This window comes from Papilio machaon, chromosome 8 (assembly GCF_912999745.1).
Source record: "Papilio machaon chromosome 8, ilPapMach1.1, whole genome shotgun sequence".
In the NCBI taxonomy this organism is placed as follows: domain Eukaryota; kingdom Metazoa; phylum Arthropoda; class Insecta; order Lepidoptera; family Papilionidae; genus Papilio; species Papilio machaon.
Window position 1 is genome coordinate 1,324,708 of NC_059993.1, and position 111,200 is coordinate 1,435,907.

General features: G+C 32.7%; 4 protein-coding genes across 5 annotated transcripts; 1 reads left to right on the forward strand and 3 right to left on the reverse strand.

Annotated features, from left to right (window-relative positions):
• Positions 1–17,757: 17,757 nt before the first annotated feature.
• On the reverse strand, positions 17,758–21,496 carry LOC106717816 (oxamate amidohydrolase proenzyme). 2 transcript variants are annotated; one of them, XM_045679125.1, is made up of 2 exons: positions 20,491–20,527; positions 17,758–19,569 (listed from the first exon to the last, which is right to left on the reverse strand). In XM_045679125.1, exon 2 carries the CDS (start codon positions 19,542–19,544, stop codon positions 17,958–17,960), a length of 1,587 nt encoding a protein of 528 aa, XP_045535081.1. In that variant the 5' UTR covers positions 19,545–19,569; positions 20,491–20,527; the 3' UTR covers positions 17,758–17,957. The 2 variants fall into 2 exon arrangements, with proteins under 2 accessions (XP_045535081.1, XP_014367224.2); XM_014511738.2 differs by lacking the exon at positions 20,491–20,527 and adding an exon at positions 21,304–21,496 and having other exon boundaries at positions 17,759–19,569.
• On the forward strand, positions 20,728–36,603 carry LOC106707430 (calcium-binding mitochondrial carrier protein Aralar1). The gene is made up of 14 exons (XM_045679126.1): positions 20,728–20,943; positions 25,261–25,399; positions 25,771–25,947; positions 26,296–26,582; positions 28,363–28,601; positions 29,970–30,060; positions 31,292–31,367; positions 31,911–32,119; positions 32,465–32,545; positions 32,763–32,975; positions 33,548–33,670; positions 34,597–34,699; positions 35,320–35,410; positions 36,271–36,603. The coding sequence occupies exons 1-14, from the start codon at positions 20,893–20,895 to the stop codon at positions 36,431–36,433; spliced, it is 2,043 nt and encodes a 680-aa protein (XP_045535082.1). The 5' UTR covers positions 20,728–20,892; the 3' UTR covers positions 36,434–36,603.
• Positions 36,604–43,624: 7,021 nt separating this feature from the next.
• LOC106717835 (ubiquitin thioesterase OTU1) lies at positions 43,625–46,332 on the reverse strand. The gene is made up of 4 exons (XM_014511759.2): positions 45,804–46,332; positions 45,298–45,470; positions 44,548–44,706; positions 43,625–43,981 (listed from the first exon to the last, which is right to left on the reverse strand). The coding sequence occupies exons 1-4, from the start codon at positions 46,189–46,191 to the stop codon at positions 43,772–43,774; spliced, it is 930 nt and encodes a 309-aa protein (XP_014367245.2). The 5' UTR covers positions 46,192–46,332; the 3' UTR covers positions 43,625–43,771.
• A 1,497-nt stretch (positions 46,333–47,829) lies between these two features.
• On the reverse strand, positions 47,830–84,999 carry LOC106717936 (tolloid-like protein 1). Its single transcript, XM_045678869.1, has 19 exons — positions 84,745–84,999; positions 66,914–67,164; positions 65,919–66,487; positions 65,331–65,634; positions 64,876–65,102; positions 64,437–64,615; positions 60,602–60,832; positions 60,085–60,225; positions 54,058–54,261; positions 52,901–53,013; positions 51,938–52,086; positions 51,432–51,637; positions 50,799–50,974; positions 50,356–50,484; positions 49,575–49,801; positions 49,196–49,310; positions 48,888–49,068; positions 48,430–48,680; positions 47,830–48,279 (listed from the first exon to the last, which is right to left on the reverse strand). Exons 1-19 carry the CDS (start codon positions 84,935–84,937, stop codon positions 48,040–48,042), a joined length of 4,086 nt encoding a protein of 1,361 aa, XP_045534825.1. The 5' UTR covers positions 84,938–84,999; the 3' UTR covers positions 47,830–48,039.
• Positions 85,000–111,200: the final 26,201 nt, after the last annotated feature.

The window sequence follows — 111,200 nt, forward strand, 5'->3', positions numbered from 1 at the left end:
ATGTGACAAAACTATATAGTGGGCCTAGCAAGAATATTTATGACAATCGGCATCGTATCGTCATCGAAATAACTTTATTAAAAATTGTGAATTATCGGACATAAATTACAGGGGATGCCTATGGGCAACGGTCGCCTCACTATTGCGGCGAATCCGTTTGCTCGTTTGCCACCTTATAATATAAAAAAAAATTACACCAAAAATCTCATAGTAATTTTGAAATAATATTCGTGCTAGGCCCACTGTATCTGCAAAATGAACTATTATGCAAATCCTAACGTGTGTGATCTGATTTATATAAGACAAATGAAACTACGATACTTTTTTATCACACAAACTCGTTTGTAACGTGTACAGTGCACGTGATATCTCCCCTTTCGGTTTCCATTTCAAAGTAATCAGTCTTTTTTAATCGGATTTGTAAAGTCCTTCACGTGTGACGCGCGGATAAAGCTTGACTTTGGAATTCCACTCTCGTGTTGTTTTAGATTTTCGAATGAAAAACAAATTTGATGTTACCCTGGTGTACCTTTATACATTCTTCAGTAAGAAGCGTATTTTTTTTTCGTATATTACAGTTATTACAGATGTGATGTGTTTTCTAATTATCTGGTAATGCTAATGATTTAATAATCTACATGTTTTCTTGCTTTAAACAATTTAGAGTTGGAAATTATTGACTTTAAATTTCTTGTTTTTAATTATTTCATCAGGAGTAAAAACTTTTTGTTTTATGATTAACTAGCTTTTACCCACGACTCCGTCCGCGCGGAATAAAAAATAGAAAACGGGGTAAAAACTGCCCACCAATTTTCAGTCAAATCGATTCAGCCGTTCTTGAGTTATAAATAGTGTAACTAACACGACTTTTTTTCATATATATAGATTACACATTTTTTTATTATACAAATTTAAGTAACATTAATAATTGCTCATAGTCGTTCCAATCTATCATTAGGGTGTTAAAGAATATTTTCTATTATTTTATCTTCAAATCTGTAATAGAAAACAATTTGATATCGATAATAATCATCGGAAAACGAAAGCTCGCTGAGCTTTCTGCTTGTCTTGTATAACATATCAGTACCAATCCCATATATCACCATCATTCAAAATGGCGCGCCGCAACGACGCATGATTAATCGTAAAACTATTGGAGTATTGCCGCTGGCTCAACGGATTTAGAAAAGGTTCTGAGACAGTTCTCGTCATGAATTTATATTTAGAATTTTCCCTTTTTTTTGTATGCCTAAGGCAAGTATTTGGATATCGTTCGGAATTTTATAGAAATTATATAAATTTCACTTGTATAAAGATTTTGAATATAATTCGATAGTTATGTTAATTTTAAGTTTTTGTACCTATATATTGAGTTAGTTTGAAATTTTTCTATTTTATTAAGATTTATGTCCGAATATAAAAATGTGTCTTAAAATTTGATTTAAAAAATATTAAACATCTGGAGAACGACGTGTTTGTGTTTTTGATTTAAAAATATAAAAAATAACATTTAAAAATACATAAAATTTAAGTGACCGAAATTCACCACTTAGGTTTTTCGTTTTAATATCATTTGCTGGTTGAAAAGTTTAATCAACGCGACCTTTTTACAACGTTAATAGCGAAGGTTTTCAGGAACGAAACAAACTGAATCACTGAAGTTAACGCTGCATGAAATTTATATGGCATTTAATTTGAAAGTGCTGGTTATGCCTGGTAGTGGCATCTACAACGTATTAAATTAATATCTATTTAAAATTCAACATTTAAAAATAATCTGTTCAAATGTAAATCTTATTTGTGCTTTTTTTGTATTCCTGATTTCCAAATTATTTTATGACGAATCTAATTTAAAAATAGTGATTTAGTTATACAAAGCCTTTTTTTATATCATAAGGTAGCAAACGAGCAAACGACCACCTGGATTCGCCACAGTAGCGAGGCGACCGTTGCCCATAGACATCCGCAAATGCAGATGCGTTGCCTACCTTTAATCAACAGAGAAGGGGATGCACAGAAAGAGGATATGTCTCCTTCCTATGCGTCCCCTTTTCCGCCAAATCCACTTCTCCTTCCCATCCTTTCTTATAGGAAAGGATGGGAAGGGGAAGAGGAGTAAAATTAGGCCTGCGGTAACCTCAAACACGAGTAACACGAGTAAGGTACTTAATAGTATTGTAATTTATTTTTCGTCAAGGTATTTTTACGAATATCTATACTGTTTTTTAATTATTATTATTTTTTATTTAATTACTTTTTAATATTTAAATATTTTTTTGATCGAAAGAGTTAATTTTAAGTATCCAAATTGTTATATTACGAATTATAAAAATTGTAACACAAAAATAATAACTGTTTTATAATTTAATATAATATTCGAAAGACGGTATTAAGCTAGAGCTTAAATCTTCGAGCTAGAAAAATAAAACTTAATCGGTCTTAACGAGAATACTTGCGTCTAAGCTCTCTTGAAGTCTCTCGGGAGATATTGTGCATAAAACATCGTACAATAGCAGTTCAGTACTCAACTGGTTCAGTGAGTTTTGCTTTTATTCGACAGATTTAGTAATGAATGACATATTTGAAAAAATATTTGATACCCAAAGTAATTCACGTAGACCCCCTGAGGTCCATTAAAGACCAAGCGGGGGTGTATGACAGAATAAAAGTTCAAGAATGTCAAGTTGAAGAAACAATGTACTATCAGGGTGTTATCGATACTAGTAAAATTTTGAAAGGCGTCTACGAACAAAAACTTTGGTATCTGAAGTAGAGTACTCGTCGTGACCGCTTACAATGAGTTAGGTGTTACTCGTGAGGCTTAACGCACGTTATTGGTTATTTTTCGCTGAAATACTAAGGGACTTTTGCATGGTCCTTTAAGAGATACCGACATACGTGATAACTCTTCCATTCTCAACATAATTATTATTATTACAACTACATTAATTTCTATACAGCAAAGATACAAATGATTTGAAAGCAATAATTAAAATACGGTTTCCATTCTAAAATATGCCAAATTTGTTACATTAAAATTCTATACCTTTGTGTTCCGAAAAATTGAAAGAAAAATTAGAATGCATGGCCTGATCAGAATGGTTAGCAATATCGCCTTTCACTCAACAACCAATGTTTGTCTGAATCTGGAACTGGTAACATAAAGGTGGAGCATTGTTTCATTACGCCGAGGTCTTGATTAAAGGTTGGCTCTCGCTCCCAACAGACCTTTATTCGTTTTTTTTATATTTTCGTTCATTTGATACTATTTTGCCGTGGAAACGTTCAGAGGATTCTTAGCTTTTATTTACGTAACTCTACTAAAGGCTTCTCTTTATTACCCTAATGTTTTTTAGGTAATTTTGGAACCACGTGTAAATTAAAAAGAATGAAAAATAAATAAACGATATTAATAAATGCCATTTATTTGTCCGATAAACTGAAATTCATATAATCTGTTCCACTTTCAATTAGTTGTTAATTTAAAAATTCAACAAGCCCAGTTGGTTATACTAGTTTAATTGTTATACAGGAGCGTGTGATACTTGATAGGTTTATCACAACGTAAAATACATTTTAGTCGTACTTATAATATTTCCAAAATAAAGCATTAACCGTTAGTTTCTGAGACCTAAATCTCTGTATGACACATCCGTCACCCCTGTTATTATCTTTGACAAAACAATGATAATAATATGTTTTAAACGGGAATATTGGTCTCAGAAATTCACTATAACCAAGTCAGATAAACTTGAACAAATCTCAACAGAATCAAACAACGAAAATAAAACAAAAACCAAATAAAAGAGGTGATAGAGTCGAAGTTATAAATCGGACTTGGATTTAAGACAAAATCACATTCATTGTGATTTACTCGTAGTAAGAGATTTGGTTTGTTCCCTTGTAACATAGGATTTACTTGCCTAACCTTACAAAGGCCGAAAATTACGACCTAGTAGGTAACATACATTATGTGTTACAAATAGGCCTTAAAATTGATTTATTTCACATAAAATAAAATTCTCGTGTCACAATTTTCGTCACCGTACTCCTCCGAAACGGCTTTACCGATTCTCATGAAATTTTGTGAGCATATTCAGTAGGTCTGAGAATCGGCCAACATCTATTTTTCATTTTTTTTAACTGCGTGCGGTCGGAGTCGCGGGCGACAGCTAGTTTCACATAAAATTGTAATGTTAAGGGTAAAAAAATAACATTTTGTTCGGCAAAAAGACATCATAATTTTTATACTGTTCGTAAGAAACGGAATTCTTACCACGATTAGGCTGTTTGAGCTCAGCTTAATGCGCAGTGAGAACGCGTACAGTAGTAATGTTCGCGCAATCAGAACGAAGGTAGACCGATACGGCTATCTTTAACATTTTTTACACTACCGCACAACACCAGTCAACCCGTTAACATGGCGCATGCAACTGAGCCGAAATATCGGGACCTCAAACAGCCTAATCGTGGTAAGAATCCCGTTTCTTACGAACAGTATATTACTAAAAACTTGAGAGGTGTCAAGGGACACCCGGATGGAACGAAGTTCCTTTCAATTAATTAGTTATTTAATTTAATTAGAAGGAATTGTAATAATTTTTTTTTAATTTTTTTTTAAGTCGCGACACCACATTGTTCAATGCGAAAGTTCAAAATATCTGGCTTGCTTTCTATAAGAGAGAGAGAGAGAGAGAGACAGACAGAGAAACATGCGACGCCGCACAGCTTACAATAGCTTACTATAGCAAAAAGTGTCGTGACAACTTTTCGTAAGAATTTTTTCCGTCTAGCCCCCTTTCACAACGCGCGATAAGGAACTTCGTTCCAAAACCACGAAAGTTTGAAGTTATATATTATTTTTAATCAATCACCCAATTTTTGGCTTTGATTTCTCAATTAAACTGAATTATCTTCAGTATCCAGTGCTTTAATAATACCAATCTGTATGTCTATAACTTTGTGTTAGAGCTACAAATGCTGTCCGTTAAACTTCTCTAACGCAATCCTGATTATTCCCACGAGTACAATCAATTTCAATTTAAAGGAGGTCGATTACAACAATGGCGTAATTTTAAATTTACGTAGACATGATTTTAATTTCTTGTGAACCGATTTTGATAATACTTTTTTTATTGAAAATCTAATAGCGCTTATCGTGTAGTCACGAAAAAATATTTACTCTACTTTTGCGCTCTAAAATAAAGATTTTTTTTATATCATAAGGTGGCAAACGAATAGTAAGGCGACCGTTGCCCATAGACATCCACAAATGCAGATTCGTTGCCTACCTTTAATCAACGAAGAAGGGGACGCAAACAAAGAAGACATTTCTCCTTCCGGCGTCCCCTCTTCCGCCAAAACAACTTCCCCTTCCCATCCTTTCCTAATAAGAAAAGGGTGGGACGGGAATGTGGACTTAAATTAGGCCTCCGGTATTTTAATCATACTAAAATTATAAATGCGAATGCTTAGATGGATAGATGAATGAATGTTTGTTTGAAGGTATCTCCGAAACGGCTCAACGGATTTTGACGAAATTTGGCACAGATATAGAACATAATCTGAAAGAACCCACAGGTTACTTATTACGTTAGCTTTTTTAATCCGGATAGAGTCGAGGGCGACAGCTAGTAATTTAATAAATATTTTGAATGATTATTTTCAGTGGTTGTAAAATTTAGTTTCCTTTGTAATTTCGCTAATATTTTTTTTCTTGGACAATGTTTTTTTTTTTTATTTAAATTAATTTCCCTCGAATAGTAGATTAAAGACTTTCACAAGAAAAATGTCTACGAGATCAAAATGTAGGCAAAGAGGCGGAACGCTAAATTGGATTTAATTAAAGACGTTACGACTACGCTTCTCTTATTTCACTGGAAAAAAGAGCCAAAGGTTATTTCGCTTTTGTGATTTGTATCCTTAATATTGGTTAACTTTAAATGTTTCACACAGAATGACAAAAATAATATCCTTATATATAGATTACTTTTTCGATAGTGATAGTGCGACAAGTTTGTTTGGCCCGGTAAGAGAGGTGCAATTACGAGTAGTTCTGGCAGAAAACACATAAAGTATAAAAACATATAAAAACAATAGAAAATGCTAAAAAAAAACATAACAAGAAAGCTACAGTACAAATTTTATGACACGGGGTCAGTATTTTGGAAGCAGGGACTAATTTTAGTCGAAAATCTGATTTAGTATATATATTAGATCTATAGAAAATAGCGGACTATACTTTGGGCTTAAACAATAGCTATTGGGGGCTAAAGTAGTCAACGCATCTGCACTTAAAGATGTCTATAAGCAGCGATCGCTTCGCTATCTGAGCGAATTCAGATGGCAGCTTGCTCGCTTGCCACTTTATAATACAAAAATAACTTGAAAATAATGATTAACTTCTTTCGTATAAAGGTTCATACTGAATCTCAAATTACCCTTTCATTTTTACCCTTTCACTTTATTCATTTCATTTGTATAACAGGTTTGGTATGTTATTATATTTTATATTTGTGACATGACAAAGAAATTGATAAAATCAATAGTCTATAGGTACTTCAAGTTAATTGAAGCATACTTGAACAAAGAAAAGGGTATTCAGAAATAAGATATCAATTACCCTCTGTCAGCCACTTATTTGTCTCTTTTCAACCGTTTGTACTTCATAATGATGTGCTTCAGAATATTGAAATAAATAGCATAAACAAAGCTACGAGTACATATCATTTTTATAATTATTTCTTGTTTTATTTTGATCATTGATATACCTACATATTTTTTGTCAAATTACTGATATAAAATGTATTTCTTACCTTTTCAATCAAAACTGGATTACAGGCATGTTATATCGAACAAGAATCCATAAAAAGATTTCTAAGACAAATCTTTATAAACTAAACTAAATATAGTTTGTCATTTACTCGTATATTATTTTAAATTTCTATTATTTTAATCATCATCGTCTCCTTGACCTTGTCCCACTTTCCTAGGTTCGGTCCACCAGGTTTCCGTCCTCTAAATCAATCTGTCTGTCGTCACCTCCATTGTCACCCCCTTCTTGATTATGTCACCTTTCACGCAATCCATCCATCTCTTCCTAGGCCTACCTCTCTTAAATTTCTTTTATTTTTATATTTAAATGAAACAACAAAATAAGGAGTGTCAGCGATGCTTAAACTTTTATACACATTAATAACAATTGTTGATAATAAAAAATAGTTCACTAAAGCATGAACATGTATTCATTTATGCTATTTCATGAACAATGGACGAATACGTCTACATCCGAAACAGGGTATACAAAAATTGAGCCTTCTATTGTCTAGCCGCTGAAAGGTGTTGATTAAACCAGACGGTAACGTGCAGTCCCACTTTAGGTTGTATTTTATTTTTGCAACATTTAGAGAATGGAAAAATTTGTAACGAAAAACAAAAGAGCGAGTGAATCACGATGGAACTTTTTGGCAACCGAGCTGCTAGGAACTGCACTGACGTTCGATGCCCATGAGCGACAGGTTTTCGATAACATTAAAGATCCCTCTATCCCACAAATATGTAGATAGCTTCAAGTATACCTACTCGTACATGTGTCGCAATGCTTATCGTGGAGTATTCCAAATTAAATAGCCTTACCTCTTGTAATTGTGCCGTCAAATGGTAACAAAAACAATGACTAAACGATCGACTTTTTTCATTGTGATTTGGAACCTGAAGGGCTTATTATTATATGAAGTATCATAGAAATATTTTGTATAAAGCTAGTCTATACTAATATTATAAGGAAGAAAGATTGGATTGTTTGTTTGCATTGGAATTGGCACCGAAGCTACTGAACCTATTTGAAAAATTCTTTCACTGTTGGGAGGCTACACTATCCACGGGTGATGTATACTATATTTATTACTAGAATATTTTTAATTCCGCGAGGACGAAGTTGTTATTATTAGCAACAAACACTAATTTTAATTGTAAATTCGTAACGGTCTTGGAAGCAGTTAAACGGTAGATCGTAAATCCGTTAATTTGTCACCGCGAGGCGCTAATGTAAACGAATGGACATTACGGACTCTTCACCAAATTAAACTTTGAGAACACTCAAATTGCCACATTCGTCTTTATTTTGTATTCTCCTTTCATTAAGGCGGAATAACGCAGTTCCAAAGACAATAAACACATTCTTAAACAAATTTCAAGTAAGACAATCTACATCTGTTCACTTACTTAATTATTCTCTTTGTTACAGTCTTAGAACGTAAGTTGTTTTGAAAAAAAAAAAACATTTAGTCATAAATGGATAAAAAAAAGAATCGACAGATCTTTTTCCTTTTAGTATATTAAAAAAGATAATACATAATATATAAAGAAAAATAAATAAAGACATTTATTATCAAATAACAAAGGTGTAATGAAGAATCAGTGGGACCAACATAACAATAACAATATTTGTTAACGAGGCGGACGGCGTTTAGTGAAAATTACGATAGCATCGGGACGTTTGCGCGGGTCGCGATAAAATATAATTAATGAAGTAAGGGCTTAAGCGATGCTTAAAGTTTTATTTAGTAAGCACATGCCCGCCAACTTCATAACTATTTATAGCGTACTCGCAGCTGAGCAAGTAATACCAAGAGAGCTTTATGTCCTTACATATTATACAGGATGATGCATTGTTACTACACTACGAAGCTATGTAGAAAGTTTGAAAGTGAATATGAAACATGATGAACATGAATCATTCGCGAAACATAAATAACACGGATTGTAGTAAGTTATATTCTTTTTTATTTATAAGGTTGGCAATCTTTGAGTACGGTACAACATATGTTATATTACGTGTGTTTTCACTGTCAAAATACTTGTATAAAACATATTGTTGTTGATTTTATTCTCTTTGGTAAAAATCATTTTCTATCTACAAAATAGAATTAGTCATATTTATGAAAAATAGTGATCCAAAAGTTTTTACATTTTGCCAAAATTCATTTGACCAAATGAGTGCTATGTTTATAGTCGAATTTAATTGAAACGAAAAATTATAACAAACCTATCTAAACAATTTTACATTTATGAGGCTGTTATCATAGACATTTTTAAAACAGCCATTTTCATGTCATCAATTTAAACACTGGAACGTACCAAAATAAATAAGGTACTTAAGGACCTTAACTAGAGTACCTTTATATATATAAAGGTATATATATAGGTATATTTTTCAGACAATTCAGACAATAAACAAACAAACATAATTTAACGTTATAATTAATTTTAAAAAAAACAATCATTGTTCGTGTGTCAATTTGACAAAGGCCTCCTCCATTTTGGATCACATTCTTCTGTCACTCGCTGTTCTGGGCCATGCACTCCCCGCTGCCGCTTTTACCTTAATAACTTAGTGATATCATAAAAAGGTAATTTAGAGAGGTTTAATTACATCACTAAAATGAACAAAACTTTGATGGCTATTTAAAAATAATTTTTATTATCTTGTGTAAAACGTGTAATAAAAAAAATCAGCATCATCAAAACATTTTACTCGGTACGTTACATTAATTTTGCGGCGGGCAAAGGGTTGTCATCGATAATGTTCGACGTGTTTAACTTTCCAGTCCACTGAGCTTTTAGCAGGTTAATTAACAATTTAATCTTTGCTTAATACACAACATTTCCTTAGTTAAATTTATTTCTACTTAGTTAAATTTATTCATATTAATTTTCACAATTAAAATTACAAGTTTAATGTGTAGTCCATAAATCCTTATTCTAGGGAATATATAAGTTTAAAAGTTCTTCCTAAATACGTATTATGCACGTAGTGACCTCTCGTAGTCAAAGGGAATTAACCGATTTTGATGAGTGAGTTATTCTGTTTGTATTCTTTCATCATCATAGTGGTACAGTCAGACAGTAAATTTATTTTGAAACAATCCATTTACTCTGAGACTTGACTAGACTATACACAATGGAATAGATTCATATACTGTCATACGATGTCAGTGATGTTGATGACACAAAAAACAATGTTGAATTATTTAACCTATATATAAAGTGGATTCGATTTATTTACATAATACAACGAAAGAAAGCTTTGGCAGAGTCAAAGCGATCGTTTTCTAGTTGGAAACTTTGGAAGTTTTCTGGCTTCGCCTTTGCTCGTAGTTAACTTTTAACTTTGACATTGTTCACGATCGCGCCAAGTGCAGCTTAGATGTATTTAAAGTTTAAATTCCACTATGTTTTTCCTTTTGTGTTTTTTATTTATAGGAATAACTAATACGGTGCAAATACATTGCGCAACATAGTGTTCAGTATACGAGTCAATATGTATCAATGTGACTAGAACAGATTGACTGTGTTTGACAATGTGATATAAATAAATAGTTGTGTATTATTCTCGGTAGAGTCATAATAGTTAGCCGGGTTGACAGTTTAAACTGAAAAAATGACATACAATAAAATAATGTTATTTCAGTTTCTTCAAGGAGAATGAGAGTCAAAATGTTTTCGTGCAAGTGTTTCTGCAATGTAAACCCATGGTAAACATAGTTGAAATGCACGCAAACTAAACTGATGTTCAGTGGGTGGTGAATTACTAAAGTGACCGACGCCTTTCAACTCGATCAACACGTATCCAGTAACAAGCCTATTAAACTTCCTCTTAGCTTAGCTCCGATCTGCAGTTAACTTAATTGTAACTTAACACGCTTCAACGCAAACTCTAATAGATAACTTAGATTTTCTATCATGTTCAATTTAAATAATAAATTACTTATTATTGTTAATAAATAACTTGAGCTATAATTAATATATTGGAGGAAAAGAAGATTAAAAAAAGGTCCCCAACTAATTCGAAATAATAGGGGTAAAGGCCTACGTCTAAACATAGCAATTTTACCTTGTTAAGTGTCATATACCTATATGTTAGCTTTCGCAATTTATGTAATCTATATGTAGGTAGTAATTTAACAGTGGTAGACGCCAGCAACAACAACATCTGTTGCACGAATTGATCGGCTCGCCGGGGGAAATACCACGACCACAGAGAAGACAGGCGTGAAGTGGAAGTAATTCCGCGTTAAGTCTGATGAGTGTGGTGCCGGAGGCCTAATCTTAGTCCTCGTTCCCTTCCCACCCTTTTCTTATAAGGAATGGATGGGAAGGGGAGGTGGATCTGATGGAGTAGGAGATGCATAGGAAGGTTAAATATTCTCTTTTTGTGCGTCTCCTTCGTCGATTGAGGGTAGGCAACACATCTGCAATTGCGAATGTCTATGGGCAGCGGTCGCTTCGCCATTTCGGCGAATTCATGTGGCCGCTTGCTCATTTGCCACCTTGTTATAAAAATTAAAAAAAAGTTTTTATACGGAAAATTTAAATTTTATACAACATTTGGTGCGTAAACGAAAATTAATATTAGAAGAACACAATCGGCACAGTTTATAAAATAATCAACGTTATAAAATGTCGGTCACATCTGAAAAACAAAACACAAAAAAAATCTCCGAATCGATGGCCTTTCTCGTTATAAAATTGCGAATGATTTTTTGCACGGGCTCGGAATTCGCACGAACGCTTTGCAATTGGTAACATACCAACATAGATACTATATTCAGAGACTAACGATGGCACCGTTCCTTTTTTGCTTTTACAGATATCGCAAGCGATTTTGAACTGGAAAATAAAGCAATAGCAATTCGTGTCTAGAAGTACGAATAAATATGTATATAGATCACTCTAGATTACTAGAATAATTTAATAAAACTAGTTGTTGCCCCAAAATTCGTCTGCGTAAAATTTTAAAAAGAGGAGCACTGTTTCAAGTTGTAATTTATCACTGTTCCAAATTTAATTTAAATCCGCTAAGCTATTTTGAAGTTACGTAATAACAATTTTAATTTTAAATTTTTTAATATTAGTATGAAGTAAGATTATTTTTTTTACCCCACTACTGAGCAAACTAAACTTATCTCTGCCCACCTTAATTCCTACCATATTAAAACAAAATACAAACTTGCACAATTATAATTTATCGTCACTAGAGTCTAGTGAAAACTTGTGCAATTCCATTTCATAAAAATAAATGTAGTCTTTTCTCACATTTCTCTATTGAAGTGGCACTGAACTAACTGCTTGAGAAAAGTTTGTAATTTGACAGTCGGTTTGAAATATTTTAACAGCGACTGTCGGCTTTCATTTAAGTGCATTCGATTGCCTTCACGATTGTAAAACGTTCGTTAAAGTTTTTGAGCTGGTTGAATTTAAAGAACTATTTCACGCCTCTTACTATATATATAAAAATGGTCATTTTTAAAATTGAAAGTACGTAAATAAAACGTAAAACATTGTACAACTCTTTAGAAAAAAATCTATTGCTGTATAACAAAATAAATACGAAACGCATACTCTACAGAATACAAAATGAATTTTTAATAAAAACTTCATCCGGAGTGTAACAATTCATAGTTAAATACTCCATTGTGGAGTGTCAAATCAGTAGTTACTTGTTTCACGAACTCCAACTGGGGACAGAGTAATTTGATGCTTCATTGTAGTCCCAGCAAAAGTTTTAATGTTCTACAATATTCAAAATACATAACTTTACTTGAGTACTGCTGTACCCTTAGACATCTAAGCATCAAATCAGGATTTATCGGCGATTTCAAATAAAATTATAAACCATTTTCACTACCTACTTTTAATTAACTAACCTAACCTAACGCACTTGACAATGTGGCTATTTTCACTTGTGCTGCACTAACACAAGTGAAAATGTGGCCGTTGCACTAACTAACGCACTTGACAATGTAACCAGTGTATTAGCTACTGCACTTGAAAATGTTCCGCTACATTAACACGCTTAAAAATATAACAGCTACACTAAATAATGAACTTGAAAATGTGGTCGTTGCACAAACTAATGCATTTGAAAATTTGGCCACTGCATTAACTGCTGCACTTTAAAAAGTGACCACTGCACTATCACAAGTGAAAATGTGGCTATTGCTCTAACGCACTTGACAATGTGGGCATTGCACTAACTAATACACTTGAAAATGTGGCCACTGCACTAACTAATACACTTGACATGTGGCTACTACACTAGCTAACGCACTTGAAATGAAGTACTGATTTCTTTATTATATTTATCTACTCTTAATAATGGATTAAGTAGTCATTAAATGACACTACTATCAAAAAAATTAATAGTAATTTGCTTGGCAATAATCTAAATCTAATAAGGCTATTATTTATTACCTTATTGGTTACTCAATAATTGTTGTTCGCATATTTCATACAAACAACAATGCTATAAAGTGATTTCTATTAGGAATCCCAAAAAGATCTTGTTTATATTTAATTAATCCTTAATTGAGTTTTACTTCAAAAGGAAAGCTCGAGGCTGGGTTTTTGGGGAAATAAAATTAAAGTAAATGTTGTCCTAATGAAATTACACTAAGTCCAACTTCAATTTCCTCCGAAGATCCATTTCCGGGATACCTTGGGTTTTTACAACAATTTTTACAAGTTAATAAGTCACGATTTTATTCTATACTCTATAGTTTAAAAATATATTTCAGTCTCTAAAACATTTAACAAAATGCTTTATTAAACAATGCAACATTTCTTTCTTCTCATAATCTGATTGAATAGTAATTCTTGAAAATAAATCTGAGTAATTTTTAAAATACGGAAGGAAGACATTTTGTTTTTTTCGTGTATTTCGACAATACATTTATGGTAAACATCTGCAACATATCATATAAACTTTTACATACGTAAATCTTTAATGCGACAAGAAAAGGTCATCGTCTCCACTGTGTACTTTACCTTAGCAATAATCTCAATAAAAGCTAAAAGGAAGATTTTAAAAAATGCTCAACCTTTCTGTAAGATTAACTGATATATCCTCTATAGTGCATTGTTGCGAGAACCTTTTTATTGCTGGCCATACATAGCCTGCAGGCATTTTAGAGTAATTGACGTCACTTTGCTAGGGTAGGTAAGCAATCTGCATTGAACAATTTTTAGTAAGATATCGTTTGTATCTAATTCAATTTTATACTATTTAATAATTTATTTTTACTAATAATTCAGTATAAATTCTTACTATTTCAGAAGTACTATTCAGAGGATTATTTTAAAATTGATCTTCCGATCATATTTTATATAAGTTAACCAAATATTACCAACTCCAATATGAACGTATCGATATTTAAAGTTGCACTTAATTATTATTGGGTTATTTAAAATTAAATATTTCCTGTGAAAATTCAAAGTATAAAGTTGGTCGGTGGCGGTGGCGATAAACAGTTAATTAAAACGTTAATAAAAGGTTATCGGCCACGAACGGAGTCGTTGCGTATTATCGATGACAATGTTCACCCACAACAATAACCAATATGCACACTTTAAAATAGCGTTATTAAAATAGTTTATTGATAATTTTGCCTGAGGATTTACATGTGTTGTGTTGACAACAGAAACAACTACATAACTCATACCCGTAACCCAGAGAGGTAGGTAAAGACCACGGACGTATTTGGCGCGCTATTAACACACATACGCCGCATACATGTTCTTAATACAGACTTTCTTGAATATTTCAAAAATCTAGACGGTTTAAATCCCTATGGAACAATGTGACCTTACATAAGTGTTTAATTTGCTACATCACTGAGTTGATATTTGATACCAAATATTATTTTGAGAGTAAAAAATCTAAGATTGTTATAATTGTCAACCAACGCGTACTTGGCCAACGTAATTGACTATTGCCTAATTACCCCTAATTTGAGTAGGCTCCGAGCTCTTCGATGGGGACGTATATGAGTTGATGACGAAATTTAAGAGGAAAATAAAGATTCTTCTTATAATGTATGGAGTGATAGCATCATCTCCCTGCCTTACTTATGTACATATATCTCTATCAGCCGTCACATCTTAATTTCACGACTTACGCATATCCTCTTTCACACAATGTATTTGATGAACGATGGGAAGAGGAAATATTCTCTATCTGTGCATCTCCTCCTCCGTCGATTCTCGCATCTGCATTGGCGGATGTGTATCGGCTACCGCTTCGCCATTTCGGCGAATTCATATCACCCATTAAAAACTATAAAGCGCAGTGATGGTAACCATATTTAATTCTTCTTAGGGATTAAAGTACTAAATTCGTAATCTTTAAAATATGATCATGATATCTTAATTAATAATTTCAAATTAATCGAGTAATAGAGGTTAACAAAATCCGTTAGTAACTTCGCCATTTTGTGAATACAGTAAATAATACACAGAGCGCGGTATCGGCCATAGACTGGAATATGACGGAAATGTTTGTTAATACTCGCTATTGGATTGTAGACTTTATTGTAATAGATTAAAGTCTCAATTTAATCGAAGACGGTATGATGGTTTTATTTCTCTTTATTATTCTAACCCGCGGGCGTATGCAGATACGTGAAATTTTAACCAAACCTCATAAAGTATGACCCATTGGCCACGACTATATAAAATCTTTATAAACATTTCATTAAAAATATATTTCAGAGAGAGTCGACACTTAGAAAAATATTTTTCTCCCAATCGGCAAAAACATTGGTCCTTAAGACTATAATAATTATAAGTTCTAATAAAATTTTACAATAGTTAGTCTCTTTTAAAATAAGAAAAACATAAGTATTCGAGCACTTCAATATTTTTACATTTGTATATTGTTCCAGAATCTATCGACAAAAAAAATATTGCCACAATGAACAATTTACTAAGACATGCAATCTTTTTCGACATCACTTATCGTAAGTTTCTGAAACAAAAATCACCGTTTAAAACATATTGTTATCTCTGTTTTGTCAAATATAATGACAAGGATAACGATATCGATATGTTTTTTCCGAGATTTTGATCTCAGAAACCAACTAATCGTGGTCAAGCGTTAGATTAACCTTGTGGAAAAAAAATTCACGTGAATGTCAAAAACATGTTAATCTAATTATATAATAATGATAAAAAAGATATAGTATACAATCATTTAATGATAACATTTTATTTTACATCAACGGTGATAACATTTTATCATTATAACGATATATAAATCTACCGTAACTTTTTTTCATACGTTTGTAATAAGTTCTTCTTTCTGCCAAAAACTGACAAAATTTTATTTTTCAAATGATTATGTATGGATGTTGTGACAGTGAAAACTCACTGTTAATTTAATAGAGTGCTTTTTTTATCGACTTACTTTTAGAGACCAACTGCGCATTACATATGAAATGTAAATGCATTTCTTTTTAAACCCATTTTAAAATGGCGTTGTATATTGACAGGTTATGGCATGGCGTACCCGGTAGCTGCAAAATAATTCGATAAACAAAAACTATTCAACTGGCAATTTAAGCCGTATGTAATGGTACTTTAGGTTGTTTTTATAATGTAAAGTTGCGGCCGCGGTGAAATTGTGACGTGCATTTATTTGGCTCCGCGACAGTAACATTTCGAATTCGCTAACGAACTTATTATTCGAAATTCGAATAGCAACTCTCAAAGGGCTGGCCGGCAGCGTTATTTATGCAAAATCGTATGCCCCCGTACAGATACGGGCTTATCTCTTTTAATTGAATTTCAAGGGACTGTCGTTTTAAGGGGTGCCTTTTGCGTTTAAATTTTTTGCGACTTTTCATATTTTGTTTAAATAGTTTTCGACACTGTATCGTTATGTTCAAAATAGAATTGAAGCGACATTTAGAAAATGGCGATAAGTCACGAAGCTAGAGATGTAAATCACAAATTTTCCTTATAAAAAAGGGGAACAACTACAAAGCCAAATCATAAGACCTGACATTATATATGTGTTTACTGTGGAAGTGTCATCGATAGGGGTAGGCGCAAGAACAAATGTATGAATTGCGTGAAATTATTAAGATGAAAGTGACGACTAAAATAAGAATACAAAAACCTGGTTTGTCGAATCCAGATACAGCGGGATAATGACAGGAATATGATGACTGACATTATTATGTTATTCAAGCAACAAAAATGTAGAGACAATAATTTAAAATGCTATTAAAATTAAATGGAAATTACTTTAATTTATTAGAAAAGTTTTTTTCAAACTCCTTGACGTGTAAATGTAACTTAAATGCAAGGTATGAATGCGATGGTAAATCTCATCGTTTAGCATCCGTACTATTGACTATGCTACATTGAGATTCATTTTATCGGTCATTCCGGAGATTGCGCGGCCGGCTGCCGGCGATTTTGCGTCCACTTGTATGCAAGTTGAATGACTTTTACGAAGGAAATGTTACAAATACCTGTTGGTATATGTATTACATAGAAGTGACACGTTGCGCATAGAAAAAGCCGAAGACATATGGTGTGATTTTGATAATCTGCAACACATATAGATTTGATATATTTATATGTACACATTTATATAACGTACACATACAAACATATATTAATACAAAAATATGAAAAAAAAATATTTCATACATCTTACATCTAAATGTAGCACCATATCATTTAGAATAATTTTATATTTATTATATATAAATAAATATTTAAACCTGTAGTAAAATTAAATTGTTTAAACTTTCGTGAGCCATAATAATAAATTAATTAAGAACGGTTTTACTCAGGTATGATTGTCCGGTGACGGCTCCGACTAGTTTCGGAGACGCAACGCGACCGCGAAGTCCTCAAAATAAACACTCGCCCTGAAGAGCCCCCGACAGGTCCAAAACTAGTCGGTGCCATCACCGGACAATCATACGTGAGCCGTTCTTAATTAATTTACTGTAGTAAAATATTATTACAATTTTAACTTATATTTAGCTAAATAACTTTTTTCTTACACTAAGATATTGTGATTGCTTCGAGTTCTGACTTTGGCATAGCAAATCAAGCCAAATTCAAATAGTAAAGTATTTAAAAATAATAAAGAAGTAATTAACCTAAAACCCAGCAGCACTACCATCACTGCGTGGATCAAAAGCACCTTCCAGATTTCCATTTGAGTGCCTGACTAATGCACCAGCTTGGCCCACAGTCTCACTGTACGGTGGAAGCATAACAATTTCATGACCTTTTTTCTTTAAATCATCTACAATTTCTTTGGTAAATCTGTCTTCTAAATGTAAAATATCATTGCGATCGCCATTCGTTGATCCGTAGATCCATCTTGGTGCAGATATAGACTTTTGCAAACCAAAACCTTGTACCACATATCTGTGGAAGATGGCAGCTTGAGTTTGCGATTGACCATCTCCCCCTCTAGTACCGTATACCATAATTCTGCCATCGTTTAAACGTGCTGCAGCAGGGTTTAACGTATGGAACGGTTTCTTTCCAGGCATCAGTGATAAAATGTGATTTTTCTCCAAACTAAAGGCAACCCCCCGGTTATGCCATAAAATACCCGTCCTAGGGAGAACAACACCACTTCCAAAGTTATAGTAAATACTTTGAATAAACGAAACAGAGAAGCCTTTAGCGTCCATTACACCTAACCAAATCGTGTCACCTGGGCCTTTACCTTTACCTTCGTTCGACGCACGATCTGGTTTTATGATGTGTGCCATTTCAGTAATTGCATGGCCAGCCAACAGAGATTGAGGGTCCACTTTCATACAAGACGGGTCCGTTATGTAGCGATCGCGTACTACGAATGCCTGTTTTGTTGCTTCGACTACGTTGTGAATAAATTGTGCTTCATTTCGACCGTCGACGCGTAGTCTGTCCAAGATCGCCAGAATCGAGAGCGAAACTAATCCCTGTGTCGGCGGAGGAAGGTTGAAAATTTCACCGTGTTCATGTTGTAAACATAGAGGGTTACGCCTAACGGGGGCGTAATTCGCCAAATCGGATTCCGTTATGGGCATACCCATGTCCGACATATCTTGCGCAATTAATTTTGCCAATTCACCTTTATAGAAACTATTTAGGCCGTTCAATGAAAGTTCTTTCAATGTTGCCGCTAAAATTTTTTGACAGAACCTTTCGCCTACTTTCGGTACTTTGCCATTAGGCAAATAGGTGTATTGGAAACGTTTTGACGGAGTTGTCTTACCGATTAAATCTTTTAGATTTGTTTCATGAGATGTCGATACGGGGAAGCCATATTCTGCGTAATAAATAGCGTCTTCTAGAAGTTTCGAGACAGATATTCTCTGATAGCCGCATTCGGAGACGTATTTCAAAGCTTCCTCCCAACCACCAACTGTGCCCGCCACTGTTATGGCAGATTTGGGTCCGGACCTGGGTATTTCCTTTAAACCATTAAAAAAATCAAAATCTGCTAAGCTGCCTGCCGCTCCGCATGCTTCGATTGCGAATGGTTCACCATGTGGTGGAACTATCAACCAGAAGCCATCACCACCGATACTGTTCATGTGGGGGTAAACGACGGCGATAGTGGCCGCTGCAGAGACGGCAGCTTCCATAGCAGTACCACCACTTCTCAATATCTTTACTGCGCTCTGTGTGGCCAGATGGTGTGGGGTGACCACCATACCACGGGGTGCTGAGTTAGCGACGTCCATTTTCTTTCACTATACTGCGGAACATCTGAAACAGAAGTTACAAACTTTATTACTCATCCTGACATTTAATAATTTTTTTTTTATGTTACATTACAACGGATAAGAGCGTTAAGATTAAAAACTGATAATAACAACAATCGATTTGATTTGAATTGTTATCAGTAAATTAACAGTATATTTTAATGATAAGTTTTTTTTATTCTAATAACTGTGTATTTATATTTCCAATCGAGATACTATTGTAGTAACAGCGCCATCTATGACGTTACCATAACACTACATCAAATTGATTTGTAAAAATATATTTTTATCACACAAGAGGGTACCTTCAAATAATTTTTAATTGATGTAATTGCAATGTAATTTTTTTATTATTATTATTAGTAATTTTTATCACTAAAAATTTAAAATATTATCTAATGAATACTAAGAGATACGCAAGATACGCATTAGGCAGTTAATGTTTTACATTGTCAACAATTTTTTTCGTTTTCATTGAACTAAATTAATTCCATTGTAGTATATGTTCAGTAAAGACCTTTACTTCATTACCATTATTACATTTTTATGCTAAACTAAGAGATCACATAAACATCTAGGTTAAAATTAACATAAATAACAATTATTTGCTGTGACAATAAGTTTCTACAGTTTTAAGTAAGTAACTATAAAATAGCCATCCCCTGTTTCTATTTGACAAATATTTTTTTTATTGTTTGCTTTAAAAACTCTAATCATAGACATTAGCCATCTATTTTAATTCCAAACCGCCGATGTTTACATTTATTGATAAAGAATCTGTCAAAACGTAATCGCATGGTGGTCAAGTTCAAGTGATAATAATTATTACCATAAGATAGGGTTGTAACAAAAAATTGTTTAATTAGTACATATTTACATTCTATTGTTTCCCTTATTATTTTAGAAAATATGGATACTTAGATACCTTCTCGAGATCTCAATAACTTATACATCGCAAAATCATGGCAAGTTTTATAAAATGTTGAAAAAAAAATCTCAACAGCAAGTAAAAATTTTTGGGAGCAAACATCACTTTATTAAACTTATTTTTAATCAGAATGAATATTATAACTGTTTCGTTTTCGTTTATTAAAATAGCATTAGTCAACCCTAAACGTTAACGAATTACTGAACGTATTTTAGCACACTACCACACCGACCGGCTTTGGCGATCATGAGCACAGTGCGTGCAGATCTAAAATAGAATTGTAATTTTTATATTTTGTGACGTATTATCAGGGCAAACGAACTTTAATCGATCGTTACTAAGTAAAACAACAGTTTTATTTTTGAGAGAAAACAATATTGTAGTGATAAAAACACTGTAATGTTTAAATCTTTGTTCAATTCTCTGATAACTCAGGCCAGCTGTCAAGAGGTGGGTAAGTTTTTGTATACTTTGAAAGGATTAAGCGTTCTATTTTAAAAAAATTAATATCAAACTGCAGAAAACAAATTCTTTTGCTATTTTGTATATTTTTTTTTTAATGTTAGAATTGCCCTTGAAGTGTCTGTCCTTGAAAATGTACGTAACGTCAATGATGCGGTATTCTGGTTACATGAAGTTAACCGTATAAATTAGGACATTTACCTATTATTTCTCTTAGGATTTGTATAATACGCTTTTGTGACTGTATATTACACATATCTGGCTACATGTTGTTAGATAATCTTTATGTCTAACCTTTTTGACCTTCTACACTATGCAAATAATTTTTTATCATGGGGTGTTACTTACCTAATTATTATGGCTTGATTTTTGAAAAAAGAATATTGATTCCTAAATTGGAATTTACCACCGTATAGGAGTTATTCCAGTTATATGACTATATAAGATATGTAACTTCAGTACACAAGATACCCTTATCAGCTACGTCAACTACACTATCACTCGACAATTCAGTTTAATTGGAGACTTCGTAACAAAATGATTCCACGTCGGGTAATATGTTAATTATTTCTTGTTTTTATGTTCAAAACTTGTTTTAAATTATTCGGATCTCAATAGTTAATGTGTGTGTTATATGTGTTTTATATAGTGGTTAAATTGTGATGGAAAATGTGATTTAAAATTTACTTTTTTGAGACTGGTTTTCATTATTAACTGTTACTTTCTGAGACCAAAATCTCTTATATAAAACATATCATAGTCATTTAAACATGGATTTTGGCCTCAGAAATTCATGATTTTATTTAACATTTGTGAAATATTTTATGTGCAGTTTTTTTTTATAATTTATGTATTTCATGATTAGTGCCCTGCATTTTTACTTGTCGCACCATTTCATTCATACTAAACCAAATAATCTATACATTGTTTTAACTACCCAATACAAGAACTTACAAATCTTTTTCATAATTCTATAGATCTAGAGGTCTCTTGAACTCATTGTGGTAAATATATCTTTAAAATAGCAGACAATTATAATTTGAAATCTTCTGTACAGAGCTATTCTGTAAAAAAAAAAACTATATTACAACCTCGTAATATCTTATAAAGTCTTTTTCAATATGATATAAGATTGTAATGTAACTCACACAGCATTTTTTCGGTGTCATTTTTAATGAACTAAATAGATGAGTAATTGAAAATTTTCCACACATAAATTTATCAAATTGAATTTTAATAATGCATAATAATCAAGTTATATAAATGCTATCAACAAGCATTTATGCTTCGTATATAATTTAATTAGTAAAGCAAAAATGTTACTCACAGAAAAAAATGTCCTTAGAGTTTTAATACTGAATAAAACAATATTAAATTCAAAAAGTATACTGTTTTTAAAATAAAAAAATTTAAGTTAAACAAACACTATTACTTTTTGTTCTAAAATTAATTCTAATTTTATGGATGGCCTTTGACTAACTTCATCTGTGCAGAATTTTAGAATAAAAAGGGTGAAAATATTTCATGTGTTACAAGACTATGTTTTATATCTGTGCCAAATTAATGTGTTGAGTCATTGTAGAGTTATTTAGTAAATATGTAAATCTTATATATCCCACTGCCCATATGTAAACCCATTTCTAGGATCATAGGTTGCCTATGCATTCTTCCAGAGTATGTTCTACATCTATACTAAATTTCATCAAGATTCATGCAGCCGTTCTGAAGATATTCTTCTCTACCTTCTAACTAATATCCATCCATCCATCCTCCATACACCCATACATCCAAATATTTGCATTTATAATATTAGTAAAATAAATAGGAAATAACTTGCCTTCATGTTTTTATTACATAACATACTGTAGGTTATTCTTATCAGAATAGTATATTAGGCAATAACAAACAAATATTAACATAGCTGACCCTTTTATATTCATGTGAGTTAGGTAATTATGTGCCCATTGTTAAATAGATTGTGATGCAAAAATTACAATTGTGTGGTATATAATTTGTAATGGTAAGTTATTTATCACTTATATAGTCTTGTATTTAATAAATTAAATACATTGAAATGACACACTTTTCAACAAAAATCATTAAATATTGACATAAGATTAATTTAATAATGGCTTAACAATGTCCTTATGAAAAATATATCATTTTTTAATTTCGTTTTTTTAGTTTTTTTATTCTATTTTTAATTTTATTGATCATCTGTGACTAACCATAGACTTCCACTGCTGTGACATTAATTAAACACATAGTTAACCTTTTCATTCGATTGACAAAATAAAGACTACAATATGCACAGAGGTTTTTCAAAGAGCTAGAGCTAGCTAGTTAATAATACTAATGCGAAAGTCTAAATGAATTTGGAAATCCAAAATGGTTATAAGGATGTCGATGAAATTTGGCACAGATGTTAAATATAGTCTGGAAGAACACATAGGCTACTATTAAAGTTTTTTGGAACGAAGTTCCTTATCGCGCGTTGTGAAAGGGGGCTAGACGGAAAAAATTCTAACGAAAAGTTGTCACGACACTTTTTGCTATTGTAAGCTGTGCGGCGTCGCATGTTTCTCTGTCTGTCTCTCTCTCTCTTATAGAAAGCAAGCCAGATATTTTCATTTCTATTTCGCATTGAACAGTGTGGTGTCGCGACTTAAAAAAAATTAATTACAATTCCTTCACTAATTAATTGAAAGGAACTTCGTTCCATCCGGGTGTCCCTTGACACCTCTCAAGTTTTTTTTTTAATTCCGCGCGGACGCTATCGTAGACGACGGCTACTTTTTTTATGTTTCAAACACTATAATTGCAAATTGTTTTCATTGCCCATTACTGTATTATATGGCTTCTAATTTAATCTTATTACGATCATGCTTTGAATTTAATTTAACTAATTTTATTGTATTCAAATTGTTTAGCTTATCATTTACCACCTTGATATTAGATAACTGATAGTTTTAAAGTATTGAGACTTCTTAGTAGTTTGAGATAAGATTCTAAGGACATTTGGATTAGTATATTCCTCGATCGGTAGTTTCCTGGACCGACCGGCTGGAACTTTATTCTCATTGACATATCTGTACTACCAAGAAAATGGTAAACGAAAAAAAAATGGTCTGGTTAAACATATTATGTAATAGTGCAATTAATTTTACCAGAATTGGAGCTTGCAAGCTTCAGATTTAATAAGCAATTAAGGTCTAACCGTGGGTTTCTGAGTCCAAAATGAGTATGAAATATATCGCTATTCCTGTCATTATTTTTAAATAAGAGATAGCAATATGTTTTAAACGGAGATTTTTGGATTCAGAAACTTACTGTTAGATATGTCATAACGTCACATAGACACTGATTGTGTATTTTGTAATCATAGTATCTGATGATTGATAACTCAGACTTATCTTAAAGACCTTGAATTACACAATTATGCGAAAATTTTGCATAGAATCTTTGTCAAAAATATTCTTTGATTTATCCCGAACAGAGCAAATTTGAATAAACGTGTTCAACTTTAAAATAAAAAATTCAAACGTATTTAACTCTTTGTGTCAACAATAATTTATAGGAAACGAGTTAAGTTACGAGGCTAACAGCGTTGGAAAATCTTCCATATGACATTGGAATTAGGTCTATTATCATTTGTAAATGTAATAAGATCTACATTAGTACATAGTAACTGCACAACAATGACACATTTATATTGTTTACAATGTCTAAACATAAACAGTATCGACTATAAGAAATGTTGGCACAAACATCATTGCATTCTCACAACCCACGCTTATCGTTAGTGACGAATACACGACATGAATAGTGTAGAAGTAACTTTGTATTGGCACCAAAATATTAGGGCTTAGAATATGCTCATTGATAAGATTATGTAGGGCTAAGGTCATAGCTTATTAGATTCAAACTAGCTGTCGCCCGCGACTCCGTCCGCGCGCAGTTAAAAAATGGGGGGGGGGGTATGAAAAATAGATGTTGGCCGATTCTCAAAACTGAATATGCTCACAAAATTTCATGAGAATCGGTCAAGCCGTTTCGGAGGAGTACGGGAACGAAAACTGTGACACGAGAATTTTATTTAATACATGCACACTGCCTCGACATATAGCGTTTTTTGGTGGACATCGTGAGGTGGTGGAGGAGGGTGAAATTTGCTCACTCGTTAATCGTACGATGTACATCCATCATCAATTGGTTTACGGGTAACGGCACTATACGGATCTAATGAGTGACAACCTTCATATGTATGTAATTTAGGGGTAAAATAAACGAGTGATTTTGTTCCAGGGGGCTGGTTACTTAAAACGGGCGGACACCGAAAAACTACATGAGATCTTCCTGAAGTACGCCACCGTCGAGAAGAACGGCGAGAAAGTTATCACCAGTGAGGATTTTGTACGGAAGTATCTCGGATTATTTGACGAAGGTTTGTACTACTTTTTCTAATATATCTACATACTGATAACTGCACCTTGATTATTTTTAAATCGTTTTTATTACGACATTGAGGAAAGTTTTTTTTTCGAGGGTCATCTAGTTAGATGCACCCATTGAATTGACTTGCCCTATGACCTGCCTTACTTTGACCATACAGAAGATAGGTGGGAAGTAAAAGCAATTTCGCGTTTCGTCTGATGAGTGTACATGCCTAAGGATTTATTTTAGTGCTCTCTCCTTCGCAAAGAATGGGAAGGGGAAGTAGATTTGATGGAGGAGCATGGGAAGGTAAAATATTCTCTTTCTGTGCCTCCCCTCTTCGAGGACTCTAATACGTGAGCATTTGTATCCATTTTTCAGATGACTACAACAAGGAGTCTGTTAAGCTCATTGCGGGCATCGTTGATATGGACAAGGATGGTTACATCTCGTTCTCCGAGTTCCAAGCCTTCGAGGGCCTGCTCTGCGTGCCCGATGCCCTATACAAGACCGCCTTCCAACTGTTCGACACAAACGGCAATGGACTCGTCGCCTTTGGTACGTATACAAGACTATTTTAAACTTAATTAATTGATTAAAAAAACTACTTGAGTGTTGCTCCACTAGTGTAATATCGCATGTAAGTTAAATAATTTAAAATAGTTTTCTTCTATATTTACAGTTATCAATAATAAATAAATAAATAATAAATAAAAAAAGATAAAAGACATCCAATATTTTTTAAATAAACATTCCAGTTAACTAAAAATAACAGTTTCATTTTCACCACTAACCTTAGAAGTCATTTAATGTTCACCCTTAGAGTATATTTTATAGAAATCTTCATTTAGGGACTGATTAAGCACTAAGGTCTTAGTTTTTTTATGCTTATGTCTCTTAATTTAGATGAATTTGCGGAGGTCATGCGTAAAACGGTGCTACACAAAAAATTACCATTCAACATGGAGAGCACATTTGTTCGCCTCTACTTCGGCAAGGATAAGAAGCGGCTAGTGACATATCCTGAGTTCAGTCAGTTCCTCCATGACTTCCATGAGGAGTACGGTGTGGAGGCGTTCAAGAAGTGTGACAAAGATGGCACAGGGTTCATCACTGCTGCCGACTTTAGAGACATCATGTTATCTGTTAAGAACCATCTGCTCACTAAGGATTTGAAGAATAAAGTTATTAATGTAAGTTGTTTTTTTTTATATTTCTTAGGTTTTGAAATCACATTGAATGTTAATTATATAATGGCTCATCAATTTATTAATTGCCTACTATTCTAAACTAGTTGTCGCTCGCGACTACGTTCGCGAGGATTTAGAAAGAAAGTTATAAGTAGCATATGTGTTCTTCCAGACTGTGTTCTATAACTAACATATTGGAGAACTTATTTTAGTGCTCTTTTCCTTCCCATCCTTTTCTTATAAGCAAGGAATGGGATAGGGAAGTAGATTTGATGGAGGAGCATGGGAAGGGGAAATTACTCCTACTGTGCGTCTCCTTTTTTCTTGATTAAAGGAAGTAAGATTATTAAGGTGTAAAATTTTATAGTTCAAAACTTCAATCGATGTTTTAGAATAATTACGTGAGAAATTTATTTTTCTATGTTTCTAAAATATAGGTAATTGGTTTATAACCACTATTATTTCTATTATCTTGAGATTACCACGTACTGTAATTTTATCGTGATCGTGCTTGTGACTTATATACTCAGATACGTGATACTGATATACGATTTTACTTAACAATGGCCATAAAGTTGCTATAAGTAGTCAAATTATTAGAATTGCATAACTGAGGCTTCGTATTTCATACAAATTGTACCATTTATATCCAATCATATTCTAAGTGAATTACAAAAAATAGTGATGTCAAAGTGCACTGTTTTTATTACTTTTATCGATGAAAAATTTTTTTTTTCTTTCGAGCAAACTAAATGATTTATGTTAGGTTCAAGTTATAAAACTAGTTGTATAATATTAGTTTTAACTGAACAAATGAATTGTACAGTTAAAATGTACAAATTTTGACATTTTAGTTACGTCCTTCGTACATAAAGCAATGTAATTTTTAGAAACTAATATAGAATAGTGTCATCGTGTGAATTACGTTTGTCGATCGATCGATGCGAGTCGTTTTTTAGCCGACTTCAAAAAGAAGGAGGTTATCAATTCGACTGTATTTTTTTTTATGGGTGTTACCGCGAAACTCCGCCCCTGGTGGTCCGATTTTGATAAAAAATATTTTAATCGAAAGGAAGTGCTTGCAGATGGGTCCCATTTTTTTTTTATAAATATCTAGAAGACTAGTAGATTTTGAATTTAGCTTCAAATTTTTCTATCTATACAGTTATAACGAATACATATCAACTGTACAGATTTGTTTCGTTATATTGAAATTTGGAGGAAGAGCGTCGGTGGCTCAGGGGTTAAGCACTTGACTTACAATCTGCAGGTCCTGGCTTCGAATCCCGTCATGTATCAATGTGTTTTTACATATGTACATTTATCCTACGTTCTTACGGTGAAGGAAAACATCTTGCAACCTGAAACATATCTGAGAAGAAATTCAATGAAATGTGTGAAGTCAACCCGCACTTGGCCAGCGTTGACTATGACCTAGTCACCCCTAACTTAGGGGAGGCTTCGAGCCTCTAAATGGGGACGTACAGTGAGCTGATGATGAAAACTTTTCTGACAACAATTTTGACAAACAGTTTGCGAGCGACTGGATATGACGCTGTCAGAAATGTCAGCAACGCTCGCTGTATACGAACTTCTATAAGAGCGTAAGTCGCTTAGCGACTGAAATCGTTCGATTTCTAAGATATACGTTGCTTTGTGTACGTTAGACCTTAATATAAACGTACAGTTAACTGACTATATCAAAATAAAACATGTCCATAGATATGTATTGTATGTATATGTCATACAAATAAGATTTTTTTATCAAAGTAAATTTTTTCAGGCTTCGGGTTTCCCTCAAGGTGAAAGGAAGATTAGTTTCCCGTATTATATGGCTTTTAATTCCTTATTAAACAACATGGAACTTATAAAACGTGTATATTTAAATGCAACAAACGGACATCGAACCCAAGAAGTGACAAAGGAGGAATTCCTTCATTCAGCTCAAATGATGAGTCAAATTACTCCGTTAGAAGTTGATATACTGTTCACGCTTTGTGATATGATACATCATACAAATGGGTAAGTTTTTTTATTATTTAATTAGTGATTAAGTTTTTTTAATTAAAATTAAATTAAAAAATTTAGGTATAATTTTCAATATGTTAGTAAGTTACGTCGCGAGTTGCTATTGTATTTTGTACAATGATAAGGTTATCAGGGCATAGTATATATATCTCTAACATAATCGCTTATTGGTCGATAGGATTATTTACTATCTCAAAAGATTATCTAAAATAAATCCTCATTCATTCATTCGTTGAATGATACGTTTCAGTTCGCTAATAAAATGAATGAATTTATTTATTTGCTAGCTGTCGCCCTCGACTTCGTCAGCCCATAATTATAAATTGTAGACTATAATATGCCCGCGTACATCAGCTATTTTCCCGGTCTAAATAAATCAACTGTTTCGCCAGATAAACAGATGAAAATTTAAAAAATTACATCGCAAATACACTATGTGTACAAAATATGACTTTTTTTCGATATATCACACAGACACTCCAATTTTATTAATATTACTAGCTTTTACCCGTGACTCCGTCCGCGCGGAATAAAAAATAGAAAACGGGGTAAAAATTATCCTATGTCCGTTTCCTGGTTCTAAGCTTCTAACCTGCCCACTAATTTTCAGTCAAATCGATTCAGCCGTTCTTGAGTTATAAATTGTGAAACTAACACGACTTTATTTTATATATATAGATATGTAAAGATTTTTATTTAAAATACTCACATGAACCAATCTGTAACCAAAACACTACTGTCAAAGTATATGAAGTTAACGAATACTCTTGACAAAAATATTTATCCAACACAAACACATCTATATATAGTGTTTTACTTATGGTTTGTTTAACCATGATCAGCTAATGATATCTTATAACGACATTGTCTTAAGCTATTAACAGTTAGTTTCTGAGGCCATAATCACTTTATAAAACATACTAGCCGTCGCCCGCGACTCCGTCCGCGCGAAATTTATAAAAAACGTAATAAGTAGCATATGTGTTCTTCCAGACTATGTTCTACATCTGTGCCAAATTTCATCAAGATCCGTTGAGCCGTTCCGGAGATACCTTCAAACAAACATCCATCCATCTAAACATTCGCATTTATAATATTAGTAAAATTGTCATTATCTTTTACAAAACAGAGATAACAATATGTTTTAAATGTATATTTTGGTCTCAGAAATCTACGGTTAGAATTATTTTCTTTCAAATGATTTAAAAATTTTAGGAAGATTTTTTAATTTTCAAATATTTTATAGTCGTAAATTATTTAAGCAAAATTAGAAAACAATCAGCCAATTCTACAAATTCCTACAAATATAAGAAGTAATTTCTAATTTAACCATCTCTAACTATATCTAACTATATATTTCAGTCGCATCGTGTACAACGATCTTAACTCAATAACACCAGAGCAGTACTTTAAGCAAGTGACACGCAGAGTTGCAGAAATTAAAGCAGTCTCGGTAAGCTATATTCGTCTCTTTCACACACCTAGCAACATCAACAACCTATCCCGTTCTAACACGACGTTTGCCCCGAATTCTTACAGGAGTGTATGTTTAGCTTAGCTCTTAGACTATGTGTCGTTAGTTAAGTTTTTTCAGAAACATCACTAACTTAAAGCTGTGTATTTTTTCTCTTTCTTTCAATGCGCAAAAGGAGGAGGTAAATATATATAAAGAGCCTTTTCGATTTATAGACTTTGTGGGAGGCTTTTTGGTGAGTACAAGGTTGCAGGTTATGATGTTTCTATGTTACCTATTTCTTATTGTGGGGTGATATTTTGATTTTAACTATAATATATCAATATACTATCATTGTAAAAATGTTGCCATTTATAAAATTTATTCGTTTTTTAAGGGTTAATTCCAATCAAAAATAATATTATACATATTTTTAAACATTTTTACCATATGTTATTTAAACGGCTTTGCGATCGTTTTCTATTGTACTGTTTCTTTGTATGATAAAAAAAAAATATTCTTTTTTTTATTAGAAGATATTTTTCTGATAAAATATATTTTTTTTGCTCTATTAAGTATTCATATTTTAACTCTTAGTAGTAAACAAATATTATATTATTTAATTATGTAACGTACAAAATTTCACCCCCAGATTTTATTATTTTAATTTATACTCTCTTTACGTTTCAAATTTAGTTTTACATTTTACATATGTATATGAAACAATCGGCAGATTATTTACAAAAAAAACTTTTTCTCTTGTATATATGTATGTAAAAATATTAACACGACTCCATTTCTTTCCTCTTCCACTATCTCTTCTGTAGACCTCTTAGCACATGACAATCAATCTAATTTAAGAAACCACAAAGCTCAATCAAAAACATAACATAAGTACACATTTTAAAAGTGTTTATAAACTATAGAATAAACAATCACTGTATTGTCTGATTCTAGATTTATTTCTTGGTAGATTTTGGCGTAAAATTAACAGAATATATAAAACATATATCATTCCAGTTTCATGTCAACTCTTAAGAAGAAAAAAAACACATTAAAACTAAATTTTTTCCTTGTAACAAACAAAACAGTGAAAATTTCTAAAGTTTATAACACTAGATAAAGGAATCAATATCGCCTGTTAGTGGATGCTTACTGCACGCTATCATAGAGCTCCTCTCTCAGGCAAACAGCTCAGTTACAGGTAAACATTATACTGTCCTTGTTCCAGAGCCCGGAGGAGAGAAGCGTTCTTATACAAATCTTAGAGAGCACTTACAGATTCACTCTCGGTTCTATTGCTGGTGGTAAGTTGTTGAAAACATCTCTTTTTTTAGAAGAAGGTCGTTATTGGTCATAGATAAAACCTTTGAAACTAAACAAGTCGAATTGTGTGCGGGCTCTTAGTCTAGACATTTAGACTTCGAACGCATTTTTATTGACTACCCTAAAAGATCATTTATTAATTCCTTAATTAAGTCACCATTCTCTCCATCAGCACGAAGACTTGAGCCTCTGTTGATGATACCAAATCCTGATTTAAAAAAAACCCTTTTGTATTACTTTTATTGATTTACTAGCTTTTGCCCACGACTCCGTCCGCGCGGAATAAAAAATAGAAAACGGGGTAAAAATTATCCTATGTCCGTTTCCTGGTTCTAAGCTACCTGCCCACCAATTTTCAGTCAAATCGATTCAGCCGTTCTTGAGTTATAAATAGTGTAACTAACACGACTTTCCTTTATATATATAGAGGTTAGCTGTGTAACAAGGATAATTTATTTGAGTGTTACAGCGCCATCTTTTGTAACAACTCCTTAGTTTGGCTGCAATCTAATATCTTGTTCCAGCTGTGGGAGCATCAGCTGTGTACCCGATAGACTTGGTGAAGACCCGGATGCAGAACCAGCGCACCGGCTCCTTCATAGGTGAGGTCGCGTATCGCAACTCCTGGGACTGCTTCAAGAAGGTCATCAGACATGAAGGTGTCTTCGGACTCTATAGAGGTCTCGTGCCTCAGCTGATAGGAGTCGCGCCGGAGAAAGCTATCAAACTTACGGTCAGTTTGTAAACTAACCTATTATTTATTTCCAATCTGTGTCATACATTCATTTATCTATTAACTTACTTTGTTTTTAAAAAAGTATTCGTCTAAAAGCCATATGTTATTTTAAAAAACTATTTTTTATTATATGCTTGTCAATTAAAAGAACTAAAAAAAATTAAAAAAACTAATTATTCATTAGAACGATTCAAACGAGCCCTAAATCGACATTTATGCCAAATTTCAGCGATATCCATGCAGCCATTTTGGAGATACCTTCTAATAAACATACATCCATCCATTCATACATTCACATTTAAAATGTTAGTAAGATTGAATTGTATAAAAATAAATTTACAGGTAAATGACTTTGTGCGCGACAAATTCATGGATAAGAATGGCAACATTAATTTATACGCTGAGATTCTCGCCGGAGGTTGTGTAAGTTTTTTTTTTCAACAAATACTATATTTACTCAGCAAACAACTTTCATACGAGTACAATGACATATTTAATACTTTGCCTTCTAAAGTCTAGAATATTCTTAAGACCATCCTTATCAGTACTTTAAAAATTTATATTTAACACCTTCAATGCCACTAGGATTTTACTTACATATGCACTGAATGTGTTAATTATATGTGAATTTAATCCCCAGGCTGGTGGATCCCAAGTTGTGTTCACGAATCCATTGGAGATCGTGAAGATCCGTCTGCAAGTGGCGGGTGAGATCGCTGGAGGTGGTAAAGTACGAGCCTGGTCTGTAGTCAAGGATCTAGGTCTTTTCGGTCTCTACAAAGGTGCAAAGGCCTGTCTGCTAAGAGATGTGCCCTTCAGTGCTATCTACTTCCCCGCCTACGCTCATGTTAAGGTATGTTTTATCTAAATCTGAATTTATTTCTAAATAAAGGGTGTTATTAAAATATTTAACTTTATTTTGTCTTAAAATTAAAAAAAAACTTGTGATCCGTCATGGGACGCCTGGCAGATGTGAAACATCGTGTGTGTACACTTGTACACACACGATGTTTCACATCTGATGTCTCAATATTACTTAATATGCATAAAATATTAAATATTATAATTAAATAAATAATAATGATAAAAATGATACAATAATGATAAAATAATGATAAAAATGATAAAAAATAATGATAAAATAAGGATAAAATAATGATAATAATAATAATGTATACCTCAGTATAGCGTGGCGACCCGTCGCCACGGCAAGCGTCGTCACGCCAACGATTTGGTTTACAAGAGATCCTGTAGATGTTTCACATCAAATATAAAGCAACAATTGGGTTATATTTGTTAATATATTTTAACATAAATTAAGTACACCATGTACATTAAGGAAATTTGGAATTTATTTCCATCTGTTTGTCTATGGTTTATCGGAATTTAATCTATGGTATACAATTGCTTGTCTATGGTTTGCAGGCGAAGTTCGCTGACGAGAACGGATACAACCACCCGCTGACGCTGCTGGCGGCGGGCGCCATTGCTGGCATACCCGCCGCCTCCCTTGTCACACCTGCTGACGTCATCAAGACCAGGCTGCAGGTTAGTGACGTCATTAGCTCATATTAGACAACTATAATCTTAAAATTCAAGAGTGGAAGGAATCATGATATTTTTCTCGCTATAAAAGTTTTTCTCTAACTCGAGTTTCTCGCTTACAGAGGTTCTCGCTTATCCAGATTGTACTATATTACTGATATGTATATTATTATTACGAAATATTAAAGAAAAATGTTTTTACCTTTAAATTACAATATTAACGTGAGTGTTGTCTTACATTGAACCCACTCCATCACCAACGCATCTGTTATTGCGAATGTCTATAGGCATTGGTCGCTTCGCCATTTCGGCGAATTCATATGCCCGCTTGCTCGTTTACCATCTTGTAATATAAAAAAAAAAATCAGAACTATCGAGGTTAAAAAAATGTCATTCATCACCAGCTCAGTATACATTCGTACTGAGGGTCTCGGAATCTACCCCAAGTTAGAGATGACTAAGCCATAATCAACCCCGCTGACCTAGTGCGGGTTGTTTGACAAAAAATGTCAAAATGGGAAAAAAATGTCATATTTTTCAGAAGAAAAAAATCCGTCAATCCTTTTGTTCCTTTTAAAATTACTCGCCCGCGACTTTGTTCGCGCGGCATTAAAAAAAACCTTATAAGTAGTGTTCTTCCAAATTATGTTCTGCATCTGTGCCAAATTTTATCAAGATTGAGCCGTTCTAGAGATACCTTCAAACATCCATCCATCCAAACATTTGCTTTTATAATATTTAGTAAGACTAGCTGTCGCCAGCGAATTTGTTTGCGAGGCATTAAATAAACCTAACAAGTAGCGTAGTGTTCTTTCAAATTATGTTCTACATGTGTACCAAATTTCATCAAGATCCGTTGAGCTGTTTTGGAGATACTTTAAAATAAACATCCATCCATCTATACATTTATAATATGTTATTGTTTACAGGTGGTAGCGAGATCAGGACAAACTACTTACAACGGAGTTATTGATGCTACTCGTAAGATATATGCTGAGGAAGGCGCTAGAGCTTTCTGGAAAGGAGCAATAGGTCAGTATCTCATATCTTCATATTTAATACCAAACGAAAACTAAAATAAACTAAATGACTAAAAAAAAAAAAATTAACTAAATGTAATTTATAACATCAAAAAAAAAACATATTTCGCAAATGTAACGCATTTGAGTTGGTGAAAACTATTTTTTTTATTTTATACTGTCTATATATCCGGAAGAACGCAATTTTTCTGTGTTATTTCCGGAACTCATGGATCAAATTTAACAGAAAGGATTTATTTTACTAAATATTATAAAATAGCGTTTACCCGCGACTCCGTCCGCGCGGAATAAAAAATAGAAAACGGGGTAAAAATTATCCTATGTCCGTTTCCTGGTTCTAAGCTACCTGCCCACCAATTTTCAGTCAAATCGATTCAGCCGTTCTTGAGTTATAAATAGTGTAACTAACACGACTTTCTTTTATATATATAGATATAAGATGTGAACGGATGGATGATATTTGTTTGAAATTTGGCATAGATCATAGTCCGGAAGAACACATAGACTTGTTAGGTCTTTTTTTATGTCGCACGGACAGAGTCACGGGCAACAAGCTAGTTGTAAAATAAAATAAATATTTTACAAAATGTATCAAATAATGATGTATTTCAGCTCGTGTATTCCGCTCTTCGCCACAATTCGGAGTGACTTTAGTCACTTATGAGATACTTCAGCGTCTCTTCTACGTTGACTTCGGTGGCTCGTAAGTACAACACTACCATTTCATACTAACCTACTATACAAAGGGAATGTATCTGTTAAGCATAGACTCGATGAATAAAAGCCTTAATTAAATTGCTTCGTGCATCACTCATTTTAATAAGAGAAAAAAAAATATGTAAAAAAATAAGTTGTGCTCGGTATACTGAAATACTTGAAAGGTTCAAAAGTTCCCTGCACTTATAATACTGCGTGTGCGCCGGTTATGTGAAAAATAGGTATAATTGAGAAAAAAAATATATAAAAATGAGTATTTGTCTTGTATAAAGGGCCAAAGGAAGATTCGAGGAAAATAATATGAAATAGACTCACAAATATCGTCCCGATGTCTGCTTTGTCCGTCTTTCACTGAATTTTATCTTTTTTTTACCGGTTGAAGGACCATATGTTAAGCGTGGACTGTATTTGCGATGAGTAAAAGGTTTATATTAGAAAAAGATTACAAAAGTAAGTGCGGTAGGTTGACGCGAACATTTAAGACGAGTTAATAGAATGAGTCTGAAATGGCGGTACAGTAATACTGAACATTATCTATGCGTTGTTTTACGTAATAGAGTGCGTTAATTGCATTAAGCCACTAAAGTTTTCATCTTGAATAATTTATCTTAAGAACTTGACATAAATTTTCGGTAGTAATAATGTCAAAGACCGTATTGAGCTAGACTTTATATTGAAATGAAAGACGGGTTTAATAATGTGATGACTTTTAATATGGAATTTGGTATAAAATGTATAGCAAAGACGATAAGTATGTGGAAGGGCGCGTGGGGCGTTAGGTAAGGTCTGAAAGGGACACTCGAGTAACTATTAAAGAAAATATTAACATCTAAAATGTATTTGCAGACGTCCGACCGGCTCAGAGTTGCATGTGGCAACACCTATAGAGGAGACAAAGAAGAAAGCTGACCACATCGGTGGCTACCAGGTCGCCACGCCAGTGCTCACTGGATTAGAGACCAAGTTCGGTATCTCATTGCCCAGGTTCTCCTTCGCTAAGCCACAATAAACATCTTCGGACCAGTCCAGACTAGACTATACAGTCCTTTAGACCTAGGACTAAAGTCTACAGAACTTTGAACCTAGGTCTAAAGTTTAGAGACCTTTGGACCTACAGACCTTTGAACCTAGGTCTAAAGTCTAGAAACCTTTGGACCTACAGACCTTTGGACCTAGGTCAAAAGTCTATAGACCCTTACACCTAGGTTTAAATTCTACAGACCTTTGGACCTACGTCTAAAGTGTACAAATCTTTTGACCTAGGTCTAAAGTCTACAGACCTTTGGACCTAAGTCTAAAATCAACAGACCTTAAAGACCTATGTCTCTAGAGATAAGATACAATAAAATTGACATCTAAAAAAATATGAAAATAAAAATAGTGAAATTCAGTTAATACACATTTTTAATTAATAAAAATGTTTAAATTATTAATAATTTGAGAGACGTCAGAAATTTATCATTAATAGATTTGAGGGCCTTTTTGCTACCATAGATTATGTTTTTCTTAAAACAATCTGCTTTATTCATTTAAAAATAGACTAAAGAGCAGCCTAATATAAAAAAAAAACGCTTTATAATAGTCTAAATCTCGTTTAAAACCTACAATATTGTTTTCTCTTATTTTGGTTTTAAATATTTATACCATATTAAAATATCGCGATGTAAAAGACCTATTTCGTATGGAAATTAATAAATACTCCTCGAATACATTTATATAAATTTTATATTAAAAAAAATGTTTTTTTTTTGGTGCGATATTTTTTTTCCACCTTTGGTTTTAGAACAATTTTTTTTATTTGTCTATATTTTTTTTCTGAATGTTATTATTAGAAAATTTTCATTTCAATTAAATTTTTTAGAGGGTTTTTTTACTAATAAAATGGGTCTTTTACATTTCTATGATATTCATAGATAGGTTTAATCAAAATTTACAAAGAAATTAGTTCTGAAAAACGTATTTTTGTATATCGAAGCCGTCGATAGTAACCTTAACGTATTTCGCTTAGGTAGCATTTATTTTTTTTTATTACTGCCATATAGAATTTAAATTCGTTGCATTAATATTTCTTTTCCTATATATCTAAAAAAAAAAACTCGAACCACTCATATTCCCGAATATAATTTTGGGACTTTTTACTTTTCTTTTTAATTTTAAATAATGTGCGTTTGTTGATAATTTTATTGATATTTCAATTGATCGTGAATCAATTTATATTTTATATAGTTATTATTTTTTTCTTACTACTTTTATAGTAAATCTTTAATTTTTCATGTTATAAGAAAAAAAATGATAAATTCATTAATTTTTTTTTCTTAAAAAAATCTGGAATAATTTGATTTGACATTTGCTTTCTTCCTACCCCATAAAGACAATAAAGTCGTGAAAGTTTTATTTATTCGTTTTCCAGTTTAGAATAGTTGCAACTTTTCACGCACAAGAAATATTATTATTAAAATATTCGTAGATAAATTATATAAGATAACAATTTTTAATATATTTGAAAATGTCCATAATTTAAAAAATATATATGAAAAGTTGCTCCTATTTTTCTTATAAAATGAGTGTCTAATATTATATATCATATTAATATTGCCTATTTTAGACAATATTATTAAAAATATTGCCTATTTTAGACAATATTGTTAAAAATATTGCCTATTTTAGACAATATTGTTAAAAATATTGCCTATTTTAGACAATATTGTTAAAAATATTGCCTATTTTAGATAATGTTTTTAAAAATATTGCCTATTTTAGACAATGTTGTTAAAACTATTGCCTATTTTAGACAATGCTGTTAAAAATATTGCCTATTTTAGACAATGTTGTTAAAAATATTGCCTAATTTTGACAATGTTGTTAAAAATATTGCCTATTTTAGACAACATTGTTAAAAATATTGCCTATTTTAGACAATATTGTTAAAAATATTGCCTATTATAGACAATATTGTTAAAAATATTGCCAAATATAAGCAATATTTTGTATTCGACACTCTATAAATAATGTAAACTCCTTTGGAGAAATGTCATTGTTTTTATAATCGAGATTATTTTAAGCTTGTATTTATGTAGGTAGAAAATGATTGATATATTTTTATCAAACCGCTTGTCTAGTTTTTACTAATGCGTTGTCTTACGTGAACAACTTACCGTAGGTTTCTGAGACCAAAAACTCTATATAAAACATCTTTATGACATAACAGAGATAACAATATGTTTTAAATGGAGGTTTTGGGTCTCAGAAATCCACGATAACGCGATATCTTTAATAATAAACACATCAAATACATTATTACAAATCAAAACCAAAACATTTTAAACAAATCTCTGGCCTTACCTAAAAAGTTTTGTTTCTTGCGTTGTTTGTAAAAATATCTGTGGAAATCTTTTTCACACTATAGCTTACAATATCGGGTATTTAATAAACAATTTAAGTTTTTTTTTTTCACAATTTCTACAGAAATTTCTATATCATGATGGGTTTTTTATTTACAAAATGTCGACCCTTAAGCCCGCTACAGACGTTCAATTTTAATCGAATAGTTAAAAACTGAGTGTGTAGGCAAACTTTTAACTGTCCATCTAACTGTACAGTATCACAGTTAACGCAAACCTTTAACTGTACCGGGCTTTGTTTAAAACCATTGTTTGGATAAATCGCGTTCTTTGGTTACGTATGAAAAGCGTATTAGAAATAATTTGGGCGCATCCATAGTATACGCTTGTTTCATTGATTTTTCTAACACAATTTACATTGAATTAGTATAAATTAGTTAAAGCTACAATCTTGTTTTGTATATTTTGAATAAAAACCCCATAAGTGAAGTGATAAAACAGGATAATAAGTGTTGCTGTCAAATATTTATTGAATTTTTAGGCTTTTTTATTTTTGATCTTAATTACTTCATAAATATTAACGCGCGTTACTAAACTCGATTGAACGATTGCGTGTTAACCTTTAGTTTACTGTTCAATTTTTAGGTAGTTTTTACTGGCCAATTACATTAATGTAGAGAAAATATACTTTTTATTTTATAACCTCAAAATTACTCGACCAATAAAAAAAATTACAGTTCTGTTTTATCAATTTTTTTGATTGGAAGTAACCTTGTATATATCTTTATTCATTTTGTTACGTATTCCTTATTAGTTGTAAAATAAAAATGCATAACTTTTTGCAAATAACAGATATTGATTTGGCAACGATATTTATTAAAAAAATATAAATATAATTGTTTTTTTATGTTATAAATCGTATAACGCTAAATAAACATTTCATATCACCAAGGCATGGTAACCGGAGAGCACACGGTTAAATACAATTTCGGGGACACTGAAGGTTGTGTGAGAATATAATTGATATTTATTATCTGTTAGAAAAAAGCGCATTGTATACGATGTTACAGTGTTGCAATAATTGTGTAGTAAATTTGTCTATGGAAAATATCGATACTATAGTCTATGGATGGCCCAGGAAACTGCACAACTGTTATCAGAAAAGGGATGGTTCATGTTAATCTAACATCGATTAGATAGGTTATAATCTTTCCGTGAAACACATACATAAATTATTGTCAATACATTCTTGGCGCTTTAAAATTACTGTTTTATACAGATTATTTTCAAAATTACGAGTCACCTTAAATTGTATTTGATTGATTTTAGATAATTGTTTTAAATTTAAAATAGAATATCGATTTCTCAAAAGTAAATGAAGATAAATCGCTATTCTTTATCGATGTTTTATCGAATGAACATCGACCATCCCTAAACAAGTGTTAGCGTGAGGTAAAGATAAGGTAAAGTTGTAAAACAACTTGTATAAAGTGAGTAAAGAAATTAAAGGACAAGTGATAGAAAGCCGATGTGACTAGCTATATTTATTGACATTGTACATTTTTGTGTTAAAAATAAATCGAATAAATTTAGTGTTCTTTTTTTATTTAACCTTTTAATTCAACCCCATTAGCTGTTATATGGAGTTTGCTTCTCTAGACTTTATTCCAGAGTGACATGTGTCGTATATATCTAGAGCTAGACCGAAGGGCTTGTAGCCTACCCGGTTAGGGATGAGGCTATATAGTTAATCGTGGACTAGTGCAGGTTTGACTTCACAAATATCTTTGAATTTCTTCCCAAATATGTGCTGGTTGTATCAAGTTTCCCTTCACCGTAAGAATGTCTTGTAATTCGAAAACATTGGTTCTTGGCGGTTGAGTGACATGTTTTTCATATAGATCCATCCATTCATCCACAACTAACATCCATCCATACTTTCATTTATTAGTTCAATTATAAAAAAAGTTTAAATCTGATATGAATTTACGGTTTTAAATTAAAAATCAATTTGGATCGTGAAATATTTATTCTCGTAAAAATCTGTTCTCTATAAATAACTCGTTACATTTTTATTCTGGTCTCAGACAAATGGTGGTAACACCACATATTGTCAAAACATTATCCCATAAAAAAGAACATTTTAATAGAATTCATCAACAATTATTTTCAAGGCAACATGTTTGTGATGTTAGTCTTATTATGATTTTTTATTATTAATGGCAGTGGTTGATGCATGAAAAAGCTACTATAATCTATATACTCTAATATTAAAATAATTCTTCCATCCATACATTAATTTAACACATTCAGTGCCATTGGTGGCATTGAAAGTGTTAATTTTCACATCCTATCTTAATATGACCTAGCAAAGATAAAATTATGTCCAGTTTTAAAATTATCTATTAAATTTATTATGCGCTTTATGCCTCTATGATTTCAGAATATTGTGTATATTAGGGTGGCCCAAAAAAATATTTTTTTTGTTTTTTTCGATTCTCGTGTGAAAATATGTGAGTTTACTATGTTTTAAGAACCTCCACCAAAGGACAGGTTAAAAAAAAAATCTTAAAAGGTCGCTCAGAATTTTTGAAAAATTCCAAAATTGTCGAAAATCAGATGTTTTTTTGTTTTAATTTTTTTCTCTCGTCATGTCATCTTTTTAAGTGTAAAATAATATAAAGATTCTGAAAATTTGACGTCAAAATTTTATTTTCTAAAGGTCGCTCCGAATTTTTATAAATTTCTCTTTTAAAAAGATATAAAGTATTTACCTTGGAAATTTATAAAAATTCGGAGCGACCTTTAGAAAATAAAATTTTGACGTCAAATTTTCAGAATCTTTATATTATTTTACACTTAAAAAGATGACATGACGAGAGAAAAAAAATTAGAACAAAAAAAGTCTGATTTTCGGCAATTTTGGAATTTTTCAAAAATTCTGAGCGACCTTTTAAGAATTTTTTTTTAACCTGTCCTTTGGTGGAGGTTCTTAAAACATAGTAAACTCACATATTTTCACACGAGAATCGAAAAAAACAAAAATTTTATTTTTTTGGGCCACCCTAGTGTATATGTTCAAATATTTTTGGAGTTTTCTAATATTCAGATATTAAAAAAAATACTCGAGATAAAAAAACGTAGGACGGAAAAAAACAAGTAATGCCATAATTAAATATTCAAAATAAAACTTTAACTTTAAAATTGACAAAAAAAAATTCTTGATATTTAAAACGTTAAAACATTATAACCCAGAATGATTACGTAGTTGCACATAGTGCGACAAATTTTTCTAACCTGAAAAGAGAAACTTAAATAGCCAATATAGCATGTATTTCTATGCCTAAAAAAAATTCTGATAAAATTAACCGCAATAACAGTGCCACTTCCACCAGGCTAGATTAGATTATAAGACAAAAAAAAATATTTTGTCAAAAAAAAAATTAACGTTTAGTTCATTTCAAATGTACAATAATTTCGAGATTGTGTTAAATATAATTCATATTTCCACAGGTGGGCACAGTTAATCGAAAAGTTAACTTCGTTAATCGTTAATTCGTTAATTAAAAATTTAACTTCGTTAATCGTTAAAGCGTTAAATTCTCGAAAATTTAACGCAAGTTAAAGTTAATCGTTAACAGTTAACCATACCAAAATTATACATACTAAATTCACACTTATTGCGGCGACACTTGTTTAAAATATTAATTTGATTATTTTAATTATAAAAATTATTTTTTATTAATATAATATTAATCTTAATTCTATAAAACATTAGTATTAGAGACAAGTATGAATGCTTTATATTATATTTCATTACGAGTGCGGAAAGCCTGTCATTGCAAAGTGTTCCGACAAATGTCTACCCGACCACTGGTGCAGCCGAAGGTGAGGGTTGACAGTTGGCACAAGTTGTGATGACAGTTCCGCCCATGTACTAAACAACTATTTTAATACAGTTTCGAAAAAATGAAGCAATTTAATATAATAATAAAAACACAATAAACTCAACTAACTAAAATGTTTGGAAAATAGCGCCAACCGCAATAGAATATAAACAGAGATTTTTTTGTTTTCTTCACCCATTCTGGGTAGGCAAAGGGAACTATGCCCAAACAGCCAAGTCTTCAATAGATTATTTTTATTGATATGAAATGAAAATGAAATTTAATGAGATGAAATAAAATGAAACCAACCTAATTCATAGAATCAAATCATTAAATCTGATATTGTAACAAATTAGGAGCTTCTTTTTAGAAATATTTGCATGAATCATAAAAACTTCAATGATTTTTTTTTGTAAAATCTTCGTGGTTGGTTTTACTTTTCCAAACGCACGAGTTTGGAAAAGTAAAGAAAAAACACGAGTAAAAAAGTGTTTTTAATACAGTTGCTCAAAAAGTGACGTATTGCAGGGACGAAGAGCGTTCGGAATGTGGGCTATTACATACTCGTGCTTTTATATACTCGTTATGAAATTTACTATTTTGAACCTTCTTTTGTTTTGGTCCTGTTGGTCACGTCTTTCCCGGACGCTCTGATGCATCACACTTGCACGCGAACTTCACATATATCAATTATCAACTCGTTCGTTCACCATTCGAGTTGCCGACAGTCGCCCAACATAGTTGAACTTACGAGCGTAGCGTGGCGGGTAATTTAAACAAAATGACAGCACGTCTCAAGTTTCTAATTTAACGATTAACGGACTTTTATTAACGGAAGTTGAGTTTAACGGAAGTTAACAAAAGCGTTAACACTTTTTGAAGTTAACTTAAAAGTTAATCCGTTAAGCAAAATGTTAACTTCGTTAATTAACGATTAACGGATTAACGAGTTAATGCCCAGCTCTGCATATTTCCAAGCTATAAAAAGTCACTTTAAGACGAGTAATTAACAAATCCATTTTTAACTGTCAAATTTATTTGTGACATTTGACCATAGATATTTAGTGTTGCCAGCAATAAAATGAATCATTAATCTACATTATGAGAATACAGACGGTGCTAGAATTCTCCAAAGTTTGTGTGTTTAGTTTCTTTCGCGTGACGTTGAGCCTCAACTTGTCCCGTGAGGAATTTATTGCAGACAAGGCATTTTAGCGTGAATTTGTTGAGGTCAGTGAACTGACGCGAGGATTTAGCCTCATGAGCTAATTGTTCCGCCTCTCTATATATTTCCATGTCCTCAGAAGGGAATATTGTTTGGACACCTCCCTGAAATAATATTACAAAGATATGAAGCATTACATAGTTGCTAGATGCCAGTAACAACATGAGTTGCAGGAATTGACCGGCCCGTCCGGTGAAATATCACGACCACAAAGAAGACAGACGTGAAATGGAAGAAATTCCGAGTTTCATCTGATGAGTGTGGTGATGGAGGATTAATTTTAGTCCTCTTTCCCTTCCCACTCGTTTTTTTAAAGGAAATAAAGGGAAGTGAAATGGATTTGACGAAGGCGGGAATGCATAGGAAGGATTAATATTCTCTTTCTGTCAGTTCACTCCTGTATCTATTTATGGGTAGCGATCGCTTCGCTATTTCGGCTAATTCAGTTGGCCACTCTCTCGTTTACCACCGTATGATTAAAAAAAACTGTTTACTGTTTTCAGTTTATTTTCATTATTGAGTAAGCTAGCCCTTGAACACAATTCCACCTGATGAAATTACAGTTGGTAAATAAAGCATCTGATTTTTACCGCATTCTTACAGCATTTTACTAATTCCCTTAATTTAATAGGTGTTTTTCAAAAGCTAATACTTTCAAAATTATACTTACATCAGATTGTTCCAAGTAAAGAGGGTCATAGTGTACTCCATCAAACAACAGAAACACTCTCTGTCCATAATTCTTATCTTCACCAAATCTATTAATTATTGCATTTAATGTATCCACAACCGCCATTTCAATTCCATAGAAACGAGATAATATAGCCACCTAAAATATTAAATAAATTATCATTTACGTCTATAATTATTCTAAACCAAGATCAAATATTGTCATCTTATACTTAGTTTCATTGCAATTTAACTTAATTTCAATAAATTAAATTATATTGCAAATTAGTAAATTTTCTTAATATCGTCAAACCTGGATAAGTGAGAATTGAGTAAGTAAGAAACCTCTGAAAAGAAATGAGAGTCATTGTGATGAACCGATGAACAACCTACATAAGCAAGAAACTCGGAAAAGACGGCTCTATAAGCAAAAAATGTTGCACTCCCTAGGACTCTTCATTATCTAGGTTTGGCTGTATAATGGAGACATAATAATTTGCTCAACCTATTTCAAAATATTCAAAACTTGTTTCATTCAATTACATAACTTATCTTAAATAACAAGCAGTTATATAACACTAAAGCAAAGATATTCATTCTTCTAATAAAATTATTATTACTAGTTTTGTTAAATCATTTAGACTTGTTGACCTTTTGATTTGACGCCAAAAGGATTTTATGATACTAATATTAACTTGCAAATGGGTTGATATTACTAAAAGCATCAATAAAAAAATTAAATAATGTATACCTCAATAGCACCACCCCAGGAGCTCGGCTGCTGAATCCAGGCACAATAATCTGCATTGGGCTGACCGAGCACTCCTTCATTGTAAGTCTCACGATCACTCGCCACTTCCATTGCTATAATCTGTCGCATTAAAGTGTGGACACTAGTATCCACATTACCATTTAGTACAAAACCTGTAAATCCATTTCAATGTAATAAATACAAACGTATTTGATAATTTCTTTTTAAAGAATCAATGTTAAGTAAATTGCATTATATGCTTATGTAACACACTTGGTTGTGTAAAAATTTAGGATTCTGTATCATTGTCAGCTTATATACTTTCCAACTGAGAGGCATTGAGGAAATCATGTCAGGGGTGGCCACATTGACCTAGTGCGGTTAGGTTGATTGCACAGACAATATTGTATTCCTTTGCCAACATCTGTAGGTTAGGTTAGGTTGATTTTTATTTACCAAAAGGTTTTGTACAGTCTTCGGTAAAACGTATATTTTTAATAACTTACCTATGCTAGTAAATAAACAAGAGTTATCTGGAGGGACTACTTTTTTCATTAGAATACCTGGTCGACATGACCCTATAGTCTCATGAGATGCTACACCGTTTTCTAGAGGCTTCTCTGGTTCATTTTTTTGCACATTTTCTTGAACTTGCTTTTCTTCCAAAATTAAAGTTTCACCTGTCTTCAAACCAATTTCATTTAACTTTTTGTTGTCATTGCTAATGTCGAGAGGTTTTGGTGGATAACCAAATAACACGTGAATTCTTTCTATACCAACGTCCGATAAACTAGAGAGAAATATTTTCAATTCGCCCACTGTACTTTCAGAGGTCAAATCTTTTAAAACATGCTGACCATCCTTATTTTTAATCTTTAAAGCTATCGCAGCCATTTGTGTATAGTGAAATTGATTAATTACTATTAGATTTAAAAAATGTGGCTATTCGTCAGAAACTTTGTAACAAAAAGGAAATCACATAAATAAATAACATTACGTATGAACTCTTTCTGACGTGACACAAGTATAGTTAATAAAATCATGACACTGACAGATTGACAGTTTCAATTTGAACTGTTTGAAAGTTTTTTATCAATGTTACCAGTCACCAATAAAGACATAGACAACTATCAATGTTACCATTGGTGAACATGAATTTTGCTAGAAAATATTTCGAAACAAAAGTGTGTTTCCTCTGCATGGACATGTATAAAAACATATTTTTGTTCGTCTCATTTTCTTTAAAATAAGAGTTAATTTTTTCCAGAAATGTTTGGGCCATGAAAACAAAAATAATGATATGAAACACGTGGTCTTAGTTTCCTAACAATCGTGAATACGTAATTGTTTGACCGTGTTTTAGATGAAATATTTTTATTAACAGCGATTGAACACAGTAAAACATCTGTTGGCGGCACCAGGATGTACACGGCATCTTAGTAGACTAGTCTTTTATAAAGTTAGTTTTAAATGAAAGACAAGTATTTTTTTCTGGTTTAATAAAAATAATATTATGTAACCTTTCTACATATAAATAAGTTCTACATTATAAAACACTAACTTAAATAAACTATAACTAGGTAAGTATCAAGTTTTGGCACAATAATCGTAACTATCTAAACATTTTACAAAATGCTAATCTTAGAATTGGTACCAATTTCAATTCATAATTCAATTCTATCTTTATGAACGTCACTACGATTGCTGAATATAACTTACTTTACTAAAAGTATAACATGGTCGTTTTAATTTAATTTTACAATTGTTATTATTGATTAATTGGATTTACATCACCTATCACATAAATAAAAAGCTGAAATGTAAAATTATTTTATATGGCAATTAAATTATGAACGTTAGCCTATACGTACTTATTCATTTTCCATTTAAATACATGTAATCAATATTACAAACTTGCCAAACTTATCTTTTGTGTTTATTTACAAAAGATATAATGTGATATGAGTTTCAATACTTAGCATTTAAAAAGTTATTATTTATGTATTGTCATTTTTAATTATATTCTATAGCTTTATAGCTCCTTACACACTTACGATATAAAGTCAATTAGGATATAAAAGTGAATTATGGTAATGCACTATTATAGTAGAAAATGTTAGTCAATTCGAATAAGTACACAGGATTGTAATTTATTTTTTAAATAAAATCTATTATGTTTAACGGGATTAAGTAAAAAATAAATGATTTATGGCACATAAATGTAACGAAAGAAGTTTCTTTGGTTTATAAAGGTGTACTTGGTATGGCACGAAATAAACATCATGTTATCACTATGATCTAAATGACTGAGTATTTTTGGTAACCGCTAACAGAATTAAGTATTACACCTAAGTTTCCTTAAAAAATAATTTATTTACATTTTAAATCAGTCAAATAAACCAATCCCAAAAACCTTGTTATGCAAAACGTATTCTCAAAATATACGACCACTTGTAACCTTCCGGAATTTTACTTAATTCCTAAAAATTTATAAAACAAACTATGGAATGAAATAAATTAACCTATATGAAGTAAATAATATCGGAAGGTTTTTTATTTTTCAATCACTTCTCTCCTTTAAAAACTTGGCAATGTCAGAATAGTCGGCGGTTTAGAAATGTTTAATACGGCAGCATTATTATTTGTCAAGAAAATCGATTACATTGCGCCGTTTTCCGATTTTAATCGATTACTATTGCGATGCGGCCGCCGATGTCTCGGATGTCTCTTCATCGGCCACCGTCACGTTGGCCGTCTCACGAACCTCGGCAAAGGAGCTCGCATGCCGCGCCTGCCCACTACCAAAGGAGGCATACGTTCATCTTCTTCTTCAATTTCTCCTCCTTCAGAACTATCCTCTTCGCTCCACAATTCAGGTTTAACCGCTTGATAAGATGCCGAAAAGCCTTTGAAAACTATCGAATCATCTGTTCGGAATTTTACAAGTAATGCTTCTGTTGTGGACACTATCTCTGGTGGAGTCTGTATAAAATAAATTAAGATGAGAAGTTAATATTATTATTATTTTAGAAAAACATATATTTCGAAAAATAATTATTGTGATTTGCAATAAACTAATAAATATATCAAGCGTTTTATATTTTTTGTCGAATTATGGCTGAACGTCTTTACCTTTGTCCCACAGAAGCTGCCATAGTCGCCCGCGCTGCCCTCTAGCCCGCCATAAACTTGTACAAAGTCATAACCGCAGTTGACTTCTGGCTCCAACTCGAATGTCAAAAAGGTTAGCTTCACGAAATGGCCCATTGGCGCTACAATACTCCAGTCGCAGTTCGCCCGCGACTCGTAAGAGTCGTGTCCGTATCGTGCATGTGAGTAGAGATGCTTTACTGTCTCTGTAGCTGACAGATAGCCACCACAAGCTAGAAAGAACAAAAAATATAAAACAGATTCTGTAAGATGACAAATAAAACTTATTACGGTTTAGTGTCCATAAAGAACAATAGCACAAATTTGTACTTTTGGTTAGATTTTTTTGTTGACATATTTCCTGATATTGTTGATAAATATCAGTTACGTACACTAATTCATATCAAATGCGTATTTTTGTATTTTAATTAACTATATACCAGTGGAATATGTCGCAAGGAATCCCTTCCTCTGTACGGAGGCGTCAGACTTGAAGACGACGTACATCTGGTTCTGTGAGGCGACGACGGGGTGCGGCAGTTTGGCGCCGCAGAAACGACCGAGAGTCTTCTCGTCAGCTGACGCTCCGTCGTATATCGACACGTGGTCGTATGTACATTCCTAACACGTAAAAAATATTATTATGAATGACTTTGACTTTAAGCTTGAATCGATTTTCGATATAAAGAGATTGTTGTTATTGTGTAATGAGATAAGTCACATTATATGAAATTAATGTTACATATACCTGATGTGACTCCAGTTCGAATACGTTGAAAATGAGTTTAATGCGGTGACCAGGTGTGGTGGAGAACTGCCAAACACAGTCTTTCCTTGATGGATACGTGTCAGGATAATTTGGACTGGAAATAATCATTAATTATATTAGTCACAAGTTTTTCATAATGCTGATGTAACTGTGATATAACTTTGTAGAGGTTCTTCGTACGTCTAGATGATGGCTTTAACCTCAATATGATTGCAGTTAATAGAAACTACATTGATTCCTTATACAATATGTATAGTTGACACTAGACTGTTGGAAATATGCCTTTTTCTGCACAGGAAATAACTACATTATTAAATTAATCTGTTTCAACTTCAAAAGTAGACAAAAGTGTGGGTACCTGAATATAGTTCCGTGTGGCAGCGTGATGTCGTACTTGCAGCCGCCCTCCTTGCAGTCGCGGCGGTTGTGATGCAGCGCAAAGCCGCTGTGGCAGGCGCACTCGAAGCCGCCCAGCGTGTTGCGGCACTCGTGCTGGCACCCGCCATTGTTCTCCGCGCACTCGTCCACGTCCATGTAATACGTCGCCGCGAACCCGGAGTGATGCACCGATGTGTCTGATGTAAACTGACATACAAGAAATTCTACTTATAGGTAACTATTTTTTTTTTAAGAGAAGGGGTCGCGAACACCGAAGTGATCATCGACGCCCATGGACATCCGCAACACTAGGAGAATCACAGATGCGTTGCCGGCCTTTGAGATGGTGTTACGCTCGCTTCTTGAAGGACCCTAAGTCGTAGTGGTTTGGAAATACCGCCGAGGACAGACCATTCCACAACGCGGCCGTGCGCGGCAAGAAATTTCGCGAGAACCGCACTGTTGTGGAATGCCAGCCGTCCAGATGGTATGGATGGTACCTGGTGGTCTAAACTTAGGTATAGTATATTTCATTACAAGTAGGAAAAGCATGTCATTGCAAAGAGTTTTGACAAATTTCTACAGTTTGGGTTGACAATCGTACGAGAACGCATGAGTTCAGAAAAGGTCTACTTCCTTGTAATACGCCACTTTTTGAGCAACTGTATTACAAATATATATTACATGACATGGGCATTGCATTTATTGACACTTGCTCTTGTTGGAATGTGAATAGGTAGTCAATAGTTAACGCAGTTTACCTGCACACGCAGCACATTGCCGTCGGAGGTGACAGGTGGCGGCAGCGCGGAGCCGCAGAAGGCGCCGTGACGTCGCAGCACCTCGTCCCCGAGACGCGAGTGCACTGTCACACTGTCGTACTCACATTCCTGAAATAAATACATACAGATTATATTATGTAATGGGTTTTCACTGTTGTAATACCTATAAGACAATGTTGCCATCCTTCTCATTGACTTTGAAAAGAATAAAGACAGTAAAGTGTTCCGAAAATTGAAATTCACGCTATACATATATAGTTATTTATATAGAACTGAAAGTAAAAGAATTATACACTGGGGATCTCTATATTTGTCATTATTTTCTTCTTTCGAAATGTCTACTCTAGGTACGCTAACATGTAACTTCACAAGACACTATACTGGTTTTTCGTATTCTTTGACATAAACATTCATGACTTTACCTGATGATACATATTGTTGGTGCCCTCTAGATCAAAGTGTGTAAAATTGAGTGTGATGCGATGCTGCGAAGGTGCCACTATCTCCCACAGACAGTTCTTCGACGGCGGGTACAAGTCGGGGAACGAAGGAGACGTTATAGTTCCATTCGGACCGTACAGTACGCCGCCACACGCATCTGGAAATCAATGGATGCTACAATTCCTATGCCAAATATCAGAGAAGGTCAAAAATAATGACGAAGATAAACATATCTTCATCGGAACCTAGAAAAATGTTAATGGAAAGAAGTGGCAAAAGTTTAATTTATAAAAATACCTATATTAATAGTTAACAAAATCCTTACCATTGTCGTATGACATCAGATAAGGCTTAAGACTCTCAAATGATAAGCTACGCTTAACTTACGATATATCAGTTAAGGTGAAGTATCAACATTTAAATAAAGTAGAGTTGGTAACAGTCAGGCGGCCGGCCTTAAAACTTAAGCCAAAACTTTAAGGTTTATAAAACCTTGTGTGCCGACCCCATGTGATTGAGAAAAGCTAGGAAGATGATCAACATGTAAGTAAATGGGTCTGGTTTTAAATTCAGGTTTTATTGTTAGAAACGATTTTAGAAGCATGTATACTAACTCTCACACTTCTTGCCATCCGAGTGGAGTTCGTAGCCAATATCACAGGCACACTCGTAGCCCCCCAGCGTGTTAACACAGGAGTGGCTGCAGCCGTGGTCGATGGAGGCACACTCGTCGAATTCCTTCATAAATGTCGCTGAGAAGCCTGCCTTCTGCACAGAGCTATCCGACTCGAAGATCACCAGCAACTTGTTAGAGGTGGACCTGTATTTGTTTCACCAGGTTATAGATTTTTAAAGTTTAACAAACTGAGAGTTAATTTGCCACTGACAAAGAAATAAGTGCAGTTTTCTCACGCTAAATCTACACTTAAGAAGAAAGCTTGAAGACACTGAATGTAGCAGAGACAGAGAGAGAAAGGTATGGTTAAAAATCGAAGGAAAAAGATAGACATAACCTTTTCATTGAAGACATCTATTGCCTTTTTGGGCATCAATTAAAGATGGATGGTATGCGAAAGGTAATATTGTTTAAGAAAGAATAATAACATCAGTTTCATTTTACCTGATATCAGGCGGTATCTTGTGTCCGCAGAACATACCGATGAGGGGACTATCCATTGAGTCCCCATCTCTAACCTTCACCTTGTCGTAGTTACAGGTATCGTGGTTCTCTACCTCGAACGAATGGAAACGCAACGCCACTTGATAATCCTAATAAAATAGAAACAAATTAAGAATATGAGTAAACATAGAATTGGAGTTAAAAAAAAACAATGTTGTGAACTAGAAAAGATGTAAAGGTTAAAAAGTGTATGGGTTAAAAGGTGTAAAGCTTAAAAGGTGTATGGGTTAAAAGGTGTAAGGTAAAAAGGTGTAAAGGTTAAAAGGTGTAAAGGTTATAAGGTGTAAAGGGTCAGTTTAATCTACAGAATATGGAGGGACAGCAAAATACATGAAAGAGTTGTTTTTATCTTATTTTCAAAGTGACATGAAGGGAAAAGTTCGATGCACTTTCAGTACTAGAAGAAATAAGCAATATAGTGGATGAAACTACAAATAGCAGACTGATTGGCATACAATTAAGTCTTTAATGAATTAAATATTTTGAAAATGAAACTGGATTTTTGCAATAATGGACTAGGATAAAGATGAATGCTTTTTGACACATGTTCTGATGTTTAGCAGCTTTAACGAAGTGATCTGTTTCTCTAATAGCATTCTTACCGATGTGTTGGAATCGGACTGCATGTAAACAATTCATCGGAAACGTTTTGATATTGTTTTCTAATATTATCATTAATTACTTAAACAAACATGTTTACAGACGCAGAAAGCGAGCGCGCGTAACGCGTGTTTTTTTTTTATTAAAATTTAACATTTGCTTCAAAGCGAAAAAAGCGACTCTACCACTACGCTTATTCATAGCGTAGTGTGATTTTACACTAAGCTTGCAGTATGCTTGCTCACAGTCGGCGGCTCTGTTAATTGTTTGTGTAAAAGATACCTTATTATGTTAGATACTGACCTGTGGTACAGAAAGTCTCCAGATACAAAGTTTGTTTGGTTGATAGTCATCAGGATAGTTGGGGGACTCCAAGTGACCATTGTTATCTACTTCTATATCACCACCACACACCGCTGTAAATAATTTGAATTTTATCATCCATTGTAGATAAACTTTTAAGAGAAATAGCGATACACAAAATATATGTATTTTTTTATTTTCTAAGGCTGCCGGCTGCTAAGGCCGCTTGAAATGGTGAAGCCACCGCTGTTACCTAATTTTAATCGACGGAGTAGGAACGCACTGGGAGATAATGATTCCTCTTCCTATGCGTTCCCTCCTTCTTCAAATCTACCTTCCCTTTCCTTCCTTTCCTTATAAGAAAAGGGTGGGAAGGGAAAGAGGACTAAAATCAGACCACTTCACTCTACTTCACATTACTTCTAATTCACGTAAATTGTTGTTTCCATTGTATACAAGGAAAGTCTTTTTAACGGAAGGTTTTATGAAGAATGTGCAGCATAGAGATGAATGAATGTCCAAAGATGTTGCTTTTAATAACGATTCTTTTTATTTCCACAATAAAATCAAATAGAATTTTGATATCCATATGAAAGGAAATTCCGAAGGCATTAACTCAAATATATGAAGACATGAAAACATTAATGTTGCAAGATATTGAAGAACTTACAGATAAATCTCATTTATACGATATTTTGTAATATTTGATCACGTTTTCCCCAATCTTTAGGTCGAGGGGAATAAGTCATGATAATCGAGTTTTCGTTGATTGATTCGAGGGTCGATTTATTAAATTACTGAACCAATTTGGGACTAAGTAAGTTGAGACAATTATATTTTTGTGTTAGGCACTTTTCGAAGGAAATTTTAAACAGGAAAACAATTAAGTTATTATAAAACTATGTATTCTGGCCTTATCCTACTAAGGTGGGGTCGGCGTAGAAGGTTTTATAAACTTTAATGTTATGGCTTAATTATTACGGACAACCGCCTGCTTGTTGCCAACCCTAATTGAGGGGAATACATCAAAATGAAATATTCATTTCTTAAATAAATGAAATCAACTGTTGAATAAAAGAAAAATGTACTCTCCAAGGCTTAGCGGGTAGAAGAGTACTCGACGTGCTAAATTTAGTGTCGTATAAATTCACACTTACCCTCATAATGTGCTCTGAATCCTCTATGGGGTTTGGGTCTCAGTCCCGGCTGGTATACCACAGTGAGTCGGGAGCCTGTAGATCTCATCATAGGCCCCTTGCCGGCGCCGCAGATCCGTCCAAGTACTGGTGCGTTTGGTAGATACCCGTCACGTACCTCCACCCACTCGGAACGGCAACCGTCAGACTTGTGGATGTCGATTTCTAGAATTTTATTAGTGATTTCTTATATTTAGGCAATTTTTATATTTTAACTATACTACATTTATACGTATTTTTCACCTATTTTCAATTTGTACCCATGAATAGTAAAGTGCTCGAAACTTCTCTCGAAAATCTTTATATTTATTTGCGAAAAGAAGATAAATGTATTCGAATTGTAATTTTTTAAATGTTCTTCTCAATAGTATAACTTGATATTTTTGGGGTAGACTTGCACAATATCTCAATTAGCATTTATTTCAACGTAATTTAGGGGCATTATCAGATAACTGATAGTGCCACTTTTTTATTAACGTCTTTCTACATATCTATATATCTATAGTACATCACGCAAAGAACAATTAATATAACAAACTATTGAATATTTATATTTTAATGACAAAACTACAATCTATTCTGCTTTAGTTCATTTGGTAGTAAGTTCCGCAGTGTGTTACAATTCTAAAAGAATATTTTCTGTTCATTAAATTGATCTTGAACAAAAGTTTAAGAGGCATTGAGTAATCACGTCAACTAATTTCGTTTAACACTGCCACACTTAAAGTTGTTTAATGTTTCCTGAAGCGTGCCCTCAGTGTGGACTAAACGACTGAGTTCGGATAAAAGAATAAAATTAAATAAAAGAAGATTTAACGAATTAATTCGATAAATTTGTATCGTGGCGGGTGGCCGCTGATTAATAGCGTTAAAGTTAAACAACCGCACTCGCCGCCCTGGGCCGGGCGCAGTCACCGGCGAATATTTATGACTACGCTTTCGGACCGCAAGTATACAATGACCCTTCTACCCCGCCGGTCGCCTGAACAAATACACGCATCACAAAGGCTATCGGTCAGCACAATGGCTCTAATTACACTGGCCGCGCCCGACGGGAAACCGATGCCCACTAATATCGCGAATTCGAGTACAAAGTTATTGCTTTCAGCTCTCGTATAGCTCTAGCGAACGCTAGGCTAGAAATTAGAATGGTAAAACATCTTAGTGTACATTTCTCCTTAGAATTGGTTTGGTAACAATTATGTATGCTATTTAGTTGCGAGTGCGTTTATAAATTACTAGCTTTTACCCGCGACTCCGTCCGCGCGGAATAAAAATAGAAAACGGGGTAAAAATTACCCTATGTCCGTTTCCTGGTTCTAAGCTACCTGCCCACCAATTTTCAGTCAAATCGATTCAGCTGTTCTTGAGTTATAAATAGTGTAACTAACACGACTTTCTTTTATATATATAGATTTTATAAAGGTTATTTTCTTTAAATATTAAGGTTTCGAATAAAATAAGACTTGAATTTTAGAATAAAGATAGGTAAATATTATCGGAGTCGTATTTAAAGTACAATTGTAAAATGATCCTTCCGCTTACTCAGTGATTTCAGTCTTTAAAGGCATTACAAAGAGCACGGGTCAGGTCAGAGAGGTCTCATTATAGTGGCCAGATTTCTACTAATGCTTTGTCGGACAGAACTAATGGTGCAAAGCTCAGTTGAAAGTTTTTTCTTCCTAGATATCTTTTATCATATGATTTAACTTAAAGTTCAAAATATTTCATACTAAAATATGTAAGTATATTTATTTTACAACATGATATATAAAACAAAATTGCTCTTACCGGTGGTTTCTGAGACGGAAATCTCTGTATTATGTCGTCATCCCTTTCATTATTTTTGACAAAACAGAGCTAACATCTTTTAAACTGAGATTTTGGTCTCAGAACCCCACTATTAGAGAATGTTAAATATCGCAGTTAACGCTGCAGCGTCATTTGAATGCTTTTAAATTATCTAAAAAAAATTGTAACAACAATTGATACTTATTTCTGTTAAAAAAACTCAAATAACACTGGTTTCTAATAAGTATACCGTCATTGAAGATTGTGATCCTTTTGTTTGGCTTCGGTTTTGTGAAATGTTAAATTGTAACAATTAATTACGTGTTCAATTCTAGTGACAGGTCGTTATTTAGAGTCTCCGAACACGCCCAATGATTCAAGAATCATTAATCACTTGATGAATTCTTTGACTTAAATGTTTGGAATGATTTATGGCGATATCAATAGATGTTTAAATATAAATTGTTTATGTGAAAAAAGCTATACTCGTGATTTAAGAAACCTGAAAATAGTCTTTATAACTTGAAATTCATTAAGTCGAAAAAAAAATGCCGTTCCGTTTCAATGAACCGTCAAATACTCAGTATCTCAAATTATATGGACTTTGTAATTCGAACAAAATGTTCTTACCTGCATCATTATCATTAGTGATTATAGTCCATAACACGTGTTATAAAAATAAGACAATGAAATTCGAAGTTAGTAAAAATAATGACGTCTTACTAGGAATTCCCATGTTAAGTCAAAGACTTAATAAGTCGATGTGTTTTTCCCGAAATGTCTTAATTCTACTTTACTTAGTGTATTAACTATATACCACCTTTGTTAACCATCATATTAATTGTAAGTTGTTCACCGAAGTTAACTGAAAATTAATTAAATTCAATGATAATAATTTAAAATAAGCGTCAACGAAAAATATTAAACAATAAATTTGAATTTACAATTTACATTTACAATCCTATTAACGTTATTCAAATAAGACAGGCAAATTGTCTGCTTTAATGTTGTGAACAGAATCGGTTTCGCAAGTCGACGTGTTGTCACAATTAATTAAGTTTTCGTCAACAGATACAGACTATAAATTAAATTAATTACGTAATATATGCGATTCATTTCATTATAATAAACATAGCAGGATGACAGATACGTTTAAACAACCTTTTATTACGTCACGTTAACGCGTAGCACTTCTACGTGTTACGTAGGCATGGCGTAGCACAATTTGTAGCAGTACTTATGAATTTGTTTTATAATTTTTTTTATTGGTTTATTACAAAGCTTACTGCATAATGAATTGATAACATTTTATCTGCTTTCTATTTGGAATATAAATCACATGAAGTTAGTGAACTATTCTAAAAAGATTTCAAAGACTATTTCTAACTTGACTTAACTACCTTAATAATTCCGCAATTAAAATACTGGTTAGGGGAAAATACCTTTTAGAACAAATTTTATTCATTAGTCATTCGTTATCATGTTTAATCAAGAGCTTTAACAATGCTCTCCGGTTGGCTTTATTGTTTCAAGTGGATTTAATGGAAATGCTCTACTTAAATGTTAAAGGAATTCATTAAAATAAATTAGAAATCATGTAACTTTGTAATTGAGCTTAATTTTTAAATTTATTATTTGGAAATTACATGCTTTTGTTTGAGTATTAAATAGATTTCGAACTAAATTTGAAAAAGTTAATTTTAAGTAATGACATATTCATTTTATAAACTGACTTATTTTTTGGATAAATTTGGGTATGAAAAGTTTCTTCAATCCTTATTCAAGATACTTACGTGTTCTATAATTTGTATTGGATATAAATGTGTCTTAATATATTGAAAATTGAATCTTAATATCGCAAGCTAATGGAATCTAACGAATGGCAATCGAAAAATTTTAATTGCAATCTTACTAGTCTATCTTAGTAATATTATAATTATAAATGAGAATGTTTAGATGGATGGATGTTTGGTTGAAGGTATCTCCGGTACGACTCAATGAATCTTGATGAAATTTAGAACAGATGTAGAACATAGTTTGGAAGAACATATACATCTTATTCAGTTTTTTATTTTTAATTCTAGACGGACGGAGTCACGGGCGACAGCTAGTAGTAAATATTACCAACAGTTGATACTTTCTTCGTGTATTTATTCCATTGAATTTCGGTGTAGTAATTTATGTACTTCCCGGCCGTTTGCTTCGGATGTAGAGCAAAAGTTTATTGGCAGATAAATCTTCGGAAGTGCCATTTGCACGAACATAGAGCGGTCAATGTTGCATGTGCAACATAGAAATTAGTGGCTGAAGTTAGTCGGCCAACGTTTAATGTTACGGTTATTTTGTTGTTAATAGTTACTGCAGTTGTTAACTGGTTGTGTGGTTAGTATTAACACGGTTTTAATGATTACATAAGAATTGTTAACCAAATAAATAAATTTAATAGTTATCAGTTGGGTGAAAAATGAAGGAAACGAAACCTTTAAAGGTTATAAACACATTTAATTACTCAACTACAATAAAGAGGGAAGATTTGTATTTTTGTAATGAATAAACTCAAAAACTACCACACTAATTTAAATCGTCATCCCTGATTCGATCTTCACCATTAGCATGTTGTTAAAAATGTATAAAAAATTTAATGTTAACTCGTATAAAGCCAGGACCGGCCGTAAATAAACAGTGCAGCAAAATATCAATAAATAAAAATTAAAAACATACAAACGCTTCAACATATAAATATGTATAAATTTTATTTACTCTACTAAAATCAAACGCAAAATGTCACAGAATTCAAATTGATTTCGCGTGTAAACATTGTTGAAAGGTTAGTGCGGTCTCGTACAATTAATGTGCAAAATTTAATTTTACAAATTGAATTGCAAATATCGCGTCATTGAAATTGTTCAACGTGATATAACACTTTCTGGAATTGTCAAATATGTACGGTTTAATTTAATTATAGTATATCTAATCTAATGTTGACACAGAACTATATTGGTTAGTTCAACATCCCGTAGCTACAATTAAGTACAAATGTTCTACTTTTATCACAACAGTAAATTCTAATGGAAGACATATTACTGATGATATCTAAGGTCATTAACCTTATATAAAAATTTGAATACTTCCGTCGATTTATTACGTGCGACCAGTTAAGGCACCGGAACAATACTTCACTGTCCATCAAACAATACGTTGTCTGAGAACAATTGGGCCCACAGTACATATTAACCAGCGGAACCATTTGTCAAGGATGATCGCGGACCATTTCACTTAAACGGCCCCTGTCCAAATATATTGTTTGAACGATGTAACAATGTCATTGCTGTGAGAAGGGCCACAGGCGTTATAAACGCCGCTCACATTTCATATGAATTTTTAGTAATTGGTTACGTTTAAACTATTTATTTTTGTGTTTTTAATTTTACATTGTATGCTTAAAGATCAAAAATGTAGATCCTCATATAATATGTAAAGTTTTATTCCAAATTTTTCGAAGTTTTACATTATAAATACCAAAAGTCAATGTAATAATTATTAAAAAAAAATTATAGTCACTAGAACTGTAGCTCTATAAAATAACTAAATAAATTACATTATACATATTAGTATAAAACTTCCAAATTATTAATAAAGGAAGATCGTGATAAAAGACCGTACCAATTTTAGGACACATCTGTGAAATTAGTGTGGACCCCTAATCAGGACTCGCCGAGTTTCTCTTGGAATTGGGTCGCCCTCAGCAAACACTCTGTAGTGACGCTGCTCTTTTAACAGAGAAATTTTTAAGCTCTGTTTACAATGGGTAAAATTTCAGGACCCGTGTACACAGGGCACTTAATTCGCCGCTGATGAAAACTCTACGAGATAATTAAAATTACATTTTCTAGTGAATTTGTCAATATAATTTTGATGAGCAATGGAAGTACAACAGTTACTACCAACACAACTATTTGTTGGTACATCATATGAGAAATTCAGTCTTCTGTTAGGACTAATTATTAGGACTTTGCAACAACAAGATATCAAGAAAACTAATGGTGATTTAGTACGGGCACGCTATGTCACGTATTTTATGCCTGTTCATAAATCGGACTTTATTATTTGTTTATATAAAATTCCCAATTTAAGGGAAGTTTAGTCATGTCATTGGTATTTCAAATAGACTATGTTTGCAATTTGACGGTAACTTACCAGTGATGTTGAGCACGACCCTTTCGCCGTGTGTGGCAACGATCCTCCACTCGCAGCGGTCGGGGCTTGCAGGGCCCGCCTCCGCGCCCCAGCCGGGCGAGCTAAACCACCCCGAGTTGCCCAGGAACGTCTTTCCACACTCTAATTATAGACAAAGGTAATAATTATCAGAGGTAGATATATCTTATCGTTTTGACTATTAACGCTTGTATATGTTTATCCTTTATCCTTAGTATTAAATAGTTGATAAATCAAAAACAAACAGAAATTATACTCATTCATAACTTGAATTCCGAGAAGACCTATTTCCTTTCGGTATTATGCGAATATAATCTCATTAAAGTACATTTTTTATAATACGAAAAATAAATAAATAACATTAATACTGCCCTTTTCTTCTGTTTATATTTCAATCAAGACATTTAGTATTAAATACCTTAGAAATTGTACGTAAAAATTTACCAGTTGTCTCTAATAATATAAACTTTAAGACAGTAAAATCGTTTTAAATACTCACTTGCGCATTTGTACAACAAATTAGTTTGCGCTATATCGCTAGCACTGAGTCTCACTCTCTGTCCGATCTCTGGTCTCTTCTTGCCGTGGACTTCGAGCGGCAGTATAGTATCCAAGTACGTGCCTTTACTGAATGTGTTCCTCGCATAATGCATTATAGAATCGTAGTCGTACGTCTGTCCTAATGAGTTCACTTCCTCGTATGTCAGCTTGTTGAAGTTATACTCTTGACCTGCGAATCATTATTATAGCCTCTAAGAAGGGAGTGACGAAAGAAATAAAGACCGATTTGGTGAACGAAATGTCGAGTTGCTTAAGGTCAGTGTACGATGAAGATGAAGAAATAAATGAAGAACAATACAACAGTTACAAATTCTCATTAGGTATCTTTAAAACAATTCAGTCCGGCCTAAGTTGGAGAATTCACGGAACCGTTTACACGTTCGTTTTACAACGAGATTAAACTTTATTGTGATTATGTTAAAGTTGTGGACTGTAGGACAACTGCTTTTATACCTTTGTAAGGGATTGTAAGCTTTGTTCAAGTAGATTAAAGTGGAAATTTCATTGTGTAATGCACGCTGGGACGGCAAATCGCTGGAGTATTGACATGCCCGGTTGGCATTCCAGTAATTTATGTCTCTCACTACGAACAACGACCTCGTTTGAGGTTTGCGTGTACCAAATTTCAGTATGTTTGTCATTTTGCTAATTAGTTATACCTCACGTAAGGCATTCCTTTTATCTACAGTTTGATATTTCAAGCGCTTCTAAATTTAATAGGAAATAATTTTCAGCTGTCTTAGAAATTGTACTATAGATTTGTTTAAAAAAATAATCAGTGGGATTTATTGAAACTTAAATATAAACGAGTAAAACAAACATTTTGATATTCGAATAACTTAAATGTACACAAGAAGTTATAGGACGAGATGTAAAAAAATTATGAAAAGAGAAAAATCTTGACATCTCTATCACTAACCCTACGTTTCTGAGACCAAAATCTGCGTTTGAAACATATTGTTATCTCTGTTTTATCAATGATAGTGACAAGGATGACGATATGTTCTATACTAAGATTGTGACCTCAGAAAACCACGGTAAGTATTATAAAAAATCGTGTTTTATATCAGGTTACTATTTTGTAGTATATATATTAAAAACTTTATAACTACTAACACGCATCGGAATAGGATAATTTGCAGTAAACGTAATGCAGCATAACACATGGCAATGACACAATTCATAACGGACTTGAACACCCACCCAACTGCAGTTAGTCAGTTCTTTATTGAACTATGATATAATAAGACGATGAATGATAAAACGTGATTAATTAGAAAACATTAGATGCAAGCACCTTTTAATCTTATCTATCTATCTATATATATAAAAGAAAGTCGTGTTAGTTACACTATTTATAACTCAAGAACGGCTGAATCGATTTGATTGAAAATTGGTGGGCAGGTAGCTTAGAACCAGGAAACGGACATAGGATAACTTTTACCCCGTTTTCTATTTTTTTATTCCGCGCGGACGGAGTCGCGGGTAAAAGCTAGTAGAGAATAAAAGTATGCGTTTTAAAGTCAACCTGGATTCAGTCAATCTTATTCATTGTAGTGGCTAAATGTAAACTAGTACCATCTGTTATCAATCTTCTTTATGTCGTTGTAATTTACAATTAATTACGAGAGTATAATCAATTTCGTTTTTAACTTATTCGTATAACATCTTGCACTCTTCTTCGCGCCTAAATCTGTCGTTGTTACTTTTTTTAATATCTTTTTTATTTGATTAGGTGAAGGTGTTCTCGTTGGCCAGTTATAACATTAAAATACTAAATAATATTTTTTTATATATTATGTTGTTTTAAATGTACTATCATAAATGATTGTTTTCTTTTCTTTTATCACTAAATGTAAAATTAATTTAATGATGATGATAATGGGGGAAGGGATTGGCTCCTGAAAAACAGGGCTTTGCCCTAGTTCAGGAACCAAGGCTTCCACATAATTGTGTATATGAGTGTTACAATAAAGCAGTTATTATTATTATTATTACTATTGTTATAAACAAATGTTCTAGTTAATGTCAATATTTCATTACTCTTGCGCCTATTTTATTAGCGCCATCTATTGTTCATTATTGAATGACCACTAGTAAGTAACATTAATTGAAATAGGATTGTAAGGAAAGAAGCTCTGTTTTGTAATGTAGTGTAGTTCCACTGCTAACATATTTGTACTATTGTAAAATATTTTTATTCGACTGGAAGCCTACTTTAAGTTTAAACAAGGTTATAGTCAATACCGAATCCGAAAGGTTTATTTGTTTGTATATTTATAGCTATAATAAACAAATCAAATGACCGTATGATACAATCAAACAAACTCCAAAGAGCGTATAATAGACAGGAAGGGCTCGTTACTTCCGGATGGGCTCGCACCGCTGATTGTGTGTCACGTGACCGACTGCCGTGTGGAGCACTGTTACTGTTACAAGGACTCCTATTACACCGTCTCGTAATGAATCGTAAACTGCTGTTGTTTAAATTTTAAATGCTACGTTCGTGGTTCGGGCATCTTGAAAGAATCGATACAGATGGACTAAAAAATTTAAACCTTTGCTACAATCACGCAATAGACCGTTTTATATTTTTTCTTCTGGGTCATGGGCGTGAGTTAGTTGCGCTGAACAACGACACCGGTTTTATATAGTTAATTATATATAACCATGTTTTATTACAAAGAAATAGTTTAATTTTTAGTTCTTTATTACGTGATTGTGTGAAACAACTCGGCTCACTGTAAAGTGTTGCGGCGAGCGTTGTCGGGGATTGGGGTCAAGTAGCCGTGGAAGCTCGAGACACTGGAGCCACGCATCTCACAAGCTATCACCTGATTTCACGATAAGCTGATACTTATATTACTTAAAGAATTTATTATGTACGAGATAAGAAATATGCTTTCATCTTTTTTTAAACTATTGAACTAGTTAAAGTTTTATATGTAGTTCCCAAAATGATATGAGGTTGCAAATCTTATGTGGTTTTTTTCGTTAGACCATTAACCAGATTGGCAATTAACTTCCGTACTGAAGTATTTAATGGACGTTTAAACAGTTTCTTTACATTAAGAAGAGTTTATGTGATATAGATAAGTGTACATTAAGATATTCTCTTAGTGAGGCTTCAAGTTATATAAGTTAATTTAAAAATGGATTTTAAAAAGGACATCTAAATATTAAAGACATACTAAAAGTGATTATTTTGGTGCATTTCTGTTAACTTTTTATTGATGTCATCTAAAGCAATTTTTGAATTAGCATTAACATAACGTGAGCAATTGAATTTGTAGATTAATCGCGTGATTCGGTGATCTGCAGCAGCTAAGAAGGGAATTGACTGCGCACGCGATAGTCGTTTAAATAATTTGAACCCAAATTACGCGGAATTTGGTCGGAATCCGCGCAATTTTCGTAATGACCCCTATCATTAAGGATTCGACTTTATCAACGGACGGCTTATAGCTCTTAATTTATTTTTAGTAGGTCATGTCATATTTTATCTTTCCTTTCTTGTTTCATTCTGTGACGAGACCTTTGCCTAAATAACTGGACTAAATAACGCGTAGACAATTGCATCTGCTGCACTATTATTAACACAAATCAAAGATTTGAGACTTTAATCTTTCTAAACAGATTATGTCCTAGTCCGAAACTTGTTACCTAAGCTCTATCGATTATGGCCTATAAATACTACCCAAGTGTTACCAATATGTTAATGAAAATTAACATAATAATAAAAGTCTCATAGACAAAACAAAGTCGATATTTACCGCTAAGAATATTATCCCTGATAATCTGCACGTGGTTGTCCCTATCAGGACGCGTGTGCTCGTGCCAGAAGCCCACCACGTGACCCAGCTCGTGCACCACTATGCCAAACTTGTCGCAGTTCTTGCCGATAGATATCGCCTGTGCACCACTGCCACGTTTGCCAACGAAAGAACAACATCTGTGGATGACGATGAAGATTTTGTATATAAATTTCAAAATGAATTCTACCATAGTTAAAGTTGCTCCAAAAAACAAGAAGAACGCATAAGAAAGAGGTCTATTTATAGCTACTATATCTTTAGGAATAAGTTTCTCAGTCTTTTGCTTGATATATGAGTCCAAAGAGTAATTTTCTGTAGAACAGTAGAAAGATAAATAGACTCAAGTATAATAACCAACCATCTAGAGTGTAAAAGACGCTAACTATATGATACCTACCCACACGGTCTCTCAGTGAATATAATATAATCCTTATGAAGACTGGGATCTCTTTCCACGAATTTAACGCAGGTAAAATTCTCCCAGTGCCGCATAGCTTGTTTGAAAAGAGACTTGTGGGCACCGCTGAAGTTGCCATCTATTTCGTACGGGATCACACCGTTCTCCCAGATCCTTTCTTTACGATTTGTTGCAGCCCTGGCTGTACGATGGCGACGTCTTGGTTCCTGTATGAAGTAAAATGTACACTTTGAATTGGATTTTTTTTTTTATATTTTTAATGAATAATGTTACAATGCTATGTATACAGAGTTGTTTTATTTAAACTTTATTTACATAACATAATTATAGTATTTCTCTTTCTATTCAAATATGTATTTATTGAATAGTTCAAGATGAATTTAAAGAGTTCTATTTATATTATAAAATTGTGTATAATTAATTGTAAAATGTACCTCCGTATGATTATAAAACTGACTCTCCATTGCCTCTAAGTCATCGTCGGAGTCACGAAAAAACCAGTCTTTAAATTGTTGCGTCTCAATTCTAGTTTTATTCTCTTTCGGCGGTGGATGCACTTCAAACTTCTCTTCAAATTCGTGTTCTGGTATCACTTGTTTGTACCTTGTTTCCTTTTCGTCATACTTTTTTTGGTGTCGAAAAAACTTTTTTCTCGTGTGATGTGATCCGCTCTGATTCTCTTCAGATATTTTAATGGTATTTTGACCTGTTCTTTCGCCCGATTGTATATTTCTAAGTCTATAAAAATATTATCCTTAGTTTACTTGTATTTTGTAAGCCAAGAAAATTTAAATTAAAACACTTTCACAAGAACCTTCTAATGAGAAAAAATATCTTAAGGTTTCGTATTATAATCTTTTACGAGTTAAAGAAAATATTGCCGTAGGGATTTCTTAATATTGAATTAATTAGAAAATAACCATCAATTTTATTTGCAAATAAATATTAGGTTTTTTACAATTTTTATGTCATTCAAGATAAGGTTAGAATGATAACAACATCGAAAAAGAAATCAGTTTTACCGTCTTCCGTTGCCATGACGACGTCTTCTTCGACGTCTGCGTATTTCACTTTCTTCTAATAAACTTTGCAGACTCTCAGTAGGTTTTAGCAAATCATTCGCTTCATACACTTTTTCATATAACCCTTTGATAGTTTTATTCACAATTACTTTCTCTTTATTATCATCCTCTTGTTCATTTGAAGGAATAAAACCATTAGTAGGTGCGGGTGCTATAGTTATATTTTCTGGTAAATCTTTAATCTTAATATTGTTATTCGAATCTCCAGTAATTTCTCGACTATTGCTTTGTATTTTATTTGTAACTTCATCCATTTTGTTTGACAAATTTGATAATTGAATGCTAGGAAAAAAGTCTTCTAGGTTTAAAATATTATCTGTTGATATGTTAACTACTAGAACTCCGTCTTGCTCTAAACTTTCGGATTCTGTGAGGTTATCAACAACGGATTGATTTGAAGGATTGAATTTATTTTGGTAATTATGGCTAGTGTAATTATCTAACATTTCGGGAGGAAGTATTTTACCGTTCTTTATTAAGAGTGCTTTGTCTAGCCCAGCTGGTAATACCTGAAAATATAAAATATTCTAGACGCTGTTCAAAATACCTTATTTCGCTAATGCTTAAGGAATTCTATAATCTCAATTCACTAAATTTAATAAAAAGTACTATATAGAGCGCCTAAAAAATCAACTAGTCTCCTAGACGTACACAAAGAAAGAAAATTATTAAATCTAACTAATATTAAAAATGCGTGGAAAACAAGTTTGGATGGATGGACGAATGGATGGATGTTTATTCGAAAGTATGTCCAGAACGGTTCAACAGATCTCGATGAAATTTGACACAGATGTAGAACATAGTTCAGAAAAACACATAGGCTACTTTCTACGTTTTTTTCTTAAAGCTCGCGGACAGAGTCGCGAGTGACAGCTAGTAATTAAATATTTAGTATATAAAATTAAAACAAAAAATCATGTAACATTTCTACTCACTTTTGTATGTAAAGAAGCATCATTATACTTCTTTGGTTTCTCCTGAATTAAAGGAACTGGTTGTTTAGTTCGTTTTCTCAAAATATCTGGTAACCCTTCCTCTTCCACCTGTAATCCTTCAAGCAGTACTTCCTTCTTGAGTCTTTCTACTTCTTCTTGTAAAGACTTATTTATTTTGGACGTAGACGGGGCAGTGTTGGTTGGCTTGTAGTAATCAGAGTCAGATATTGCTATGTCGCCTTGGAAATTACCTGTAACAAATAAAAATGTTTAACCTAACAATTTAAATCAAGACTTACTTTGGTAAATTTGGTTTCTTTTGAAATTGAAATTTAAACGTTATCAATTTCATTTTCTGTTTACTAATTTCTACTACTACTAATGTAAGCTTAAAATAGTAGCCACATTATTTCTCTGACTATTTTCCTAGTGCCACAATATATGGTCGATAGATACGGGTCGTTAGTGGTGCGTACATCTGCCGCGACCATAAAACGTTACGAGCGGGCATGTACGTCGCAGCTGCGGTCCAACGCTCGCTGCCAATTAATTAATCGTCGGGGTGCACGTACACGACCAGCATTGGACACGTCGGATAACAACCACCCACACATACATGAATATTCAAAGTGAGGTAACAATTAATTGTTGCACATTCAATATTGAATTTCGTTTTTACATTTGAAACTTATCTAATACCTGAACTTGAATAGTTTTCGTCCATTAATTTATACACAAATAAAAAAATAAATTCATAATACATATTTTCTTATAAAAAAATAAATATAAATTATGCTTTTTGCGATATAAATAACAAAGTAGTGACATTGTGACACTAATCAAATAATATTTAATTTAATACTGTTAAGAGAAGAATCCGGATATACAAAACTATAATAAGACGGATCTTAGACACTAACCCTTAAAGAGGAGGAAATGATTCTGGTGGCGCAGCTGGATTGCCCACTATAACATAGAAATTGAGACGCTGTTAGGTGAGCCGAATATCACCGGAGAAGTCAAATCTCACAGACTCCGATAGCTGGGTCACATTATGAGAATGGGGGAAGATCGTGCAGCCAAAGCAGCATATCTCGGGACAGCGACAGATACCGCTGGCGAGACGTCGTAGAGCTGGACCTACGAGAGCTATAATCGATGGACTGGCAGGGAACGGCGCAGGACAGGTAACTTTGGGTCGCTGCGCCAGCAGAGTAAGTAAGAAAATAATCATTTATTTAGTAACACCAGGTACCACAACATAGTGTTAAATATAATTTATATTAATTAAAAGACAAATTGATTCATCGATACTTTTATGATAAATGATCTTCATAATTCCAAATTCCAAAATACAACCGGATACATAATTCAAGAGCCGGATCTACACAATCAAATTATAATCCTATATGTATGTTACGTCAAGTTATACATAGTATAAGTAATCTTCTTGTGAATTATGAACGTTAGAAGCCGAGATTTGGTTGTGAACGGCGAGAGATTAATCTTGATTGGAATCAAATTATTCAATTTGTGGTATTATTTAGAATTGAAACTAGAATCTTAGTCTACTACAATATGTAAGAGACACAAATTTTAAGCCTTAGTCTAGTCTAGTAGTCTTAGTCTAGTAGTAACGTCTATTTTTATATCCAGATTAAGACAGCAAATTTGTACATAGAAGTAAACGAGCTTTGGTCTATAACTTCAGACTTTCGTGGTTTTTATTAACATACTGTTCGTAAGAAACTGGTTTCTTACTACGATTAGGCTGTTTGAGCTCCCGATACTTCGGCACAATTGTATGCGCCATGTTCACGGGTTGACTCATGAGCTCAAATAGCCTAATCGTGGTAAGAATCCCGTATCTTACGAACAGTATATGAGCTTTGGTCTTCTCAGGTGACAACTTGGATAAGAAGGAAAGAACCAAATTCGTTTCATTCTCTTTCAAATTTAAGACAAGACTGTTTCCGGACAATCACCGTGTATACCTATTCACTTCAACATATGTTGAGGTATTGCATTAGTGAGCATAAGTTATCGCATATATATATCATAAGTCACATCAACTCACTAAAGATAATTACTTTCTCAATTTGTACATATTTAATAAATACCAAATAAGTGTTGATGTATTAAAACGACAACATTATGTGCGTGAACAAATGACATCGCAAAACGTTCGCGACTCATCTGAGAGACGAGTGTTCACGTTTATACGAATTGAACATTTGACAAGCGCTAAATTGCTGACGCCTACGCGTCTAGTGATGTGCTTTGTATTGCAATTACAATCTTCCATTTGTAGTTAAACTAGCGAGTCAGTTAAATGTTAAGTATTATTGATTCATTCGTTGTTGCTTTTACACATTTATTGGAACTGAAGTCTGGTTTTCGCTTTTGCTTAATATTTCGTTATATATCCACGTATAACATGAATTTATCTAAGATTTTAAATATAAAGAGAAATATTCACACACATACTCCAAGGATACAAGGCAAAGATACAGGCAGCGATTATGAAGTTGAAGAACTCAAAGGAATTCTCTAATCTAATAGTTTTTTTTATATCATAAGTTGGCAAACGAGCAAATGGCCACCCGGATTCGCCGCAATAGCGAGGCGACCGTTGCCCATAGACATCCCGTAATTCAGATGCGTTGTCTACCTTTAATCAACGGAGAAGGGGATGCACAGTAAGAGGATATTTCTCCTTCCTATGCGTCCCCTCTTCCGCCAAATCCACCTCCCACTCCCATCCTTTCCTAATAATAAAAGGGTGGGAAGGGAAAGAGGACCAAAATTAGGCCTCCGGTACCACACTCATCAGACGAAACACGGAATTGCTTCCACTTCACGCCTGTCTTCTGTGTGGTCGTGGTATTGCACCGGTCGACCCGACCAATTCGTGCACACAACAAATATTGTTGTTGCGGGATCTACCACTGTTAGCATTTTTTTAATTTATAAAAATAAAAGAAAACTAAACTAATAGATAATTTTTTTCTGTAAAAGTTATAATAGAATAAATAATAAATAAAATAAACATATCCACGTTATTTATATTGACACGATAACGGTCTTGGTCGATAATACCTTATCGATAACAGATGAACATGATGTACATCACTAACCCAGTCCATCACTTAGAGCAGATCGTTATGCATTGTATAATTCAATGAGCCGCCGCATTGGCCGCTGCAATCTCACTGCAATCGATTTGCGCGCCGCATTTTGCATGCCCGATGCGTTTCATGACCGGGATGACTGGACACTTGATCACATTTCATTTGGATGGTCATTTTATGATTAAATTTCAATTGTCTTTATGTTCATTGTGATGTCAAACTTAATTTGCTCTCACAGACGCATTTAGTTGTTAAGTGGTCTCCTTTTTAGATTAGGTTAAGATAAAATATACATGTATTAAGAAGAGAGTATGGATTCTAAATCATTAATAGTAATTTATATTAGCACATTGAGTTTCTAAAATTAAATACTAGCAAAAAGCGGTGATTTAAGAAATGTCGCGAAAATTTCTACCTTTTCATAATTTTTAAAATACTGTCACCCGCGACTCTGTCTGCACGGATATAATAAAAATAAAAATCTGTGCCAAACTTCATCAAGATCCCGAGATACCTTCAAATAAATATCCATTCATTCATCAAAATTTTCGCATTTGTAATATTAGTTAGAAGTAAGATAATTTTAGAAATTATGTCTTTTGATGAACTGTGAATGAAGATTTATTAAATTTGGATATTGTATCTGTGTTGTTAGGTGTTAGGAATACAATAAAATTGTAATAAAGTTAAATCTTCTATTTTTTTAAATGCTATAAAATAAAATCCGAACGATAAAAAACAAAAACTTAACGATAAAAACAAATGCCAGAGCCTAAATCAGAAAGAGTCAAAACTCTTAACATTGTGAGATAGTATAGAGCTCTCTACGCTCGATCTGATTAAATTTTATGAAAATAACTCAGGTTATTAAATAGAATTTTAAAATTTAAATGCAATCCAATAATATTATAAGATAAATTAACTATTTATAAAATAAATAGTGTAATATATTGGTTAAAAGATTATTGTTACTCGACTATTTCACTTTGACTTAAAATTATCAACTAATAATATTTGAAAATCGACAATTTATTCCGAGTATCGATCTTTATACTCTTATTAGCTGTAACAACATAAAAGTAATGTAATACAATTCGGTACTAATCTGACCTGCCTCTGACGGGACAATTTATTTAAAGCCGCTGTTCTTTCCCTCGCAATATCACCTGCGTACCGACCCGGAAAGCCTTACACGGCTGTACTTGACAGCGGAAGAAATCAAATAAACCAACCTATAATACTAGGTCTGCCCAAATTGCTAGTAAACTTCGGTATTTTATTATTAAGTATTTTTTACGACTTAATTTCCCCTTTTTTTTGAAGCAAAGTTGTTAAGCTATGTTTCAGTCGCCGTACAATTGTTAACAGCAAGTATTAAGTAATTACATATATTTATTCCTTTGTTTTATATAGAATAGTTTATATAATACCCGACCCGAAAACATATCGTCAATCCCTGTGAGATAAAAATATATTTTAAAGGGAGATTTTCATCTCAGAAACCCACGGTAACAGAATAAATATTTTTTTCTGTATGTCCATTGCTTGACTTGCACCTGACTAGTCCGATTTTGAAGAGATTTTTTCATATCTCAAAAGACTACAGTAAACTTTGTTTTTAATTTAAATCGATACAAATAGTTTAAGCACTTTTCATAGAAAGTACCTTTGAATGAAGAAAAAAGTATACAGTTGACTAAAACGTCCGGACCTCTAACTTTAATATCCGGTGCTGAAGACTGCGTAGTCTCCAGTTTGTTTCTCGAAAGTTCCGGCTTGAGACTGAATTGAAAACGTTACAACTTGTTACAATAGAATATTGAATATACAATTTTGTAAAGAAAATGTAATGAAGAAAAACTGTATAATTAGCACTCTATTATAATGTAACGAGTATCTCAGGACCAATATACTATGAAATCCAAATAAACTTGATTTTCATTTTATATTAGAGTTATCAATCTTTTTTATTCAGGCCAAAATTATATATAAGTGATGATTTAATATTTCGCTATATTTACTAACATCATTGCTTTTTAGTGAGTCAAAAGTGAACATTAAAAACATTTTGTACTAGCTTTTGCCCGCGACTCCGTCCGCGCGGAATAAAAAATAGAAAACGGGGTAAAAATTATCCTATGTCCGTTTCCTGGTTCTAAGCTACCTGCCCACCAATTTTCAGTCAAATCGATTCAGCCGTTCTTGAGTTATAAATAGTGTAACTAACACGACTTTCTTTTATATATATAGAAGATTTGATACTGTCAGACTGAATTCCGACTAAATGTAGATAAATCCGGTTCCGACTGTCGTACTGCACGACGCCGCACTTTGTCGACCGACGCTTTTGATTTAATCCCTTCTAGTTATATTATCAAAGGAAATGGGTTGCAATTCTCGTAACAATAACAGTGAAGATAAAAGAGATTTTCAATAACAATTCAACAATGAACACATGAAATTTATATTATTAAACTGTGTTTTATTCGGCGTTATCGAGTGGTTTATATTGTATTTTAGTAATAAAAAAACTATGCTACTTCACTTAACTTAGTGTATCCCTAACGTTCAATGCTGCTATGAATTTCTGAATGTCATGTATTGAGGCAAGTCGGTGGCAACGAATGTGTTAAATATTATTTAAGCCTTTTTATTACATTTTTTAATATCAAAGTTTATTTCTATAGTAATCTATATATATATAAAAGAAAGTCGTGTTAGTTACACTATTTATAACTCAAGAACGGCTGAATCAATTTGACTGAAAATTGGTGGGCAGGTAGCTTAGAACCAGGAAACGGACATAGGATAATTTTTACCCCGTTTTCTATTTTTTATTTCGCGCGGACGGAGTCGCGGGAAAAAGCTAGTCTTATATATATAAAAGAAAGTTGTGTTAGTTACACCATTTATAACTCAAGAACGGCTGAATCGATTTGACTGAAAATTGGTGGGCAGGTAGCTTAGAACCAGGAATAGGACATAGGATAATTTTTACCCCGTTTTCTTTTTTTTTTTTTTATTCCGCGCGGACGGAGTCGCGGGTAAAAGCTAGTCTATATATATAAAAGAAAGTCGTGTTAGTTACACTATTTATAACTCAAGAACGGCTGAATCGATTTGACTGAAAATTGGTGGGCAGGTAGCTTAGAACCAGGAAACGGACATAGGATAATTTTTACCCCGTTTTTTATTTTTCATTCCGCGCGGACGGAGTCGCGGGTAAAAACTAGTTTTATATAAATCCCAATCTCTATAACTATAACTGAGGTAAGGAAGGATTAAGGTAAGCAATTTGTTTAATGGACACAACAATTAAGATGTATAATAGTTCGTTCTAAGTTTAATAACACTTCTTGAGGACTTTAAGGATTTGAGTTAATGACTGGACGCAGTGTTAGTTGGCATTAAAACATAGAAACTTATTAGCATCCCGGATAAAGTTATAACGGGACATAAAACGAGACATAAGCCTGCTTAAAGTAATGTTTACCGTTTTAAATGTCCAAAAACCTGCACAAAATTTGTTGTCATCTCTATTGTTTTCGCAATGAAAGAGAAGGAAAGTTGTAAAGACGATTTAAATAAAGAAAATTAAATTCACAAATCAATCACAACAAAATTTATTAAAAAATTACGTCTTCAATCAAAAATAAAAATCACAATAATTATCACTTTGAATAATTTGAACCGTGAAATTATCAAAATAATTTATAAAGATATTTGGCAAAATATCGCCTTAACGCCAGACGTAATTAGAATTTAATTATCGTTACAGAACACGCAACAGTCGACCTTCCGATCCATCAATCGAGATAAGTTTACTCAGAAGCACGTCACTTGGACAGCGCTTTGTTGTTCTGACCCACTTATAAATTAATAACCGTTTCATATTCAATAAATAACTCAAACTTTAGGGCAACCGATATCAGTAAATAAGAGTTTAATGTTTTCATTATAATTTGTTATCTCATTTTATACACGGTTATTTGTTAATAACCAGAAAAATAAGTTGTATTGTATATATATTACTCATGATAAATGTATATAAAGTTATATATAAACATGTTATATGTGCATATATAAATAGAAGCTCGTTGCTTTCGCCCACTTCTCTTTGAAGCAACGAAGGAAATTAATCCAGCGATATTTTACTCAAGTTCTTATTACATTTCAAATTCGAGCCAAAATGTTAATACTTCACTAAAAACCATTCGAATTATTTGAGTTATTTACATACTAGCTATATTAAATTTGAACCTTTTATAACAAAAATCCTTAGAAAGTATGTTAGCATACGTGAATATTTTTATGAGATGTAACATATTAATATACGAGATTATTATCTCTTTATATACTAGTATAAATAAATAACAACAAATACATAATACGTTATTATTCAAAAGATAAGTGGAGGTACTAGTGTCGACCTCTGCCGACCTCGTGCGCAAACAGCTTGAAGGGCACGTACGTAACTTGATATTGTAAGTGATTCGCTTTTCTTGCTTCGCTTAATGTTAGAACTTAATTTACTGCGCGTATTCCGAGAATGTAATAAACTCATGAAATCGGTAACAGAGTATTCATAATACATTGATAATTTATTTAATGGTTATCTGAAAGGCCTAAAAAAAAATAATCATGAAAATCGGAAAACTAAGGGCGGAGTTACGGAGTAACAAAAAAAATCATACAGACGAATTAAGTATTCCAAATGTGAAGATGAGGTATATTTACAAATAAGGTAAACGTTTCTACAAATGTTGGATATATCTAGTTTCAATTAGCACACCGAAGTTACAACTGAAAGCGAATCCTTGCAATAGTGTAACAATGACGGTGAATTTGTACTAATTGCTCAAATTAGAAACGTCGGAACGTGATATCTTTTGTTTTATTTGCAATAAATTTTAAATAAAAATAGCAATTACCTTAAAAATAAGTAGTCAGATATTCTACACTTACTTTTTAAATGAATTTTCAAACATTTATGGATGTTAGAAAGTTTTTCGGTAGAGGTATAAATAATTTCTGTATTCAATTCTGTATTAGTAATAAAATTCTGTTTTTAAGGTATAAAGGTGTACATTCGAGTATTTAAAGAAGTAAGTTTAAACTTATACTTTAAAACAAACTGACAAACCTGCAAAATGGATTCATTTTATAACGTTTACGTAGAATGTACGAGAAAATATACATCAAATATTTGCAAAGTAAATGGAATGGTTCGAGAACTTAAAGAAATGAGATGTTTGTAAATAAAATGCTTTCGAGTTACGAATTGAGCTTCGAAAACATTAAATCTATTTGAGATTCGGCAGCGCGGTATAATTGAAAATTAATAATGTTTTATTTGCCTACAACGATGTTTACTTTCTTACGTTTCGATATTTATTTTTATTTATATTCAAATACTAGATGTCGCCCGCGACTCCGTCCGCATGCATTTAAAAAAACTTTATTAGTAGCCTAAGTATTTTTCCATACTATGCTTTACACCTATGCCAAATTTCATCAAGAGCCGTTCCGGAGGTACTTTCAAACAAACATCCATCCAAACATTCGCATTTATAATATTAGTTATAGCATAAATTCGCTCGTATCTTGTAAATGATTTGTTTTCAAACTAATTACAGTAACAATTTTACTATATTACAATACTTTGTTTGTAGTAAACAGTCTTTTATTCTTCAAATTCCTTTGAATAGGAACTCGCCGAATTCGCCGAAATAGTGAGGTGACCGATAGACATCAATTGCAGATGCGTTGCCTACCTTTAGTCGACGGATGTGGGGATGCACAAAAAGAGAATATTTCCCCTTCCTAGCCATCACCTCTATCAAATCCCGATCCTCTTCCCATCCTTTCCTCATAAGAAAAGGGTGGGAAGGAAAAGAGAACTAAAATTAGGACTCCGATAACACACTCATCAGACGAATCGTGGAATAGCTTTTACTTCACGCCTGTCTTCTGTTACTATTTAAATAATATTTAATGGATTCTTGGAATGGTAAAGTATTAAACCACTATTATAAAAAAACCCACAAACATTCAGATAACAAAAATAATCCACGAAAAATGTATACTACTTACGCTTTATGCGGCCATGAAATTGAATCGGTTTGCCCAATTAGAGTTAAGTAAAAATTATTACAATCTCACGTCTCATTTCTCACTCGTTGTAGGGGTTTGCAGGGGTTGTCGGGACATTTGTCATTGTTGTCTGAACTGCAATGAAATATGGCGCCGACAATCCGACAGACGGTTTAAGTAACTTCTACTTTAATTAAATTCTTATCGAGAATTTTCCTCATTTTTATGAAAGATGGAATTTTATTTCAATAACTGTTTTAAGATACAAATCTTTAATTAAATAAAGAGAGATACTGTAGTTAATATGTCTGTTTATTAAAGAACAAATCTTTTAATGTTTTAATAAGTTTGATAAGTACCTTTATAATAAAGAAACAAATCTAGTGACCGATGTACAGGCTTCATTATATTTCTTATGAAAGTCTTAGGGCCATTTCACAATGTACAATGAGCTACCTGAGTAAGAAGTTATTTGTTTAAACAGTGTTTTGACAGTAAAAAATATTTTGTCAGTAAGTGTTATATGCCAGTTATTTTATTTGTTATCCAACAGCTTACTTGAACATTATGAAACATGCCGTTGGTTTCAGTTAAGTAATAAAATATCGCAACGGATTCTCGAGCGTGTAAATCGTGAAACCTTTTTTGGATAAAAGGTCCTCTAATATTTCACACACCCAACTATTTTATCTGCTGTCATATTCAGTGATATTCAAGGTATATAAATATTTATAAATCTTTTATGAAGCCATACATCAAGGGACTGAAATGATATATCTGAGTCAGACGTTTTCTTCGATTTCTATGACCTTGAATTTCAGACGTGACATTGTCTACAAAATTATTGCTATCTCTATTTTTCTCTAAGGGAAGGAAAGGGAAGGCAGTAATGTCGTAAAAAAGGTGCTGTGATAATGGAAATTCAAGTGACAATTGAGAGCACACTGTAGTAGTAAAGATTCAAGGAATTATAATTATTATACGAGCGGTGCGATGAAATTACTTTAGTATGCCCCCATAGTTATACATCATGTTGCAATAATATTAAATTGCAGTGTGGTTCTATCTTTATTTTAAAGTCCTTTCTTTTTATATGAGTTTAAAAATGTGCGTCATAACAGTAGTCACAGTGACTTTGGCTAGTTGCCTTGGTTTAATATAACCTACTTTATTTTAATTTTATTATAGACAAGTTAATTGATTTTTAAACGAGATATGTTTGTTGTAGTAACTAACCATATTATTTCAAAGTTGTTTTGCAATTAGATTTATTTTATTAGATGTAACACCGGAATAAGATTTTAGTGGACTTTTACACATTTTAAAGTTTAAACATATTTAATAATCATGTTTTTAAACGAAATAAAAACTTCTATAATCACTTTTAGTACGAAACTTTGTACCCTTTTTAAGGAATACTCTTTTATATATAAAGGTGAAATTTGACGCAGTAAAATTAATGTGGATAAGAAGTGCATGAACATATTTTTTTTATTTAATATAATCTAATTGACTAATGGGCGACCACTATATTATGTAATTCGATACAATTATCACGTTGTTAAATAAAAAAATGTTCATTGCATATTACTTTCTATTCCTTTTTAAATTAATAAAAGCTTATATTATGAAGCTTACGTTGCAGGGTTGCAGTTCAATCTGTGCCTACGTTCTAAAAGCTGGATTGGGCGCGGTGTCGCGGAGTCAAAAGCATTGTTTCAAAGCCAAGATGCGGAATGGAAGCATTCTGATTATTATTCTATGACTTCTCTCATCGTGCCGTATTTCACTGCTAAATGAAGATTTCAGCTGAAGCTTTTAAAATGTTTCATGTCAAAATGTTACATAAAAATGTGTAACATTTTAACATGTTACAAAATTTTATGTAAATAGATCTAACATTACAGGGTGTAATGTTTTTCGCAAATATGTATCTCAGATATATTGTAACATCCTGTAGCCTAAATTATTTAATTGAAGCCTGAATCGGTGCAATGACAAAGCTGACTCGTCAAAGCTGTTTTATTGGTTTGTATATAGACAATAAGCGTGCCATAGCAGTTCTATCTGAATATGTAAAGCTCTATCTATGACCGCTACTGCATACTCGTTCTCTGTTTGTAGAGTCAGCCACCCGACGATATTGGACGATGTTTTATAAACCGTTATGGTGTGTCAAGCCAATATTTAGTATAGGCATAACATTTTCTATTTAAATGAATATTTCAAAATGTTAATACATTTTTCCTGACAGGTATCACTGGAAAGATAAAGTGGACAGGAATCTGCACGAGCTCCCAAGTATTCAACTCGGCTGAGAAGGCGTGAGACCTCGAAAGGTGGCCTTATTCTCGGCCAAGACTAACTTTAGATTTCTGATTTGTTACTTCTTTTAAAAACTCGGTTGAACAATTTTACAGTAATTGAATGCTTTGAGATACCAACTATACGTTTGTGGGAGCAAAAATTTGTTTTAGAAACACATTTTGCATCATCGCTACATTCTATAGCTCAGAATATGTATGTATAAATGGCAGACGATAGCAAACACACGAGTAGTGAATAGGTCTGCGTGTACAGTGCTACACATCTCGTGTACTGAATGAAGCTGCGACACGCCTGATTAAACAACGTACAAGCGATAGCACAAGTGTCTCCGTGACATTAATAAAAACAGTGTAAGTAATGAATTCAAGCCGGGACTTTGAGAATTTTAAAATAATATAAATAATAAAATAATACATTTAAAGTATACGAAATAACAATTATTTTCTACATATAATTTGAAAATGTTTTTTTTTGTGTATTTCTTAAGAATTTACATAAATAATTTTTAATTAACAAATACAATAAAATAATATTACTAGTACTAAATCTTAATTACACTTATACTAAGTACACTTATTTTTTTATTATAACTGTACCAACGTTCCGATACAGACGCAGACGTCTATTCACAATAGAGGTGAGGTAGTTTCACACAAATAGCACAGCGGACTGTTCCGGACAGAACAGTCACACACATGGAAGTGACGCGGCGCACTGTTCCGGACAGCACAGACGCGCACACAAGCAATATGGACCGTTCCGGACAGTTGCAGTGATCATAAAAGGTTTCGTTTCCGGCCAGTAGTTATGTATTTAAAGGTATCGATAATACCTTAACTTTGTTTCACTAATAATTACGAGCGATTCAGGACAATACGAAATCTTTTCTTCGATTCTTAATGGCATTGTTCGTCCCTTTGAGACTTTGTTGAGTTTTCATTCGATCTATCCTTTTGTGTTGTTAAATTTTGAATCATATCCTTCGCGTATATTTAGTTTAAACAGCAACGCTCATAATCTACAGGGGTAGGCAGAGATCAGGGATTTCTGTTTGGCGGTCTCCTGACATACCTCTCTTCTCTCTTATACAATCTAACATCAATTTTGGGATAGTTCTTTTATCTTTAACTATAAGTTAACTATTACATAACTTACAAACAAACCGTTGGTTTTTAAGACCAAAATCTCTGCATAATAAATCGTTATCTATATATATAAAAGAAAGTCGTGTTAGTTACACTATTTATAACTCAAGAACGGCTGAATCGATTTGACTGAAAATTGATGGGCAGGTAGCTTAGAACCAGGAAACGGACATAGGATAATTTTTACCCCGTTTTCTATTTTTAATTCCGCGCGGACGGAGTCGCGGGTAAAAGCTAGTTTTTAATAAAACAGAGATAATAGATGTTTTCACGAGGATTTTGTTTTCAGAAACCCACAATAAATGAGCCAGTATATAATATATATTAGTATTACATGAAATAAACCTGTTTTCGATACTTAGAATGTCCTTACTTATACACAGCGTAGTTAAATAGGGTGCACATATTTGATGTACTGGACATAACATTTTTGCAAGGAAAATTAAACCTTATTAAATAGACAATAAATATGAATTTCTTTTGTTTGTACTAGTGAGTGGACGTTATAGGGATTGTGTCAACATGGTCTTGAAAGCTGCGGTTAAGTGATCCTAGGCTCTTGAGTTAGGAGTACCACTACGTATTATATCCTCAGTCTAGAGGACGTACTACTTACTACTAGAGTTACTAAGTAATATAACTTATCGCATTTTAACGTGCCTATGTTTGTGAGTATAATTCCTCAATCATTGATGTAATACTTACAAACATAGGAAGTTTTATGTTGGGTTACAAAATATAATTTTTAAACTACACGCTATCAAGTAATATGTAAGTAAATATATATTTTAAATATTCTTATTCTATTCTAATTGAATATTTAACGAAGTTACTATATTTATGTTGTCATTTAAATTATCCGCAAAATTAAAAGGAGTTTGGCACAAATATTTACGGAAATATGATTAGCTAAAAGGAAAGAAAGTAGGTACTACCTGAACTACCTCAAAAAAAGTAATTACAGTTTTATTTAATATTTTATATATACCATATAACAACTAAGGATAGGCATGTAAGACTTGCTAGTACATATCTTACTAATATTATAAATGCGAATGTTTAGATGGATGGATGGATGTTTGTTTGAAGATATCTCCTGAACAGCTCAACGGATCTGTTCCGGAATTTGTCATACATGTAAAACATTGCTTGGAAGAACACATAGGCTACTAATTAAGTTTTTTTTAATTCCGTGCAGACAGAGTCGCGGGCGACAGTTAGTATTTTACCAAAGCATAATTTTATATTTTTGTAACATCAAAGGGCAGAGGAATCAAGCCGTGTAATTTAATAACGGCTGTCCCCATCACGTTTGACCGTCGCTAACGCGCACGTAAAAGTTTATTCATTCCGCGCACAAAGCATCGCTTTGCAAGCCTTATTTTTTATCTGTGGTAGTCATGTTGTAATTAAACACTTTATTGTTAAAAAATACAGGTATTTACTTTTTATTATTCTGTTTTAATTAATGACATTAATGTTTTAACAGTGGAAATCCACAATATAATTTAACTACAGTCATGTTAATTGGCAGTATTCTAACATAAAAGTGACAATTGAACGTCTTGTGCGCTCAAGTCGGTAAATGTTACAAAAATTGCGTATTTCCGCACTTCAATAGTCAAAGATAAATATAGTATAGAAAACTCAGAGTGATTTTCAATTTTTATTATTGATCAATACATCCTAATTATTTATGTGCATGAAATAGTAGAGGTGACGATGCGGGTTTTTTTTTATGTACTCGAGTGTGGCAGTTAAACATAAGAGGGTAACCTTGCACCCAACCGAGTACTCCTATATCAAATGAAGCACTCCACTAAGTGCCTGGCTATTAGGATAACCGGTCAGAATACTAAGTAAAAAAAATCGGTTGTGATAAATACTGACTCTCGCCAGATTAAGGCCCTGAGTTTATTACATTCAGTAAAGTTTATATTTAAAATTTTAGCCCGCTCGATAATGTCGAAATGGAGTTTTTTCCCTTGCAACTTTTAGTGCCTGCTATTTTCTTATGTATTATGTGAATTGACAAATATTTGAAAAGTAGATTTTTCTACATGCAATTTACTTATCCTGTCTTAAACTGAAGCGCTAGGTTATTTTTAACATAAGATTTTTTTACTTAATATCCTAATTGGCTACCCTAAAAACACGTCTCTATGGGTGCAAGGTTCCCCCCTTATATTTAAGTACCACGCTCGAGGAAATCTAAAAATCCCCGTTTCGCTTCCCCTACTAAAATTGCTGAGTTCAATTTCGTTGCGAGGTGCAAGTTTTTATGTGCAACTAGAATATCTCGAACAAAGGCGACCGTATTTGTATCATTTCATTACATAACGCCTATTCCGATGTATCACAAGTCAATGCTTTGTGAAATCAAGCGAGAATTCGTAGTGCTCTTGTGTTATATTTTTTCGCAAACGTGAAATATTGTATTATTTGAAAGACATGTTCAGAATTACTACATCTGACGTATTGCTTTCTGCAATTTGTGTCCACTTTTATCTAAGAATGTTTGATTTTAGTTATAATGATTGGCGATAAAGTAACATCATTTTAAATCTAGCCATCCTACAGGTAATATTGTAATGAATACAGTAATAAAATTAATTATTCTTTTATTCATTGTACTGAAAAATAAACTATAGAATACATTGAATATTTGCTATCGCTACATATTTTTTACTACGAGAAATAATATGCAGACATTATTTTTACTATGCATTCTGTTGGTCATTAAATTTCCATTAGGTGTGTTGATTATGGCATAAATAATTTAGTAACGGTTTAGTTTTTCTGAATGTCCTAATGATAAGGTTATCATAGATTTTTAATGTGCTAGAGTTTTTTACTTATAAATAATAGTATGTAGATTTTCATTATTTAAAAAGTCAGTGGTTTTTTAATCGCTTTATTTAATTATATCAATTGATATATGTTTGCTGTTGGTTATTGTTGTTTAAAAAAAAGATCAGTCTGTATTCGTTAACTAATGTCCTTAATTTTTTTTTGCTGTCACAATTTTCTTGTGATCATCGGTCATTTAATAGTAGAATTCTTCAATAAAAAATAATTCAAAGAAGGTTACTACCAAACAACGCAATAGGAAGCGTAGAGAACGGCAAACTTGTGTCTAAGTACGCAGTCGAACGACTGATTGGAACTGGCATTGAAAAAGTATTGGAACATTGTATTGTGTAGTTCAAAAAGACACTCAAGTGTACTAACGACAGCTTATTAACGAATACCGTAATTTTACGAAGGTTTTTAATGTTTACCAAAATATTAAACAATTATTGTAATGTTTTTGTGACATTAAATTATATTTTCATGATAATGACAGTTCTATTTTCGGCACTAATTCAAAGAAGGAGGAATACAAACATTAATTTAATGTAATGAGTTCTTTTTACGCGGAGGCTCTACAAAGGTTCTACGAATGCGCTACGAAGCTATGTGCTACGACGCATTATTAATGAAAGACCCTTACTACGGTTGTGTAACGCAATCATTATATTTATTTGATTAAGTTTAAAAAAAAAACGATTAAAATTAATACTTATTGTTAGCATGATAAAATTTTAAAACCCAAGCACGAGATTTTATGAACGTTTTAATATAATTGTACAAAATTACATAACGCTGACAATTTTATAGGCATTTTGTCGTTTGAAATTATGGCCCAAAAAAGTAAGTATAAAACTGCTATGTCGGAATATAACTCAAAACGTAATAGACAGTAAGCCTAATCAAATTTGTACATCGGAATAAATTATTAAAAAAATATGTTAAAATAAAATCACTCGAAGATTGTATACACAAATTTCAACAAAAATCAATCTCAAAATAAAATGATAAAATGTACTTCAACCTTTTTCTGTTACACGGCACACGAAAAGCAATACTCGTAAACCTGAAAGGTCCAGATTTCAATTAGCGACAACAAAAAAGGCACTCTTATATAAAGGACCTATTGCATAGCCATTGGGGATAAATTGAGACGGGACCCCAACATAAATACCTGTATTGTACGATTTAACAGTCTCCCCTCCCTCATGGGGAATGTGTTATGAATGTTACAGGTTTACAAAGAGAACGATTTTCAATTTACGGCCGCGTGTCCATTTCGATGTGATAAAATTTGATGGTTAATCCGATACATCCTGTAATATGATGGGAAAATTTACAATTATATCATCTCTCAGTTTTACATTTACAGTTATTTATTTAAAAACTTTACGTCAGTGATGTAAGTTATTTTATTAATTAATGTTAATTTTACATGAATTGTTTGACTATTTTGTAAGTGTTATCACGTGATAAGTGTTTTAAAAATAATTTAAAAGGAATAATTAACGAACTATTAATTTTTTTTTTAAGAGAAGGGGGCAAACGAGCAGCGAGAACGCCAAGGTGTTCATCGATGCCTATGCACATCTGCAATACTAGAGGAATCGCAGATGCGTTGCCGGCCTTTGAGATAGTGATACGATCGCTCCTTGAAGGACCCTAAGTCGTAGCGGTTTGAAAATACCGCCGAGGACAGACCATTCCACAACGCGGCGGTACATTGCTGCGGTAATTTACAGCGTATTGTTTTTATTGAGGGAATTTATGCATTATACTGGTATGTACACGCAATGAAAATCTAATTATCCAGATTTAATATATAATGTAACTTCATATCTACATTATTTCGTGACTCAGGCCATGTCATAATGAGCCGGTGTGATTGTCGGTGCGGTAACCGGCGTTAAACTGTGTCCTTCACGGTAATTCACCGTCACAACGAACCCTTTTTATTGCGTTGCGCATTTCCTAATGTGTGGATTACGTTTTATATGAATGGACATATTGTATTACTTACAATTATATGTATGTATATTTTTTAATTTAAAAAGCTTACTTCAATGAAGAATCGAAAAGAAAATTGTACATGTAGGGGTAGTAATAATTGGAATGAAAGAAGAAAATAAGTTACTTAATATCAATGTTAATTTATTTTAATATTTTGTTATTGTTGACAAAAAAAAAAATACGCGGCGTTAAATGAATGGTAGAAATAAAGATGTAATAAGTTACGTGATTAAATATAAATAATAAAGTGATTTGTTAAAGGGTTAATACTAACCAGCTTTACAAGGATCCATGCCGATATCATCTGAATGCTTGTGCTCATAGTGCGACGACAGAAGCTCGTCTATCGTGTATGAATGCGGCTCCTCCCTTCCCTTAGCCGAGGTTAGCTTGAACGTTGCACACGTTATAACGATCAGTATAACACTGACCGTCGTGGGGTACACACGTCTACACCAGAACGTCATTTTTGAATATTTTTTTGACACTTATTTAAACACTTTTACATAATTTTCAATGTTATCTTCGATGGTATCTGTAACAAAAGACATAACATGTTAATACATTTAAGCGTATTGGCCTTCAAAAATATGTAGTTTTATTTTATGTGCAAAAACCAAATTAAATTATTTCTTTAGCCTCAGACTATTAATAAATCTATAAAATGAGATAACTAAATTTCAAAGCATTATTTTGATACAATAGCATTTCTTGGTGTAAAAGTTAGTATTTACTAACTCTAAATAATTCAGGGAGCAAGTTAATTTATAATTAGCACGGCGCATATTATCGTTGAACAGATCCTCAGATAAATCAGTGAGGCGAGCGTCGGGTCTAAGTAATCTCTTAATATTTCTAGGTTTAAGCGGTTGACAAATAGAGCGATTACTCAAGCCCAGCGGGGACCGCAAGAGTCCCAGCTATTACAATCTGGATGCGGAACGGCGGCAGCGGTTAAAACGATCACTTCCTTACTTTGTAAATGAACATCTGTAGCGATTAGTGGCGGAAACCAATTCCGAGGTAACGGAGTCTGTACTTTCATACGCTTTTATACATTTTTAACACAAATGTTTTTTGACATGGCTATACAAAATTAAGGATGGAGTAGATGTCGCTCACGACTGCCTCCGCGCGGAATTTAAAAAAAAAACTTAAAAAGTATCCTATGTGTTCTTTCAGACAATGTTCTATATCTGTGTCGAATTTTATCAAGATCCGTTGAGCCATTCCGGAGATACCTTCTTACAAACATCCATCCATTTAAACTTTCGAATTTATAATTTTAGTAGGATTATGTGAAATCATCACATAATCATCATGCGTAAGAATGGAATGAATTCAGATATGATAACTGATAGAGATGTATGGATGAATAGTACATACTTTGCCAACACAACGTAGGGAAGAGGGCAAGATGATTATGATGTATTTGAACATGGAGAGATAAATAGAAGTATTTAAAGATTGTTATCATTTGTAGATGTTTTTTGTCGAATTTAAATAATTGTGTGCATTAAAATAACCTTACAAAATAAAAAGAAACTATGTTAGCTTCGAAAAATATATTCGCAGTGCAAACATCTCATTATTAATACGAAAGCTATAATTAATTAGAAGACGACAGATATATGAAACATTTGGTTATGCTTTTCGTCGAATAAGTACATATGCGGTTCAACCAAAGTTTCCTTTGACGCTATGATTAGCGAACCAACTAAACTGTAAACTTTAAAGCCCGTACCGAAGTTTGGCCAATGTTTGCTCCGTTCACTCTGAATAGTTTGGTTGTAAAGAAATTGTTGACGGGAGTTTGATGAGTAAACAAGAGATAGTATGTACACGTACTTTGAAAAGTAAATTTTGGTGACTGATTTAAAAATTATTATATTTACAAGAGACCTATTGAAAATAATTATGATCTATTGCATGCGGAGGCGTTAAGTATCACACTAAAGGTCTCCATTAGTGACCAATTAACCACTAAAGACGATCAAATGGTTACATAATGCAAAATATATTACAAAAATAACAAGTCTTTATCAAGCGAAAATAGTTCCGTATTCTGATTTAACCAAAACCAATATATCGAAAACAAAAATCCTAACTAACAAAAATCTCTTATCATTCAAACAGGACGAAAAAAAACGCATGTAGTTTTGTGAACTTTCCCCAGATAAGGCAGAGGTCACGGCTGGACGATAACGGACCCTTTCCGAGAGTCCGAGCTCTCCATACGAACAATATTCCTGCAGATAAGTAAAAATGTAAGGGCTTTTTGCTCAGAATTCCATAAACTATCTGATGTTAGATATTTTATTGATTCTTGAAAAGAATTTCAACCTTTCAATGAAGATTTAATGGACAATGGCAATAAATTCAATACTTTATTGTCAATATTCACGAAGCAACGAAAATGAAGCTTCCGGCTATTATATTTGTCCCATTAACAAAAGTGAAATGCTTTGGTTTTTTTTTCTTTTTTTTGTGAATAAGCAGTCACTGTTTGCCTTGAGGAGGCATTTACAGTAGAGCTTGAGGTGGCCGGGTGCAGATGGCGCTTAGCCTAAACCTCGTTTAAGAGTAACTAGGCTCGAGGGCTCCCTCAGGAGCCTCGGCTTGAGCTGTTACTTCATTATTATTACCGGGTTGGGGCTTTGGTTCTATTTACATGTGAGATTTATTCAATTGTTACCTTGTATAGTCTAAACGGATAGCCAGATTTCGGTGACGGAAGTATCCTCCGATTAGTGTTCATCCCTCCCCCGAATGTTTTTATAGTCAGATTTAGATTGTTACCTCTACTTCTGCTTATAATTAATAACTCGCAACTTCTGTGCATTTAAATATAATAGAATGTATAGTTTGAGACAAATCACATACGTAATTGCAAATAGAACAATTATTTTGTATACAAGTACCTCGCCATTTATCAGCTTCTGTTCTTTGACCTTTCATTCACGTTTACAACTAATATCGTTAGTTCTGCATTATTCGATTTTCGATTCTATGTCTTAGTGACTATAGTTGTTAGTCATTTGTCTATGTTTGGCTTTTGTTATGTTATTCTCCGCGAAATGCGATAGACCGTTGGTCAACATTATCGCTGTGATAACAGATCCAATAATAATGTGGAAGCTTTCTTTGTATTGACACGGGCAGGTCTGAATGAATGTTGGACAAAAAGGACGATTTATGCTCGATAGGATGATAACAAAAGGTATTTCGGTAAGACGGAAGTAACAATGTTACACACAATTTAACACGTTCAATACTACCACAATTGTGACTTTGAATGTGTTGTTAATGTCGACTACATTCTTCTAATGCTTCGCCATTACTGGAGGTTAGCCGTCAGATCACCGAACGCATCCCTGTCTAGTGTCAAGCGAAAAAAATTATTCAATGCTGGCAATAGCCAAATCCTCATCAACATTGACTATAATAATGAAACATTGATAAAATGTGTTTTAGATCATTGATTCTCAAAGTTGAAAAATGCCCCAAAACCTGGAATGTTCGATGGAGGGAAATAAAATAAAGTTCACAAATAAAAGAAGAAATATAGCGGTAGATGGTTCACAGAAAATAGTATAATTTTAAAAGATGTCTATTAGATAAATAATGGGAATCTCTGGTATAGAAGTCTTGTTGGAACTCATTTAGAAATCACTAGAATAATTCCTATTCAGACGATGTAATGATCACCAACTATTGAATAAATTACGAACTCTTGTGACACTTCGTAGTTATTTTTATACAAACATCAGATTACCAATACAAGAGACATTGACACGAGTGATATAATTACATTGGTAGAAAACAATCAAGTTATGTTTAACATTTAAAATTACTTTTTTTATAAGAGATGGGGGAAAACGAGCGGTGAGAACACCGAGGTGATTATGTACATCCGCAACACTAGAGGAACTGCAGATGCATTTCCGGACTTTCAGAAAGAGGAACCTTGATAAATGTTATAAAAATTTATTTTGATTGCTATCGAATAACAAATAACGCGATAAACAAATAAACAGACCAAATAATTATAATAATAGAATCTAGAAGAAAAATAACATAATATGTTATAGGCTATATTTATTATTAGACTTTTTAATTCCGCAACGAAGTCGCATGCAACTGCTAGTCGTATTATAGAGTTAAAGAAAATATCTGCCGTTTATTACCATCTATTGTAGTTAATTAGGAAGGAATGGCACTTCTTTTATGAAGCGATTAACGAATTATTAAAAATCAATAGAACTCATAAATTTATTTAATTGTAAAATTAATTAAACCGTAAAAAATATTATGTAACATTACATCGAGTCATGTGAAAATAGGACTTGACACATGCATGCTCTTTGAGTGTAACTTAGAACTATGATTGTGTTGTCAGTACTGTCTATTAAACAAATGTATGAAAAACATATTCCCATCTCTGTCTTTCTCGTCGAAAAACCAGAGATAACAATACTTTTTTGTAGATGTGTTTTGTTTAGAAAAATTCACAGTAACATTTAAAAATCTTGAGTAATTCATTGTGCAATGCGTATATAAGTTGCTATAAATATTTCTAACAACAACCAGAATAATCATCTCAATACCAGTAAGTTCTATGCAATTAAATTTTAAATATAATATTGTAAGTGATAATTACGTAAACATGAGTCTTATTGACTATACATTGATGATAAGATTAAATTAATTATCATAAATAGTCAAGTCGTATAGTTTCCTTGTATAAAATCTACAATTTTCATACTAAGTTACAGATTAAAAATATATTTTATAACAATTATTAATATAACTCATAAAATAATATTTAAAAATACTTAAAATGATATCGACTTACACGATAAAGATGTTAAAAAGTTGACACAATCACACACTCGCGTCGTATAATACAAACGGGCGGGACAATGCCGGGATGCGAACACGATGACGTCCCGAGGATAACTGACACCCGCCCGTTGTGCTCCCGACCATCTGCCTGACGTACAGATAACCTAAAAAATTTACCGCGCTTTTTTTTGCAACATGCCAGTAACAATGATAATAGACAAATCATTTCTTGTAGTAAGTACATATATTTTGGCAAAAGTTAAAACAAAATGTTTTTAATGAAATACATTTAACTGTCTATAAATAAAATAAATTATAGAATAGAATACATAGCTAAGTAAATATTTTTTTCTAAATGGTTTAATAATTGTGGACATGTGATTTTTTTTTTCATATTTTTTATATTTGTTATGTTTATATCTATAGGTGATTTTTTACGAGACTCGAACTAAGGATATACATATATTTTTATATTTAAACTGAATGATCTTGTTAGCTCAGTAAATATTTTTGTGCCGACGCTACCATCGACCTTTTAACGTCTGTCAAAACTGTGCACAACGGACCATTCATTATTATGTTAAAGTTTATCGCGTTCAGTAAACATGTCTTAATTACGTCCCTCGGGACTTGAAACATCCGCGCTGTTTACATGGAAACCGCTAATTGACCGAAATCTATTATTTAATTGAAGCTACAAGATATTGAAAATGATCGTGTTTGATTAAATAAAAATTATTGAAGTTTTCGTCAATTGAGATAGACATCTTACTTAAATTAAATACTAATGTTTTCAGCATAGTTCAATGGATGTTTGTTAGAAGGTATCTGCAGAAAGGCTCAACGGATCTGGGTGAAATTTGGCATAGATTAGAATTAAGGTTTTTTTTTAAATTCCGCGCGGACAGAGTCGCGGGCGACAGTTAGACAGTGAATTTTCTGATTCAATGAAATGTTCGCACTTAAGAAATTTTATGGAATAAATATAGATGCGAATGTTAGTGAAATCATTCCTGTTTACCTGCTTACTTAACTCAAAATAGACCCTATTTGAAGTAAAGACTTAAATCTTTATATCAATTTAATGCACTGTGAATACACAATTCTCATTTTAGACCTAACATGGAATATTACGTTTCCGTATATGAAAAAAAATCTCATCTTATTTTGCATACTGTTCGCTCCGTATGTGAAAAAATTGAATCACAGCTCGCAGCGAATATAATAGTGAGCTGCTCTCAAATAAATTGAGTTTCACTCAACGTGCTATGAATGCATATTGTGGAATATCATCGTCTATTAGTGAGTGATAAAACGACTAAATGTGGGTTTCTGAGACCAAAATCTCTGTATAAAACATATCGTTATCCCTGTCATTATCATTGACAAAACAGAGATAACAATAGAGTCATAATAAGTATCTCATAATAATAATTGCTTTGTACTGAAATATTCGCGAATCAACGTTCTTAGATATGGCATTAATGGGCATGGAATTAACGAAATGAAAACTAATGATATCTTTCGTTAGGCAACCCTATCTATTACTAAGTTACACTTACTCTACAACATATCTGTTGTCCTTTCACTATACAATTATGAAGATTCAAAAAGACGGAACAATCATAACATAATGTTTATTAATAATTTAAGTAGATTAATTTATTGTTTTACAAATATCTTAATAGTTTTGTATGTTGAGGAAACCGATGGTACCATCGTTGGATAGAAAACATCATCCAATTCTCAAGTATATGGCATAAGATGGATACTGATAATTAAATAAAATGGCTTACTTTGAAGTCGGTTGCTGGCTGGAATTGATAAAATTATTAAAAGCTCTGCTTTCCAAGTCATCACATCCGTCATGATGACGAGGGTCCCGAGCTTTTTGCTACCAACTGAAGCGGAAACGTCGAGTGTTAAAAGTTAGATTAGACGCCAACGAAAGCTCGTTAAAGTCACCTCATTTCGATAAAGCTATAAAAATTCTATTAGGACTAAGCCATATTTTTTCATTTCAGCTTTTTTTTTACTAAGTTGTTAAAGTTAAGTTCATCTAATGTACAAATATAAACTTCCAGGTGACCGTTTGCTCGTTTGTCACCTTTTTGATATAAAAAAATGAATTATTCAGTTTTTTCCCTATTATTCTTTTTTATTTTGAATATGATAAAAATTGCAGTTAACTTAAAACTTTATTATAAATATGAAAGTTAATTAATGTTAACTTGATTTCAGGATTATAATTATATAATACATTTTAATGTGTAATATTATATTATTGTATATTAATGTGCGTGTAACTTACGTCTGCTGATGGCAGTAGATAATTACTTCCTTATTCAAACAAGATTAATTGTGTTTCGTATTACATTATTAATGATCGAATTAACGAGCATTAAGACAAACATTATTTTTAATACGTAATTTTCATGGTAGAAACCTGCATTTAATTATAATTTCCACTATCTTAACACATGTATATCAACAAAATACAGACTTTCATTTGACATAGACCTGGCACACCTTTTACAGGAACTTAATAGAAAAATATATTATGTTAAATTATATATGTATTTAAACATTATTTACCTAAACGCCTAAACACATAAATGCCCTCACAAAAGGCTTTCAATCAAAGACCACGAAGGCTTTTTGTTAAGTATCAAATAACCTAACTGAAAAGGTTTTTCTTCGTGTGAATTGGAACAGAATACTTGAGTTTAATAAAGAGAATTTTATATAACAAATTCTAAAATATTTCGTTTATTGTTTAAAAACGTTAATATACTAAATTAAAATTATGTTTTTAGTAAACAAAAAAAAACTTGAGAGGTGTCAAGGGACACCCGGATGGAACGAAGTTCCTATGAATTTTCGTTATATATTGTCACGTCGTTGCCATGGCTACTATAGCAAAAAGTGTCGTGACAACTTTTCGTAAGATTTTTTTCCGTCTAGCCCCCTTTCACAACGCGCGATAAGGAACTTCGTTCCAAAAATGATACGAATTTGAAATTAAACAACATTTCATTTTCCAAAAATTCAACATCCATTAAATAAGACAATCAACAACAATTTTGTAAGGAAACTGTTTTTTTAAGAGATATGCATATTTATAACCTAGAAAATATGATGTTTTTTATGCGTAATTAAATATGGAAAAAGAAGTAAAAAAATAAATGAGGAAAAATGCGGCTTAGGTGGCTGTATCTTTAAATTCTTTGCGATAAAACAGAGGATGTGATTAAAATTAAGTATGATGTGTTATTTTGTTTTTTATGTTTAAAAAAAATCTATAACATTAGGTATTAACACGTCCAGAGACATCTATTCGCGTGGCATGTTCACATTCATACTTAAAATACCTACTGGCATTGAATGTGTTAAATGAAGAAAAATGTTCATAAAATTCGCACGTTAAATGCTAATTTTAATTTAATTATGACGATAAACATTAGACCTTTAAAGGTCATTCAATCGATATTTTCTCAAGTAGGAAAATAAGTATCACTCTACTTATCTTAAAATAGAATGTAATAAAAAACAACGTTCAAGGAATCCCTTATTTGCACGACGTGACCGAGTGCGAGAGAATCCCGACACTGTAATAAAAGGCTTAAGAAAACTTCGCAGGGCCTGTAAAATGTTCAAGGAACGATAATATCCTTGCCGCACTTGAAACATCAAGCAACCTTTTATTTTACTGATATTATAAATGCAAAAGTTTAGTTGGATGGATGGATAGATATTTGTTTGAAGATATGTCCAGAACAGCTCAACGGATCTTGAATAAATTTGGCACGGATGGAACATAGTTTGGAAGAGCACATAGACATTATTTTTTTTTAATTCCGCGGGGATGGAGTCACGAACAAAAGCTATATAGTTATATTGTAATTTAAACAATTTATTTAATTTTTAGGTCATATTATAGGCCAGTGATATAACCAATTTCGAATTTTCCACCTCACATAGTTTGATTTTTAATTAACCAATTTTGAAAAGATGATGTTTACAGTGTAGACTAAAGTAAGCTTAACGGTTTTGATAGGTCCTATTCATTCTAGCAGTTACTTTTTAGACCAGGAAACTAACAATATCCAAAATCATACAGTCGTAGTTGTCACGAGAAACACGGTCTAGACATTTAAGATAGTGGACAATTAATTGAAAAAAAAAAAGAATGCAGAAAAAGAAGAACGCATGTTTACAAGACGTCATCTTAATTTTATGCGTGTCTGTAGTTGCAGAGTAATGAGCAAAGCTTTCTTTACGGACTTCTCTTAAGAATACATTATTTTAATGGCTCTTTAAAACAAGAAAAATTCTTATAAGTACCTACTTGCTTCCTTATACAGGCTGATTCGTTATCCGTCCATTAAGAATCACCTGTATATAGTTTTTTTTTTAAATATTTATGTTAGTTAATATATTTAGTTTAAATCTAGTTATTAACAAGTTAACCATTAGTGGCAGAAAGAATTTGGATCAGCTATAAATAGAAAGGTCTAGCTTTTCAAAAGTCCAAAGGTGCTATACGGATATATTATCTGCTTTTTATGCGGATTCAAGTCTTGGAATGTTAAGAAATAAGGTATTGTAGGCGAGACATGAATAGCTATTCAGACGCAACTAGGTAAGGGTTGAAGCTTTCTTCCTTATCTTAAGGCTGATTACAAGACGTGAGCTTAAAGCTCCCTTTATGCGTACATCGGGGCGCGGTAACGAGCCGGCGAGAAGCTTTTCTCTACTAATTACTCTGAATGAAACACTGTTTTGTCATTAGCCGCATTAATTTAACTGTATTTTGATGATAATGATTCAATAAATGATAATTACGTACCTAATAAATTGCCCTAAACATTGAGTTCGATGACAAACAAATATGACATCTACAAATTAAAATGCATTCCATGTTTTTAACAAAGGTTATGTTTAATCCGTGAGGTCATTGTCCTTTGAATCAGATAACTTGATGTCATCTATTAAGCTTAAATACCGCTTTTAAAATACATTTAAATTTAACTTAAATACTTTTGCAAAACGATTGTAGATGAAACGTTATTCTCGGTTTTAAGTTTATTGTCGCTTTCATTGACACATAAAAATGTTACAGAGCGGAACATTTTATTCTCCAGCTATAATAAGTTGTGGGTACACTTGGTGTATATAACCAAAAGATAATTATGAAAAAAAAAGTTAAAAGTTAAAAGCTATAAAATCTTGATAGCTTTCTTTTTAAGATTTATGTATTTCAAGATTGCCATAGCAAGTGGTATGACTATATGTATTTTTTATTAAGGTTTGTTAATCAACGAATAAGATCCCTAGTTCTAGTGTGTTTTAAAACATATACTACGATCATAGGAGTTATATAAGCAATAGGAGATAGAAAAAATTATTAAAAACAACATAGACATTTGTTCATGTCTTTTAACTTACTTCCATAGGAAACTCGACTTGAATTCAACGACACTTTAAATTTTTTTCTCTTGTTGTGTTCTCAGTTTTACCGAGAATTGAAGTTACAACTGTTCCTCTTTTAGGGCTACTTTCGTAAGTAAAGATCTCTACTTAATAGGCTTAATTAAATGTCTGAGAACAATAAATCGCATTTAAACCTTCTTACATTTACTGATAAATGAACGCTGAACGTTGCTGGGATTTTAAAAGGGACGATTTTAATGTTATTATACGTTATATATATACGTTTTAAGGTTATTTTTAATTAAAATTCACTATTCGAGATGAGAAAGAGTTGAAGTTATGAACAGACTAGCTGTCGCCCGTGACTCCGTACGCGCGGAATTAAAAAAAAAACCTAGTAAGTAGCCTATGTATTCTTCCAGCTATGCTCTACCTCTATGCAAATTTCATCGTGAGCCATGAAATTCCATGCAGCCGTTATGGAGTTACCTCAAACGTCGTTACCTTCAAACAAACATCCATCCATTCATCTAAACATTGGCATTTATAATATTAGTAAGATTCACGTATGATTGGATTATTAACGTAACATAAAAAAAAAAAAAACATTTATCATCTATATCTATATATGTAAAAGAAAGTCGTGTTAGTTACGCTACTTATAACTCAAGAACGGCTGAATCGATTTGACTGAAAATTGGTGGGCAGGTAGCTTAGAACCAGGAATAGGATATAGGATAATTTTTACCCCGTTTTCTTTTCTTTTTTTTTTATTTCGCGCGGACGGAGTCGCGGGTAAAAGCTAGTTATTTATAAGTGTAACTTAAGCGATCATTTATCTAGGGATCGAGCTTTAGGAAATAATAATAGATTAAAAACATCAATTGTCAGTCAAACAGCATTCAGCTGATGACATTGAGTGACGGAATGACAAATGTATTCCCTTTTCTAATGGAATAAAAAGTTTCAGAAACGTCTTGGAAATTCCATAAAAAATATTTTTGGTTATAAAAATCTGTAAAATTAAATGATTAAGAATACATTGATATTAAAAATATTTTATGGTTTTTCAAAGAAATGGTTTTATATCTGCATATAAACAACGGCACAAGAATCACTATAGGATGAAAAAGTTTCCCAACTCACACCTTTTTCCTATTTTAAGCCGTTTGCTTGAGGTTATTTTTAGCTCGACCGAGAGACAATGAAAACCACAAGGCCGTCTAGATACATGTACTTGTGACTATGTGTGACTTATCTTACTAATATTATAAATGCGAAGAGATGGATGGATGGATGGATGTTTATATGATGGTATCTCCGGAACGGCTAAACGGATATTTATTTTATTTATTTATTTTGGAAAATTTACACTTACACAGTTATACTTTCAAATATTACATGCCCCGCAAAACTGCTTACGCAGTTTGACTGCAGGTCACTCGCTTTACATTACTTAAATGGTTTGATGAAACTTATTAATGAAATGAAAACTTATTGATGAAATTTGGCATAGACCTAGAGCATAGTCTGGAAGAATACATATGTATATATAAAAGAAAGTCGTGTTAGTTGCACTATTTATAACTCAAGAACGGCTGAATCGATTTGACTGAAAATTGGCAGGTAGCTTAGAATCAGGAAAAGGACATAGGATAATTTTTACCCCGTTATCTATTTTTGATTCCGCGCGGACGGAGTCGCGGGTAAAAGCTAGTTAATTATATTTATTTAAACACTCAATTATAAATATTAAATAAATAAATAATAATAATAATAAATAATTATTAATAAATATTATTCTTCTTCATACTGAATTTTTTTATATCATAAGTTACCAAACGAGCGAGCGGACAAATAATGCTCAGAAATAGCGAAGTGACCACTATCCGTAGACATCTGCAATTGCAGATGCGTTGTCTACCTTTAATCGATCGTGGAGGGGATACATAGAAAGAGGATATTTTCGTCAAATCAACTTCCCCTTGCCTTAGGCCTCCAGTACGCACACTCATCAGACGAAACGCGAAATCGTTTCCACTTGACCTCTGTGTGGTCGTGGAATAGGACCTGTCGAGATAGTCCACTCGTGCAACAGATGTTGCTAGCGTCTACCATAGTTAGATTTTCAGTACAAATTATAAATACAAAAATAAATACATACAAAAATCTTTGTTATAGTAACAAGAAACGCACAAATCGACGAGTGTATCAGCTTAAGTCGTAATAAATTGGCATTTTTTCCTGATCGCCTCATTAGAGTGAGCTTAGCCGAGTAAAAGAAATATCACAAACTGTTAGTAAGCTTTTTATCTTATCCTACGGAATTTTCATTTGATGTACTTCGGAAAGAAAATAGAATGAAAACGTAAACGTATTTGTATAACTTAAAGAACCCTTTCAGTTATGATTTTTATCTTACTAAGTAGTCATAAACTAGCGGTTGTCAGCGACTTCGTCAGCTTATAATATGCCCACGTACATCTTCTCCTTCTCGTCAGTGTCCCATGAAAATCAGTTCAGTTTCGAAGATTCCCCGTCACAAACGCGGCTTTGCGTTCAGACAGTCATACAGAAATACAGACGCAAAAAAAATTTTTTCATTGTTAGCAACGCAAATACATCTTGTGTACGAATTTTTTTTTTCGATATTACAGAAATACAGACACTCCAGTTTAATTAATGGTATAGATTGACACCAAGTTAATATACTTATACCTTTAAAATATTAAATCTGTATGTTTTATCAACAAAATGTCATCACTGAAATCTTAGGGAGTTTTTAAATAAATCATCCACGACCATAATAATTTTAAATGGACTACAAACTTTAATATTTTAACCTAAACCTAATAGGACAGAAAGACAACATAGAGATTACGTGGGACTTACATAATCTTACATTCGTTAGACTTCAAAGCAATCGGCTCGAAAAATACGCAGACGGTTTATATCAGGTTCGTGAAATCTGCTTACAGGAATAATAGATTTAAGATTTATTCAAGTTCTTCCAAAGCCTACTTACATTTCTGAGTTTTGGTCTTCATAAGCGAAACTACTAAAAAAAACTAGAACTACTACGTTTTTTATTACTAAATTAGTACTTTAATAAAAAAAATTGAGATGAGATTTTTAGATGTCATTGACAGTGGTTATTCACGGTTAGAAAATTACGTAAAAAAAGTGTCCCTTGAAGTTCAATTTCAAAACAGAAAAAAGTATAAAATATGATTAATTTCTTATAAACTAAGAGTCATTCTAGTTAACATACAGAAATTATTACAAAGTTCGCAAAGATATTAAGGGAATCAAGTTTTCGTCCTTGTCGTCAGTCGCCTAAGTTTTCGAATTAAATTCCGCCCAAAGTACTCCACTTGGAGGCTCAGATATTTTTATCAAATACTTTAACGTTGAATCTCTTTACGGCGAAAGAATCAGATACGTTTTAATTTTTACTTCTCCAAATAGTTTATAGGAAAAAGTTTGCAGTTAAAATAAATATATAGAAACCGACGTTTTATTTGTAGTGTTGGATGTTGGATTCTACCTCACCGATATTTCTCCTGCTTAAAGATATTCTGCCTAATCATGTGTGCAAGAAATTTTATCTTTTTTAAAGTAATTTAAAGGCTTTCTATTTTATTTGCCTGTAATTAAAACTATCGCTAATGATGTTCTTTTTGGTAATATTTTATTACAACTTATGAATACATCTATGTAGCTTTACTTTTGAGTAATATATACAAGAAGGAATTTCTATCTTAGACTGTATTAAAGGACTACTTTTTGATTACACATAAGATAAAGTTTCATTGTAAAGTATTATTAAGAGGAAGGATTAAATTGTTTCTTTGTATGCATTGAATAGGCTCTGAGAGTACTTAACTAATTTAAAAATTCTTTAACTATTAGGAATGTTACTATCCCCGGGTGACAAAAAAATTAAAAAATTTAACTAAAGAGAATATTGAATTTCTACAGCACTAGATTATCGTACAAACTTCAAACATCGAATTCATTATACATTTGCTCGTAAATGGCGACACCAACTTTTTGATTACATTGGACTCGTAACGTAAAAGTTTTCAAATGTTTTCCATACTTTTTCGTCCCCAACAGCCAAGTCCCCTTAAAACTGTGAAACTTAACTTTTCACTTATTTCCAACATTTGTTCTTTTCGATTCGTTTTTGTTCATTCGATTTTTATTTTAGTCAAATGCTTTAGCATTTATGAAATCTCTTATCAAGTTTTGTGTGCGAATAAATAAGTTACTATTTGCTGTTTTACAATTTAATAAACCTAGTACACTATATTTTGTTATTTTTTACTTAAAATCGGTTACATTATGGACAAATGTGTCAAAAATGATAATAAAATTTTAAACAAAAATTAAAAATTTCGTTTAAAACAACAAAAAAAACCAATTCATGCGACAAAGGTAACAAGAACAACAGGTACAGAACGTGGCTTAGTTAGTGTGCGATAGGAAACGTTGTACGGAACCAGTGCTGGTGCTGACGTGCTCGCAATTTATAACAGCACATACTTTTTTAATTCTTTTTGTGCTCGTTTATTACTGTGGATTTTTTGACCGTTTTAATCTTAAATTATCCTTTACAATAGTACACATCTAGTACGTAGTAGTACACGTCTTAACATCAAATGAAATCGAGATCCAGCGCTAGTTTAATCGTTATAAAAATATTTATTTACTAATTACACTCTTTTAGACGAGACCTAATAATTTGTACCGTTACTTACGTTTCTTTGATCTTAACAAAGTTTGTGATTTAAAAGGCTTTAATGCAATATTTATTTAAAATTTTCATATTATAATAAACATTTCAAATCTTACTAATATTATAAACGCGAATGTTTGTATGTATGGATGGATAGATGGATGGATGTTAGAGGGTACCTCCAAAACGACTCAATGGATCTCGATGAAATTTGGCATTGATATCAAATTATAGTCCGGAAGGATACACGCTACTAAGTTTTTTGTCCGCAGGGCGGAGTCGCGGGCGACAGCTAGTTTTCTCTAAATCTAAATTAAGACATTGAAATGTGGGATTTTTTATTTATTAAAGTGCGTATAAAATCTCAATATATTTACTTAGTATTTTAATCAAATATGAAGTTTAAGTCTCGAATTAATTATTCATAATGCTTTGGAATGCGTCAGCAAGTTTGCTGATGTCGACCCTCTCCAAACGACTTGAGAGATCTTCAACATTTTACTATTTAAGGTTTCGCTTGTTCGCCTTTTTTTAATAAAATTTCTTATTAATACATTTGTTTTTGTTAATAAAATTATTAAATTTAACTTCTTCATACATATTTAAGTTTTTTTTATAAAGAATGCTAGATTTCCTTGCTATAAATATTAAATTCAAAATATTACTTAAAAATTGTAAAAAACTATTTTCATTATAGATAACTGAGATTGCGTACTTAAAAAACTAATCTACAGATGATTCCATACAATGATTTAAGTTCAATACATAAGTCAAGAATTGTTTCTGGAAATAATCAAAAGACATTCAGACCTACAAACATATTATGTCTTTCACTTGTAATTTGCGGTAACTGAATCTGACGTGCCATTAATTTGCGTGCGACTGCCGTCTACCGAATTCTAGATTACAAATTAGCTCTGCGACTGCTCCATTTGTAAACAATAGCTTTGTCTTGCAAATAGACTCAATCAGTTTAGATACTTATGTTAAGATGCTCTTTTTACTATCATGAAGTAAATGTAGTTTTATCAATTTATGAAGAAATTTTCAGTTTCAAATAAACAAAATTACACTATCGCTTCATTTACATTTATATATCTATTAGCTGTCGCCCGCGACTCCGTTCCCGCGGTATTAAATAACGTAGTAAGTAATAGCCTATGTGTTCTTCCAAACTTTGTTCTACATCTGTGCCAAATTTCATTAAGATCCGTTGAGCCATTCCGGAGATACCTTCAAACAAACATCCATCCATCTAAACATTTTATAATATTAGTAAGATACTAAGATTCAACAGTGGAAATCGTAGGTGGTCCTTCAAGAAGCGAACCTATCACCTTCTCAAAGACCGGCACTGCTTCTGCAGTTCCTCTAAAGTTGCGGATGTCCATGGGCGTCAAAGATTACCGCGGTATTGCCCCACTCGTTTGCCACCTTTTTTATAATTATGTAGTAAAAAATCGAAGTTAAAATGTAAATAAATGCTTGAGTTGTTACATAAATGTAAAAAAAAGTCTATGTTTCACAGTGATACGAAAATCTGATTTATTATTAGTCAGTCTCTCGCTCTGACGGATGAAGACTGACATTTACAAGGAAAATTTATTCGGAATTCGCACATGTGATCGTTTTTCGATACATACCAGTGTGTGTGTTGCTTCGATTATAAAGAAACGGACTAGGCCAGGAGTAACCGCAGTCGCACATGTGCTTTTCATGCTGACACATACGTACGAGTAAAATCAAACATCTTTATAAATGCATCAAAAACAAATCAGAAATTTTCACACAAACAAGTCTAGAACTCATTCTTCATTTTTTTAGAGGAGAATTTCGGGCTTGACGGGTCCTTACTCTTAAAAGTCAAAGGTTGAGCGGATGTATTAAAATTCGTTCCGTAGCCTTTTATGTAACAAACAGGCTTTATAGAGCATAGAATTTTGGCAAGTAAAGTTTATGATCACATTTTCTTTACGCAACTGTGAGTTCCCATTGCCTAATCTGTACAAGAACATATCTTTATCTCTGTTTTATCAAAGGAAATGAATGAGATAACTAGATGTATTAGTTTATATGTTTGAAGTTGTATAGCATAAATCTGTGGCAACATTAGCCGGGCTCAGCCAACCTCCTTGTGAAGTGACAGCTACAGGTCTCAACAGACAACGGGATTACAATATCAAAATAGAACTTATTTAGATAATACTATTAAAACTTCTTGCGTAAAATCAACTTAATTTATTTCCCATTAAAAAATTTGATAAATCCAATTTGATAACCAACATCCAATTGATTTTATATTTTGGTTTTTAGTCCACTCTCTTTTTATATAGAAAAATTTAAGTAAACACCGAAAAAATTTAGTTATGACAAATAACTAATAATATATGAAAGTCGCATAGTAAATCTAATTAAATAGTTTTTATTTCAGTGTAGAAAAATATGCTGTATTGGAAAAATTCCAAAATCCTACCGCTGTTAATGCCAACTTACATTAACAGCGGTAGGATTCAAAACAAGACGTCATGGAAACCTTATTTTCCGTTTCATTGCTCCGATGGTTTTTCATATATCGTAGACTGAATCTAAATAATATAATTCAAATAGGAAACGATAGTAAAAGTATAAATTACATATAACTATGTTATAATTGTAGTTAGTATATTTTTTGGCAAAAAAAATCTTGTTTTTTTATCTTTTGAAAGAAACGACATACAAATATATTAAGTGACTTGAATAACTTCATAAAAGTGTTCCAAAGACATTTAAAGGTGGGTATAGAGCATTTACTTGTAACAAAACAACAAGCCTCTCTGTGATATGTTCTAGTGCAGTGTTTCCCAAAGTGGGCGATAACGCCCCCTTGGGGGCGTTTGAAACCTAGGAGGGGGCGATAAGGGGCCCAAAAAAATGGGGGGCATTGAAATTAATTAAAGTGATGAAATTGTGGTTTTTAAGTTCTAGGGCTGAATAAAAATTAGGGGGCTCTGAAATATAATTGATTTTCAAAGGGGGCGGTGAAAGAAATAAGTTTGACAATCACTGTTCTAGTGTATCACACTTTTACGAACCAGACGTGCTTTGGAAACTATGCTTTTACCCATATTATACCATTCGTAAGAACGTTACATCTATATATATAAAAGAAAGTCGTGTTAGTTACACCATTTATAACTCAAGAACGGCTGAATCGATTTGACTGAAAATTGGTGGGCAGGTAGCTTAGAACCAGGAAACGGACATAGGATAATTTTTACCCCGTTTTCTATTTTTTATTCCGCGCGGACGGAGTCGCGGGTAAAAGCTAGTTACATATAAATGCTTGAGAAAATGTTCTAGTGTACATTCACCTTAACAGTAAATTTTTCAAACCATTGCATCATAGTGATTCAAAATAAATAAATGTGACACAGCAGTAACATTCATACTAAAAAAATTATGTTACGTCTTTTTTTCTGAGGAATTTGTTGTTAATTCTGTAGTGGAAATTTACGGTAAGACTTTTGAACCACACAAATCAATAATAGGTACACATAAATTATATCACATCTGAGTCATAACGCATTCCCAGACTCTCCCCCTAAGAAGATGTTTTCAGACATCCGTCGGAAAAAATTCCCCTAAGCTACCCCATCTTTGTCATCAATATACAAAAATACAAAGATGTTAATAATGCCGAATTTATGGTAAATTTATTGTACAATGTATTTAAGTGAATAATGAAACTTGTTAGCTTCTTATGCCCGAATACTGAAACGTTACTTAAATATCTCCTTTCGTAAGCATTGCTTACAATTTAACAGACGTCAAAATTTAAGTGGTATACACAAACGCAAATCAAGACATGTAAGCGCGTGATTCCGTAAGTAGACGTATTATTTTTACGTCATGGCAACATCCTTTGTTTTCGGTCAAAGAGTGTATAAAAAATACTTGTACTCGATAACGTTTTCTTAAAATTCACTTTACGTATCCGTTTCACGCAGCATGGCTTGGACAACCTATAGTTGTAAGACGTGTTCATTCCCAAATAGTAAAGAAATTTAAAATAAAAATACTAAATAATCAAAAATCAAAGAAGGTTGTTAAAAAATATCCTTTCTGTTTAAAGTATTTTTAAATAAAAAAAAATTAAAAAATTTGACCATACTTTTGTAGAATGGAAAGCATCTGGCGTTATGTTTTGACAAGTTTAAATTAATAAAATTTTAATAAATCATAATATCATCAAGACACTTTTTAAGCAGTTTAAGCGGGCGCAGACAGATGTCGCTACAAACCTATTTGCGATTTCGATATATTCTCGTTCAGTCGGCATTTTTATATAAATACTAGCTGTCGCCCGCGACTCCGTTCGTGCGCAGTTAAAAAAAACTTTATAGGGGTATGAATAATAGATTTTGGCCGATTCTCAGACCTACTGAATATGCTCACAAAATTTCATGAGAATCGGTCAAGCCATTTCGGAGGAGTACGGGAACGAACATTGTGACATGAGAATTTTATTTGTCCGAATGCGATGATTATGATGAAGCAGACATGTTAACACCTTAGATTTTAACTTTTAAGATAGCCCGCGACCACTCTTAAATTGTTGGCGTACTTAAGTCGACATGACAGTTCTTTTGACAGCAAAATGTCGTTGAGTGACGATCCAGTATAAGAAATGTGATATTGAGTGGCCTTTAAGCATGGTACGACTTGAGTGGCATCAAAGTTGAGATACGTCTTTAACTGACTTACGAAAATTCCATATTGGAGTTTAAGCGTGGTCTTATAATTTAAGACGCTCTTACATATTTAAGTGACGTTTCAGTATTCGGGCATTAGAGTACGTATTGTAACAAATACGCATCATTAAATTAATTTCAAATTTATTCATTTTATTCAATTCGATTTATTTTTCATCGGTCGCTATCTCGTCAAAATTCCAGCCAATGTCAACAATTTAATTTTTTTATCTTAATTATTAAATTATGTCCAATATTACATAGTAATTTTATTAATTTTGTAACGTATTTTTTTGAAGATTTAACAATAATTCGATTTAACAATCTTTATAAAGAGTTAAATAGATTTAATGCGCAATGTAAATTATATTTCTATTCTAAATAAACCTTTAAAATGGATAGAATTCTATACCAATCTGGGCCAATTGTATACGATCCGGCGAAATAAAATAGTAATTTTGGCAAAGCGGGTTCATTTAACGCAATTGTAGATTTCGTACAAGCCTTCGTTTTCTATTTGCTTAGCTGTTCAGAGTGTATTCAGTTACAATTTGTGTTGTACTTACTGATGTTTTATTTATTTTTATATTCCATCAAGTTATGACTCGAAATATTATGCTTATAGGATAAAAACGTACTTTCCGTCAAATAGACAAAATTATACAACACTTGGCATTTAATCTTACTAATATTATAAATGGGAATGTTTAGATAAATGAATATATGGACGTTTGTTTGAAGGTATCTCCGGAACGGCTCAACGGATCTTGATGAAATCTGACACTGATGAAGAGCATTGTATGGAAGAACACATAGGCTACTTATTACGTTTTTTTTAATTCCACGGGGACGGAATCGCGGGCGTCAGCTAGTATTACAATAAATTACAAAAGAATTTGTTTGAAGACATTGTTATTAATTTTAATTAAAAAATACCGTTTAATGTTAATAGTTAGGTAAATAAAAGGAAAGATAATTCGTATAATATTTGTTAGGACTTTAATTTATCTGTTGTCGTTGACTAATTATGATGTAACCTACAGATGATAATATAAAGTGTACGAAAACTAAATTCTAAGGTTGAAGTAGCGTGGTCACGCTTTATAAATCTACGTAAATGTGAACTCGTAGACCTTCGCGCTACGAGCGACTACGAAAAAGCCAAACTGTCGAATAGTTAATTTACTTAAATCATGAAACACTTGTTATAAAGGCTTGATATTACAGCACAAGTACCTTTTAGTTATTTCGGTGTAGGTACCGACTAATTTTTTTATTAGTTTAGTAAAACCTCTCACAAAACTTTTTACAAGTTAACCTCAAATACCTAGGTAAAATACAACGAAAAATAATTAATAATCTGAGTTACATTAGGTTTAAGCTTTTTCAAAATTAAATAAGTTATTTTTTATTTTTATTTGTTGTTTAGTAATTTTCTATAAAATATGGTTTACATAAATGTTGCAACTGTGAAATGTAAGCATCAAATTGTTTCTTTAAAAATACATGTTTAGTTAATTTTAATTTATTTAAATAGATTTTATATAAATAACATTTATTTACCGTAAAATCTATAACAAAAAACAAAACAAAACTCACCCTTGTGAAGCAAAAGAAATACGTAACAGGAACTTTTTACGCGATCTCGGATTCAAAATGTCGTCGGCGACAGAACCGTGTCAGTCCGCAGCCCGCGGCGGTCTGACGCACCCTGCCTCCCTATGATGCTAAAGGTGTGACTATAGTACTGGGATAAGCGGTATAGTTACATATCTGTCTCGGTGAAAAGGGCACTGTTATCACGGTTTGTTCTGTCTAGAGTATAGATAAGGTATTCCCAGAGCTGGGCATTAACTCGTTAATCCGTTAATCGTTAATTAACGAAGTTAACATTTTGCTTAACGGATTAACTTTTAAGTTAACTTCAAAAAGTGTTAACGCTTTTATTAACTTCCGTTAAACTCAACTTCCGTTAATTAAGTCCGTTAATCGTTAAATTAGAAACTTGGAGACGTGCTGTCATTTTGTTTAAATTACGCGCCACGCCACGCTCGTAAGTTCAGCTATGTTGGGCGACTGTCGGCGACTCGAATGGTGAACGAACGAGTTGATAATAATTGTGAAATGTGAAGTTCGCGTGCAAGTGTATGCATCAGAGCGTCCGGGAAAGACGTGAACAACAGGACAAAATCAAAAGAAGGTTCGAAATAGTATATTTCATTACGAGTATATAAAAGCACGTATATGTAATAGCCCACATTCCGAACGCTCTTCGCCCCTGCAATACGCCACTTTTTGAGCAACTGTATTAAAAACACTTTTTTACTCATGCTTTTTCTTTAGCTTTTCCAAAGTCGTGCGTTCTCTTTCCCAACTGTCAAAATAATGTCTATTAATAAGAAAAAATCAACCACGTAGTTTTTACAAAAAAAAAATCATTGAAGTTATTATGATTCATGCAAATATACACATCAAAAAAGTCTAAGCAACACATATAAATTTCAATTTTACAATGTGTTTTCGCATTAAATCCTTAGTATTTTCGTACTTTTATTATTTATTAATGCTTTTTTAATATTAAACAACAATTATTTTTTTTTATTTACTTTTTAATAATCTTAATAACCAATAATTACGAGTAAGGAATGTTTGTACGTAGTACAAAGTAAGGTGCCTAATCAACTAAACTTAAAGTAAAATTAAATGGTTGTACAAAAATTGCATAAATTAAGACAAAGTGTGGTCTCCTCTGTTATGGAGAACTTGCTGGCACCGATTATTCATAGAATCGATGAGACTGTTAATGTGATCCTACGGTAATTGCTCCCAATGAAATTTTAGTAAGTCCATCAGTTGTTGGGTTGTTGTCACTCCATCCAAGTCATTTAAAACACGTCTCTGGAGCATGTCCCGTGCATGCTCGATGGGGTTGAGGTCTGGCGATTGTGCAGGCCAAGGCAATACCAGGAAGTTTTCCCTTGCCAAGTACTCCCGTGTGTGCAAAGCTGTATGCGAACGCGCATTGTCATGCATCAAGGTGAAATCGAAGCCAAGCGCTTGTGCGAATGGATGGACATAAAGTCTTAGAACATCCTCAACGTAATTTACAGCGTTCATGTTACCATTTACAAAAACGAGCTCTGTTCGTATGTTCTTCATAATACCCGCCCATACCATAACTGTTAAGTCGTTGTATGGATGCACTTCCTGAAGCCACCTCAGTCTTTCAGTATTTCCAGGACAACGGTACACTCTTACCCTTCTAGTATCAGGCTAGAACCCAAATCGAGACTCATCGCAAAATAAAATTTTATCCCATTATTTCCGGGTCCATATAATGTGTTGACTAAACCATTCATTTCGACGAGCGCGATTCCCGTGACGTATCGGTGGGCACCTAATGGGCCGTTGTGCTCGTAGGCCATACTCATGCAATCGATTTCACACAGTTTGGCAGCTAACAACAACACTACTTGAATTTTGTAGCCTCAAACCTATCTCTCGGGCGGTTAACATCGGCTGGCGTCTTTCAGTCAGTTGTATGTATCGATCTTTCCGTGTTGTTGTACACCTTCCTCGACCTGGGTGCTGCTCAGCAGGATCTCCCGTGTTAGTTTAATGCTGATGAAGACGGCAAATAACGCTTCTGTTGAACCAAAATACCGAGATACCTGAGATTGAGTTCTTCCCGCTTGCAACATCTTTACAGCTCTCTGCATTTCATCTGCGTTCAAATGACGTCGCTCCATAACGTAAAAAATGTCTCAAAATTCAAATTTGTTCAAAACTTTTTTTAATTATTGTTTGAATCTTAAAATTGATACCGAATACTAAATTTTAATAAGCAAAGAAAACGCTGTAAAATTCGAACAAATGCATTCGCTTTTAAATTTGTGAAAAAAAAAAACAAATGATACTCGATTTTTTTCACAACCAGCCAGTATGTCCTATAGATCAAAAAAGTTTACATAAGTATTACCTACTTGGTAAAAATGATAAAATAATTGATTAATAACTTGAAATAGTATGTGTTGCTTAGACTTTTTTGATGTGTGTATTTCTAAAAAGAAGCTCCTAGTTTGTTACAATATCAGATTTAATGATTTGATTCAATGAATTAGGTTAGGTTTATTTCATCCCATTAAATTTCATTTTCATTTCATATCAATAAAAATCTACTCGGCTGGCTGGGCATCAAGGCTGTTTGGGCATAGTTCCCTTGGCCAACCCAGAATGGGTGAAGAAAACAAAAAAAAAATCTGTTTGTGTTATTTTACAGTTGGCGCCATTTTCCAAACATTTTAGTTAGTTGAGTTTATTGTGTTTTTATTATTATATTAAGTTACTTCATTTTTTCGCAACTGTATTAAAAATAGTTGTTTAATACACGTGCGGAATTGTCATTACAAATTGTTCTTACTGTCAACCCTCACCTTTGGCTGCGCCTCGGCTCGGGTAGACATTTGTCGGAACTCTTTGCAATGACAGACTTACCGCACTCGTAATGAAATATACTATAATGCATTCATACTTGTCTCTAATACTAATGTGTTATAGAATGTATAGTCAAAATAATATTTTAAACAAGTGAGGCCACAATAAGTGTGAAATTAGAATGTATAATTTTAGTATGGTTAACTGTTAACGTTAACTTTAACTTGCGTTAAATTTTCGAGAATTTAACGCTTTAACTATTAACGAAGTTAATTTTTTCATTAACGAATTAACGATTAACGAAGTTAACTTTTCAATTAACTGTGCCCACCTGTGGGTATTCCTTTTTAGACGTGACTGACAAGACAGCTAAAAGATCTTGTAACACTCGATAGTTCCACTTTTGGGCACAAATCAAATTTGTCGCGCCTATATGATTTATAAAATGTTAAAGCGTGTGCCACTCACAAAAAATGTTTTAAAGTATGTAACAGTTTTAACGTGTGTTTACACTGCAACCGCAACACATGTAAAAAAACTATTGTTATCTCAGTTTTCTCAAACAGAATGAAAAGGATAGAAGAATATTTTTGTTGTCTTACGGCAATGAAAACTCTTACTACTACACTTATATTAAAATAGGTAAATAAAATCATCTAAAAAAAAGTTACAACAAATCTTCAACCTATGAAAATAAACCGTACTCCTATCAAATTGCAAATTACGAAAGTTTACGCGCACATAAATTAACGCTCGCCCTCAAAATAAATTCGTAAACAAATTATGCTTAGAGCTGTTATGATTTTATCGTCTTAAACCGGCTAATACTGGTAATTACCTGTTAAGACTTTGACGATGTTTGCCGAAGGAGGGCGCGGGATCAAATTAGGCGAATGGCTGCCATAACTATAAAATATAATGTGCTCCTGATGAAATCTACTTGATAAGAAAGATTTATTAAAAATATTTACTTATATAGGGATTAATTGTTTTCCGCTGAACGGAATATTTTACATTTTAAAGAAGAAATTTTGGTAGGAATATTGCATAATGCATAATTTCTCTAGACGCAAAAAAATCTAACATATAAAATTCTCGTGTCACGGGGTTCGAACTTGAACTCCTCCGAAACGGCTTGACCGATTCTCATGAAATTTTGTGAGCATATTCAGTAGGTCTAAGAATCGGCCGACATCTATTTTTCATTTTTTTTAACTGCGCGCGGACGGAGTCGCGGGCGACAGCTAGTATTTATATAAAACTAAAAAAATCCAATCAAATAAATTGATATGCTACACTTCCTCACTAACATGAATCAATTGACTTTACTTTTTTAAAAGAAATATACTAATTTATCTTCAGTTTTTCCTTCTGAAATGAAATTAAAATAAACGAGTACCTAAATAATAAATTTTTAAATGTAAGAAAATATATTTATCATAAAGTATTTAATACTAGTGTTTTCAACTGAAACACCGAACTGTTGTATTCAAAACGTACTTACAGCGTGAAAAACACTCGCTTATTAAAATACCAAATAAAGAAAATGAGCCGACATTTTCTCGCTTTAGATTTATAAATAAAATATATTCTTAAGTCCTCGCAAAAAGTACGCTCTGAAAAGAATCTGATTAAATTCAACGCCGAGAATACGGCTATGGCAAGTAAAATACCTAGATTTTAAAAAGGTCTACTTTTTAATAATTTTCAAATGCTAACTGAATTATATACATCTCTTATTAATTGTAAAGGATTACGAATATTTTGCTCTTCGAAGTTACAATAAATTCTTCTTTATCAATAGAAGCAAATGATCGGCCATTGTTCTAAATTCGACCATAATTCATGATCAAATGATTCTTAGATTTAAAATATTTTATACACTTGTTCTCCACATTAATTTTATTCGAGTTAAATTTTACGCCCATCAGTTCACGTACTTTTTTTACTCGTCTGTCTTAAAGGAGTAGAAAGTTTTCGTTTCACGTCATAGTATGATTCTAAGGTCCATAATTAGACAATTTATAAATACTATTTTGAATTTTCTCAACAATACTGCTTTGGAAAAAAATACTGTCAAAGCTGTTATCGACCTAACATTTCGAAATTGCTTTCTCTTTCAAAAGCTACAAACGGGAAAATTAATGATAGGAAATTGTAGATAGGTATTGAGTTGTCCTTTGTAGCCGACAGAGGGCGGAAAACTCATCGAATCCCTTTGTATATGTATGTATCTTTGTATTCAACATTTTCAAGTAATTTATTTATGAATAGAGTCCATAGTAAAGAGTAGGGGTTCTTAAAATTGACTTAAGAACTTTTTTCAAGTCTAACTACAAGCTTCGGCTGTGTATGGATGGTTTCTTCAACTTTCAAGTAAAAAATTTGCTAAAATAAAAGACAATGATCTTTATCTTTACGGGCGGAATAGATTTAACAGATTTTATAGCGGTAGAATCGTGTAAACGACATTTGCTAAGCAACATCATAGCTGAGAAATTGATGGAATTTTTTTTATACCTTCTCATAAACCGTTATTTTGGTTTT

What these genes read in the sequence shown, in the direction of transcription:
- LOC106707430 (XM_045679126.1), top strand. Translation starts at nt 20,893, where the DNA reads ATGTTTAAATCTTTGTTCAATTCTCTGATAACTCAGGCCAGCTGTCAA. An exon ending in CCGCCTACGCTCATGTTAAG is followed by an intron (nt 32,976 to 33,547) that starts GTATGTTTTATC and finishes TATGGTTTGCAG; the next exon opens with GCGAAGTTCGCTGACGAGAA. An exon ending in TCATCAAGACCAGGCTGCAG is followed by an intron (nt 33,671 to 34,596) that starts GTTAGTGACGTC and finishes TATTGTTTACAG; the next exon opens with GTGGTAGCGAGATCAGGACA.
- LOC106717816 (XM_045679125.1), bottom strand. Translation starts at nt 19,544, where the DNA reads ATGGACGTCGCTAACTCAGCACCCCGTGGTATGGTGGTCACCCCACAC.
- LOC106717835 (XM_014511759.2), bottom strand. Translation starts at nt 46,191, where the DNA reads ATGGCTGCGATAGCTTTAAAGATTAAAAATAAGGATGGTCAGCATGTT. An exon ending in TTGTTTATTTACTAGCATAG is followed by an intron (nt 45,471 to 45,803) that starts GTAAGTTATTAA and finishes ATGGATTTACAG; the next exon opens with GTTTTGTACTAAATGGTAAT. An exon ending in TTTACTTGGAACAATCTGAT is followed by an intron (nt 43,982 to 44,547) that starts GTAAGTATAATT and finishes ATATTATTTCAG; the next exon opens with GGAGGTGTCCAAACAATATT.
- LOC106717936 (XM_045678869.1), bottom strand. Translation starts at nt 84,937, where the DNA reads ATGACGTTCTGGTGTAGACGTGTGTACCCCACGACGGTCAGTGTTATA. An exon ending in TCGAACTGGAGTCACATCAG is followed by an intron (nt 49,069 to 49,195) that starts GTATATGTAACA and finishes TTTACGTGTTAG; the next exon opens with GAATGTACATACGACCACGT. An exon ending in GCAGCTTCTGTGGGACAAAG is followed by an intron (nt 48,280 to 48,429) that starts GTAAAGACGTTC and finishes TATTTTATACAG; the next exon opens with ACTCCACCAGAGATAGTGTC.